This window comes from Phascolarctos cinereus, unplaced genomic scaffold, assembly GCF_003287225.1.
Source record: "Phascolarctos cinereus isolate Bilbo 61053 unplaced genomic scaffold, phaCin_HiC Scaffold_726;HRSCAF=1367, whole genome shotgun sequence".
Taxonomy (NCBI): Eukaryota; Metazoa; Chordata; class Mammalia; order Diprotodontia; family Phascolarctidae; genus Phascolarctos; species Phascolarctos cinereus.
In genome coordinates this window covers 113537230-113681408 of record NW_027556098.1, presented here as the reverse complement: position 1 = coordinate 113681408, position 144179 = coordinate 113537230, and the positions used below count along the sequence as shown (strand labels likewise).

Sequence of the window (144179 nt, the reverse complement as noted above, 5' to 3'; positions counted from 1 at the left end):
AATGCAATGCCTGCCCTTTCTGACTTTGAGGTTCCCATTGTCCAAAATGTCTTTTGACTTCTTCCCCTTGTTAGCTGTCAATGAAAATGCTAATAGATTTCCTTAAGGAACTCCCTGGGATGAGAGTGATGGAGAGATTCTAGGTGAAGGCTTGACCCATGGTTGGATAAAATTGAGGAGTGTAAACTGCCCTCTCCCCAGATACCTCAATACCAAAGGGTACCTTAGCAAGGTCTAGCAGGAGCTACCTCAGTCAATCATAGATATTTAATGATGCTTGCTTTATCTGTATAGTTAGAACATACATGGATCTGGTTCTGGACTCTTTAGGCAATGTCCCATCCACTGTCCACACAGCTGAATGATGTTTCTAATGCATAGTCCTGACTATGTCATCTCCCTACCCAATGAACTCCAATGGCTCCCTCCTACCTTTAGGATTAAAACCCAAACTATTTTGTATGCCATTTAAAGCTCTTCACAACCTGCCCCCTTCCAATCTTTCCAGGCTTCTTCTATGTTATGCCTTGCACAATCTCAACAACCTGGCCAACCAGCCTTCTTGCTTTTCCTCACACTTGGCACTGCTCAATCTCTTATCTCTGTGTCTTTGCCCTAGTTGTCCCCATGCCTGGAATACTCTCCCTCCAAACCTCTGTCTCTTAGAATCTCCAGTTTTCTTCAAAATTTAGCTCAAATTATACTTTCCATAGGAGGCTTTTCCCAGTTCTCTTACCTAAAAGTGCCTTCCCTTCTAAGGTTACATTTCATCTACATTGTATGCATCCTATGTATACATGCTGTTGCCCCCACTGGAATGTAGGACAGAGAATGTGTAGGTGCAGTTTAGCCTGAATCTCATATCTTCAAAATGAGGCAACCTCAGATGAAGTGAGAGGCACTGAGAGATGACAAGGAACGGAGGTCAGTATGGCCAGCTGAGCTGGGGTCAAAAAGGCCATTCTTATAGCCACAAGGGTAAGTGTGATGGAGACTGTGGTTAGATTAGACAAGCAAAGGTAAAGGACCACGGCATAGTGTGATACAACCTTGCCACACCTGCCCTTGGGGATTGCATCTCCCTCACTCCTCTGTGCCCACTCCCTCCAAAGCCAGGACTTCTGACCAAGCTACCAGAAGCCAGAGCCAAGGAGAGTAAATGAAGGAGCAGAAAGAGGTCCAGAGCAGAGAGGGTATCCTACCACTGCACTGAATAAAGGGTGACAAACATAGGAGGCCAGTAAGGAGCACTTTTCCCTGCTTTCCCTCCCTAACACTATCTCCATCAATACTCTTGGTATAGTTAGGGGGGGAATCCCCTCAGAGCAAAGGGGTGTCTTACCTTGTCTACTCGGTCCTTCTGTATCCCGTATTGACCACCAAAACCTTTGGCATAATCTGAAGAACAGAAAGGACCAGGAGTGAGACCCACAAGACAAAACCAAGGAATGAGGAAGAGAGATGGAGAGAAAAAAAGGAATATGGAGGACAGGAAGAGATAGATAGGGCATGACTATGAGAGACTTGGGCTTAGAGAGAAAAATGTACAGATGAAAAGAAAGGAATATGGGTTGGGAAAAAGAAATGGGGGCAAAAATATTTATGTGGAGACAGGCAGAAAGGGACAGAGAGTTAAATATATTGGGGAGAGCTCCTCCTTGTTTCTGGCCTATCTTGCTCACCCCCACCACAATAAGCCTCCCTAGCAGCAGTACTTTGGTATCTTGGTGTCCTATGATGCCAATGTAGTAAACTCTCCCCAGATGGGGGCTGGTGGCCCAGCTTCTCCTCTCAGCTATATTTTTCATGATATTTTTGTTGGGGGTGAGGTACAGTTCAGATCTTTGATTATATGAATGTTGGATACTCTCAGTACCCTGCTGAATATAGTAGAAACTCCCTCTACTGACACAAATTCAAAATTGGTAGGGACAATGAAAGGTTAATTGCTTTATTTACTTTTATTATTTCCATGAGAGGCAAAAAGCTGTGTGGTATACGTAACAGAGAACTTTGCTGGAGTCAGGAAGACCTTGGTTCAAGTGCTACTCCAGACACATACTGGCTTTCCACCCCTGAGTAGGTAGCTTTGTGATGGCCCCATGGACAGTGTTGGACTTGGAGTCAGGAAGACCTAAGTCCAAATCTTGACTCAGATACTGACCACCTGTGTGACCCTGGGCAAGTCACTTAAACTTTCTCAGCCTCAGTCTCCTCATTTCTAAAATGGGGGATAATAATAGCACCTATCTCACCTACCCACCTCTTTGTTTGAAGAACAAATGAGATAACATATACAAAGCACTTTGCAAACTAGTAGTAGTAGTAATACTAGTAGCAGCAGCAGTAGTAGTAAGTCAGTGCCCGGGTAACTCTAAGTCCACAAGGTGCAGATAACTTAATAATCTGTGTTGGTAGAGGGGTATCCTCACCACAATTTCCTTATACCAACAAAATCACAGGTCTTGATCCTCAAAAAAAATTTTTTTTTCACATCATGAAGTAGAAAGTAGATTTTAAAGTTCTTGCTTTAGGTGTATTTCAGGCTACTTGCTAGTTATGGTTCCAGGTTGGATGGACAGCAGAGTGAGAGAGTGAGGTAGAGGTAGAGGTGAGCCTGAAAGTATCAGCGAGTCATTCTGTACTTTGCTGCCTAATCTTCTTATTTCCACTTTATAATTCATCCACTCTTCAGGACTATCTCCTCACCTGTCATCATTCCTTTCTCATTCTTTCCCTTATTTTCCCCTCCATTCTAGGTCTTCCTCAGCCTCCCTGCCTACATCATTTCTCTTCTACTCCCCAATCCAATCATCCCACTCCATCCATTCCTATTAACTCTCTCACATCATATCCTACTCTCAGCACTCGAATCTCTAACAACTCCAACACGGAAGTCCCCCTGTGCTTCTAGGACACCCACTAGGGTAGCTTCAGGAGCAGAGGTATTCTGTCCCATCTGTCTCAGTCCCTCAACCCCAAGAGTCCTCCCCAAACTCTGCTCTAGCCCATGTCCTCCTTTCAGCTCCTTTTGACCTATCAGTCTCTCCAACTCACCTCTCTGGGACTCATGTTTTTCTGTCTCTCCTTTGTAGTCATAGCCAACAGCTGCCTTGTCCAGTTTATCCTTCTCTACACCATAGCGACCACCAAAGCCCCGGGAGTAATCTGTTGAATGAGAGAGAGATGTCAGACCTGTCAGCCCATCTCAGAGAATGGAAAGTGTGAATGGGCCCAAGGGAAATGGGGGAGAGAATGAACTCAGTGGGTGCTTATGGGACAGAGCATTTCCCAAGTGGAGGAGGAAGTGTGGAGGACAGGTTTCTTCTATCAGTTTGAATTCAGCTGCCTCACCTCTAATTTAGTGCAAAGCACTCTTTCCACCCCCTTCTTTCTCTGTCCTTTCCTTTTGTTCCTCTTCTCCTTTTCCTATTCCCAGACAACTTCACCTGAATTATCCCTCCACACCCCACCTTCTAGAGTGTTTGAAAATTTGTTCCTCTTCTCCTTTTCCTATTCCCAGACAACTTCACCTGAATTATCCCTCCACACCCCACCTTCTAGAGTGTTTGAAAATCTAGGGATAAGTCAGGACACAAGGAATAGAAACAGTAGACAGGAGCAATTTCAATTTTGTCTTTATTCCCAATGTCTAGAAAGGCAGCATGGAAAAATGGATAGAAAGCTGACCTTTGACCGAGGAAGACCTGACACATACTGAGTATATGACCCTGGGCAAGTCACTTAACTTCTCAGTGAATTTACTGAAAAATGACCAACCTCTATTGGTGAAGAATATTCCTCATTTGAAAACTGCTTATGTCAATGAAATCACAGGTCCAGCCTCATCCCTCACCCATCCCCAAAGTCTAGCATAGTGTCAGGTAAACAGCAAGCACTTAAAAAATGTTTATTGACTGATGATGTAGTAAAACCGTATCTGGTATGGACACCTGAACGCTAAGATGAGGAGGGATTTGGCAAGTCAGGGCAGAGGTGACCATAAGGAAGAGATACAGGACTGATAGGGAAGGCTCCTTGCCTTTCTGAGATGTGTGTTTCTCCACTTCTCCTTTGTAATCAAACCCAACTGCTGACTGAGAAGAAAGAAGGACGATTTAATCAACATATCAAATGCTAAACAGGAACATTCTCTTTTTCCCACCCTCTTATTCCACTCCCTGCCAAAGATTGGGCTGTGAGGGGTTCCCAGCACTAATGAGGATTTACTGGGGAAGAGGAGAGAGTCCTGACCTGTACCCTACCCTATCCCTAGATTCAAGTTCCTACCAAATTAGCATCGCAGAGAAGTTTGTAGGGTCTCTAACGTCACACATCTCAAATTCCTTCATCTGTCATCCAAGGCCCGCCATGACCTAGTTCTAAATACCTTTGTAGCCTTATTTCATATAACTCCCTTTCATGTGCCCTTCACTCCTGCCAAATTGGACCGTCCATCTCTTTACATTTTCATACCTTATTTCCCAGGCTCAGAATGTACCTCCCTACGTCTCTGGCTACCAACAGTCTTTTATTTCAAGGTCCAGTTTACATTCTACCTCCATGAAGCACTCTCTGATTCCCACCAATGATCCCTTTGAATCTTTTGGGATGCTTACTTTGAACTCCCATGCACTTGATTTATGTACTAGGCTGGTCGGCACATGGATCTGATTTGGGCATATTTAGGCAAGGCACCTCAATTGCATCCATTACAGGGCGGCCAAAGTAATTTTCTTTAAGCACAGAGGTATGACCATCTCATTACTCAATTTAACTCCATTAACCCATTCTTATATCTAGGATGAAATGAAAGTTCCTCTAGTTGGCATTCTAAGCTCTTCATAATCTGGTCCCTTCCTATCCTTCTAATGACAGGCTTATACATGACTGTGCTCCATGAACTTAGCAGCACAGCCATACTACCCTACTTGTTATTCCTCACATACAACCATTCATTTCCTATCTCCATGCTTTTGCACTGGCTATCCTCTATGCCTGGAATGCTTCCTCTCTTCACCTCCATCTTTTAGAATCCCTAGCTTCCTTCTAGGCTCAGCTCAGACACCAGCCTCTGCAGCAGACTGTACCCAAGTACCTTCCATCTACTTTGTATGCATCTTTGTACATACCTAGTTTTGTACATGTTGTCTCCCTCATTAGAATATAAGCTTCTTGAGGGCAGGGATATATTTGTTTTATTCTTTCTATCCTCGGCACTTGACACAGTGATAGGATGGCACATGATAGTGCTTAATAAATGATTTCTGTATTTACTGAACCATTATCCCCAGGTATGTCCTGAAACTTCTTTCCTGTCTCCCCACCCCCATACCCAGGATCATTTTCCAGACCTAGACTATACGCTTCAGTAGTTAGACAGAGGTGCCTATATTCCAGTCATATATTTTATATGCTTTCCAGGGAAGCAAAGGGTATCCCTTACCTTGTCTGCCCGGTCTCTCTCAACTCCATATTTGCCCCCGAACCCTTTAGCAGCATCTGTCTGAGAAGAGTGCTTCTCCACATCAGCAACATACTCATGGCCCAGTGCACTCTGCAAAGGCCAAGAAGAGAGTCAATCGAGATCAACATAAACAGGAACAGAAACAAATAGGAAGATATAGGGCAAGGAACAGGCAGGCAGAGACAGGACTGGCAAAGATAAAATGTAAAAACACACACCAAAATTCTAGCCTGTGTCAGACTCGTGGTCCGTGTAGGTGGGGTGGAAGCCTCTCTTTCAGGAGGATCCCATTGCTTTGGGTACATCCCTTTTTTCCTGCTTGATCTAATCTTCCCTCACCCCTCGACCTTTCCTAGAATACCCCCACCCCTATTGCCTGTAAACTCCCTTGCTTCATCCTTATAAAGATAGAATCTCACTGATGAATTCCCAGCATCTCCCTTCTTGTGACACTTGAGCTAGAACTTGGCCCTTGAAATAAAACTCATGGCCCTTGGCTGCCTCTTCAAAATTCTCTGTTGTGGAGAGGATGGAGGACCCAGGAGGTTCCTCCCCCCAGTGTAATAGAAGGTGTGGCTGAGAACTTTCAAAATCAGGTCTAGAGAAGTCTTCCTGCAAGGCTATTGATGATACGCCCCTGCTACTGGGCAGACTTAAAAGGTCATCACATATTTCTTGTAGCATCACTGCCCTGCTCTGGTTTGGAGGTGTTAGGATAGTGTCCTAATCACTGGGACTAATGTGTGAAGATTGAGAATTACCCTGGCTGTCTCTTTTCCTTGCTGCCCTGCCCCTAGGTGTGCCAAGCCATCCTTTGTGAGAGTTAAAAGGCCAACAGTTTTATCTAGTTTATCATCTAGAGAGGTAGCAGGGTGGTATTAGTTGATAATCAGGAAGACCTCTTGGAGTCTCATCTCTGCCATAGACTATGTGACCCTGGTACAGTCACTTCTCAACTTCCAGGCAACTCTCTAATAAGAGCATTTATATCTCACCTAAAGGTCTGAAAAAGCACTTTACACGTGTTGATTTATTTGATCCTCACAACAACCCTGGGAGGTAGATGTCATTATTATTCCCATGTTTCAGTTGAGAAAACTGAGGCTAAAAGGTAAAGTGACTTGGTCACAGAGCTAGTAAGTGTCTAAGGTAGGAGCTGAACTCAGGTCTTCCTGACTGCAGGTCTGGCAATCTCTGCACTATGGTGCCACTTAGCAGGTCAGAGCCACCTAAGACCATAAATTGAAAAGAATACCAATTTGTGTTGATTGAGGAAGTTCCATATACTCATGAAAATCACAGACCTAGCTTAAAGAAAGAATCTGTTATTTGGTGTGATTCTTTTGTGAAAGTTCTCTTTAAATCACACAGATGGAATGTGTGACATTGTCCTCACAAATGAGGAATACAAATGTAACTTGACAAGTCATTTTTATATGATTACGAATCAATTGTTTACGACCCTTCTATAGAGTGGACTGAAACAGGTAGAGAGGGCAAATACTGAATGGGCAGAGTGATACCTAAAGCAGAGGGGAGGCAAACGCTGACCTAAACGTGCAAGACCAGAATTCTTAACCTTTTTCAAATTATGGGCCCCTTTGACAGTCAGGTGAGAGCCCTATGGACCCTCTCTCAGTCACATTTAGTAATCTTATTCATAATAAAAGGAAATGCTAAATTTCTAGTAGGCACACTAGATACAGAGCACCAGACCCGCAGTTAGGAAGACCTGAGTTTCAGACTCAAACGCTCACTGGCTGTGTGACCCTGGGTAAGTCCTTTAACCTTTCTCAGCCTTGGTTTCCTTATCTTTAAAATGGAGATAATAATAACACCTACCTTACAGAATTGTTGTGAATATTAAATGAGACTACATCTGTAAAGTGCTTTGTGAACATTAAAACACTATTTAAATGCCAACTAATTTGTGTCATGAGTTTCTTTGGCAGTTATGGTGAAAACCTCTCCGAATAATGTTTTAAATGCATAAAATAAAATATATAAGATTACAAAGAAAGCCAATTATATTTAAATACAGTTATCAGAATACTTTAAAGAAACAAGTTCACAGATCTGAGGTTAAGAACCCCTGAGTTAGAGGTTAGTGAAAATAAGATGTAATTTTCCCCATCCAAGTTCATAGACTACCTGAAATCTATCCACACACCCTAGGTGAAGAGCCCTGATAAAGACAAAAACCTAAGATGTCTGGAGGTCATTGTTAAGATTCAGAAGTAAGGCCATGCCATGCCTTGATGAGTAAGCTGGATAAAGCTAAGGAAAACACAAGCCCAGTAAACTCTCCATTTTCCATCCTCTAGGTAGGGCACCAGAAATGGGGCTGATGCAAAATGGCAGATACTTCAATCATTTCTCTTTGATTCTGAAATGCACTTCTCTTCTTATTTTTGCAAACAGATGTATCTAATGTTCTGAGGATTCACAATACAAAATGAAGCCACAAGGATAAAACAAACCAACTGAATAAGAAAAAGTCTTTAAGTTTTTTGGTTTCTTTTCCTCTCTTTGCTGGTCTCTTCTCCCCACTCCATGCTGAGGATAAACAATAACACTTCTCAGGCTGAACAAAAACACCAAGTAAAGATGAGCTTGTTTTACAGTATTTATTTCTCATGGTGCAGAGAACAAGCTTACTTTGCTTGTTAAATAGAGGATGAGTTGTCCATTTGGCTTGATTTCCAACCCACTCCTAAACCTGCTGCCACTTCTGCCCTAGGATTATAGCAGAGAATTAAATGTACAATGAAAACCAGCAGAATTTCCCTTGAAGAGAAACTCAAGATTCTTCAGCATGATTTTTATTGCTTCCCGGAAGGGAGGACAGATGTCTTTTTTCCCTTAAGTCTAGGTTCCAGTTCTGCTGTTTACTCCTTGTGATATCTTATGCAGGTCCCTTAACTCTCTGGGGCTCACTTACCTCATGTGTAAAATAAAAAGTTTGGATTAGAGGGGTTCTTAATGTAGAGTCTATGAACTCCCTTTTTAAAAAATATCTTGATAACCAGGTTTCATGGAACTGGTTTCCTTTGTAATCCTGCATATTTTGTTTCACGCATTTAGAATAATTATTCTGAGAGGGGTGCATAGGCTGCTCCAGAATGCCAAAGGGGTCCATGAAAAAACAACTAAGAACCCTTAGACTAGATGATCTCTAACATCTCTTCCAGCTCAGAATCCTGTCATCCTATAACTGGAGGAGCAGAGCTATCTGCAAAGTTTCGATGGAAGTCAAAAGTTAAGACTGATACAACATGCAAACTTTTGTTTTTTAACATGAAAAGTTTCTGAACCAGCTAATCATAAAGTAAAGCCTAGGTTTTTCACAATAGCCTTGGGTTGCTATAAGTATTTTAAATGGTTCTGTTTTTATAATATGTACCCAAATAAGAATATTAAAAAGTCACAGAAAACATAAAAGCAAAGCAAACAAAAAAATGCCAAAAACATTAAAAACAATAAATAGGAAAATAATTTTTCCTCACAAATCAAATTTCAAGGTTATATTAGCTAGATCAATAAGAGGCTAGCATTCTTAAGACTTTGTCCCCAAATACGTCTTTCCCTCTCTGTCTTTAGGAGCTAGAGTAGATATTCAGGATGAGGCCTAGTGCAGAGGTGGGTAACCTGCAGCCTCAAGGCCACATGTGGCCTTCTAGGTCCTCAGTGCAGCCTTTTGACTGAGTCCAAGTTTTGCAGAACAAATCCTTTTATTAAGGGGATTTGTTCTGTGAAGTTTGGATTCAGTCAAAGGGCCGCACTTGAGGACCCTAGAGGGCCACATGTGGCCTCAAGGCTGCAGGTTACCCATCGGTTGGTCTTGTGTAAAGATGACTTGAACAGAGTGGTGAATACTATTCTGAATTGCAGCCAAGCGGTTCAGTGGATAAAGTGCCAGGCCTGGAGTCAAGAAGACCTAACTTCAAATCTAACCTCAGACAATTATTGGCTGTATGACCTAGGGAAAGTCACTTAACCCTGTTTGCCTCAGTTTCCTCATCTGCAAAATGATCTGGAGAAGGAAATGGTAAAGCACTTCAGTATCTCTACCAAGAAAACCTCAAATGGGGTCATGAAGGGTCAGACATGACTGAAATGACTGAACAACAAAGATGACTTGTTCCAAAGTCTATAGAATAGTAAATAAATGCTTAGCATAATAACAGCTAGCATTTATGTAGTGCTGTAAGGTTTACAAAGTGCTTTACAAATTTCATTTCATTTGGTCTTCACAACATCCCTGGGAGGTAGACACTATTATTATCCCCATTTTATGGATAAAAAAACTGAGGCAGGCAGAAGTCAAGGGACTTGCCCAGGGCCACAGAACTAGTAAGTGTCTGAGGCCACATTTGAACTTAGATCTACCTGACTCCAGGGCTCTGCCCTGTGCAGTATGGCACCACCTAGAGTAGCAGGAGAATAAAACAGTGCCTATCACAGCAGACTCAGATCTCAATTGCTTGTGTCTGTTGCAGCGCAATTTGCATTCCTATCACTCCAGTGATTAGTTCTTTTTTTTTAAATTTTATTAATTTATTTTGATTTATCAACAATCACTTCCATATGCTTTTGAGTTGAAAATTTTTCTCCCCCTTCCTCCCCCCCCCAAGATGGCGCACAATCTGATATAGGCTTTACATTTACATACCCATTAAATGTATTTTCACATTAGTGAATTTGTAAGTAAAAATTAAAACCAATAGGAGGAACCATCAGAAAGATGAAACAAAACTCAACAGAAGGTAAAAATAAGTGTCCAGTGATCAGTTCTTAAGCAGCCTATCTGTCCAGCAGGCCTTTTCTCTCCGACTCACCTTGTCCATCCTGTCTCTTTCCACCCCAAACCTGCCTCCGTACCCATGGGATGCTTTGGGCCCTGCTTCCAGTTCCTTTTTCTTGAGGACATCATGTTCTTCTGACACTTTGCTCCTCAGTTGGTGGATGCTGGAAGTAACCAAATCACACAGATTCAGGGATCGTTGTAGGAAGGCAGTGCAACGTAAAAGAAGGAACATTGGCCTGGGAGTTAAGAGCCCTGGCTTGTCACACAAAAGAAACCAGAGCAGCTGAGGTAGAGAGGTGTCAAAGTAACAGCTATGGTCAATAGCCCTGGGATTGACACATCAGTGTCTCTCTTTCCCTAGGGATGCCTTCCAGCAGGAGATAAAAGTAAGGAGAAGCAAAACTTCTGATCCAATATTTGTAAGGCCAACCCACTCCAAAGCTAATTCTCCTGGAACTCCAGAGGGTGGAATTGTGTGATGCTAGGTGAGATCTGAGATGAAACAACATGATTGGGGAGGTAGAAGTGTGTTGGTCATAAGTAGCCTTACCTGTATATCTGGGCTTCTTTGTGTTTTATGCATCCCTAGAGAAGTCTATTAAGAATTGTTAAGGGGTCCCGGACTTGTCTTTTTGAGTTGCCATATTTTCCAGAACCATTGGACCCAGCATATGCAATGTGTCAAGGACAAAGTCCCACCCCCACCCCCAACCTGAGCTGATATAATGTGTTGTTTGCATCCCGAGCAGGGCTCCCTGTGTGTCCTTGGGAGACAAGACAGGCTCCAGATCATCTGCACTAGGCTTATGCAGCTGAGACCCATGTAGATAAATAGCCCATCCTATCTTTGTAGTCTAGCACAAGGGTAGGGAACCTGCAGCCTTGAGGCCACATGTGGCCCTCTAGGTCCTCAAGTGTGGCCCTTTGACTGAATCCCAACTTCACAGAACAAATTCCCTTAATAAAAGGATTTGTTCTGTAAAACTTGGACTCAGTCAAAAGGCAGCACCCAAGGACCTAGAAGACCACATGTGGCCTCAAGGCTGCAGGTTCTCCACCCCTGGGACTGTAACAATTCTCAAGTGAAAAGTATGAAGCTTTTGTCATTGCCTTGCTCCTCCCCATCAGGAAGTGCTTTGTCCTTTTCCCACTGGGTACTGCACCTTTTCCCCTCCCATGCCACACCCTTTTAGATGGAAATTCCTGGTATCGCCTCCTTCCTTTTCCCTATTATGAAGACGCAAAATTCTGTGTGGATTGTGAACTCTTTGGGTTCAACATACATGTTCGTTTCTATTATAATAAACCTAGTTTTTGCCCAAGTTTCATGAAGTTGTGATTGCCTGTTGACAAGTCTTATGTGCCTGGTTGCACTATAAACTGCCCAAGCTCTCATACACAGAGAACACTGAAAGGCTGATTGATGACTTGGTCACAAAGCCAATGACAAGTGTATTCTTGACAAAGCGCATGCACATTTAGGGTTCTAAGCTATTTCCTCTCTAGGAACCCATGTCTGACCATGACAGAAATCTTTAAATTGTTTGGGTTTTCCTTAACCCTCACAGCAAAGAGGTGCCCAGGCAACAGATTGTTTGTCAGGGAGGAGAGGTTGAATTAGGTACAGATTTTCTGTTAATGCCACTCCAGACACCAGCACAGCAGCTCAGACTCCCGGAAGGGAGAAGCTTGGCCTGGTCTAAGAGTCAAAGCAAAATGGAACTGATAATGATACACACTTCTCAGAAAGGATCCTAGAAAAGAAACAGTCTTATTTGATTAGTCAAAACCATACAGACCCCGGTCTTCCTAAGCTACACAGACATGAAATTGGCCAACCACATGTGACATATACCTCATAATGTCCTGGTGCCCCAGAGTTAAGCAGTTTTGCTGGCATCAGAGAATTGTCCTGACTATTTCCTTCTCCTGTCCAGTACATTGAGCAGGGCTGCGTTTCAACACTGATAACTTCCTCCAAGAAGGGTTTTAGGAAACAAGGGGAAGAGTTAGACTTCTAAGATTGTAGCTGTAAACTTTACTGCTCCATATAAAATTCTTAAGCTCAGGGTAGAGGTTGTTTTCTATTTGTCCTAAGCACTGTCTTTACTAGAACCTTAGTTGAAGGCCACATATGAATAAAAAGCAGTTGCATCAGTTTAAAGGTAGGGGGCAATAGGTAATTTGTAAAAGAAATAATAAAAGTTCAAATCACTTCATTTAAAAATTAAGAGAAACAAGCACAAAATTGTGTTAAATGAACATGGAAATGACAAATTATCCAGCTTGTTATTACAGCCAGTTAAAAGAGTGAGAGACATCCAAAGAAAAAGGCCATCTTCTTGCCAGCCAGGACTGGAAACCGAGAACTTGGCCCTTTTGTCCCCACACTCCCTGGGAGCTCCCTGGTCTGATCGGTGAGCTTTACTGGGCTTCCCAGTCATCCTCCTACTGGCCACCTTCCCACCATGCTGGTATCTCTAACTACTGCTCCATCCTTGCTTACAGTTCTGGGACCATAAAGAATTACAATCAAATCAATACTGTAATTACTCCTGGAAGGCGTATAGCAGTTTATTCCTCAATGGCACCCCTCTCTTTACTTCCCAAGACAAAATACACCTCCCTGGCCATTACTGCCTTCTGTGTGTTGTTTCCCTGTGAGAGCCTTGGGGTGAGACTGTGTTTGCTTTTGTTTTGGCACCCCTAGTACTTAGTACAGTGCCTGGCACATAGTATGTGCTTAATAAATACATTTCCTTTCTTTCATTCATTCATATGCTGGAAAAAGAAATGAGAAGAGGGCATCAGCGAAGAAAAGAGAATGGGAGGAAAGAAACGGATCCTCACGTTAGCACATCTATCAATCAGCCTCTCTGCTGAAGAAGCTTCAATCTTTACCCCTTCTTCTTCCTTCACTTTCTCAGATCATTCCATGCTGGCCCAATACTATAGAATAAGTATACAATTTTTAAAAATGAGGAGTACCAGAGGTCAGGTCAGAGGAAGGAAAAATAATCTCCATCTGGGAGAATCAGTAAATATTTCATTTGAGCTGGCCTTGGAAAGAAGAATAGGCTTTCAAAGGGAAAATAAGAAAAGGAAGATGGAGAAGACACAAGGGAAATCCCACATACAGGGAACATTGTGAGATGGGAAAACACTTGACGTGTATAGGTAAAACTACCCCGCATACATTTATTTCATTCCTAAGGGAACCCCTGTAAGCCACCGCAGTAGGATCATAGATGAAGCTGAAATGGGCTTGACCTCAGCGCTTATCTCATCCAACTCCCTCATTTCACAGATGAAGAAAGAGTCTCCTAGAGATTAAGTGACTTGTCCAACTTCATTCAGGGCACCTTGTAGTAAGAAGCAAAGCTGCAATTTAAATTAAGATCTCCTTCGTATTCATTATTACATCATACCACCATTCTGCCTCCTCTCGGGTGATCTTTCCTACTTGGCTTCATCTCTTGTTGTAGCTGATAAACCTGAAGAATCCATCACTTCTTTTACAATACCTCGGAGGTGCTCTTCAAACTATTATTTTAATTTCCTATTTGTGCCTGATCACACTTGGTGTGGCCCCTGTTCCCTTCTCATTCTTTGTCATCTCCCCATCCGTGTGATGCCCTCTTTGCTTTTCCAGTTTCATATTCTCAGATGTGTTTTGTTTTGTTTTGTTCCTTTTATGGAACCACAGAATGAAAGAGATAGAGGGACTTTAAGAATCAAGGTCTTCATTTTGCAGATAAAGAAACTGAAGTCCCAAAGGTTTCAGTGGCACAGCTATCTAGTAGTAGAGCTGAGACTAAAATCCAGGTTTATATATTCCTAGTCCTATGGGTCTTTTTCTTCTATATTAACCAGTGTCCGGGTTGTTTTTTTTTTTTTAATCTTTGACACTAATTATCCTAGAATAAGAATAGGGACTGACTGACATGTGATTTCATTAGTATAGGGTACTCCCAAGATGGAGAAATTCCCTCTATTACTATAGATCAGGATCTTAGTAATTTATATCCTTAGAGAGATGCTTGGAGCACTGAAAAATGAAGAGCTCTTTCTGCTCTGCATCATTCTTGTCCTTCCAAGCGTGGTGAAAGAGGAAGACCTAGTATTTCCCCATAGAAGGAATCCTTTTTCTTCCCATCAAGTGCATGAGTAATCGCATTCTCTTGCTAGCATCTCTCCCACTGCCAAGATGATGAATTCAATTGTATTATCACTTTCATAAAGGGTGTGGTCTACACACTACTGGAAAAGGGGTTCTATTTCGTGGAGCTACACCACCATCATGTGGTCATTTTGTATATTGCTGCTAATAATTGTTTAATTGTAAGAAACTTAAATGGAAATTTGGAGCAGCACAGTGGATAGAGTGCTGGCCCTGGAGTCAGGAAGACTCGCCTTCCTGAGTTCAAATCCAGCCTCAGACACTTATTAGCTGTGTGACCCTAGGCAAGTCAGTTAATCCTGTTTACCTCAGTTCCTCATCTGTAAAATGAGCTAGATAAGGAAATGGCAAACCACTCCTGTATCTTTGCCAAGAAAACCCCAAATGGTGACATGGAGAATCATTCACAGCTGAAAATGACTAAATAACAAATAACAAAACTGAAATTTGTGAGGCTACAGTAGCCTGGCAGCATAGTTTAGCCCAGCTCAGTGAGTACTGACTTCCACATCAGGAAGATTCATATTCAGGTCGTCTTCCATTTCCACATAACAAAAGACTTTTGACAGAGTAGAAGCATGGATTAAACCTATGTGGACACCACTTAATAACAATGAATATAAAGCCCTCGACTTCTCCCGGAGCTTATCTTCATAGATACAGTTTCAATAAAATGCATACATTAGTAGTATGGCAATGGGCAAGTCACTTTCTCAGCGCCCCTAGGTAACTCCCTAGGACAGAGGTTTTTAGCCTTTTCGTATGTGTTCTGGATGCCTTTGTTGGTCTAGTCAAGCTTATGGACCCCTACTTAGAATAATGTTTTTAAATGCATAAAATAAAATATGTAGGATTACAAAGGGAACCAATTTGTTAAAATACAGTATTTATACACATATAAAGTATGTATATATATATACACACACACATATAAAATACAGTATATATATATATATATAAAGTCTATGTATACATATAAAATACAGTATGTGTGTGTGTGTATATATATATATATATACACATACATATACATATAACAAATTAATGTACCTCAAGTTAGAAACCTCTGCTCTATAACATTGTCTTTCTGGTTCATGATACCCAATTCCAGCACAGCCCAGAACCTGAACTACGGAAAGAAAACTGGTTTGGGAGTCAGGGGCCCTGAGCCCCAGCTCTGGAATTAACTAGCTGTGTAACTTTAGGCAAATCATTGCACTTGTCTTGATTTTGAGTTCTTCATCTATAAAATGGGATTGATGGGGTTAAATGCTTTCTAAGAGCCTATCCTGTGACCCTGATTCTAGGTACTTAGAAAGTGACCCAAGGATACCTACCTCCTACTAGTATGCAACCTAGGGAAGGGAGAGGCAAGACTTTACTGCACCAAAAGGGAAAAATTAAGTTAAAATATTGGGGTGCACATAGATCCACACGATGACAGATTGTATAGTTTGTTGTTGTTGTTCAGTCTTGTCTGACTCTTCATGACCTCATTTGGGTTTTTCTTGGCAGAGACACTGGAGTGGTTTGCCAGTTCCTTCTCCAGCTCATTTTTACAGATGAGGAAACTGAGGCAAATAGGGTTAAGTAACTTGCCCGGGGTCACACTGCTAGGAAGTGTCTGAGGCTAAATTTGAACTCAGAAATATGAGTCTTCCTGACTTGGGGCAGAGCACTTTATCCACTGAGCCAGTATTAGCAAGGCTCTAGCCTACTTATTTTTGAAAAACCTCTGTCTCAAACTCTTTCAGTCTGAGAGCTTTAAAATTCCTTTTGACCTGATAATAAAGGTCTTTCAAGAGCAAAGGAGAAATTTCAGGATTTCAAAGATGAGATGAGATTTGGCTAAAAAATAGAACAAATTGAAGCCTGAGATGGTACAGGTGAGTCATTTATAAAGGTCATACTGACATGTCAGTAAGAAAAAATAGCAGGCGAAATTCTGGCCCTGCTTTTCAGTTCACTGATGTAGAATTCACCTGACTTAGAAATGGATTTAGATACTGTCTTGCACTCAAATAGCTTGTGAGTACTATATTATTTTTTTTTATCCTACCCAAGAATCTAAATGCAAAACCAAATTCAGAAATATACTTAAAGTGTTTCAGGCTTATAAACAATACACATATGCTTTTAAAAAAATTTATTTGTAGTGGATAGAGCACTGGCCCTAGAGGTAGGAGGACTTGAGTTCAAGTCCAGCCTCACACCAAACACTTGACACTTACTAGCTGTGTGACCCTGGGCAAGTCACTTAACCCCAGTTGCCTAAAAATAAATAAAAAATCTATTTGTGATAATCTGATACTGGAATTTTTAAAGAGGAGAAGTTATTGGTTGGTTTTTAAAATAACGTCTTTTAAATTACCTTAGGAAATGAGAGAAGACAAGAAAAATGCATTATTTTACTGCTTTTAATAGTCACTAGGTGGGCAAAATGTGAAGCTGAACTTCAGATGTATTATTTACATCAAAGAATGGTATCAGGGAGTCAGGAGGACCTGAGTTCAAATCCAGCCTCAGATATTTGACCTTACTAGTTGTGAGACCCTAGGCAAGTCACTTAACCCAAATTGCCTCACCAAAACAAAAGGAATGGTATCAGGCTCCCTCTGACCTGAAACATGAATCCCCTCTGTAGCATCTTGACAACAGCATATCCAGATTCTGCTTAAAAGCTTCCAGCAACAGGGTATTTATGAACTCCCAAAGCTGTCTATCTCATTTCTAGACAGCTCCGATTGTTAGAAAGTTTTTTTTTCCTTTTTCCTGGCTGAAATCCCCTTTCCCATAACTTCTACCCCTCTGGTCCTAGTTCTTCATTTTGGGGAAGATCAGAATAAGTCTAATGCTTCTACATTAAAACCTTTCAAATATTTCAATATTCAATATCATGTCACCACTCCCACCTCCACTTGTACCCCCATGAAGTTTCTCTTGGCTAGCTATTCCTAGTTCCTTCAATTGATCCTAGAAGGAGGAAGAGTGCTGTTTATAAGGCATGGAATGAGCTGCCTTGCTCCTAAATCCAACCCTGCTCCAAACGTCCCTATTTCTGTCATGAGAATCTCTATCCTCCCAATCATCCACGTTCATATCCCCAAGGGTTTCTTGGCTTTTCCCTGCACATCACTCCCTAATTCAATCAGTTGCCAAGTCTCGTGGCTTCTACATCTTTTAACATCTCCTATTCTAAGTCTTCTAATATCTCTACTATTCAAACCATTGTTTTCCATGGCTAGCAACTTAAATCATGCCTTCACCACCTCTAACCTGCTATTATAATAACTTCCTTTATTGGTATTTCTGCTTCCAGTCCTTCTCCTCTCTAGCATTCCTTTTGATATTCTCAATTCACACTTGGTTTTAGCCTTGAAATTGAAACATACAATACTCTCAGAGAGTTTGAACTTTTAGCAATTCTGCCAGAACGTACCAAATGTTTGGTGATATGCACTCCAAAAAATACCTTCAAACACTTTAAAATATCTGCTCATCAATACAATGTTCAATGCTTTATTATGCCTGTCATCAGGAAAGACATCATAGGAAGAATAATGGCCTTGGAGAAGACGTCCACAGCTTAGCACTAACAGTCCATCAAGGAATTCAATTCCCACTTAAAAAGAAGCAAGCAACCTTGACAAATCCCCAAAGCTAACAATAACCTAGGCTACATCAAAAGATAGAGCAGCTAGGGAGTAGAGGGGATAGAGCACTGGGCTTGCAATCAGGAAGACTCATCTTCATGAGTTCAAATCTGGCCTCTGATACTTATTAGCTATGTGACCCTGGCCAAGTCACTTAGACCTGTTTGCCTCAGTTCCTTATCTGTAAAATTACTTGGAGAAGGGATATGGCAAACCACTCCAGTATCTTTGCCAAGAAACTCCCCCAAAATGCGGTCACAAGGAGTTGCACATGACTGAAATGACTGAACAACAACATCAAAAGATGGAATACAAGACTACGAACCCAATATAGTCTTGTTGCCCTGTTCAGTCAACCACCTATAGTATTACATTCAGAACTCGATTACTCATTTTTTGAAGTTCATCATAATCTGGAAAGTATCCAGAAGAAGGCAACCAGGATTGTGAAGTGGTTCAAGAACTCGTCATATGTGGTCCCACTGAAGGAACAAGAGAAAGGAAGGCAGTATAGAAGTGGTGATTGTCTCAAAGTATTTGAAGGACTGTGATCTTGTCACAAAGAGCAGAACTAGGTATAAGAGATGGAAGTTGGAGAGAGAGAGGCAGACTTGGGCTTAATGTACAGAAAAAAAACTTTCTAACAATGAAAGCTATCCCAAAATGGAATGATTTGCCTCTGGAGATACTAGATTCTCTATCTGTTAGGTAGAGACTGGGTGCTGAATGATCATTTATAGGGCATGTGAAAATCTAGGGGATTCTTATTCAGATATGGGCAGGGATATGCTGGAGCCGGCTCAAAAGAGCCAATTGTTAAATTTTCAGTGAGCAGTTATACTTCAGAAATCAGCAAACACTACAAATCAAGCCTTGATTTGATTGTTTTGTTGATTGTCTAGGTTTAAGAAAATGATGGAGAAAATATTATTAATGCAAATTAAACTTAAAAGTGTGCCTGCTTTTTTTCAGAGTTGATTGTTAAACATTTACCAGAATTTTCCACCAGAATATAAGTTGAACTAGAGAGCCTTTAAGGCCCCTGAGCTATTAGGCTGTGTTTTATATACTGAACTGATCACTTTGACCAGGAAATTAGGTTTTAAACCTAAAGCTAAATCTGGAATTTGAAATGTTACATAATAATGAATCTCTAGCAGTATTTAATACTTTTCAAAGTAATTTCATATATTTGATTTTTGATCCTCACAACACCCACTAAGTCAAGCAAGACAGATATTAACAATCTCCTTTTCAGAAATGGGAAATGAAGTCTTGCTCAGGGATCACATAACAAGTCAGTGGTGAAACTAGGACCAGAACCCAAATTTGCTAACTTCCAATCCAAACCTTCTTCTGCTACGTAATAGTAATAGCCAGCATTTACATGACACTTTAAGATTTACAAAGTGCCTTACTAAATACTTTATTTCATCCTCAAAATAAACCTGGGAGGTATTTTCCTTATTTTACAGATGAAAACACTGAGGCAGGCAGAGGTTAAGTGATTTGCCCAGGGTGATACAGCTATTAAGTGTATGAGGGTGCACTTGAACTCAAATCTTCCTGACTCCAGGTCCAACACTGTAGCCACTGCACCATCTAGCGGCCTTTCTAATAATGGTCCAGTCCTGTGATTTCATTGGTATAGGGAGCTCCCTGATAAGGAGACTTCCTCTGTCAATATAGGTTAGCAACTGTTCTACAACTTAAAGTCTTGGAAAGTTGCCACCTGGGCACTGAGAGATCAAGAGATTGGGCCAGGGTCATATAGCAGGTATGTAGCAGGTGGGATTTGATCCAAAGTCATCCTGAACATGACAAAGGTGGCTGGAGGACTGGTTTAGGAATCACTTTCTTTCCATGTATTATAAGATGCAGCTATCATTGCAAAGTGGGAGAGGCCAGCTCATTCAGGTTTCCCATATCACATCCCAGTGTAGAACCAGCCTAAAAAATGGATGGGATTCCTAAAGATGTTTCCCAGGTCAATTTATTAAAGTCTGCTTTAACTGGTCAATGGGAGGGAAGCAAAGGAAAACAAAAATGAAGGAGGTAGATGGCCTCTGAGATCCTTTCCAGCATTAAATCTATAATCCTATGGTCTCTCCCAAAAAGACAGACCTCTGGGGCCCATCTGAGCCTATCATGGCAAACCTACTCTCTTCAATAAATTGAACAAATAGCAGGGAATGTGTAGGCAGATTGACAGAGGAATGAATTGCTCACGGTCCATCTTGTAACCGCAACTCACTAAATGATGACTAAATTTAGTCAAGAAAGAAAGCAAGTCCTGGAGTGGGGGAGGGTTAGAAGAAGAGACTACCACTTCCTTTTCCTGCTGTGAGTCATGAGAGCATTGCAAGTTACTGCTCCCCATCCCCCACTCCCACCAGACCTTCCCTCACTGTGTGGTACTTAAGATGACGACTACTAGCATCAGCACCAGCCTTTGCCAGCTGCCACACACAGAGAATATGACTCAAACCCACAGCTGGGCCATGGGATGGGAATGGGAGTTACTAGAGAAACTCTAGAAGGGTAAAAAGACTTAACTGCTTTCCATTCTTTCCCATCCAAGCCCCATCTATTTTCAATTTCTCTATATCCATACCCTTGGGTTTGCTTTCTGGCCTACACCCTAAACACACACACACACACACACACACACACACACAAAACACGCTCTCTCCCTCTCTCTCTCTCTCTCTCTCTCTCTCTCTCTCTCTCTCTCTCTCTCTTTCTCTCTCTCTCTTTCTCTCTCTCTCTCCCTCTCCTTCTCTTTCCCATTCCATTCTTATTCCATCATCCTTTCTTGTCCCCTTCCCCAGTCTAAACTCTAGTCTCTCATTCTCTCCTGTCCCTCATTATTCTACCACCTCCAAACAGAAGCCTATCAGAAAGATCCCAAGACAGATAAATGAATGGATGGGTGAATGAATAAATAAATGGATGGATGGATGAATGAATGAATGAATGAATGAAAGAATGAATGAACGAATAACTTTGTAGGTATCATGTATTATGACAATGTGTCTTCATAATTATTTGCAGGGGCACTAGAGGAAAAGCTAGTCTGTTCTATGGAGAGAAATCAGCTTAAAGAGAGATTAACTTACAGGTGAGTAAAAAGTGGGTGTTATGGTAGAGGGAAGTTCTTAGTGTGTGGGCATCCAAATCCTAGTACCTTAGAAATATTAAATAATGGGTTCTTAATCATATCACCTGGTATTAATTCTTCTATTGACATGTATATAAGTATTTTTTTTACTTTGAGCTATTCTGGTATTAATTTCCCTGCTACTCAATTCAATTTATTCCAACAAATTTATATTGTCTACTGTGTACAAGATATTATGTACTCAGCACTAGACTATAAAGGTAGATATGATGTAAGCCTTGCTCTCAAGGACCTTATATTCCAATGAAGAAAATGACAAGGACAATATAACTATGACACAAGGATGAATGAGATAAAGGCTAAAGAGATATCCAGAGAAAATGCTTATTTCCCATTCAGAGGAGTCTAATTGGACAAAAAAAAAAGGATCATAGAACTTTAGAGGAGGAAAGGACCTTGGAAATCATCTACCCTATACCCTCACTTTACACATAAAAAGTCCTCACTCCCTCGAACAAATAAGTTACGAAGTTTTTTAAAATTTTTGTTTTATTGTCTACTTCCTTGACATCTTTCATAATCTTCCTCTTCTTTTTAGTCACTGCCCTGGTTTAAACACATCTCCTCTCCCCTAAACTACTACAATAGCTTCATAACTGATCTCCTTGTCTCCAGTATTTCCTTTCTCTAACACATTCTCCACACTAGTTAACCTCAAATAGAAATAGGGCCACTAAACCATACATAAGGATCTCTTCCTTAGAAAATTAGATATTAACATTATCTATGTTCTACTATATTTTTAATTATCTTATTAAATATTTCCCAATTACATTTATTTTATCCCCTTCCCCAGTTAAAATAGATAAAAAGAAATCCTTTTATCCAGTTTAATAGCCAAACAGAAATCAGAGAAAGTATGCAAAGGAGAATACATATCAGACAATAAAGTGAAGGAACTCTCCCATTTGAGAGTGAGGTAACCCAGTTCAACCCAGAGACAGAATCCTAGATCTCGCCCAAGGGAAAGTTTCCCAAAGTCTCTAGTGTTATTGACATGGGAATAAGGACAAGGCAGAGACTGCCAGCTCCTCTCTTGTTGGCTTCTTCCCAAAGTCTTATTCTTCCTTCAGCAAGTAAAGTAGGTTTGTAATCTGGTTCTGGCCTCACTGGAGAGTGCTGCCTCCTGCAATGCTGCCCTTAGACTTCACCTTTAACACCTGTGCTCCACATAGCTACCAAACTGACATTTCTAAAGCACAGTTCTAACCATGTAACTCACTTCATGTAACTCCGGATATACAAACTACTGTGCTTTTGTAGCAGGGAACTGGCACAAGCATCAGTTACAGAATCTCTCCATATACTCCCATGTCCCTCCAAGGTACCTCCATTACATGTCATCACTTGTCTCCTGGAAGCATTCTTTCCAGCTTCTTCCACCATGGGGAGCAGCATCAAAGGCACCCTGCACATTTGTCAGTTCCTCATTCCACTCTTTATTTGAAGTCCTTCACAATCTAATTCATCCCTTGAGATTGATTTCATATTATCATCCCTCACTAACTCTATGTTGCAGCACACTGGCCACCTTGCTCTTCCTGGGAGATAGATAATAACCCATCTCCTGCCCTCTGCACAGGCTACTGGCCTCCTCTGCCTCCTCACATTGGCCTTTGCAATCTCTATGACCCTTCAGTTTCAGCACCACCTCCTATGAGAGGCCTTTCCTGACTTCTCAAGTTGTTAGTACTTCCCCAACCACCACCACCACCATTAAAAAAAAGGCTATATATTTATTTTTATATGCTTATTATTTTATATATTTGTATTATATGTTAAGTATTCATGATATTTTATGTTATACTTATATATTATATTTCTAAACTTTATATTTACATATTTATTATATTTATTTTCTATATTTATATTATATATTAAATATTTATATCTTTATTATATGTATACTTTATACATTTTTATCTATGTACATGTTGTTCACACTTAGGATCAGGAAAACTCCTTGAGGATAGGGGCTTTTTCATTTTCTCTTTGCATCTTCATCATATGACATATATTTTAGATAGATAGATGGACAGATGGACAGATGGACAGACAGATAGACATACAGACAGACATCTTTTCTGATGAACTGTTGTCTAGCCCCTGTGTTCCCAACTTAAATTTGTTAAATTACATTTTTAAAAAATCAAGTGTAAGACTTTACATTTATTACTATTAAATTTTATCTTAATAGATATAGCCTAATGCTTTATACAATTGGTATTGGTGGCAGGGTCGGTGAGGCAAGATCTTGACTGTCACCAAATGTATATATTTATACCTCCTAGCTTTGTCAAACAGCACAGTGCCAAGCAAGTTAAAATTTAATAATTAATGACTTTCTCTTTGAATTCAACCATTCAACTGGCTCCGGACCCATCTTAAATTGACTATCTTTTATCCCACATTTCTCCATCTTGTCCACACGAGAAAACTTTGTCAAATGTTTTGCTAAAATTTAAGGTGCAAAATTCTTTCGGTTTATTAGCCTAGAAATCCTGTAATCAGTTCAGTAAGACCTGTCTTCAATGAAGGAATGCAGACTTTGTGATCATTGCTCCATTTTTTGATGATCACTGACCATCCATTTAAGAATACATTCTACAATTTCATGAGGAATAGAAGTCAAGACCACAGTCCTATTACGCTGTGCTCTCTCTTTGTCTCTGTCTCTCTCACTCTTTCCTCCAGTCATCTGAATCCAGTGGCAAGACAAAAGTCAAGATGACTGGTGATGTCCCAGGAAATACCCTATATGTTAGGCCTCAACAGGCAATGCTGAGAGGCTATGGGCCTTCAGAGGCAGAAGCCTAGCTTAATTACCTAGTGAACTTGATACTTCCCTCCTTTGCCAGTCTTGTAATGAGATTACCTTACCCTGAATTTTGGGGTACTCAGGAACTGAAAGACACGCCTGAATTTTGCAAATGTTTAACCAGTCATGATTCCATCTAGGTGTAGTTTCAGATAAAGGAGCATGTCTAGATTAATTATTCGCTCCCTTTATAGCATTCTTCTGATTATTGAAATAAAAACTTTTGCCTCCAGTTGAAAAAAAATAAGGTTGTAAAGGGCTTTAAAGGCTAAACGGAGTTTATATTTGGCCTTAGAGTTAACAAGAAGCCATTGGAATTTGAGCAGGGGGATGACATGGTAGAGCCTACATTAAAGAAAAGGAAGAAACAACCAAGAAGGCATGAAGATAGTAATATGTAATATTAGTAATAAGTAATAAGTAGTATTATAGTAATACTAATATGATGATATAAAATAGTAATAAGATGATACAGGGAAGGATGCCCAGACAATCAATGAACTCACAGAGTCAGAAAAAACAAACATTGTTTACAAAGTGTTCCAAATGATTTCGTTAAATTATCAGACATTAAAGCCCCTCTCATGACAGCTGAATATCTTGCCAGTCAGCCCCACCATGGGAGACTGCTTAGGATCCTAGTTTCCTTTTCCTAAGCCCAGAGAATCCCCACCTGCTACCTTGGCCCATCACATAAGCTATTAAAATTTAAAGCTGCAGTGAGACCTTTGGGACACCTCATACAATATATTACTGCATGACTCTCAAGACAAAAGGCACAAAGGTGTCCTCTTTTCTTTGTCATCCTCCACCCACCCATGAGGCCCAAAGCTTCCCTGGTGCTCCCCATCCATCCTCCGTCCACTCTGTCCTTTGACACTTACTTAATGTGTTCTTTTCTTCCAGAGCCCTCAATGGTCTTGGCTCCCCACCGCTGCTCCTTTTCAGAGATGTCATTCTGTAAAAGAGAGACTTTGGGAATAAGGGTTCAAAAGGAAGGAGGGGCCACCAAGACCTCAGGAATGTCCCTTACGGTCTCTGGCTGCTAGGAAACTCTTTAGAGACCTCTCATCTGCTCTAACCCCACCTTTCTCCAGTTTAAAGTCTAATCAATGACTATTGATAGAGGAAGACTCTCATCTCTCACATTTATAGGACCACAGATACTGAACCAGAAGGGACCTTAGAAACCATATAGCTTAACTTCTTCATCTTATAGATGAAAATAATGAGACCAAGAGAAGTTACATAATGATATCTCTTTTCCCTCTTCCATTTCCTTCCCTCTTCTCCAACCTCAGCCCATCCTTAGATCCCATGCCAAAGGGACATGATCTCCTTCTGCTTTTCTCAAGACATTCAACTGCTCCTTCTCTGTGCCCTTACTCTTTACTGTCAATGCTAGACAAGGAGTCTTCATGCTCCATCCATGACAGTTGAATATCTTGCATGGGAGATTCTTTAGAACCCCAATAGCTTTTTCCTGAGGCCAGAGAACCCCCACTAGCTATTGGGACCCATAATACTTCCATACTCACTACAAAGTCAGGATCTGTATCCCAGTCGTCACCTTGTGTCTCCACAGAAACAGACACATCGTGCCCCACTACTGACTTCCACATCTAGGGAAAATGCAGACAGAATGCACATCAGCTCTTGTGGCTACAGAGATCTTATGAATACCAGTAATATATAGGAACTCTCTCACTGCAATCACCAATCTTCTTCTGACCATTATCCTCTAACTAGTAAGGTAAAAAAAAACACTTATTAAACACCTACCTTGTGCCAGGCACAGTGCTAAGCACTTCAAGGAAGCCTTAAACCCCAATAGAACCTTGGTTAAAGCCTTCTCCATGTGGCCCATTGGAAATCATACACACAGTTTGTGTAACCTCTTATACCCTGTAGGAACACAATAGCCAATAACACATAAACAAACCTTCCTTCCCTTTCTACTAACCAATAACTCTTCAAAGAGTTCTTAAACGAAACTCTTTAGGGTATTTCCCCTGGCATGCCACTTGGGACTTTATGTAGTGCCCCTATGACAATTCCCAGGTCCTCAAACAGGTTCTTGGTACCTCAAATAACTTTTGATAATGCCCTCTACCACCCTGCAATGAACAACTAAAAACCAAAATTGGATGTTGTATAATTACAATGACAAGATTGGTTTTGGAAAGGAGTTCAGATAGTGCATTTCCTCCCACTTCCTTTCTTTGCAAAGGTGGATGATGGATATGTAATACTATGTATACTGACAGATGTGGTTGTTTTATTTCCTCTTTTTTAAAAAAAAAATTGTGTGGGGTTGGGGAGAAGAATATAATTATAAATGAAGATGTGAAAACTAAAGCTATCGATAGAAATAATCTATATATTTTTAAAAAGTATTCTTGCATGCACTTCCTCTTGAGAAGCCACTCCCCTTCCTTCTCCATCTTCTCTACACAGTGCGCTGGGAGACCACCCTTCACAATGTTTTGAAGGAAAAATGATGCAAAAATTTCCCCACATCTCCTCAGGAGTCACTGAAAGGGTACGTGTTGGGAGACTGACACTCTTGAAGAGTTACTGTAACAATTTAAGTCACCAAAACCATCCTGGGGCCACATATGCCAGTCAGTCCTCCAAACATTCCCTCTACCCCCATTGTTCCCTCCTAGAAGTTTCAATTGTAAATACAAGACCTGTGTTCCTATACTCCTATATTCCACCATACCAGATCTCCTAGGACTCCCTCATAATACGGGACGCTCAGCACAGGAACCCAGAAAAAGGAAGTTTCTGAAATTTTAATATCTTTTCAAACTGGTCTGTGAGGGATCTCCTCTGCTCACTCTGCTCTTCCAACCATCCCCTGCCACTAACTCCAGCCTACTATAGCTCTTTGAAGGGAGATGACCAGGGGAGGAAGCCCTGATGTGATGGCTAGGGGTAGGTAAGGCAAAAGCCAACATCCTGAGATTCAGAGTAGCAAGGCGATTCTAATTAAAGGGCCTAGTGTCCATTTCTCAAATCATTTCATAGAATCTTGGAAACCAGTTAACCTTGCTTTATTGTTTACTCAGCATCCCAGCATTTGCTATTCTGTTGTATATCAATTTGTATTTCCCGGTATATTACAATGTTTCATTTGTGTGTTCTGTCTCTCCAACTCGACTATGAGCTCCCCAAGGCAGAGACTTTCTGACTTCTTTTGCATTCTTCTTCCTAGCCTGGTATGTAGAGCTCATCAGATATCGAACAAATGTGCTTTTCCCCCCCTTTAAACAATATAACAACAGAGGAAAACCTAGAGAGTCCCCTTCTCTGCTTGAGTTTTGTCCTAACTCGGTCCTGAATCACTTCTCATGAGCTCTCTGCCTTCTCCTTCAGTCCCCCTCCTCAAATCTCTCTCATCCCAATTTCTTGTCATTCGAGGCCCAAATCTTTCATTCAGAACCTCCCACACCAGGGGCTCTGGAAACAGACAGGACCTATGAGGTTCCTCTCCTTTCATCCTCGTCACTCTGTTTTCCGACTCCCACCACGGCTTACCTCTCCTACCTTCAATGATAAGTTTCTCTCCTCTGGGAATCACAGTTTGATTCTTCCTGAAGATTCTGCTCGTTTCTCTGTTGCTGCTGCTGCTGCTGCTGCTCCAGAGTAAGAAAGTGCTTGCTACTTAAGTTCCTGTTTCAGGTTGTTTTCATTTCCTGCTGCCCTAGTCCATAGGGCAACTTCCTGAAGTCTGAGTCAGCTTAGTGGATTCAAGTTCAGTTAAATGAAAAGCAATTTATTGAGCTTCTTCTGCATGTCCAGCATTAATGTACTCGATACAGAAATAAGGTCCTGGCTGTTAAATAACTGACCATCTTCGTAGAGGCACAAGGCTATAACCAAAGTGGAGCATCTGGGGATGCCTGGGAAAGGGCTGAAAATTGTTCCCTCTGCACTAAAATTACCTTACAAGGTGTCAGATTTGGCATTAAGCAGTTGTCCAAGGATTCAGCAGTGTCTGGATTTCTGCAATGGTAGCAGATGCTTTGCATCCTCAGGCTACTGTCTTGTACCTCCCTGTAGTGTGCAGTGTGTCTGTAGGGTACCAACAGAGGATGTGTCCATTGTGTTGCTGCTCTTCCTTTCTTTGGCTATTGGAATGGTCAATCAATTATATCAGCATATTAAGTATAACAATCAATTAAAACTCATTCATTAGCTGGCCTGATGCTAGTCAACACCTCAACCAGGTACTGATTTTGCCATGCTAGAAATAGTTATAGAACTATTTCTAGGGCTCAAAAGTACAAAATTTGTGCCTATAGACTTGCCGACACAACTGGATGAAAATAACAAAAAATTGGGACCTAAAAAAACCAAATCAGGAGGGCAACTTATATATTCTACTGGAATTACACTTAATTTTTACTCACGGGCCTCTTCACAGCCCAGAGATTCTTGAAAGTAATAAGGCAAAGCCATTGGAAGACAAGCTCTGGAAATTTCTGCTAAGGTAGATGAGTTTAACACATGGGCTGGCTGTTTATCAAAGCAACAACTTAGCAACAGGAAAATCCAGAGTGGGATGTCAACAAAAGTTGGTCAGTAATAAATGTTTTTTGAAAGAATAGCTCACAAAAAAACAGAAACTGGTTGATTGGCTGGATCCAAAGACTAGTGATTAATGGAGAAAGATATTTGCAGTAAAGTGACCCCAAAAATCTTTTCTAGTCCCTATATTCTCTAATATTTTTAGCATCTACTTGGATAAAGGCATAGATGGCACGTTGATCAAATTTGTAGATGACATGAAACTGGAAGGGGTAGTTAAAATGTTGGACAACAGGCTGGGAGGATTACTTAAAATATTGGACAATCAGACAATACAAAAAAGATCTCAATAGCCTAGACCAGGAGTTCTAAACCTGGGGTCCATAATTTTTTAAAAATATTTTGATCACTGTATTTCAATTTAATTGGGTTTCATTGCAATCTTACATGTTTTATTTTATGTACTTAAAAACATTCTTCTGAGAAGGGGTCCATAGGTTTCAGTAGACTGACAAAGTGTTCAATGATACCAAAAAAAAAAAAAGTTAGGTGACCTTGGACTAGACAATTGGGTTGAATATAGCAAGATGAAATTCAATAGGGAGCAGAATAAAGACCTACACTTGGGTTCAAAAAATAAGTGCACAAGTACAAGGCAGGAAGGTATGGTTAGATAACAATTCATGTGAAAAATGATCTGGGGAGGGGCAGCTAGGTGGTGCAATGGACAGAGCTCCAGCCTTGGAGTTAGGATGACCAGAGTTCAAATCTGACCTCAGACACTTGACACTTACTAGCTGTGTGACCCTGGGCAAGTCACTTGACTCCAATTGCCTCACCAAAAAAAAAAATGATCTGGCAATCTGAGGGAACTACAAGCTCCATATGCATAACATGGCTGCCCAAAAAGCTAAAATGATTTCATACTGAATTAAGAACAGAACAAATGAGGTAATAATCAATTTGCATCCTGCCCTTGCCAAGCAATTATTATCATGCTTACTCCTAGCTTCCACATTTGAGGAAGTGTATTGCTCTCCAGTGGAGAGGTGATTTCCTGAGGCCCTTTCCAATTCAGATTCTGATATTTGGTGATAACTAATGGAGGAGTCAAGATTTGCCTCAGTAGAGGAAGTATGGATTGCAATGAAATGACTGCTCTTTTGGAAAGTATTTAAAGAAGTGGGAAATGAGTATGAGTTGTAATAGAAAAAAGGGTTTTTTTTAAGTTGGTGAGATGCTCTGGGTCTTGAAAAATGTTGGATGAATACTCATTTTTGCATCTCTCACAAAGGCTAGTGCAGAGGGACAGAGGCTGAGAAAGGAAGGGAAAGAAAAGAAAGATTAGAAACCACTAGCGTGAGAGTAAGGGTGTGGGAGTAGTAAATAGCATGGGCCGAATAGGAAGGGATACAGCATATTCCCAGGCAGGGAAGAGACTGATCTACTAAAGCAGAATATTTATGCTAGACAGTAGGAGGAGACACAATGTTATCATTGGATGAAAGAAGAGATGGTCATTTGATGGTGGGTCTTGAATGCTAGGTTGAGGTACTTAGAATTGAGGTAATAGGTATTAAGGAACCATTTTAGATTTCTGAGCAGGACAGTGATATGACAAAATCAGAAGTTTGAAATATGAATAATTTGGCTTAGTGTGTGGTATGAGTTGGGGGAAAGAGAACTGGAAGTTGGGGAAGATCAATTAGGAAATTATTCTGATAAATGAAATGAGAAATGATAAACCTCTGAATTACGATAGTATTTTTAGCAGGGAGGGAGGAAGGAATAAATGGATCAAAGTAAATCTGAAAGGAGCTCTCTAATGGAGTGTCATGGAATTATGATTATCTTTGCTCTATGCAACATTTTTACCAATTACTTTGATGAAGACAGGTGGCATGATAATCAAATTTGTGAATGACATAAAGCCCAGATGGCAACCATATGACAGATGTATGGCAGATGACAGATGGGCTCCATCCCCTCCCAATTAGCCACAGAAAGGCCAGACATCTGGAGTTAATCAATCAAAAAATGAACTAGAGGTTCAAAAGTGGGAATAGGTCTTTAATGAATTTGAAAGGATCATCAAGGTTTGGGGTCATTGGCTTAAAGTAATGACACATAGGAAGTTGTTCATCCTTCCGTTTAGAAGAGGACCAATGACATCACAACACTGGGGTAAAACAGTGGATTCTAGGTGATGTCTTGACTTGTGCATGAATTGTATTAAAGTGTGGTGGAGTTGGGCAGTCATCAGCCTTACTCTCACTTCCAGAGTGATCACAGTCCAGTGGCAGGATAAAAGTCAAAACTACTGGTGATGGCTTGGGATGCAGTGAATGACCTTGGCATATTCGATGCCTAACCAAGTTCTAAATGTTCCACAGTACCTGCTTCAGCCACCTTCATGGCCACTGGAACAAATTGTTCCATCCACCCATTCTGCCAGGGAAAGTTTTCAAGTGCTTGGGATAGACATCCCTCTAACTTACACATAGGTTTGAGGTCTGTCGGTTACTCTCAACCTGTTTTAGTCCATCTGCCAAGGCTACATGTAGCTTCTTAGAGCCACAGGTGAGAATTGGGTAAAAGGTGTACACCAAAGGTGGATGAGCCACCTTGGAAAGTGCTCAGCAAGCCCTCACACCAGAGGTACTAGTCCTGAACACACCATGCCCTTCATATAGGAAATATCCTGTGATCGGCTAAAGAAAACCAATAATGTCCTATGTTATGAATGAAAAAAAGCTAGATAGTTCAGAGCCAGTCAGTGAAGAGGTGGTAGAATTCATCAGAGAGTGACTCTTAGAAGGGAATTGCCCTTGTGGATAGGGGTTGAGGGGGAGGGTGTAAGGGAGAGTTTTCTTTCTTCATCCCCATTGGCTTGGGTAGTGATTTTGTGAACTTCAAAAGGTAGTAAGAGCTGGGACAGCGTTCACCAGAATTAACAGCAGTGTCCCTGGAGCAGTAGTGGCTGACAGTAGAATCCTGCCTCAGGATTTGAGAGCTATGTTGAGGACAAACTAGTAAAACTGAGCAAAGGCAGCCTCAGAGAGCTTGATCCTTTGGGCAGAGAGAAGGGCAGGTTATGGACATTACAAAGGCATTGACTCGCAGAGCCTAAGGGGAATTTTTTGAGGATTCTACAAAGAGAAAAAGGGATGATCAGGAGCTATGATTTGCTCTTTTGCCACATGTTCTTTGCCGCTCCTCTGGGGCTTTGGGCTTAAGCCTACTCTTCCCCAGGGACTTTGTGTGTACAAGAGGACAGCATACCCTTTTGGGAGGACTTTTTTTTTGGCAACATCTTTCATCTCAATATAAGCTTAATAAATACCATTTCTATAAGTCTGGCTGGCAATTAATGGGAAAGACACCAGTGGAGACTTGTGAACTAGAGTGCCAGAAACTTTTCTGTGGATGGCATCCTTTGTTTCAGGTTCTGTCCTTTTCTTCAGGCTATTATTTATCTAATTTGTTCCACTGCTCTACTTTTCTATCTTCCTACCCAATACCAAATAGTTTGATAATTAATGGTTAGTAGTAATATTTAGAAAGCATGTGGGTCCTGCAGTTAGGAAGACTCATCTTCATGAGTTCAAATATGGCCTCAGACATTTACTAGCTGTGTGACCCTGGGGCAAGTCACTTAACCCTATTTGCCTCAGTTTCCTCATCTGTAAAATGAGCCGGAGAAGGAAATGGCAAACATTCCTGGTATCTTTGCCAAGAAAATCCCAAATGGGGTCACAAAGAGTTGGACATGACTGAAATGACCAAACAACAAGATGGAGAGACCAGATGGTCCTTGTGTGGAAAGCATCGTGGTAGGTGCTGGAGAAGCAGAAACAAACAACAACAAAAACAACACTTTGAGACTGGGAGTTAAAGAGAGTAAGTCCGGTTTCTAACTCCAGCTTTACCATTTAGTGGTGGCTATTTTTGGCATAGAACCAGTCACAAGCTCTTTATGCTTGTTTCCTCATCAGTAAAAGAATAGCATCTGACACAGCTACCTCATAAGAGTTTGTGAAAATTAAATAAAATGGTGGAAGTGTTTTGTACAAGAGCAGAAAAGATTAGTTCTCTTTTGCACGTGTTGTGTTTGTGATGGCTATAGGACATCCAGTTTGAAATGTCCAATAGGTAGTTGGTGATGTGGGACTGGAGCACAGGAGAAAGACTAGGGCTGGAGTCCTTGGCACTGGCACCCAGGGGAGGTGATGAGATCAAGTGAGAGAGTATAGAAGAAGAGGGTTCAGGACAAAGCCTTAGCAGATACCCACAGTGCATATATGAAGATCCAGCAAAAGATAACTAAGGAGCAGTCAGACAAGGAGGAGAAAAAAGTGAAGCCAATGTGACAAAAACCCAGAGAAAAGAGTGTCTAAGAGGAGAGGGTGGGATCAGTGTCAAATTCCATAGAGATAAAGAAGGATGAGGACTGTAGTGATGCTATTAGATTTGTCTATTAAGAGATCACTGTTAATTTTAGAGAGGGCAATTTCAGCTAAGTGATGAAGTCTGAATCCACATTTCAGAAGGAATAAAAAAGAATGAGAGGAATGGAGAGAGAAAGAGTGTAGACAACTTTTTCAAGGAGTTTAGGCTGAGGAGTGGGGAGAAATAGAAGACAAATAGTTAGCAGGGATGGCAGGATCTAGTGAGGGATTTTTTATGAATGGGGGAAACTTGGGCATGTTTATATGCAGCAGAGAAGGAATCAGTAGATAGGGAGCTAGTGAAAATTAAAAAGAGTGGGGATGATAGTGGAAAAAATCTGCAGGAGAGAGGAAGGGTAGCATCAAGAGTATAAAGGCTTGGCCTTGGCAAGAAGAGGCACTTCTTCATCAGAGAACTGAGTAAAGAAGAAGACAGTGGGAAATAATGTCAAAGGAATGTAGGAGGGAGTTCATGACAAATAGCCTTAATTTTCTCAGGAAAATATGAATACAAAAGCAAGTATGGAGCTTACATTCTAGTGGGACAGGCACAACATATGAAAAAGAAAGTTAAAAAGCTAGGGAATGAGGGGGAGAAAGTCCTTACAGTCAGGAGCTGAGCTGGGAGAGGTGTGCAGTGAGCACTGCTAGCCTGGACACTTTTTGAAAACGGAAGTTCCAGGAGGAACTCACCAATTAGTGGCAGGGGTCGCAGGGGTGAAGGTATCTTCCCTTTATAAACCTTAATTTAACTGCTGATTCTTTAAGTGTGTGATCTCTGCCCAATGACCAGAAGTTAATACACTAATAGGTGGCTCGAACTACATCACATCCTTGCCATAAATTATATCTGAAGTTATAGAAGCTATAAATGGAAGGAGTGCTCATAGGTTAACTTCATCATGCACCTAAAGGTAACCCCCCCAAAAAATCCACTGTGAAAGAATTTGGACTAGATGACTTCTAAGCATCCTTCCAACTCTTAAGATTCTATATTTTTGTCAGTCACCGTTAGTAGCAGTGATTTAAAAAGTACTATCTTTTGCTTTTACATTACCTTCATTTAAAAATACATTACTCCCCTTCCTTCCTCAGAGAAGCATCTCAAATATTAGGGGAAGGGGAAGCAGTTCGTCAAAACTAATCAATACAGCAAGCCTAACCATACATGCAACGTCCCACACCACAGTCCCTTCACCTCTGCAAGGAAGGTAGAGGTACTCTTCTAGGGGGCTAAACCTCACCATTATAATTACACAGGTGTCAATGTGGAAGGTTTCACATTTGGTTCTTTCCATTTACATTAATGTAGTCATTGTGTGGTTACTGTTTTCTTGGTTCTGCTTACTTCATTTTACACCACTTCACATCTTCTTATGCTTCTCTATTCTTCACATTCAGTATTCCTCATGGTGCAGAAATACACCATTGTATTCACATTCCACAAGCCTGCAATCTCCTGGGCAACAGTGCTTTTCATTTCACCTAGAACCAGGCTCTCCCAGGCTATCCACTGGCCAGTCTATGGCATTTTTTACATTTCACTTCCCCATGAACCCAGTCATCTCAACAGAAGACCTCGATCAGGCTGCACACCCAAACCCATGTAACGATAGCATTTATCCCTCCCAAATTGCTATGGGGACCCATTGGCCACATCCCACTCCACCTTTATAGCAGCCACTCATTATCTTCTAAGATCATCTCTCAGGGCATACTTTACCCAAGCAACTATACGAACTTTCCATCTCCCGCTAGCTGCCCGTTTCTCTTTTTAGTGGGACTCCAAACTGCATAGCTGTAGGTCACTAGGCTTTATTTTATGGTTGGTTGTTTTGCTGTTGGGTAACAAAGTATATTGAAAAGTTGTTTCTCATCACACTTCATAATCCCAGGCTCTTGTGTGGAGATTCACAGCATACCACAAACCTATCACCGATGTCATCCAGAAATTGTGAAGGTTATGCTTGTCCCTGAACAGCACCTTTGAAGCTGAGAAAGTATTCTTTGCCCTGGCATTTGCATCCTCACTTTCCCTCTTCCAGTTAAGACTCCACACTTTTTCAAATCTGAAAATAATTTTATTTTTTACAAGTGTCCAGGGAAGTTTCAGCAGGAGCTGTGACTAAGAATTTGGTTACCGCAAGGTAAAGGATTCAGAGTACAGCAGTTGGCTGACCCAGCCCTCATTTCTCTGGAGCAACGAAGATAAGCAGAGGACAGAAGAGTGAAGGAGGAAAATGGCCAGGACCATCTCAGTTTGGCAGAGTGGTGGGATGGCAAATAGACTTCAGTTTAGGCATTAGTCTTCAAGGCTTGATTTCATCATCCCTTCCCTACAGCTTTTTCTACTCGTCCCAGTCCCTTACAATAAGCAGGCAGGTGACTAGGAGGCTGAAAAACTGGCATCCCTGAGATCAATAGCTGAGTTTGATTTTTTTGGTTATTTATTAGGGATAATGGGGAGGAAAAGGGAATGAATATGGACACTAATGAAGATAAACTGAGGGACAGAGTATCACTCTACTCTTCTTTCTCAGTCTCAAGAAACTTATATTCACCTGATACTGGTGAATAAGTCTCTGAGCCTCAGGATAGACAGATAGCATGAGTGGGCCAGGAAACAACTACCTCAACCAGACCCTTCTTCCAGAGTCTGGGGTGAAAGACAAGTACTGACTATTTAATTTAAATATCTATGTTAAAAGCTTCTTGTAGACCACACTCATACAGGGCAACAGGGACCACAGACCTCAGCCTCACAGCTCAGTGGCACACATTCTCACCCCGGTGACTGTCTCAAGATAAGGGAAAGGTGACTGGAAGTGAGGCCTCTTCCTGCATTATAGTGACCAGAAGCCTGGCAATAGGGAAGAAGCTCCTCAGTTCCCACATTCTCCAGAACAGGCCCTACCACGTGCTTATGGAGGCTATGCACCTTATGGCAGTTCCCACCCACATTATGCAGTAGGTAACACTGAAGTAAATGAACCAAGATCCCTACAATTCCAAACATCTCCGGTCCTAGGAACAACCTTTGTTCCTTGGACTTACTCGAATCAGCAATGGAACTAGAGGGTCACATTCCAGAATCTGCTCTGTAGGGTAGGAATAGGCACTATACTTACAAAATATTTGTGTTTATACATGATGATAACTGTGCCTAAACATGGAACAGAGGGTAGAAAAAGGCAGATTTTCTAATACCAGCAGCTCCTTTTTTTATGACAAAGAGCCCAGATGTGTCTCTAAATTTTGTGGGAATTATCCCCTAAGGAAGACATTAAGGGATGAGCCTAAGTAAGGGCTACCCACAAGGCCATTTGGTCCTGGAAGTAGAGGTTGGAGGACCCAAGACTGTGGCTCTAAGGAGAGAAATCTGACAGTTGGAAGCTAAGCTCACAGATGACCAGTGAAACAGAGAAGAACCAGGACATGGAGCACAAGAATATAGACAGCGGCCAGGAGGGGCACCCGGGTCCGAGAATAGCAGAGTGAACGCAGGATTCGTCTCCATCCAACATTGCTCCTGGTCTAGAAGAAGAAAGATGGAAAGGTCAGAGACAGTCCTATCCTGCATATTAGGGAAGTACCTCTATCCCTAAGTTCAGACTTCAGTGATCTCAATATTTCAAAAAAGTTTTCCTAGAAGAAAACCTTTCCTCAGAGATGTCAGCCCTCAATCTCACCAGCACATCAATGCTCATCAATATCCCCAAGTCCTGTATTCAGATAAACTGCCCATTAACCCTCTGACAGAATTCTCCCTCCCAGGAGGAGGGTACTACTCATATTCTTTAACAGTGCTCTTTTTCTATCCTCTTCCCTCCCACTCAAATTTCTTCCCACCCCCTTCCCTCTTACCCATCTTACCCTTCGGAAGTTACTGTTCACGGGCTCTATTAATACCGCCTGTTCATGTAAGCCACAGTCACTGATGCCAGAATTCTGGGCAGGGGTCCACTCATTCAGTTCCAGCCTGGGTTATAAGAAAATATACACACATGCACACGCACACATGACACATTCAGAAGGTGAAACAAGTGAGGTTAAGCAAGCAAAGCAAGTGAGACATTTTGGTGTCATTTTGTGTAACTTCTGGAGCTGCTGCCAAAAATGAGGAGCCCAAAGCCCCTCTGTAGTAGCAAGCAGAAAAGGAAGGAAGGAAAGAAAAAGCATTTATTAAGTGCCCACTATATGCTGGGGACTGTGCTAAGTGATTTAGAAATACAATTTCATCCTGGGAGGCAGGTGCTATTATGATCCCCATTTTACAGCTGAGAAAACTGAGGCAAACCAACTTGCCCAAGGTCACACAGCTAGTTAAGTGTCTGAGTCCAGATTTGAACTCAGGTGTTCCTGACTCCAGGCTCACTGCTCTATCCACTGCACCACCTAATTGCCTACAAAGTGGTTTAATTTAACAAATAGGCAGAAGCAACCAAGAAGAGACTTCCGTGAAGTTCTGTGAAAATACTGGAGGTCAACACTTTTAGCCGAAATGTCTGTTTGGGCAGGGTCACTGGAGAGGTACAGTCAGAACACACTGTTGACTTGAAGACTGAGAATGCTGGGAGGCTTTGTGTCTCAAAGTAGGGACAGATGGATCCCCCAAAGAGAATGCTCCCTCTAGGGGCACCCTGAGCACCAACTCTTCCTGCCTTCAGAAGTGAACTACCTTTGTCAACACTTTACCTCCTAATCTCCTCCTGAGCAGCAGAGAGGGCTTCCTCAGCAGCCAGCCGGTGATCCCGTTCCTCTTCTAGCAATTTCTTTAAGTGGCTCACCTCTTGTCTCGTGTTGCATTGTTCTTGCTGGGCCTCAGAAAATCTGCAGTGAGAGGGAAAAGGAAGTCATTAATAGTTGAATGGCCTTACAGGACAGACAGAACAAACATATGAATATACACAAAAATATGAACACCAGATAAATGGTGTAATGATAACTACATAAAGTGTATTAAAGGAATGTCGAATACCTTGCATTGATATAATGCTCTCGAGGCACTTTCATATATGATGTTTATTCGATGTTGTTGCTCAGTCATTCAGTTGTATCCAACTCTTTGTGACCTCATGGACCATACTGTCCATGGTGTTTTCTTCACAAAGGTACTGAAGCACTGCCAATTTCTTCCCCAGCAGATTAAGGCAAACAGACATCAGTAACTTGCCCAGGGTCACATAGCTAGTATGTGTCTGATGCCAAATCCTAACTGAGGTCTTCCTAACTCCAAGCTCAGCACTTTATCCACTGAACCATCTAGCCATCTCTTGTTTATTCGTAGGTATTATTTTATTTAATTCTTACACAAATTTGAAGCCCAACAATTATTAAGCCATGACACTCCACATTCAATCCATTTTACTACATTGTTGTTATTGAATTGTTTCAGTCATGTCTGACTCTTTGTGACCCCATTTGGGGTTTTCCTGACAACGATAATGGAGCAGTTTGTCATTTCCTTCTCTAAATCATTTTACAGATGAGGAAACTGAGGCAAACAGGGCTAAATGACTTTCCCAGGGTTACACAGTTAGTAAGTGACTCAAGCCAGATTTGAACTCAGGAGGATGAGTCTTCCTGATTGACTCCAGACCTGACACTCTATCCACTGTGCCACCTAGCTGTCTCATTACTACATTACTCTGAGAATTTGCAAAATCGTTATATGAATCCTACATTTTAACAGCATGCTCTAGGAAAATTCTTCATTCTAGCAAAATGAGAGTGCTCCACATTCAAAACTCAATTCACCAAACATTTAACTAAACACCTACTATATGCAAAAGACTGTGATAATGTATACTTTCATATATGTGGAGACACAAAAAAAAAACCAAATAGTCCTTGACTTCAGGAAACTTACGCTCCACTGGAGAAACACAACGTTCATATAAATAATCTGAGGAGGGATAGCATGATAACACCTGGGAGAATCAGGAAAAGCAATGAATCCATAGTTCCAAGAAGCTCTGTGACCCTTCCTCCCTCTTCCCCCAATTATCATGTCCTGGAAAGCCAGGCGGCAGCAGGCCAAAGAGAGAAGGGAAGCTAGCTTTTCCAGCTCTGGGACATCAGCATGGTATGTATACGCCCACCAGGTGGGCGTGAACAGACATTTTCCTCTTTCCAGCTTTCTGACTCTCTTTGAGCATAATTCTGAGTGATTCAACTGCTAAGCTGGCAGGAAATAGAGAGTAACCTGAAGGAATGGGTCCTGGATTAGCCTTGCACAGCAAACAGAAGGGAAATGGGAAAATATTTTTCCATGTATGCCATCTGTCACGATCAGGATGTGTGGGGTTTGATTACCTATGAGAAGCACCTGGTGAGACTCTGCTTAGGGGCACCCTTTCTTCATGAAGTCCTTCCTGATCCTCCCCCCAATTTCTTGGCAGACTGTAAACCTTCTCCCCCAGAAATTATTTCACGTTTTTAAAAAATTTACTGCACACTTTTTTCCCCCTAGTAGAAAGTCAGTTCTCTGAGGGCAGTGACTGTTTCCTTTTTGTCTGTGTCCCTAGTAGTACAAAGTCTGGCACATAGGAGGTGCCTAATTAGTGTTTACTGACTTGAATTGGCAGAGGTGACACCTAAGATGAGCCTTGAAGGAAGCTAAAGAGTTTAAGAAAGTGAGGAAGAAGGGCACTCTAGACATAGCAGAACCACAAAAGCCACACCAAACCATCAAACTCTCTTACGCCTCAGTTAACGTTGTGGCAAGATGGGTAGATCTATGCAGGAATACTCAAAGCTGATATTCCAAATTTTAAAATATTAGGTTGCCCCTTTTATATCCTTTGCTCTTTTGCTGCATGAGGGGAGAAACAAAGCAAGCAAGGCAGGAGACCTTTTCTCTGCTGAAGCCCCCTCCTCCCACCCTGACAAGCAAGTCCCTGAAAAGGTCTTGCTCTCTGAGTCAGACTACACACTTCTCTTTCTGTACTTTGGTCCAGAGTTGGTCATTTAGTCCAACCTTTACCCAAGGTATAAGGCCTCTAATGAAAGGTAACTTACTGCCTTCTGAGGCAGCCCATCTCATTTTAGTCAGAAAAAGATACAAACACGAAATATACTATATGCTGCTAGGTGTAGAAAGAGAAAGAAAATGTTGGGGGACAACTGAATTCCTTGCATGTATAAATGTTCTCAAAGTACTTCCACATATAGGAGATTTTCCTTTAAATTGAATCAAAATCTGCTCTCCTATAATTTCTACCTACTAGTCCTAGTTTTATCATCTGAGGCCAAGAAGAAGTTTAATGCTTCTTGCACAAGAAAGCTCTTCAAACATCTGAAGGTAGCTATTCGGGGCAGGGCATGCGGGAAGGGTAGAAGGAGAAAGACAGTCACATCCATTCAGCAGGCCCCCTTAAGCCTCCGGACTAAACATCCCTAAATCCTCCAAACAATTTTTGAATTAAACAGTTCACAACTCCTTGCTACTCCAGGCAGGTTCCTCTGAATGAACTCCAAGCTCATCAACTTCCTCCTAAAATGTGGTGCCCAGAAATGGACACCTGATATGACAGTGCAGAATACAGAGTATTATCATCATCAGTGTGCGCTTTCTTCTTTCGTTAATTAAACCTGACATAGTGTTAGCTTTTAGGTTGTCACATTACATTGCTAACTCATATTAAACATGCAATCTACTAAACTCTTAGGTCTTCTTATACAAACTTCTTTCTAGCCTTCCCACCCCACCATACTATACTTATACAATTAGCTTTATGAACTAAATGGAAAGCAGGACGTTATATTTGTCCCTATTAAATATCATCATATTAGCCATTGAGATCAATGTGAATCCTACTTCTGTTCTCCAGTATATCAGATCCCCTCTCACTTTTAGTTACTTTCCTGGCTCTCTGTTGGAAGAGGTCAATTACATCCCTTTGTAAGGCAGGACAAGAAGCCGACACTGCTAAAGCAAGCTACACAGAAGGTCAGTAGGAAGGATATTGAGAGTAGAGGATGTTGAGGCCTGGCTGAGAAGCCTTACCTGAGCTGCAGTTCTCTCAGCTCCATAGGGTCACTCTCTCTCTGGGGTTCATTCTTTTCCTGAGGAGCCCCAGGAGCAGCATCTGTTGTGAGTGTCCCCTAGAAGAACAAGGATGATAAATAGAGAACCTATAAAAAGCCAACCACTAGGAAGAATAAGAATTGATGGAAAACATATGCAGGAATAAGACATTTATTCACATTTTGGTAGCTGAAAAAGATACTTTCTGTTCTCACAATTCTCTCCAAAAATAAAGCAGAGACTCCTTTTACCCAGTACAGTTAGTTTGGTCACTGACATGGTTAACACTCTCACTCTTAGTCACCCCCAGGAGCCTACTTTCTCATCTCTCTTCAGCTTACTGCTGACCTCTTTTTCCTCAAGTGATGCTCCCTGGCTTTCCTGAGGGGACAGGTCCTCTGGTCCCCTGGCTTCCAGCCCCCTGGTTCCTAGCTGCTTTCCTGTGGCTTGGCCAGGTGCCCTTTGCCTTAGTATCTGAATCTTCAAAGCCTCTGCTTTTTACCTTTATTCTTTTACCTGCTTTTTGCAGCAACTTCCATCATCAAAGACATCCCATCTTCTCTCATCCCTTCTCCTACACAACAGTTTAGCTCTATTGCCTACTTCTCGTATACCACTTTCCTCTTTTCTTCTATTCTCTTCAATCTGTCTCTAGTGTATATGGACATAGCATTTGTCTTTAATTCTTATCTTTAGATCAAAAGAGATTAAGCTTCATCATCCTTATTTATTCCTCTGTCGCTCACCGTTTCTTTGCTTAGGGGTTGCATCTCCTGAATCTGTCTCTTTAAGCCTGTGCAGTGATTCAGAAGGTCATTATAGCGCTGATGACTTTCACGGAGACTCTGACTGCTACCACGAAGCTGAATGGAAAGGGAACTTTTTTCTTCAAAGATCTGAGAGAGCTTGAACAAAGAAAATCAAGTTAGCACCAACCCACAGAGAATTCCTCAACATGCAGACATCAGGTTATCTCTTCCTGGCGATAAGAGATCATGAATATCCAACACTTTTGATGGGAAACCTTTATCTCTAAAAGATCACCTATTATTGTGCCCTTTTAGGTCAGGAAAAGATATTGTTTTGGGCATCCAAACCAGACAGTACATTAGCCTGGGTCCAAATATAAGAAATCATAACATTCTCTTATCTCTTAGCTCCACATAGCTGGACAAGGAGCTATCACCTAAAACTAACAATGATATTTTTGCACAAGACCCTGTACTATTGCTATGCAAAGGAAATAGACAATACTGGAGCCACATAATCTAACAGGGAAGATGAGACAAACACTAACATGAATATTGCATAAATATAAGGAACAAAGAATCAGAGAATTAGAAAGGACGCTCCTTGAAACTACATCCCAAGTTAGCCCATTCCATTTTCAGAGAGCCCCCATTATTATAAAATTCTCTCTTCTACTGAGCTGAAATCCCAAAACTTCTACCCATTGGTGCTACTCACTAAAGTCACATCAATCAAGCCTACCTAAGCTAACATCCCAGCTTCTTTAACCTTATCTTCACACCTAAGAGGACAAATTCTCTGGATCAAGGTTGGAGATGCACCTTCCACAGCTGGATCCAGAAAGAGGCAAAAGGGAGAAAAATCAACAGGAAGGCACCAAAGACAAAACTTCTCCTTCCTCTAATTTTGTCCAGGGCTGGCCCTGCCTCCTCTCTTTCTTCTCGAAAATAGATGAGAAGCAAATATTCCCTTCAGGTAACAGGACCCAAGAAGCCCTAAGACCCCACCAGAATAATCAACCTGCCCTGAAAAGCCTGGCAGCAGTAGGAGAGATGGGGTACAGAAGCAGAGGGGATCTGCTATACTCAGCATGGTATCTGGCAAAATGCCCTCAGGTCCAAAAACACATCACTCTTTAGTTCTGAGACATCAGTTTTTTGTGGGTGAGTCCACCTGGAGGAGAGGAAAAACCACTTTCCACTTTCTAGTTTTCTGACTCTCCTTGACAAGCTCCCCCTTCCCAATTCTGAGTTATTCTCCTGCTGGAAATGGAAAGGAACCTGAAAGAATGGGCACTGGACTAACAGAAGGTATGTGGAGAAATATTTTTGTGTATATGCAACTTACTGGGAATACTGGTACCTGTGAGGCTTTCATGAAAGCATTTATACAAAGCCAATGGGAAGGCTCTCCACATCCAATCTCTTTCCTATCTTTCCTAAGAGGTCTACAGTGTGAAAAGTGGAAGAAAGAATGATCAAATTTCCAGTGCTATAGTCATGCAATCCTAGGTTCAGAGAAGATACTCTGCCTACTCTGAAAAGATACTTAAAAGATAGAATCTCAACCCAACCTGCTTCTGCTCACTCTTTCTTTCAGCTCTAACAGCTCTAACACAGGCCTGAAGAGAAACTCACCTTGCTATTCAGCTGTTGGATTCTCAATTCCTTCTGATGAACTTCTTTCAAGCTGTCATTAAGCTGGGTTTTGAGAAGCCCGATCTCAGAATCCAGGGCCTGTGACAACTCTGGGGAAGCTGCTGCTTCTGAGGATGCCTGTTGGGAGAGAAGCACTTATGGAATCCATTCCTCATTTTAGCTGCTGAATCTCCTATGGACAAACCCTGATCATTCCAGTGAATGATCTTTACATTGGCCCTGTGACCAGTGTGCAATAGGTTTTCCCTTGGAGGCCTGCCAGGCACAAGCTTCAGTCACCCCTTTGGATCAGTCAGGACCCAGCTTACCTGTCTTTGGTACTGCTCTGAGAGAATAGAAGGCCGGCGGGATGTAGACCTCAGCTCTTGCACCAGACTCTGCAGGTGGCTCAGCTGCTGCTCCTTGTCAGAGAGGGTCATCAGGTATTGCTCTCTAACTCGCTTCTCCTGGACTTCCCAAGTATTCTTCTCCATTCTAGAAAGCATAGGAAATTGTCTAAGGGGAAGGTCCACCCCACACACTCACTTCTACTCAATTCTTGGTGCCTTTTCACTAAATCTTAGTATCAATCATAACTAAGGGGAACCCCAATCTTATTCCCAAATCCCAAACCCTTTGTCATTTGCTAAATTGGACTAAAGAGCAGAGAACTGAAAGAGGCATTCTTATGATACTACTTTTATTTTCCCCCTTGGCAGAGTCTTCCTTCCAGTAGCAGAGAGCTTTTACATCACGCTCTGCAGGTGGCTCATCCAAGACAAAAAAACCAAATTCTACCTACATCAGAATGCAACAGAGAGACAATCTCATCCTGAGCTGTAAGTGTCTTATCCCCATCCGTTAGATTATAACCTTCTTGATGGCAGGGGAAGCATCTTGTTCCTTCTTTATATCCCCACTGCCAAGCAAAATACACTGCACATAGTGTATGCTTAATCCATGTTTACTGACTTTAATCTGCTAAGTTCTCCTGGTTGCTCAATTTCTGATAAGATTATATTTTATAATTCCTTGCTGGGAGGGTCAAAGAACAACTGGCTCATTCACTATTCTCTCCATTAGCAGTGACTCACACATACATAGCATTTCTCTTCATGTATAAAAGATGACAATATCACCTTTTAACCAACTGACACCAACCGTTGCTAATAGGACTAATTCAAAAAGATTGTGTGGAACATAAGAATGGTCTTTTCTATATTAAAAACAAGGAGATACAGCCTAGACAGGTCTGGGAGAATGTTAATTCCTCCCTATTGTCAAGACAGGTGCTATGGAAACTGATGTCTCTTTGATCAGGATTGAGTGACCTGGGACATGTACTGAAAGACCCCCATTTTAATATGGCCCACCTCCCAGAGTAGACTAGCATCCCTTGGAAACACCTTCTCTTCAAAGGGCATATAGCCCAAAACCCCCAAATTGAGCCAGTTCTGAACTGGCCCCCTTTGGGGGCCCAGTTTTGGACTGAACTCCTATGCAATGCATGTCAAGCCAGATTGAGAGAAATTAAACCATGCTGCAACCCAATTTCATTTGTCTCTTTCTTAGAGCTGACTCTGTTTCAAAACTGAGGTTCATGGGGTAAATTAAGGTTCATATAAGCTACCATGATATTTCTACTAGACAAATCTGTGGAAGTTGATCAATCCTGTGAGCAACAATTGTCCATAAAAAGAAATGTGTCTCTAAAGGAAAAAATAAAGAGATAAACAATAAATGCACAGATCAAAGAAAGTAGAGAAGAAGAAAAAAACTGCAAGTTGCCAAGAATCTTTTTCAAAGTACATAGGCTGCTCTATCTAGGAAAAGATTCTCACACTTGAGACATAATTTTGGAAGGTGATTGGCAATATGGGGGCTGGTACAACCAAATCCAGAAGAACAATTTTGTGGGAATTCTGACCTGTGATTTCAATGTTTCAAAGGACTCCTGGTGAGGAAACTCCCTCTAACAATATCAGCAACTGTTCTGCACTTACAGCTTACATCCTAAAAAATGCCTTGAGGGCATTTCATATTTTGCTCCACAGGCTAGGAGTTTGCAACCTATGGATTAAGGCATATCTTTTTGTCACTAGTTTCTCAAACAACAGATAAATTTCCTATTATATGAGGTTCTTTTTTATATTATTGATATTTAATATAAGATACAGTAAACAGGCAGAGTCGATGCAAACAAAAAGGACCAGAATAAAATCTGGTCACCGAGTCAACAGCTTAATCACTTTAACAACAAAAAACCAGAGTGTGCACAACATGGCCAGTGAGGCCTTCAGCTGGGACCTCACCTGCTGGAGGCCTCAAGATTGACAGTTGTGAATTTGCTGCTCGAGGACTTGGATAGACTCCAAGTATCCCTGATTCCTCAGCTGTCACAAAAAGAAGGGCCCCAGTACTCCAAAAGGCCAGACAGCGGGAAGGCAAAGAGGGCCAGGCAGTGTCAGGCCCCCACATGCAACAGTCCTAAAGGAAAGCCAATCTGTAACTTTTTTTAGTGTTAAAAAGTGGCCCTTGTAGTTCTTTAAAAAGTTTTGGAGTTATTTCTCTAGTATTAGGCTGCCACAGAAAGTTTCTGGGTAGGGGTGTGACATAGTCCTGTGTACTAGGAAGATTATTTTGGCAGATGAGGGGAAAAAGGAACTAGAAAATGTAGAGATTGGAAGTAAGGAGATCAGTTAGAAGGTTTTTACAATTATACAAAAAAAGAAATGTTATGGGCTTGAATTAAGGTGGTGGCTATGCTACTGAAGAGAAGGTGATAGATGCAAGAGATGCGGAGGTAAAATTAACAGGACTAGGTGACATTGTCAGTGGACAGGCCAGGGAAAGGGAAAACTCAAAGAATACAAGGATGATGGAGAATATTTAGGGGAGAGAATGAATTTAGTATGAACATGCTAATTTGAAATACTGGTACAATATCCAGGTAGAACAATCCATTGGGCAGATGGAGATGCAGCATGTTCAGGAGAGATTAGGGCTAGATGAGTAAATTTAGGAGTTATCTGCATAGAAATGATGATTGAACCTAAACAAGTTGGATGAGATCACCAAACAAAAGAGAAAAGAAGGGGGCCAAGTAGAGAACTCTACAGGACACCAAGAGGAAGATGATGAACCAACTAAGCAACTAAGGGGGTGGGCAGACAATTAGGAAGAGATTCAGAAGACAGTAGTGTTGACAGTTTCTCTCTGCTGCTGACTTTCAAACTACATAACTGACAGTATTCTCATTAACTACTTCCTGGTCAGGATGAGTAAAAGGCTTCTCTTTGGCCCTCTGGCTTCCTCACAATTCTACAAGTCCAGCTGTTACCTCAACTTCCTCCTTCCCCCCACAGCAATCTTAGACTATGCCCTTGGGTCCCCCCATCCTGAAAGGTAAGCTTTCACCTATCTTAGAGAAATGCAAATTAAAGCAACTCTGAGGCTCCGCCTCTTACCCATCAGATTGGCAAAGAGGAAAATTACAAATGCTGGAGGGGCTGTAAGCACACTAATGTACTGCTGGTGGAACTGTAAATTGGTCCAGCCATTCTGGAAAGCGATACGGAAACATGTACCCAAAGTCATTAGCTATCTATATCCTTTGACCCAGCAATACCACTACTAGGTTTATACCCCAAAGAGATTAAATAAAAAGGAAAAGAACTTACTGCTACAAAAATATTCATAGCAGCTCTTTTTGTGGTGGAAAAAAATTTAAAAAACCCAGAAGTCAACAGGCTTCCTATCTATTGAGAAATGGCTAAACAAATGATAATATATGAATATAATGAAATATTACACCACATGAAATGATGAAATGGATAGTTTCAGAGTAAACTAGAAGACTTATAAACAAAGAGTAAGCAAAGCAGAACTGGAAGAACATTTTATAAAATGAAAAATGATATTTTAAAAAAAACTTTAAAAGACTTTTGAGGGGCAGCTAGGTGGTGCAGTGGATAGAGCACTGGCCCTGAAGTCAGGAGCACCTGAGTTCCAATCCGGCCTCAGACCAAGCACTTGACACTTACTAGCTGTGTGACCCTGGGCAAGTCACTTAACCCCAATTGCCAAAAAAAAACAACTCCAAAACAATTTAGAACTCTCATCAAAGTAATAACCATGATTCCAAAGGACTGAAGATGAAGCACACTACCCACTTCCTGCCAGAGAGGTGATACATTTCAAAAGCAGAATGAGACATACATTTTTGGATATGCCCAATGTGAGAATCTGTTTTGCTAGATTATGCATATTTGCTAGATATGCATATTGGTGTCCTGTAGAGTTCTCTACTTGGCCCCCTTCTTTTCTCTTTTCTTTGGTGATCTCCTCCAACTTGTTTAGGTTCAATCATCATTTCTATGCAGATAACTCCTAAATTTACTCATCTATTATGAGGGGTTTCTTTTTCTTTTTTACTAGGTGAATGGGGGGGGGGAGAGAAAATGCTTATAAAATAAAAAAAATTTTTAATTAAATTTATTTTTAGTTTTCAACATTCACTTCCATGAGCTTTTGAGTTCCAAATTTTCCCTATTTCTCTCCCCTCCCCCCATTCCAATTCAGCATGCAATTTGATATAGGCTCTACATATAAATTCATGTTGAACCTATTTTCACATTAGTCATGTTGTAAAGAAGAATTAGAACATATGGGAGAAACCACAAGAAAGAAGAAACAAACAAAAAAAGAAAAAAGACAGACAGCAAATAATTTGCTTCAATCTGCATTCAGACTCCATAGTGCTTTTTCTAGATGTGGACATTTTCCATCATGAGTCCTTTGGAGCTGTCTTAGATCCTTGCATTGCTGAGAAGGGCTAAGTCTATCAAAGTTAGTTTTCACACACTGTGGCCGTATGTACAATATTCTCCTGATTCTGCTCACTTCACTAAGCATCAGTTCATTCAAATCTTTCCAGGTTTTGCTGAAGTCGGCCTGTTCATAATTTCTTATAGCACAATAGTATCCCATTACGTTCATATACCACAACTTGTTCAGCCACTCCCCAAATGATTGGCATCCCTTCAATTTCAAATTCTTTGCCACCACAGAAAGAATTGCTATAAATATTTTTGTACATAAGGGTCCTTTTCCCATTTGTATGGTCTCTGAGATACAGCCCTAGAAGTGGTATTGCTGGGTCAAAGAGTATGCACATTTTTATAGCCCTCTAGGCATAATTCCAAATTGCTCTCCAGAATGGTTGGATCAGTTCACAACTCCACCAACAATGCATGAGTGTTCCAATTTTCCCACATCTCCAGCATTTATAATTTTCCTGTTTTGTCATGCTAGAAATTTTTTTTTAACTAAAGAAAAAAGAGCACAAGGTCTTAGAGAACATAGACTGTCTTGCTTGCTTATATTTGTAGCCCTAATGCTTAGCATATTGCTAATACAATACATACAACACAATAACTGCTTAATCAATGAACTATCTCTGCCACATTTCTCCAGCCCTAAATCTTATACTCTGAAAAACTTATGCCAAATAACATCAGTACTCCCTATTTTCAAGAGTATCAAATCTTATAATAATGGTGATGATGATGATAATAATAATAATAATAATTACAGTTAACATTTATATAGTTATGTGCCAGGCACTATGCTAAGTACTTTATAAATGTTATCTCACTTGATGCTCATTACAATCCTGAGACGTGTTATTATTACCCCCATTTTACAGCTGAGGAAACTGAAGCAGAGAGCGTCCAAGTGACTTGCCTAGGATCACACAGCTAATAAGTGTCAGAGGCTGACTTTAAACTCAGGTCTTCCTGACTCCAGGACCAGCACTCTATCCACTGTACATCACCTAAAGCTGCCATTCATGGGAGGCTTTTCTTGAATTTTTTTTGTTTTTATCCTTTTCTTTCCTTTAGAAGTTTAGTACAACAGCTCATCTAAACTACCCCTTTTGACACACACACAAGCACTTATTGGTTAATGGATCTACTTAGCTTTAGGGATGCCTTAAATCAAAACCAAACGGCTTTACAGACAGAAGTAAAAATTTTAGAACAGAAACCAAACGGTTTTAATTAATTTCATTACACGATGACCAAAAAAAGCAACTTCCAACACCTAATCTCTTGTAGAGAGGAGAGGAAAGGGAGAAAAATGAACCATAGTTACCATTTTTTAGTGTTCAGGTGATCGCACTGGTGAAGTGGTTGTGGCAGAGAATGAAACCCTCAATGAAGACTACATGTACCAAAGGACAAATTGGATTCCTGCCTTGAGGAGGAGCTGTCTCATTTATCAACTAAAGTATGTCTATGATTTCACTGGTGCAGGGAACTACTGAATGAGGAAACTTCCTCTATCAATGCAGATCAGCAACTGCTGTGCAACTTACAGTCTTATAGCTACTTGCCTAGGACACTGAGAGTTAAGATTCTTGTCTAGGGTCACAATGCCAGGATGTGTTGGGGCAAGACTTGAACCCACATTATCTTGATTCTGACCTGGCTCTCTACCCAGTATGCCCTCTTGCTTCTCTCCACTAAAGATATAAGGAACACAGAACCTGATGAAAGACAATCAGGTTAACTCATTAGCCATAACCAATGAGGAGAGGTTGGTGATGGATTCACAGAATCAGGATGAGAGAAATGAAAGGGACTGAAAAGCTCTTCTACAACCCAACCCCCTTATTTGACAGTTCATATGATCAAATACTCAAACCCCTCCTTTCACAGAGGAGAAAACTTGAGGATCAGGGAGGTTAAGTGATTTGCCCATGGTCACACAATTAGTAAGTGGCAAAGGCAGAATCTGAACCCAGGTCTTCTAATTCTACAGCCAATGATCCTTCCATTATACCACAAGGAAACTGAAGAACAGAGAGATTAAGTGACTTGCCCAAAGTCGCACAGGTAATGAACTGCAGAATGGACTTCAGGGCCTCTGACTCCAGACCTAGTACTCTTCTCACAATTGCCCTTGGGAAGGGGATCAGAAGGCTGATGGAATAAGCAGCTCTAACTTCTCTGAATTAGGGAAAAAGAAGATTTGGAAGAAATTTTGGAGGAGAGAAAGAAGTAGTTTTGGAAGCATACAACTAGAGAGTTATGCCATTTAGCCCCAAAGTGTGAGGACCTGGGTGAGGTGGTGCCTAGGAAGAGGTCAAAGAAGAGAAAGGGAAAAAGAGAAATAGAAAAAAGACACACACACACACACATTTTCAGATCTTTTTAAGAAAAACAAAAGGAATATCATGTTGGCTTGAACATGACCTCAGATACTCCCTAGTAGTTCTCTAGTTGAAGGTACACTTAAAGTAACTGGGGAGACAACAAAAGAATGACTTCATATGATTCTCATACTATTCTCTAAGCAATTTTTTTTTAGTGGGGCAATTGGGGTTAAGTGACTTGCCCCCAGTCACACAACTAGGAAGTATTATGCGTCTGAGACCGAATTGGAACTCAGGTCCTCCTGACTCCAGGGCCGGTGCTCTATCCACCGCATACTATTCTCTAATATGATCTGTGGAGACCAAGAAATTCAGGGTTGTACATGAAAGATTATCCTGAGAATAGTCTAATCTCTTTTTTTAAAATATAAATTTATTTATTTTTAGTTTCCAACATTTACTTCCACAAGATTTTGAATTTCAAATTTTCACCCCATCTTGCCCCTCCCCCACCCCAAGATGGCATGCATTCTGAATACCCCTTCCCCTAGTCTGCCCTCCCTTCTATCTCTACCCCCCCTTCTCAGAATAGTCTAATCTCTTGAAACAACCACAAAGACCATGGTGGGAAAATATGTACATCTCAATAGACAAAAATCACACAGCTGGGGAAAAAAAAAATAATGCAGTCACAGTGGAACTATCTGGGAGTCACTAAAGATCAGACTCTGAAACAACAGGCCAAAGACAGATGGGTTCCCAGGGAGAACACCCCCTGCCATTTTAAGTGCAACTCTTCATGCTGATCTGAATCTTAACTCTGACCAAAGACATGTTTTTAGTCATCTAAGGAAACTCCAGAGGTTGGTACAAGTACGTGTGTTTCTCGGAATAAAGCATCTCCTGGTAAAAATTCGCATCAGAAAACAAAGTTTGCCTGACATCTATGCAGAAACATCACTTCGTGACATGTCCATCACCTCAAACTAAAGGTGTGAGAGCCCAGCAAAAGCACTGCACCAACAAGAACAGAGAATTTTCACAAAGTGCCGATGGGCTCATTTTGCTTCAGGATTTCTCTTTTGTTCTGATGGCCTTTGTTAGAAATGAGATTAAGAAACCACAAAGGACTAGTGGAGACACATCTCTCTCTCTCTCTTTTTAAAATATTTTATTTTTTTTGGCTAGGCTATGGGGTTAAGTGATTTGCCCAGGGTCACACAGCTAGTAAGTGTTACGTGTCTGAGGTCAGATTGGAACTCAGGTCCTCCTGAATCCAGGGTTGGTGTTCTATCCACTGTGCCACCTCGCTGCCCCACATCTCTTTTTTTCTGCCATGCACATAACACCAAACAATCACTAATGGATTTTTTTTTGCTTTTTGGTGAGGCAATTGGGGTTAAGTGACTTGCTCAGGGTCACACAGCTAGTTAAGTCTTATGTGTCTGAGGCCGAATTTGAACTCAGGTCCTCCTGAATCCAGGGCTGGTGCTCTATCCACTGCACCACCTAGCTGCTCCCTAATGGATTTATTACAAAGAGATTATTTGGGTGTATGTGGAGGAACATAAAAATAACTCTTCTCTGTAAGAGAAAAACTGCCTTACCTGAGGTGTTGTAGCTCCTGTTGACAAGAAAGGTTTTCCTGCTTTAGCTGTTCCTGGAGAGACTGATACTTATCTGTCTGTTCCTGATACTCCTGAAGTTGAACCTTCAGGGGACGGAGTTCAGTGTTCTCTTGGTTAATCTGCAGGTATTGCTGCTGTAGATTCTTTAACTCCTTCAGCTTTAATCAAAGGAAATGTAATTGAGTCAGGCATCAATTTACCATTCCCAATGCAAACCAATTAACAGCCCAAGTTTATCTTTCTAGGTAAGCTGAAGACAAGAGTCAAAAACAGGTTATCTAACAAATTTCATTGCTTCATAAGCCACAATGAAATAAATGAAGTTAGGCTATCATCACATGCGGTTTGCTGTCACAGCCAGTAAGTATTATGAGCCAGTTTCCCACATACTACATCTCACCCTCTATCATCTACCTCTTCCTGGAACTGCTCCTCACAAACTCTCCTGGGACCTGAAACCTGAAATGACTCTAGAGATACAGTTCTAAGCTAGTCATATTTAGGAGCCATAAAGGCACCCCCAGGGGTTTATTCTGAGGTTGAGAGAAATGACAAGGCCCCCAACTGCCCTTTTGTTACTTTCCTACTTTGACTGCTCAAGAAAAAATATTTTGAGCAAATCCAGAGAGCCACGAAAGTGGTCAATGGACTCTAGGGGCCTCACCAAAGCATTGCAAACCACTCTGAGGAGTGTGAAGTATCCAAATATAAACAATTTTGCATAACTATTCCCATTCCAGTGATTTCCTGATCCCAGAAAAAAAAAAGCCAGAATAAAGATCAGTATTGGCCTTGGCTTCCCGTCTATCTGCTTAGCAAGGAGGTCTAGTATTTGCTAGCTAGGAAAATTGTTGGAGTCTCTTGGCCTGTTCCTTGTGGTCAATCCTTTATATCAGTTAAGTATAATTTATTTATATGAATAGTGACGATCACTGCCTTTTCAGAGGAGTATATGTTCTAAACAAATGTTACCCTTGGCCTGAAGAGATAATATGACATAGTGGAAAGAATGCTGGACTTGGAAGCATTAAGACTTACATTAAAATCCTGTCTAAGACATTTATGTGATTATGCGATTATAGGCAAATTAACTTAACTTCCATAAGCCTCAGTTTTTTCATCTGTAAAAATGTGGCTAACAAGTGCACCTATCTTTTGGTTGTTTTGAGGATCAAAGGCAATAAACGCAATAATACACTTAAAATGCTTTGGTTACCTTAAAGCGCTATATTAATGTGATCTGTAATTATTCCTTTATTCGTTTCCCAGTTTTGGGCATCAACAGCTCATAAGAATAGGATGAGTTGGAGCTTAGGCAACTGTATACAATTTCTTCTCATCTTTATACTTTTCTCTAATTTAGCATTGATTTTTGTCTTAGTTCTAGCAACAAGATGGTATGACTGCTCACAGACAGATGATTCTGAAATGACTCCTATATCAGTAACCAGTCATTTCTTGTTAAGATTTAATCAGTTTGATGCTGAGTGGACTGAGCAGAACCAGGAGAACACTGCACACAGTAACAGCAACACAGTGCAATGACCAACTTTGTTAGACTTTGCTCTTCTCAGCAGTGCAAGGATCTAAGACAACTCCAAAAGACTCATGAAGGAAAATGCTATCCACATCCAGAGAGAGAACTATGGAGTCGGAATGCAGAGCAAAACATACTACTTTCTCTTTTTTTGTTGTTTTTTGTTTTTAATCCTGTTTTAAATCCTGTGGTTTAATCCTGTCTTTAATTTTCCTGTCACAGTGACCTAGAAGGACCTTTAAAAGCTGTCCTGGTTTTGGATCTTGGCTCTTCCAAGTAGCATAATTTCAGAAACTCTTTTCACTCTCTTCTCTTTAAGAAATTAAAAAGAAAAGAGAGAGACCCTAAAAAATATGGATGAGTGACCTGGCCAGCAAGCAAATATTTCCTATACATTTTATGAAGGCATATAAGTTAACCTTTTTAAAGTTTAAAAATCATCCCCAAATTGGAGCTGACACATTTGGATACAAAACTATCCTTCTGAACAACTGACCTGCTATTCATGCTGAAGAGCAGCTAAAGCAGACATGAAGTTATTCCTACTCTTCTATTTTTATTTATCCTAAAATGAATTCTGCCTAAATTTGCCCAGTTAGCTCTCTGTGTCACAAGTCTTTTATAAACTATACTATTTCCTTTTCTGCAGAATCAGCAAAGAGAAAATCTGTGTCAAGGTGATTTGTTAAAGTTGAATCAGCTAGCTTAGCAGATATGGAAATAGAAGGAAATGTTGGGATATCAGGAGCAAAGTGAAAATAAGATGTATGGCTATAATTAGATAACTAGATTTCTATGTATGGATCAAATTCTCCATTCCCATATATTTATCTTTTGTATCTCCAATTAAACAAATATTGCTAAATACATACTTATATGTTACTTGCATCTTCTATCTTGCATTTGCTCTCTAATAAATACATTTAGTCTTTTCTTCCAAGTGGAGCCAGAGCCTAGCTGGAAATCAAAGGCAAAAAGAAAAAAAAAAGGGAGGAGGACCAATCTAAATATATAATTGGATTTCTCTTTGTAAATTTATTTTTGTTTGCTTTTGTCAGCATTACTGCACAGCAGGAATATGCTGACAAAGAGAATCTGGGAAGAGTGTGCTCCATCTTCAGAAAAAGCAGAAAGCATCCCAAAATAAATTATGCATTGTTCATGGGTCCTCCCAGCAACTAAGAAGTGAGTATCCATGGATTTGTCCCAGTAATTAGCCACATAACAGTTAGCTAAGAGTCAGCAAAAAGAATATGCAAGGGGCAGCTAGGTGGCGCAGTAGATACAGCACGGGTCCTGGAGTCAGGAGGACCTGAGTTAAAATGTGGCCTCAGATACATGACACGCAAGTCACTTAACCCCACTGCCTAGCCAAAAAGCAAAAAAACAAAAACAAGAAATGAACAGCTCAATGATAATAGAAAAACATGGATAGGCTTACACAAAATAATGAAGAGTGAAATGAGCAGAATCAATAGAGCATTGTATACAGTAACAGTAATACTGGGGCAGCTAGGTGGCAGTGAATAGAGCACTAGCCCTAGAGAAAAAAAGAATATGCATCTTGCTTTATGCAATATAGAGGGCAAGGAGAATTTTTTTTTTTTTTTGGTGAGGCAATCAGGATTAAGTGACTTGCCCTGAGTCACATAGCTAGTAAGTGTCAAGTGTCTGAGGCTGGATTTGAACTCAGGTCCTCCTGACTCCAAGGCCAGAGCTCTATCCACTGTACCAGCTAGCTGCCCCAGAGGGCAAGGAGAATTTTGAATGACCTATAGAGAATACATTTGTTATTGTCAATACCGATGGGCATCTATACTGGCACAAGTGCAAGTCAATCTCCATACCAGAAGAGAAAGAGAAAAAGCTGAAGAACCATATTTCCATTCTGCAGGATACAAAGGAAAATAAATAAAATAAAATAAAACATTCTTTGAAAGAATGAATAAGGTACTTCAAGGAGAAAAGGAAGATGAAAAAGGATTTAAAGAAACAAAAAGGAGTTATTTATACCTGTAATAAGAGTTTAGAGGATGTAAGAATTTCACAAGATCTCTCATCCTATCCTTACAGAAAAGATGAAGAAATGTGGCCTAGATGGTATAAATAGGTTGATTTTTCAAAAATAAATGAATGGTTAGACCCAAAGATTAGTTATTGCTGGGTCAATATCAACTTAGAAGGTCCACAGTGGGGTCTCTACCTAGGCATATGTCCTTGGTTACTGAACCGTTCAATATTTTTAAAAAATGATTTAGATATGGCCAATCTTGCTCAGAGAGATTTGGGTTTTGTTTTGAAATCAACAGACACTTATTGACGTACCACACCAAGTGCTAAGGAAAATAATAAGAATAAGATACAATCCCTACCCCACAAAAGCTTACAATCTAATAATATGACTCTACCTTACAATTAACTAAAAGGAAAAAACCAGTGTTTTGAGCTTTCTACTCTCTCCAGTATGTCGTCTTGCAGTGCCACATGTTACTTATAATTTCGACAACAATTTTATCTGAAGAGCCATTCAAATCTCAAATCTCTGGACTATAGCACCCGCCAAGAATTTCCTGAAGCATGTAAGATATATGTAGCCAACAGATACTCTGAGAAATATCTGTGAGATCAAACGCGCCAACTTTTTTCTTAGATCCTATTCCTTTCACTCACTGCTTTATTAAAAGACTTTCCAAGTCTCATTCAAGATTCTAAAACAACAAAGGGGTTAAACTGATATTTTTCCCCTGGTAGAGCCAATTTCACTTAGAATGCTTGACAACACAACAGAACTCAAATCCCTCTAAAATACACGGCTTTCTTGCAACACTGTAAATGTTATAACACTCCTTTGCAGTTCTGACCTAGCCAATTTACTAATATTCTTAATTAAGTGCTTTTTTAATTATTCTGTTCCTTGCAAATACCAACACCAACATAAATAACTAAAAAAGACAACTGAACATAAGACCATGAGTCTCCATTATGAACTTGTCTTTTTTTAACTACATAATAAATCCAAAATATTAATTCCAAATCTGTCCTATTTGTTTCCTTCTAAACCTCTTTCTGCTCCCTTCTGTGCATTTTGAAATGTTTTTTAAATGTTCTCATCATTCTTTTCTTTTTTGCATCACTATCACTTTCTTTCCTAATCCCTGCCCCCCCCTTAAAAAAAAAAGGCCTTTTCAGAAACTAGACACAGACCAACATCTCACTCTCTATACCAAGATAAGGTTGAAATACGTTCATGAATTAGACATAAAGAGTGATACCATAAGCAAATTAGGAGAGCAAGGAATAGTTTACCTATCAGATCTATTATGACCAAATAAGAGAGAACATTATGAAATGTAAAATGATTACAAATGCAAAATTATTACATTAAATTACAAAGGGTTTGCACAAACAAAACCAATGCAACCAAGATTAGAAGGAAAACAGAAAGCTGGGAAACAATTTTTACAGCCAGTGTTTCTGATAAAGGCCTCATTTCTAAAATACATAGAAAACTGGGGAAAAAAAAGGAAAAGGCCTTTTATGGCATACTTATGAAACACATAAATCACATTAAACTAGTAAAGAGAGCCAGAACCTCAGACAGCAGAGACAGGATCCAACATGACTGCAAAAGAGTACATATCACTGGACAAAATCTAATAAAATAGAATTTAATAAGGATAAATGTAAATTCTTACAATTGGATTAAAAGGATTAAATCCTTGGCATTCTAAAATGGTGCAATATCAGAAAGGCACATTGTTTAATCAGTGGAAATGACATTAAAGATGCGCCTGTTTTGCCAATGAACTTTAAGGACCATGAGGCCTTTCTGACTTGAAGTTGAAACCTTCTATATGTGTTGTCTCTCCCTATTAGAAAGTGAGCCTCTTGAGAGAAGGGGCTGTCTCATTTTTATATCTGCATCCCCAGTACTAAGCACAGTGCTTTGCTATAGTAGACATTTAATGAATGCTTTTTAAATTTTCATTCCTGTAAAGGGAGAGACAGTGCAAGAAGTTTCTTCTGCTCTAAGGAATGAGGATATGGATAAAAAGATGACATCATGTGAAAGATCATACAGTAATGGTCAGAATAATACAAAGTAGTATCATTTGGTGATGAGGGATACTGAGGCAGTTATCTGTCCTAAGCTTATGCTGACATCAATAACAGAAAGAGCTACTGTCTTCAAGCAGCATGCATCCAAAAGACATCAGACAGCGCCTACAGTTGCCTGTCAAACATGATGACCAGCACCTACTTCTGGTGATGTATATGAGTACAAATGATGACACCAGAAGGAAACTAGAAAGCATTGCCAAGAATTGTGGAAGTCTAAGAAGAATATTTATGACCTCAGAGGACAAAAGGTGGTGCTTTCATCATTACTGCCAACTGAAGGCAGGGGAAAAAGCAGATTTGGGAAGCAGTATTTGGATTTCTGAACCATGGTTTAAAATATAGGGATGATGGGATCATGCACAGGAATTGAGTTTACTTAACAAGAACTGGTTAAAAAATATATTTTCTTAATATCTTGAAAATCTAATAAAAAGGGCTTTAAGTTGAAAAGGGACAGTACCCTAGACAGTAGCAACATAGGAAGAAAAATATCAGAACAACAAATCTCTAATTCATTCACAGGACATGATACTCCAGGAAAAAATCAGCAACAAAACCCATGACCATAGATATCTATCCTCAAATATGCAAAATATGAAACATAAAGAGGGGGATACATTTACCCTCACAGATTTGATAGGATTATCAGACTCATAACTGGAATACTGTAATGGAAGGAAATAACTTATTTAAAAGGAACAGAACAGACTAAAACGACTGCTAAGTTAATACCATTTATTAAGAATATACTTTCACATGAAGAAATTCAGGAACCTAATGGGAGAAACATGAGGAAGTAGCAGATGATCAAAAGAGGAAGAAAGAGAAGTAATATTGTCATGAAGCTACCAGCCTGGCAGGAGGAAACAGATGAGGAGTCTGGAAGGCAGATCACAAATCTCACATGGAAGTATGGTATTACTGACAGGGGATTCCAATTATCCAGATGTCTGGTAAAGGGCCCATTCTTCCAAAAGCAGAACTGATCAATTTTATGGCTTGCCTTAATAACAGTTTAACTCTTCAAAAGCAGAAAGTAATTCTGTACTTAATCATGATTAACAAGGAACAGAAATAATGGGAACCTTGGAAACAAGTGACCATTTCATCTAAAAATTCATGGTAGAAGGAAACTGCCTTTTAAAAAAAAAAAAATAATAATCCGGCAGGACCTCCTTTTGATGAAGTCATGTTGTAGATCAGTGGTATCAAACTCAAAACAGGATCATATACTGACTTAGAAAACTACATATTAACATTATCCATGTTCCATTGTATTTTAATTTTTTTTTGAGGCAATTGGAATTAAGTGACTTGCCCAGGGTCACACAGCTAGTAAGTATCAAGTGTCTGAGGCTGGATTTGAACTCAGATCCTCCTGACTTCAGGGCTGGTGCTCTATCTACTTGACCACCTAGCTGTCTCAATGTATGTCTCATTCTTTTTTTATTTCCTTGCAAGGCAATCAGAGTTAAGTGACTTGCCCAAGGTCACAGAGCTAGTGGGGTCTGAGGCTGGTAACTCAGGTCTTCCTGACTTCAGGGCTAGCGCTCTATCCACTGCACCACCTTGCTGCCCCTATTGTAATTTATGTTTAAAAAATATTTCCCAATTACAATTAAACCTGATTTAGGCTGCAATAGGGGATGTAGGGCAGTATTTGACACTTTTGCTATAGACAATCAAATGAGATATGTAAAGCACTTTGCAAATCTTAAAGTGGCATATTAATATTATTATTACACATAGGATTCTGAGATTTCAACAAAACATCTGACAGTGTTTCTGTCATCCCTGTGGATAATATGGAGAGAAATAGGCTAAATGATATGTACAGTTAAGGGGATTCAAAACTCATTAAATGACTGGACTTAAAGAATGTTCATTACAGGATTGATGCCAAATTGGAGGGAAGTATCTAATGGAGTGCCCAGGCACTCCTGTGCTGTTTAATGTTTTTATAAGACTTGGACAAAGCCATACTTGGTATAAAGCAAAACTTCTTAATAATCAGAGCTATCTAAAAGTGAAATGAACCATCTGAGAAGAAAGTCTGCTCCCTTTCACCAGAAGTCTTCAAGGACAGACTAGATAATCTGTGATTAGGATTGAATTTAGAAGGTCTCTAACTTGCCTTCCAACTTTCAGATTCTATAATAGGCTGAAAAATGCATTATGCTTTTTCATTTTCTGAAATGAAAACAGAATTGCACCAAACATGGTCTTCCTTAGTGTCTAGGAGGTGAAAAAATGAAAAGAGTGTTTCCTTCTTTTCTGTAGAAATGAGAATAATTTTCCAACCTAACAAGATTCTGATTCTGATGTAAAATGAACCAGATAGCTTCTGAAGAATATTCCAGCTCTAGATACCTATGAATTCTATGAGTGCCTTCCTCAGCCTCAGATACACATATGAACAGTATAAAATCTATATGCACCGTCCTTTGAAGTTCTGATGAGCTTTCCTGGTTTTATATCTGCCTTCCTTTCTTTTATACTAGTTTAGCTTATTGTTAAATCTTCAGATAAACTGCTTAAAAAGACATTTTCCTATTGGATTCTATGGGTTTTTAGTGAACAAAAATGAGGTTGGACTTTAATTCATTACATTTCCCTCCAAACCAATCATTCCCTTAAAATTCCCTGTTTCTGTTGATGACACTACTATCATACCAGTTACCTAGGTATGTTACCTAGGTAACGTTAGTCATCCTTGACTACTCCTTCTTCCTCAGCTCCAATATCCTATCAGTTGCCAAGTCTTTTAAAATTCATTCTCCTTAATAGCTCTCACATCTTTTACCTTCTTTCCACCTTTATTTCAAGCTTTTCTCATCTCTCACTTAAGACCACTGGAGAGGGGCAGCTAAGTGGAGCAGTGGATAGAGCACCAGCCCTGAAGTCAGGAGGACCTGAGTTCAAATCTGGCCTCAGACCAAACACTTGGCACTTACTAGCTGTGTGACCCTGGGCAAATCACTTGACCCCAATTGCCTAAAAAAAAAAAGACTACTGGAGAGAACCCCTAATTGGCTCCACCCCACCCCCCAACACCCTATTCTAGACTTGGCCTTATCAAAAATTATTGTGCATCCCAAGAAAATGGAGTAGTTTTATCTAATCATATCACTATCAGAGTCTGTCTAAGCATGATGGACTTTGAAGACCATATTATTGTAAAGTTCCAATAAACTATTAATGCAGTGAATCTTTTCATGACTACTTTTTAAATTAGAGCCCTACTCTACCAATGTTCCAGAAAGATTAATAGTATTATATTTCAACGACTTTCAGTTAACCTTCAAAGAGAAGCATGGACTCACCAGTCTATCTCTGTCATTTTGCAGGGAAGACATTGCTTTCTTTAAACTCTGTACTTCAGATGGGCTGGTAAAGTGTTGGGATGATGACCACTGCTTCCCTTCTTCCAACTTTCGCATCTTGTCCAGTTCACTCAAGAGATGATCTCTTTCAGCCTGTAAACTTGCCATGGCCTTAGAAAAGGACTGTATTTGGTTGGAGGAACCCTCTAACTGTGAGGACAAGTGAAATAACTCCTCATCTTTAGATCTGAGCTCTTGGTTAAGCTTTTCAAGGTGAGATAGTAAGCCATCGTCTTCAGCATGGGTCTCCAGAGAAGCAACTTTAGAAACAAGATCATCTCTCTCTCTACTCAACAGAATCTGCTCTTCTCTCAGTTGAGTCATCTCTTTCTTTAAAACACCTATATGACACTGTTGCTCCTCAAGGCTGGCCGTGTGTGTCTTTTTTAGCTCCTGTAACTCTTCATTAGCATGGTCTCGACTATCTTGCAAGGAACTCATAGACTTCCCAAAGGCCTGAATCTGAGCTTTGAGGTCTTTATTTTCTTCAGTGACCTTGAGTAGTCTTTGTTCCATCTCCACCAAATCACTTGCCAGCTCGGCTACCCTCTCTTCAGCTGTTTCAGTTTCATTGCGCATTATCCCTGCATCATGATGAAGATGCTTCAATTCTTTCTTTAGCTTTTCTTCAATTTCTCCCACCTTCTTAGCTGCCTCCTTTTGTACTCGTGCTAATTCTTCCTCTAGTTCTGTGACTTTCTTCTGAGAGAGGGAGAGGGTAACGCCTAACCTCTGAACCTCTTCTTCCCCACCTTTCAACTGTGCCTGAAATTCTCCTAAAGACTCCCTTTCTTGCAAAGTTGTCATTTGGTATTTTAGCTGTGAGACAGAAGTTTTCAAGCTCTCAATTTCCTTAGTCAAGATTTGTTTCTCCTCCTCTAGGGCATCAGAAGACCTTTTTAGATCTTCCCTTGATGCTTCAGACTCTTTTAGCTTTCTTTCTAATTTGATCTTTTCATTTTCTAGTTCTTGACTCCGCTGAAGCCGAATCTCAAGGAGCTGCCTTTGCTGATAGTCCTTTGTTATCCTCTGATACTGTTCTGCAGTTAACTTGGCATTTTCAGAATTGAGATCATCCATCTGGCCCCGAAGGCATCGGATTTCTTCCTTTAGCTTATTGTTCTCAGCAGCAGCCTCTTGGATGAGCTGGTCTTTCTCCAAGATCACTGAGAGATGCCGCTCTTCTAGCTGTCTGTAGTCTCCTAAAATGCGATCTCGGTCATCCTGGAGAGAAGACATGGATTTAGTGAAGGAATCCAACTGAGCCTTCTGCTGTTTGCTCTCTTTTTTGATAGTTTTCATTGTTTCCATAAGCTGACTGGTTTTGTCTACAGCTTTCTTTTTCTCATCTTCTAAGGCAGCTTTCTCCTCTTCCTTCTGGGTCAGTTGGCTTTCCAACTCTTTAACTTCTTTGCCATGTTGTTGTTGCAATTCAGAAATAGCCAACAAGACTGCCTCCTCTTTAGCAGAAAGGAGAGTGATAATCTTTTGATCTTTAGTGCTAATTTCTTCATGCAGTTTGCCGGTCAGGTCCCTAGAGGCTTGCAGATCAGCCTCTGACTGCTCACAGCTGAACCTGCAATTCTGTAGATCAGTCTCCTGTTGCTTTACGATTCCCTCCAATTTTTCCTTGGCTTCTCTACATTTTGCAAAAGAATTATTTGCTTCAGCCAATTGGTCTCTCAGAGACTTAACTTCTGCATCCAATTTAGCTAATTCATTCTGAGAATTAGAATACATCTGTTTAGATTCTTCTAGCTGAGACATGAGTCCTTTATTTTCTCCCTGCAGGTTTTCAGAGACCTTCTGTTGAAACTGGATCTCTGTTTGGGCTTTGGACTCCCAGGTCTGTTTGTCATGCTCAAGTCTAAAAAGAAAAAGAAAATTACTAATCACAAAGCACTATAATTTAAAGATCCCAAGATTCCTTCACAACCTGATGCCTTCCTATCTTACCAGTCTTCTTATACTTTACTCCTCTCTACATACTGTACAATCCAGCTACACTGGTCTTCTTGCTATTCCTCACACACAACATTACATCTCTCCATTCCTCACCTTTATATTGACTGTCTCGCATACCTAGAATGTACTCTCTAGATCTATTAGGTATTAAGAGTAATGAGAAATATCAGGCTGCTATTTCTGTTAGCTACCACCATCTATTAAATACAAGTTTTTATTTTTCAGATAAGCAACCTGGAGCCAGATATATATATACACACATACATATATGTGTGCATGTATTGGGGCAGGGGGAGGGGGGAGAGAAAGAGTGAGAGATAGCAAGATTGAGAGCGAAAGTGAGAGAGAGAAAGAGAGAGAGAGAGAGAGAGAGAGAGAGAGAGAGAGAGAGAGAGTAGGAACAAGCACAAATGAGTGCAAGGAAGGGATACAACACATAAATATGCTATGAGCATCATTCTTTGGTGTGTGCACTGAGCTCTTGACCCCAAATCAAACCTATTCTTCCAGAAAACAATAAAGGCTATTACACCCCCCAACAGCTTTATATGAAAGGTACTGGTTAAATCTATAACCAGTATCTGGTGTTGATTTTTTTGGGGGGTGGGGGAAGCAGGGAAGTGTTCATTCTTAAGGTAAACAATAACCTCTGAAAAACAAAGAAAAGCTTGTATGACATTGGAAAGAAATGGTCCAAGGACTTAGAAGATAAAACTATCTGAAACCAAACAAAATATAGCTGTTAACTGGAGAGAAATCCTGCTAAAGCAAGACATGTTCATATGCCCTGTCTGTACTGTTGCTATTTGTGTTGCTCTGCCAAAAAGCTATGACAAGTGGAGACCTGAGAGAGAAAGCTGCTCTGTAGAAGCTTGTCACCAGCACAATGGGGGTGGGAGAGTACCATTATGCCAGGTTCACAGTGCAGCCTGTTTTTATCTCACCTTAGATAAGACAGGTAAGGACAGGCCCTATAGAGCACTGGAAGAAAAACCTCAAGGGCTTGTCTCTTGACCACCCTCCAGAGGACCAACTAATGCCAACAAAGTGGACCCATTCCTGCTCACATACTCTTCTTCTCCATTAAAAAGTATAGGAACAAAGAAAAAATAAATAAATAAAATAAAATAAAAAGTATAGGGCCAGAAGGAAGAAGACAAAATGCACCTACTGTAGCAGTTTTATTGTTCAGAACCTGTTTATTTCAAGACTAGCTAAATGTCAACTTTAGGACATCTTCCTCTGGAGTTGGTTTAATGGCATGTTTTCTCTATTTAGTCAATGGAAGAGAAAAGATGGGAGTACTTTTTTTTCCAACCACAAAACTTAAACAGCTGTTCCACTTAAACTTCCCTCTGATCAAATTTACACTTCTATCAATGTCTGTAATTCTTAATATTTATCTCTGATGTGTTTGTCTATAAAAGGATATCACATCTTTCTTCTGAATGTTCTATATACAATGTAGCACACCTAAGATATCAATACATTTATTTCACACATACAAGGCATAATTACTTGTTCTAGTGACCTTTTCCAAATATGATAACCTCCTAACTTAATGACATTCTTCTCATTCTGCTCTAGCTTGGTTTTATTCTCCCAAGCTTTAGAGTGTAAGCTTCTTGAGGGCAAAAATCATTTCTTACACTGTTCTCATAGTCTCCATATGCTTAACCTCACCAATATATAGATTGGTTTAAAATTTTAAGGGGAGGGAATGCAAGAACACAAAGTGCCATTTAAAGGGAACAAAAATTATATAAATAAGGAGAAAGTCCTTTGCCTAGAGTTCTATGAAAGTAAGGATTAAAGGAAGAGTTCTAATTGGCTTACCTGGATATGTTAATTTGCAGCTCCTCCATGTGGATGGACATCTGCCTTAGGTGGTCTTTTAAAACACTACAGTTCTCTTCCTTAGCCCGGATTTCTTCTTCTTTTGTTTGAATAGCATCACTGAATTTTCTTTCCCATTTTTTAGCCTCATCTATCACTCGATCCCGGTCATCCTGGAGAGAAGACATGCTTTTGGTAAAGGCCGCAAGCTGGGCCAAAGTGCTGTTGAGGTTTTCCTGAAGCTGCTTGACTTCTTGGTCCTTTTTGTTCAAGGTGACCTGAACTTCTCCAAAAGTCTCTTCCAAATGGACCTTTTCTCTATGCAAAGCATCCAGTTTTTCTTGCATGTTCCTGACCTCCTTCATGTGCTTATCTTCTGCTTGTTCCAGTTTTCTTTCAAGATCTTCATCCTTTTGTTTCATTTGGCTTTTAACAAGCTCTTTATTTGACTGAAGTTCCTTTTTCACCTTGAGACTATCTGCTAGGACCCTTGCTGCTTCACTCTGAGTGTCATCCAGCAACACTTTGCAGTAGTCCAGTTCTGTCTGAGCTTTCTTACGATCTTCTTCTACTTGGGCTAGGTTTTCTTTGACCACCTCCAGTTCCTTCTGTGACTCATTTTGTACAAATTCCAGAGCCTTTACAGTTCTCTCTAGACCACTTATCTTCTCTTGATATCTGATGCAGTCCTTCTGCAACTGCTTTACCTCTTGTTGTTTCTCTTTCAACAATTCCTGAAGCTCTTTTGTGTGAGTTTTACTGCCCTGTCCTCCTTTCTGAGCACTCTGTAGTTTCTCCAAGTATTCCTTCCGGATCTCTGACTCAATTCTGTTTTTTTCTGTAACTGCCTGCCGCTTTTCTTCTTCCAGTTCACTCACACATTTCTGAAGGTTCTGAATTTCAGATTCCAATAACTCATTTCTCATTTGGGCATCTGTGACATCTTGCTGATAATTTCCAATGCTTCCATTAAGTTCGGCTAACTGATTCATAAGTCTCTCTTCCAGATCATCCTTCTCTACTTCCACTGTTTCCTTCAACTTGGTGACTTTGACAAGTTCATCTTGGATTTTCTCATTTAACAGGTTAATCTTGGTAACTTCTTCATGAAGAGTTTTCAATTCACCATCCTTTGCTTCTAATTGGTTCAGTAAGGCATCTTTCTTGTCTTCTAAAGAACAGTCTACTTCTTCCCTCATTTTCTTCTCCTCTTCTAGTTCTTTAATTCTTTCTGTAAGCTGATCAATTTGCTGTATATAGGTATTAATTTCATCATGTGAACTTACACCGTCATTTGCATTGACATCTGCCATGGCACTGCTCTCCACTGGGATGGGCACTGAATATTCTGAATTTGCACTTGTCCTCAAAGAGACTTGTTCTTCAACCTCACCTGATACAGGTACAGCTACAGACACAGACACAGCTTGCTGGACCACTTCTATACTACCCATTTGGATCCCATGCTTCTTAGGGCCTTCTATACTCTCTCTCAATTTGGATTCTGTTTCCTCCAACTGCTGTTTTAAATTCTGAATCTCTTCACTTAAAGAGTTCTTCTCACCCATTAATGTTTCAAACTCCTTAGAAAGAGATTCATACTTTAGCTTAGCATCTTCTAGTTCTTCCTTCACACTGGGGCTGGAATGAAGCATTTCTGCAGGTTCTTTGGATTCACTGCTTGCTGGGTGGACCTCTGCTCTAAGGCGGTCATTCTCCTCTTCCAGCTCAAGGATTTTCTGCTGTTTGGATTTTGCAAATTTCCTCATCTTTTCTTTCATTTCTTCCATTTCCTGCTCTGCTTCCTGAAGCTGCTTTTCTGTGTCTTTCTTCTTTGCTTCTGTGTTTTTTAATTTACCATACAATTCTTGTTTCTCTTGTCTCACAGTTTCCACAACATGTTGAATACGTTCTGCCTCATTACTGACATTCTCATAGGACTGAAGAAGAATTTCATACTCCTTTTGCAGTTCCTTGTGCTTTTCCTGCCATTCAGTGTTTTCAGCAACCTGGATGCATTTTAAAGATTCAATTTCCTTCACTAGCTTCTCCTTTTCTTCAGTAAGACCTTCTAGAGCTAGCTTCAGACTTTCACAAGAGCTACTGAGATTGTGACTTTCCAGTAAAGATTTATCCACTTCTGCAATAAGTCTCTCTTTCTCTTCCTGAAGAACAGTCAACCTGTCTAATAATACATCCCTTTCTTTACAGTGAGCAGAAACTTGGCTCTCTGCATTTGCCAGGGTCTTTGTGAGAGTTTCAATATTATTTTTGGCCAAAGACAACTCTTCTTTAAGACATTTGCTTTCTTTCAAGGTCTCTTTTCTGGAGATAAGTGCAGCTTGGAGTTTTCTCTGAATTTGCTGCTTAGATTTAGCTTCTTCTTCTACCTCCTCTGGTTTCCGTTGAATTTCAGAAAGCTCTGTCTGCAACTGTTTAATTTTTTCTTCATGTTCTTTGGCTTGCATTTCCAACTGTGCATGCAAAGCCCTAATCAAGTCCTCTTGCTCTACAATCTCTGTCTGCACTTTAAGAAGGATCTCATCTTTTTCTCTTACTTGCACATGAAGGACATCAGCTTCTTCATTTTTTTTGGCCATGAGTTTTTTCAATTCATCTATTTCAGGTTGTAATTCCCTAAAATGTTCTAATCTTGTGATTTCCATTTGACTGCTTTCCAATTCTAATTTCAGACTGGTTACCTGAGCTTCAGCCTCATGAGTGGCTACTTTAAGACTTTCTGTCTCTAAAAGCAGCTTTGTTATTTGTTCTTGTAACTTAATTGCTTCTTCTGATTTTTGAGAAAGGTCATTTATGGTAGAGCCGACTCTGAATTCTAACTCTTCTTTCTGGATCTGTAGCTCTCTCAGCTGAGCTCTAAGCAGTTCTACTGAATTGTCCTCTTCCTGCAGGTCATTTTTGTTTCCTGAATGCTCCATCCAATCTGGGTGCCAGCCAGATTCTGAAGTCATTTGTGAGGGCCACTGTTCTTTAGCTTTGGATGTAGGTTCGATCAGACTCTGAGGTGTGTCTAATTCCTGTGTGTTACTGTCCCCAGCTAAGCCAGTGTCTATAGATTCTCTTACTCGTATTTCGAGTTCCCGTAGTTGATCTCGTATGCTTTCATTCTCCTTGCTTTGTTCATCAAAACGTTCCTGTAAAAGATTATAGTCATCTTTCTGTTGTTTTAGTTGTTCCCTGTGGTGTCTGTCTTTCTCCTGTGCTTTTTTTAAAGTCACCTTGCGGGAAGCTAGCACTTCTTGTAATTTCTTTTGGAGTTGCTCCTTTTCTTGTTCAAGATTCAAAATTCTGTCTTCTAGTTCTAGTTTCCAGTGTTCTCCACTTTCTGCACCAGCTGTGCTAATTACTGTTGTCTCTTTTATGGGTGTTGCTGAGTCTCCATCTCCAGAGTCTTTGTTAGAAGTGGTTAATTTTTGGATGACTGTCTGGTTTTCAGTTATTTCAGCTTTAAGCAAATCTATGAGGTTTAATTTATCCTGCAAACTCTGTTTCATCTCTTTGATCAATGCCTGTAGCTGTTCTTCAGCTGCGACCTTCTCTTCCAAATCTCTCTTTACATTCTGTAGCTCTAGTTCTTTTTCAGATATCTTCTGATTTAAAGATATTTCAGTTTCCTGACTTTCAGAAGTAACAGATTCTTCTATATTTGTTTTCCCATCTTTACTTTGCTGAGTTGCTTCCATACTTTCCCCCTCACAGAACAGGGTCTTTTCCTTAGACTCATCTTTCACCTGCACCAATTCTTTCTCTAGCTGAGTGACTTTCTTCATTAGTTCCTTCCGGTTAATGAGAGCAGCCTGCAGCTTTCTCTTCATCTGGTCACTTTCTTTCTTCAGAAGATTCAATTCACTCTGAAGTTCTTCATTCTTTATTAATGGAGCTGAAACTACTTTACCATCCTGATCATGTTGTAGATCTGAACATTCTTCCTCTTTCTCTTCTGTTTCCTTCTCCTTTTTGCCTTCTTCAGGAATGGACAGTACACTAAGCTTTTCTCTGAGTGCTTCAACTTCAACCCCAAGAGAAAACTTCTCTTCATTGAGCTGGACTATTTTCTCAGACATATGTACACTGATCTCGGTCATCTGTTTATCCTTCTCTTCAATGGCTTGTTGAAGGGCCTCTACGACCCTAGTTTTCTCTAACAAAAGTTGGTCTGTTCTTGTTGTCTCAAGTTCCTTCTGGGAGAGAGTCTGGGAAAGCTCTTCCATCTTGTTTGAGGTATTCCTTATATGCTCCTCCAAATCAAACATTTCACTTTCTTTCTTTTGCAGCTCACTTTTCAGATTTCTGACTAGTGTGCCCTGGTCAGAAAGCTGGAGATGTACTTCATCCAATTCCTTCTGCAAAGTTTCAATTTTCAAATCCTTTGATTTGGATTCAGTGTTGAGACTCTGGATTTGTTCAGTTAGCAGGCTTTCATGGGTAGCTTTATTTTCATAGTCAGATATTCTTTGTTTTTCTGCCTCCGCAAGGTGTTCTTCAAGTTGCTTTACTTGTGCCTTTAGTTCTGTAATGACGCAGAGCTCTTTTACCTGAACCAAAAGCTGATCTCTCTCATCACACAGAGCACTCAGCGTATTCTTATTCTTTTCCTCATTTTCCTTAAAGTCCTCTACTAGCTTGGCTAGCTTATTGATTTCCTCAGCTTTCTCCTCTAAACTTTTCTCATATGATTCCTCTGCTTTCTGAAGACTTGACTCAAGTTCCAATATTTGTCCTTCTAATCTTTTCAATTCATCTTGCTGAGACAAAATAAGATCTTGAGCTACCAAAAGAGAGTCTTTTCGAGTCTTTTCTGTTGACTCCATTTCCACTCCAGTGTTGGCAACGTGAACTACAGGCATCTCCAATGGTGTGCTACTCTGATTATGAGGTATAAAGCTTTCTGAACCTTCCACATCAATGACAATAGGGCTGCATGCTTCACTTTGCATTAAAGGAAAGCTCTGTCCTGTGCCTTCGTGTATCATTCCTTCACCTTCTGCCTGCTTGATATCCCCTTGTTCAGATGCCTCTGAAATCAAGTTGGTATTAGGCTTTGTGATCTGGAGCTGCCCTTTAAGGTATGCAATCTCCTCTTGGGCTTCTTTCATTTCCAATAATAAAACTGACAACTTATGTTTCTGTGAAACAATCATCTCCAAGTTGTCTTCTTGTCTACTTTCCTCAGTAGATTTGTTGGTACTGCTTTTGGTGATTTCATCAGTGGGAATCTGCAGCTAAATAAAAAAACAAAAAAGAAAAAGGAGTGAAAATGTCAGCAAACATTATAAGACAGCAGAGAGACTGAAGTAGTTGCTTCCTTATCAAAAAAGAGACCAGAGTGATTATCACTCTAAAATTAACCCTGGAAAAAGAAAAAATGGAGACACTAAATCAAAGAGTTATGAATGTACAGGGTGTTCTGAATCTAATTGACATCCTAGACTTAGATAAAATAACACCAACATCCAAATTCCCTCTCTACAAGAAAAAAGACATTAAGGCACCAAGCTTTTATATAAGAATTTTCAGAAAAAATAACTGCAATGTCAAAACATCCTCTTTAATAACTAAAGCCCTCAGAGCCTGAGCACAATCCAAATACTAGCCATGTGGGATCAGGAGAAATGATTAAGGCAACATGGAGCAGAAAGATCTATGGATCTAGACTTATAGAATCTGGGTTCAAGTCCTGACTTTGAATTTATGAGCTGTGTGATTTTGGACAAGCCTCTTAATCTCTCTGTGCCTACTAAGCTTCCTTATCTGTAAAATGAAAGAGTTGGGCTAGATGGCCTCTAAGGTCCCTTCCAGACCTAAAACTATGATACTGTGATTGCATACAGTTTTCCTTCCAATAGGCATAGAGATATAAAGCTGTGCTCAGCAAAGAGTGAAATAAACTAATGACAGGATGAGCTATGTAGAGCTATGTAGTTATTTCAGAGTAAATAAAGGATTCAAGATATCTAGATACAAATGTAAATAAAGTATAAATCATGTCATCTATGTTTCCCATAAACGTTCAGATTTAAAGTCAACTTGGAAAAATAATGCAATGGTATGATATAAAGACTACTTGCCTGAGAATTATAGAACTTGGATTCAAACCCCAGTTCTGACCCTTATTACCCATGTGACCCTGGGTAAGTGACTTATCCTCTCTGAGCCCAGTTTCTTTATTTGTAAAATAGGGGTAGGGGAGTGTTGGACCAAGATGACTTCTAAAGTCTCTTCCAGCTGTAAACCTATGATCTTTCCCTTTACTCTGCTTTTTTTTTTAATTTTGAGAGTTTAGTCATTTACCTGTCCCGTCACTTCTCCACCAGCCATCTCAGGTCCACGCTGAGCCTCTAGGAGAGTAATCTGAGAGTGTAGTCTTTCTGAAATGATAACAGAACATAGTTTTAGCTTCAAATCCCGGTCATCTCATACTTTCATGGAACAATCTCAGTCATTCCAGGAAAGCAAGACTAGATTTTTAAGAATGATGCAGGTTAGGAAACCTCATGATATAAACATGACAGACTTAAGATTAAGAATGAGGCATAAATTTTCTGACAGAGGAAATGTGGAAATTTGTCTTGCTGGTTATGCATATTTATTACAAGGGATTTTTTTTTTCCTTTCCTTTTCTTGAAAAGTTTTTGGGAGGAAACAGGAGGGGGAGAGGGGCTAGTGGTAAGGTTACAAAAAAATTTAAAAAGAAAGAAAAGAAAGGATCATTAAAACATTTTTTAAAGTGCACATAAGAGAACAAAAAGAAGGCCAGGAAGAGACATAGGAAAACAAATTAACTCTGAAAGTTACAGGCTAAATTTATTCTGTTTACAAAAAGAAAAAAAATAAGCACTGCATAATAGGAGATTTCCACTTTCATGTACAATACTCTTTTCTGTTCTACTGTGAAATGCTTGCTTTATTTGGTATTGTGTTGAAAATTTTTTAAATGTTAAAGATGACAGAGGTGTACAAAGTCTCAAAAGAATTGAGCTAAAACTCAAAGAAAAAAATGCTTTTGAGAGATTATGGTGTGAAAGACCTAAAATAATTTGGAAAACATGAAAAAAGACACTTTTTTAAAGAAATGTTAGTCCGGTAATGAACTTCCTTCAAAATATGGTCTTGAATTCAGCCACCACCATAACAACAACAGGTGAGGAACTCAGAAGTAGGAAATAAATAGCTCAAGTACAACACAGGTTTGGACCAAAAGTACAACAATAGTGCTCCATTTGTGAAAAACAAAATGTTTCCCAAACCTACAGATGTTATCAATGTCTTGTCACTCTCTGAAGCTTCTTTGAGAAGGTCAGATTCTATGAGCTGGTAGGAAGATAGCTTTAGATTATTTTAAATTTTAAACTGGGGCCTGTGACTTTGTTTTGTAAACATTTTGATGAAGGTATTTCAATTTAATTGGTTTCCTTTGTAATTCTATGTATTTTATTTTATGCATTTAAAAATATTATTCTAGGAAGGAATCTGTCCATAGGCTTCAGCAGACTGCCAAAGGAGTACATGCCATAAAAAAAGTTAAAAATCCCTGCTCTAGAGATCATCTTATTCATTCTCTTGCCATCTGGAAGGACTAATATAACCCAGAGAGATGGGACACTATTTTGTCTTTAGAAAGGTCTAAGAAGGGGCAGCTAGGTGGCGCAGTGGATAAAGCACCGGCCCTGAAGTCAGGAGGACCTGAGTTCAAATCCGGACTCAGACCAAACACTTGACATTTCCTAGCTGTGTGACCCTGGGCAAGTCACTTAACCCCAATTGCCTAAAAGCAAAAAAAAAATAAAAAAAGAAAGGTCTAAGAAAAGAGGAGCTAGGGGCAGCTAGGTGGCACAATGAATAGAGCTCTGGCCTTGGAGTCAGGAGGACCTGAGTTCAAATCCAGCTTCAGACACTTAACCCTTACTAGCTGTGTGACCCTGGGCAAGTCACTTAACCCCGATGGCCTCACCAAAAAGAAAAAAAAAAGAGAGAGAGAGAATCTATAGCTTCTTTCCTTCACCTATTTCAGTGGTTTTTTTTTTATTAATTTAAGTGGGCTGGGAGGAACAAAAATTATCAACTTGATTTTGGAAGTGAGAGAAATACAAAGGCATTAAGAAATTAGGAACAGAATATGGATATAAGTTATATTTGGGGATTTATAATTACTTTTGAATAATTTTGTTGGATTCTCACAGTGAGCTCAGTACTCTAGAATACTAACTCCAAAAAAAACACTAACCACTACCACCCTCATCTTCCTAAACTGTTTCCATTTTGGATAGACACACTCTCCATATTAAGATGTGACTACTAAAAAGTAATGAGACAAATTCTGCATGTGGCTTCTAGAACAAATTGCCTTAATTTATAGTGACACTTCATATATAGCTACCTCATATGGATTACTCATTTAATTTTGAATTCCTAATTTTGAATTCTGTTATGTGCACTTGTAAGGCAGTTGGCAAACAGATGAAAGACTTTCCTAACAGAGCAGTTAGCCTAAAAGCAAAACATGTTTCTTGCCCTTAAGGAGCCCATATTTTAATGAGGTAGGCATCATTCAAATAATTAGGTATATACAAGAGATATAAAGTGTAAATGGAAGGTATGAGGTCAGAGGGAAGGTACAAAAAGTGGCAGGACTGGGAAAGACCTGCTGTAGAATGGGGGACTTGAGCTGAGTCTTAAAGGGAGTCAGAGAAGCTGTGGGGTAGAGGTGAAGAGGGAGAGAATTTGAGTCAAAGAGGTCAACCAGTACAGATAAGAGGTCAGGAGATGGAGTGCTGTGTTCAAGGACAACAGGAAGTTCATTGTCACTGGATCATAGGGAGGGGGCGTTGTTTCAGGGAGAAGGGGAGTAAATTGTAAAAAGTCTGGAAAGTTAGGAATAGGCCAGTTTGTGAAGGGCTTTATGTGCCAAACACAGCAATTTATATTTGATCCTCGGGGTAACAGAAGACCACTTGGGCTGACTGAATAGAAAGATGACATGGTCAGACCTGTGCTTTAGGAAGATAATTTTGTCAGCTGGGAATGAACTGGAGTAAGGAGAGAGACTTAAGGCAGAGAGACAATCAGAAGTTCTATTATGATAGTTGGGACCTTCACCAGGATGGCAGCTGTGTGAGTAGAACACAAGGGACATAGAAGAAAGGTGCTGTGAAGGTAAAAATGACAAGATTTAACAACAGATTGGATATGTGGGGCTGAGTGAAAGGGAAGATGATAACATCAAGGTTGTGAGTCTGATTGACTGGGAGGATGGTAATACCTTTAAGAATAGTAAGAAAATTGCTAAGAGGGGAAGGTTTTGGGGGGAAAGAATGAATTCTGTTTTGCACATGCTTAGTCCGAGATTCCTAGGAAACTTCGAGTCTGAAATGCAGAACTGGAGCCAAAGAGCAATGTTAAAGATGAATATATAGATCTTGGAATCATCTGCATAAAAACAATAATCAAACCCACAGAAGCTGATGAAATCACCAAATAAAATAGTATAAATAGGGAAGAGAAGAGGGTCCAGGACAGAACGTTGAGGGGCACCCATGGTTAGTAGGTATGATCTAGATGAAGATCTACCAACAGAGACTGAGAAAGAGTGGTCGGTCAGATAAGAAAACCAAAAAAAGAGTAGTGTCACAAAAACCAAGAGGAAAGAATATCTAGCAGAAATGGCAGTGAAGGTTGTAGAGAGACCAAGAACAATTTGGATTGAGAAAGGCTATTAGATTGAGCAATTAACTCTGGTTAAAGCAGTTTTCAGTTCAGGCATCAATTATAGACAACTTTCTCAAGGAGTTTAGTCATAAAAGAGAGGAGAAACTGAGGATGTTAAGTAGAGAAGATAGTCAAATAAACTGAGGGTTTTTTAAGGACAGGAGAGATGTAGCAGTGGTTATAGGCAGCTAGGAAGATGCCAACAAACAGGGAGAGATTAAAGATTAAAGACAGGGTGGGAATGAAAGAGGAGGCAATCTGCTGGAGATGAGAAGGGGATGGAATCAAAGGTATATGCTGAGAAGTCTGCCTTGGAATGGAGAAGGACTGCTTCTTTATAAGAATTGGGGCGAAAAAGGATCTAGAAGGGGAAGATGTCTGAGTGATATGAGATGCAGAAAAGTAGAGAAGAGGGAGTTCTAAGGAAAATGATCCAGGTTTTTGAGAAGTATGAGGCAAGATCAGCTGAGAGAGTCAGAGTAAGGAGCGTACCACAGGAGGCATAACAAGGAATGAAAAGGTCTGAAACATCCACTGTGGTGAATAGGATAGCAAATAGATTAGGAAAGTGTAAAAGGACCATGTTGTTACAGTGAAGGCTCAGTTGAGACTATGTAATATACATTTATAGCAGATCCGGTAAGCACTGTTTCATGATTTTCTCCAGCTCTATGCAGCAGCACACAACAGGACTGAAAGAGATGGGAGTAATCCAAAGTTCTATAAGGAAAAGGGGACAAAGTATAGAGGACAAAGTATAGAGGAAAGTATAGAGTGATTGACCAAGTAAAAAGATAGGAAGGGGAATACAGGACTGTAGGGGTAACAACCTACTAAAGAACTGAGAAGTAGAGGCAGCTAGGTGGCACAGTGCTTAGAGCACCGGCCCTGGAGTCAGGAGAACCTGCGTTCAAATCCGGCCTCAGACACTTGACACTTACTAGCTGTGTGACCCTAGGCAAGTCATTTAACCCCACTGCCTAGCCAAAAAACAAAAACAAAAAACTGAGGAGTAGAGGGGCTGGAAGTCATCGTGAAGGCAAAGTACAAGGTAAGTGTTTGTAAAGTATAGAGAAAGATGGAATGATAAAATTATCATCCCATAATCAGAGCTCACGAACATGGAAATAGAATATTTATGGGTAATGGCATGATCAAATGTGTAGATATGCTTAAAAAAAACCAAAACTATTTCTACATTAAAGTGGGATTTGGGAAGGTCTGAAGGAATGGTATGGGTGAGGCAGTTATTTACAGGTACATGAAAAAAGTAAAGAAGGTGAGAAACTTGAAATTAGGAGGATAAAATAAAATAAGCTATAAAATACATCAATGAGTTAAAACAAAAAAAATTTTTTTAAAACAAAAAAATTTTTTTTAAAACAAAAATATTTTAAGAAGCAAGGAGACAATCATAGGACAAGGTTTTACAACAGTGGGATTTAGGAAAAGAATACAAAAAAGGAGACAGATATAGATACTACAGTGTTGATTCATAGAAGAAACACTGTTGTATGCCAACATGGTAACGTAAGATCTCAACATCTTGCTTTGTTTTATGTTATTTTACTTCTGTCTGACCTCGGACTAGCAAAAAGTTTGCTCTGATCCTTAAAAAAAGAATAACATTCTATATTTGATTCTCTAGTTTTCTTTGAACTCTTAAAATGTTTTCCTAAAGTATATACATGACCATGTTCAGTGTTCCTTTTCCTTCATTTATGTATTCCAAGATAAAAGTAATTTTCTTTAAAGGTTTCTGTCTCTTCTATAATGCTAATAATTTCTTTCTTCTGGTGAAACTCTAGTGCAGAATATAGTTTCTCCTCATTTTATCTTTACCTTGTGAAACTATTCTCCTTTAAGGTCATAAATAACCACCACTTTACTAACTCTAACAGCCTTTCTTTCTGTTTCAATTACCCTTTATGTCTCTCCATGACCACACATCATCCAATTCTTATGTTTTTTTCTCTGAGCACTCTTCTCCTTCCTGTTACTTTATCTTGCTCCTATTTCTTCCACTTAATGATGCATGTATATAGTCTTCCTAATTGCTTTCAGAACATTTCCACTCAAGTCTATTAAAACAACCTTCTAATTGGCCTCTCTGCCTCAGGTCTCTCCCTACTCTAATTCATCTACCACTCAACTGCTGAACTGATGTTCCTAAAGCACAGGTCTGACCATGTTACCTCCTATTCAATAAACTTCAGTGTCTCCCTGTTATCTCCAAGATCAAATACAAAATCCTCCATTTGTCTTTTAAAGTCCTTCATAACCTGGCTCTTCCTACCTTTCCAGTCTTCTCATACCCCTGCAATCTTATGATATTGGCCTCCTAACTATTTCTAGAATGAGATTCTCCATCTTCTGACTCTACTGTCACTGGCTGTTCCCCTAACTGGAATGCTCTTTCTCCCAGACTTTGCCTCTTAGCTTCCTTGGTTTCCTTAAAGTCTCAGCTAAAACTCCCTCTTCTACGAGAAGTCTTTCTTGGTCCTTCCTGAAGTACTCACATACCTTCTCTCTGAGATTATGTTTGCATGTTGTTAGATTGTGAACTCCTACAGGGCTGGAACTGGTTTTGCCTTTTTTTTTTTTTTGTATCCCTAGCGCCTTATTACAATATCTAGCACAGAGTAAGCACTTAAGAAATGCTTGTTGACTTGGCATGACTATTTGGACAAACTATTATCATCTTTTTTAACTGCACCACACTGCCAACCTTAGGTAAAATCTTATATCCTAAGAGGACAGAAACTTAACCTCCTTATATAAAATTCCTTGATTGTCCAGTGAACATGGAATCCCGATTTACACTAAAACAGAAAAAGCATTACACTAAAAGTTGGGAGAACTGGGTTCTAGTCCTAGCTCTCCTTTTATCTACTCTTATCACTGCAAGTTACTTAGTCATTCAGGGTCTCAGTTTTTTCACCTTAAAATTGAGGAACTTCTAGGTTTCTTACAAGTCTATGATTTTTGATCTATAGGAATTTTAGAGGTCACCCAACACAGGACATAGCCTTTATTTTACAAATAGTCAACAATGTAACAACATATGCACTCTTCTGGACAAGAAGCCATTGAAAATAAATTTTCAGCTACCATACATACCATTCTCAACTTTTAGCTCCTCCAGTTCCACAGTAGAGAGAAGCAAGGTACATTTTTCCTCCTCTAGTTCTGCTACTCTCTTCTGCAAAGAGACAATGTTCTCTTCTAAGTCTACCTGAAATGCAGAAAAGGGGCAAATGAGACATTTTCTGACTCACATTCTCAAAGAGCTGAAGGAAAACTCTCAAGGTAATGCATTTATATTTAATCTTCTTCAACATCTCTTTCACTGGAAATTTTTAGAAACTGGAAATAACCCTCTTCAACCTGGACTAACTCAAAGGTTATTCCCATTTACAGGCAGAGAAAAAATGTCAATGATCTCTGAGGGGAAATGGCAGCTGAAGGATCTTATTAGATTCAGAGCTTCAAATCTATACCAGAATTTCAAGGCTAAACCGCAAAGACAGTCATCCAAAAATCATCTGTATGGGAAAAAATATCTAACTCAGTAATCCCTGGCACAAGGTCCAGTAGTAATGGGAAATGTGCTTACAACCCTCACAAATAAAGAGACCTCCCTGAGATAAATAACGGGCTGAATAGAAATTCCAAAAGAAGAATGACTGCAAAATAATATATATCCTCAATGAAGAGAGGGAGTAATGCTATTCTTAATTCTAAGCTTAAAATCCCATTCACCTTCTAACACTGGGGCTATTGCACCTTATAATTTTATTTATGCACACAAATGTTTAGTCTTCTTAATGAACTGCAAATATTTAATTATTTTTCATCTTGTGTCCCTGCAGCTTGTCTTTAGTATATGGACGACTCCATTACTTACCACAGAATTGTATTATTTTACAACTGTAAGGGGTTTTGGAGAGGATCCAACCTAAATTCATCATTTTACAAATAAGGAACATTATGGCTTAGAGAAGTTAAAGATTTTTTCAAAGTAAGATAGCTAACATAAGACATAACTAGGGCTAAAACCCAGGTCTAACTCTTATTACTTATGCTGCTGTTGCTATTTTCCTAAATTAACAGGCCATGATGGCCTGTCGTACTCTAGTACTTATTGTCTATACCAGAGGTGTCAAACTGGTGGCCAGCAAAGCTCCAGTGTGCAGCTCAAACCAGATTAAAATGTAATTGGTAAATGTTTTAAAAATAAATGAAAATACAATATAACATAAGTAATGTTAACTTTTGGTTTTCTAAGTTAATAAGTAACCCATAATAATATATAATATTTTATTTTTTATAATAATAATATAATTAATTGTAATTGTCCACTCGTCTTTACCATTCATTTGGCTCTCACCTTGTTTTTCTATTAAACTATTCATGCACGTACATTTTTGCCCAAACACGCTATTAGCTCCTTAAGAATATGGACAATTACTATACAACTTGGTATTTCCTAGAGCTCCTAGCTTAATGTTATGTACATAATACTTGATAAATACTTTTTGAATTAATGTATCAATGGTCAATCCTAATCCCATTAAAGATGCTATTACTGTCCTACCACCACTAATTTGGTATTATGTGGAAACTTAGTAAACATGTTTTTTTGTCTGTCATCTACATCTCTGAAAATAAATTCATTAAATAGCCCTTGACCCAGGTAGGACTTACTGTTATGTAAAATTTTTCTGTGTACTCTTCCAAGTAACTACTTCCAAGTAACATAATATTTACTAAAATTTTATGTAAACTATACAGAACTATCACATGTTTTGTAAGCATTTTTCATACAAATCTGTCTTAAGTTATTAGTAAACTAATCTCTCTGCAATGATCTAGGACATGTCTTTAAGTACAAGGGATAAATTTGTAAGTATTTACAGATTCAAATATACTTCAATGGATTCATGAAAACCCTGTTGTGTGTATTCCTTCTAACAGTACAAATCACAAACTATACACACCTTATCCTGTATGACTATTGTACACATCCTCCTATAAATTCTTTATGGAAAATTTACCCAAACTGCTGGAAGCTGATCTTCCTCTAGGTCTTTTAACTGGCTTTCCACCAAGTATGTCTTACTCTGATGACATGAATGGTACCACTTCCTTTTGTGATATACATCTTTCGCATGCCATTTTTTATACCATTTCTTAGGAGCAAGGCACAGTTGATAATACAATGGAATCTCTTTATGTTCATTATGTGTCTCTGCCCTTTCTGCCAACTGCAATTTTGAATTTTTAGAAATTATTACATTCTATGACTTGCAACCATACAGTAACCCTGGAAGAATTTTTTAAAAGGTGGGTTTTAGTTTCAGAGAGGAGCTTGGAAATACTGAAAGCACCACACAAATTTCCAAAAACCATTTTGTTCACATTCTTTCTCCTATCCTAGGCCCAGCTCACTGACTATCTGCAATACCTATCCAAGACTTCAAGCTCTGATATATCAACTAAAGGGGACATACCTCCACCTGCATATCATAGTTTGGATGACAGGCACTCTTCATCCACTTAGTTTTCTTCACATAGACTGTTACACCAAACTCCTTTAAGTATTTGGATCTCATTTCAGAAGTGTGTTAGGATTTGGGGGCTTGGTACAATCAGCACAATCCTCAAAATCAAGGGAAACACTAAAACAGGGAAATAACATGCTCCTCAAAGGCATCTGCCACTATCATGAAGAAAGTTCAGCACAAAATCCAAATGGCAGAAAGATTCTTCACAGGGCTTGGGATCTTCTAGACATTCTTATTTGCAGGTGACATACCGAAAATTTAGAGAATGCAAGATCCTACTGTGTTTATTGTTTGTTATTATTTTTAAAGCATTTGATTCTTCTCTGTTGCTTTTGTTGGCAATTATATCATCTGACTTGTTTCATTTATTTCACATCTTCCCCTCTTTCAGGTATCTTGAAAATTACTCCCTCAATGCCCAACTGTGTTGCCATTAAAAAAGACTTCCATTATTTATATATGGTCTGGTCTAGCTATTCTACCTGTATCCTCTTTAGTGCCACCTCTCCCTTGTTTAGCATATCAAGGGCTGAGATGTTAAGAGTTCAAATGTAGTAGTTCTGCTGTCACTAAAGAAGAAAATAGTCTTTTAACAGCCGATGACAGGTTTCATTTGTCTATTGTCTCGCTTCCAGTTTCATTTCTAAATGCTCTTGGGATGATACGGCTTAACTAGATCTCATGCCAAACTTTTCAACAAACTTTTGTTTTTCCTTTCAATGGTTCTTGGTGCTTTACAAGGTAATTCTGCTCATAATTTTCCATCACCTTCCTCTACTGCTTTTGTAAATTTGTTTCTATTCTAAACCAGTGTTGTCTTTGGCTGCCATGTCTTTCCATTTGACTAGAATATTAAGTGCTTGCTGGATGAGGCAATTTCTGGGTTCTTTTGACTTTCTCATCACAGTAATCGCTTCACGTTGTTTAAACTTCTATATGAAATTCATAATAATTTCTTTTGCTTATTCCAATTCTGATTTTTTATGGTTAACAGATTTTTTGAATAGATCAGGTTGGAACTGACAACAAACTATATCTTTTCATCTTTATACTTTCTTCTAATCTGATATTGACTTCAATTGTTTCTTTTAGTTAATCAAACTAAATTAGTTAAACTAATTTAGAAATTACTCCCTCATTGGTAATCAGTTATTTACTGATAAGATATAGTAAATTTCACTTTTTGTGATGTTGTTCAGGGATTACTACATCCAGCATCTTCCAATTTCCTTCTCGAAAAACATATTAATGACATATAGGGTACAGCTTCTGCATAAGCTAAAAGCATTTAGAACACAGATCTTAAACTAGGTTTTATGGAGTTGTTTTTTGAAAAATATTCTGATAACTATTTCAATATAACTGATTTCTTTTGTAACCCTATGTATTTTATTTTATGCATTTAAAAAATATTATTCTGAAGGATCCATAGGCTTTGCTAGACTGTCAAAAGCGTCCATGACACAAAAAAGGTTAAGAACCCTTCATTTATACTCTTTTTAAATTTCTTATTCCAGAACCAAATTTTCCAATGTATCTTTTTGCCACCCTCCATTAATCTTACTTATGCAACAAAACCACTAAGTACCTGTCAGCTTAGTTTAAAGATCTGATCAATAATTGTAGATCTACCTCTGCAATAAACACTGGTAAATAAATTTCAATTATCAACATGGTAATCTTTTTATTTATGCTCATCATAAGCATTACTAAGTGATATGATCAAGTATCCCATGAAATAATGGTTATCCACTAGGTACTAAAGATACAAGAGCACAAAGACATCCAAATTTTGTTACCTTGAGAGCCTGGCTATGCTCATCTGGGCTGGAGGTCTCAGAGGCCATTTCTGACTTCTGCAACACTGGTTCAATCAGAAATTGGCTAATTTCTTTGGATTTTTGCTGGAGTTCATCTAAAGAAAAACAAACTCATCAAAATGATATGCCACAGAACTGAACTTTATGGGGCAGCAGTTTCCAAAAACTTGTAAAGAGTTGCTATCCTCTACTTAAGTTAATTTAGTCCAACTTGAAGATGTCAGTGACAATGTTTCATTTTAACTCTTTAAATGTTCTCCAAGACCCCCGAATAAAGAATTTATAATGAAACATAATCAAATTAAAGATCAAAAGATCTTCCCTTCCTTTTCCCCCTATCTCTTTCAAAAACGGTGTTGTCTTTTTTCAACCAATCAGTTTTACACAGTTAAGTCCTACTCCATTCCCACAAAACAGTATTGATTAAAAATATGCTTAAATTCAAAATACATGCTTGTGATATGTGGTTCGCTATTCAACGCAATTCCAACTCTTCTCTGGTTCAATTACTTTACAAAAGATGTGCTTTGTTCTTTCCTGGAGTTAAACATTCTTTTAACATTTTTCTGAACATATACCTCTTTATAAAGTTCAGATCTCCAAGGAAGCCTTTCAGAGCCATCTTTGTATCAGCCAAGCATAACTCAAATTATCTCCAAGACTGACAAAATGTAATTTGGCACTCCAGGTCCTAAATCTAGATAGAAGATATTCAAATCCTCTACCACACCTTATGAGGATCCTCTAATCCAAGGTCATACTTAACACAGTCTTCCCTAAGTCCCTGGCACACTGATGAAGGTTGTCATTATTGTCTGGTATTGTTATAATGACAATAATAAGCAATAAGTTATAAACATAACTTCTAACAGAAGCAGGAGATACGAAACTAAGGATTTCTCCTGTAGTTTAGGAAGATCTTCCTTTTAAGCCTTCTTTTGATTCAGTGGGTTTTAGCAATTAATTAGGTGACCAGCACTCTGAGCAATGCATTGGAAAAGCAAGTTGTTGCTGACCTTCTAGCTGTTGAATGGTCTGGGCTGAATGAGCTGCCTGGTGACTGATATCCTGAAGAAGCTTTTCATTTTGAACCTTTAAGGCCTCACAAGCAGACTGTAGTTCTTTTTCAGTCTTTTGAAGACACAAAATTTGAGAGTCCTTCTCTTCTCCTGCTATTTTATGCTTCTGCTCCAAAGCACTACATTGAGACTCTAATTCAGCCCGGATTTGGCCCGCCTGCTCTAACTGCTCCGAAAGACAACGCATTTCTTCTTCTAGCCTGTGTGAAGACAGTTTTCTTTCTGCCACTTCAAGCTCCATTTTTTCAATCAGACTCTTGGACGCCTGTCTCTCTGTTTCTAGTACAGTCTTTAATGTATTTTGCTCAGCTTCCAATTGCTGCAACTGTTCAGAGAGAACCTAAGAAAAAAAGAAAGAAGACTCATAACAAAACCTCAACCAATTTATAAAAGACACTGCACAGTGGGATTGCTTTGATCTAACACAGAAGCATCTAACACAAACTGATGGAGAAATGAAGCCACAAAAGGTATAATATAAGACAGCTAGGTGGTATGGTAGTTAGAACCCTAGATTTGGAGTCAATAAGATCTGAGTCCAAATCCCACCCTGGATATCTACCAGCTGTGTAACCCCGGGTAAATTACTTAACCTCTCTCATCCATCAGTATCCATCTGAAAAGCAGAGATAACAAGAGCTGTAGCTCTGACCTCACATGAAAGTTTTAAAGCTCAAGTGAGATAATATATATAAAGTACTATGAAAACCTTAAAGGTGTTATAGAAATGTTGGATATTATAAATCTGGGAAGCCAGGCAGTCTCTGATATTACTGATCACTCCCTCCTCTGGGATATTCTCTTCTCTCTAGATTTTTGAGAAACCATTCTCTCCTGATTCTCCTCCCCTATCTGACTTCTCCCTCTCTGTCTCCTTTTCTGGATCTACTTCTAAAACACTACCTCTAATTGCAGGTATCCCTTAGGGTTCTATCCTGGGTCCTCTTCTCTTCTCTATACTACTTCACTTGATAATCTCATCACCTCCTATGGATTTAATTATCATCACTATGCTAATGACACTCAATTCTACCTTTCCTGCCTCACACTCTCAGCTGACCTCTAATCTGGCATATACAACTGCCTTTCAGACACTTCAAACTAGATGTACAGTAGACATCTTAATCAACATGTCTAAAACAGAACTCATTTTTTTTTCCTTCTAAACTCTCCCTTCCCTCCTACCTTCTCTATTACTGGAGAATAAAACACCATTTTCCCAGTTTCTCAGGCTCACAACTTAGGAGCCATGGTGGATTCTTCACTATCCTCAACCCACATATATAAGATATTGCCAAGACCTGTCAATTTCATCCTTGCAACATTCTCTAGACTATGCCTCTCTTCTCTCCTCTCATACTTCCAACTCTCCAGGGCAGGTCCTTATTGCCTCAGGGCTGCACTATTGAAATAGCCTGCTGGTAGGTCTGCCTGCCTCAAGTCTCTCCCCACTGCAATTCATCTTCCATTCAGCCACTAAAGTGATTTTCCTAAAATACAGGTCAAATTGTGCCATACTTCTACTCAACAAACTTCAGTGGCTCCCTATTGCCTCGAGGAGCAAGTAAAAAGTGCTCTGTGTGGCTGGTATTTAAAGCCCTTCATGACCTAGCCCCCTCTCAAGTCTTCTTACATGTTATTCCCCAACACATACTCTCCTATCCAGTGAAACTGGCCTCCTGATTGTTCCACAAACAAAACACTCCATCTCTGAGCATTTTCTCTTGCACTCCCCCATGTCTAGAACACTTTCCCTCCTCTGCCCCACTTTCTGAGCCCACTAGATTCCCTTAAGTGCCAACTAAAACTCCTTCTTTTGCTTGAAGCCTTCCCCAATCTCTCTTAATTCTAGTTGCCTTCCCTTTGTTAATTATTTCCTATTGATCCTGCATACAGCTTGCTTTGCATATATTTACTTGCATGTTGTCTCCTCCATTAGACTGTAAGCTCCTTGAGGGTAAGGACTGTCTTTTTGTATCCCTTGAGGTTAACACAGTGCCTGGCACACAGTAGGTGCTTAATAAATATTTACTGATTGATTACTGATTGAACAGAATGAACTTATAATTCAGTGAACCTTTAAAAAGGGAGTGACTCTGTCCTTGGTTCTTTTTCTCTTTATTTTTTCTGGCTATAGATAGTGTCAGAATTATTTTAAGTTTCTTTCCATGAAATGTGGTGGGAATAGCAGCTCACCCTATCCCCCACCACAGATAACAAAAGTAGCCATGAACATGCTGTCCAAGTCAGCCTGATCCTGGATTTGGAGCTGCCTCTTCTGTTTTTTGTTTTGAATGAATATTGATTCCACAATGGATGTATATAGGACTGGAGGCCACTGCTGTGAATTTAAGAGATTTGAAAATCCTGGCCCCTCACTCTATGCTGGCTATATATTTCAGAAAGAGTCCACAGCAACTACTCCAGCACTCCTGGAGAGGGTGATCACCAACTAGAGGATGAGGTCAATCTCTGGCCTGGTTTGCTGTAAGACATGGACTTTGAGGAAAACAATGAAAAGCAGAATACAATGTAAAATGCCTAATGTCCTACAAATTGTTTCATGTTCCAGTGTTTATGACTCAACTTCCTAGCAGACTGTAACAGTGGTCATAAGTTACCAATTCTTTAAGTTTCACCAATGTATGTTGATTTCTTTTGTGTCTTTTAGCATTTCGTTTGTATATAAGCAATGAAACCTGTCTCATACCAGAAAAATAAAATTATTTTTGGCCCTCTATACCAGAGAAGTTTGAATTTTTTCTTTTACTTTCTGGGGTGTTTACATCATCTTATTCTAAAATTGGGGTTAGGGGGCAGCTAGGTGGCACAGTGGATAGAGCACTGGCCCTGGACTCAGGAGGACCTGAGTTCAAATCCGGCCTCAGACACATAACACTTACTAGCTGTGTGACTCTGGGCAAGTCACTTAACCCCATTGCCTAACAAAAGCAAAAAATAAAATAAAATAGGGGTTATTATACAATACTATACATATATTTTATGCATTTCTAAGTTTCTAAACTTTTTCTGTGCCATCTCTTGGCCTTCACATGTCATCTGTGGCTTCCACAAAACTCCCCAAAATTCTCAGTTGATTTTTTATGCTGACCCGTGATATACAATGTGGGGAAAGTCTTGATGTGGAAGATATAACTATACACTGAAACTCTAGACTCAGGATGGTCAAAAGAAAGTCCTTCTAAATAAAGATATAAAATGCCCACCTCCTATAAATAAGAATTTATGTTCACAAGGAATAGTTTACCTATCAGATCTATGGAGAACAGAAGAATTCATGACCAAACAGGAGATAGAGAACATTACGAAAAGCAAAACAGATAATTTTGATTACATTAAATTGAAAAGTTTTTGCACAAACAAGACCAATGCAACTAAAATTAGAAGGAAGGTAGAAAATTGGGAAAGAATTTTTACAACCAGTCTCTCTGATAAGGGCCTCATTTCTAAAATATATAGAGAATTAAGACAAATTTATAAAACTACAAGCCATTCCCCAATTGATAAATGGTCAAAGGATATGAACAGACAGTTCTCAGATGAAGAAATTAAAGCCATCTATAGTCATATGAAAAAAATGCTCTAAATCATTATTGATTAGAGAAATGCAAATCAAAACAACTCTGAGGTACCACATCACACCTATCAGATTGGCCAACATGACAAAACAGGAACATGATAAATGCTGGAAAAGATGTGGGAAAACTGGAACACTAATGTATTGTTGGTGAAGTTGTGAAATGATCCAACCGTTTTGGAGAACAATTTGGAACTATGCCCAAAGGGCTATCAAAATGTGCATACCCTTTGACCCAGCAATAGCAGTTCTAGGGCTATATCCCAAAGAGATCATACAAATGGAAAAAGGACCCACATGTACAAAAATATTCATAGCAGCTCTTTTTGTGGTGGCAAAGAATTGGAAACTGAGAGGATGCCCATCAATTGGGGAATGGCTGAGTACACTATGGTATATGAATGTGATGGAATACTATTGTGCTATAAGAAATGATTGTACACAATAACACCCACATTGTGTGATGACTAATATTGATAAACTTAACCCTTCTCAAGAATACAAGGATCTAAGACATCCCCCAGAGACCTCGTGATGGAAAATACTATCCACATCCAAAGAAAGAAATATGGAAGTTGAATCGCTATCATTTTTTTTCTCTTCTGTTGAGTTTTGTCTCCTCTTTCTAATGGTTCCTCCTATTGGTTTTAATTTTTACTTACAACTTCACTAATGTGAAAATATGTTTAATAGGAATGTAAATGTATAGCCTATATGAGATTGTGTGCTGTCTTGGGGAGGGTGATGGGGAGGAAGGGGGAGAAAAATTTTAAACTCAAAAGCATGTGGAAGTGATTGTTGATAAATCAAAATAAATTAATAAAATTTAAAAAAAAAAGAATTTACGTTCACTATCTAAAAATTAGATCCAGAAGGAAAAAGAAAAAATACATATCCCATGTTAAGTACAGTAAAGGACATAATAAAAAGAGGTACCTGATTTTTCTGTTCTGCAACAGATAGCTCCTGCTGGAGTAAGTCGACCACCTGAGCACGCCCTAATAGGGCCTCCTCCTGTTCCTCTAGCCTCCTGTGCAGAGTCCTTAGGTTCTAGGAAGAAAAAGAATGCATTAGCCTGGAAAATCCTAGAAAGTCAGGATCTTTATTTGCTTACCTTTCATAATGCTGCATAAGTATTTAATACCATCACACTTCCCATTTAGTAGAAGAAATAATTTTCTTCAAGACCCTAACAAAATAATGGGCCTTAACAACTGAACTCTGAAACAGACAAGACCCCAAAACATGGGGACTTTCCATCATAATTAGAAAGAGAAAGTTTGTGATGTTATATTCCACCTCAAAATTCTATAAACAACCAACAAAAGATACATACACACATACATGTATGTACGTGTGTATGTATAAGTAGTCAGTACCCAAATTTACAGACTGTACTCTAAAATAGTCTGTAAGTTATTTGCCTATAATTTGATCATATTTCCTCATATATCATTTCCATAATTAGATAAGAAGTAGTTATATTCCCAAACTAGTCCACAAGAACCTATTTAACTCACAATTTAACTATATATGTGCAATTAAAAACAAAAGGGAAAAGAACTTTTGTGATATTAATAATTAAAACAGAAACAACAAATAAACATTAAAATTATTTCTTATCCAATCTTAAATATTAATGACACTGGAAAAAGTAGGTAAGGTAATATTGATGCTTGAGTATGTATCCTATTCCTTCAGTGCCACTCTGTTTTTCTATCAGCCTGTATCTGACAGTAGGTGAACATTTATTTATCACAACCTAAAAGCCAAATTCTTGCCAGTCCCCTAGAAGTTCCATCACATAGAGAAAAAGGAAGCAGAGACTCCTTAATTCTTTCTGCCAATTAATCTCTTTCTCTCATGTCAAATAATAAGAAGGAGCCAAGATTGGTACAAGTCTTCTAACCAAGTGAATATACTATGTCTGGGAAAGAAAATAGAGATAATGCCATATAAGAAAAAAATCTTAGATTAGGAGTCTGAAGACCTGGGTTATAATCTTGATGCTGTCACTAACTAGCTGTCATCCTGGGCAAGTCACCTCTCTGTACTTCAGTCAGTTTCCTCATCTGTAAGAGGAAGGGGGCCACTCTAGATGATCTTTAATGTCCTTTCCAACTCTGGCAGTCTGTGGTTCTATGATTAGGAATTAAGTGAGAAAATGTTCTCTCTCCAGCTAGCCTTCAGGGAAAGGGAATTACTACACTCCTTTCCCCTGGTCAGATGGTAGGGACTGTGGTGGCGCAGAACAAAATACAGATGAAACGTGAAACTAGTGGGGGCTAAAGTAGTCTTGAACAGAAGTTACTAGAGAGGGAGGCAAAATAAGCCTTGGGAAGAAGCATACCTATACAATAAGGAAGGAAGAGGAAGGAGGGATGAGTTTGCCTTGTCAGAAAGCTGACTAGTACTCTGATCTGCAATTTCTGAATATTAGCCTTAATATAAAATACAGTCAACTTCCTAATATCGAGCCCCTGATTAAGGGGTAGAGGAATGGACAATCCAAAGAAAAATACAATCAAAGCAACAGCTGGAATAGGATCACACCCAAGGATATCAGTTAAGGAACACAATAAGACTATGTGAATAGTAAACAAAGATTAATGAGCAATAAGGTGAAGTGGGGAGTGGGGGTGGGGTAACCTGTCATATTTCATTAAATAATACCTAAAATCAAAACCTTTACAAAAAAAATTTTAGTCACACACCTGCTGCATCTCTGTCTCCATCTCCTTCTGAGTTACTAATTGAAGAAGTTCATCTTCATGAAGACGAACTTGTGATTCAAAGCGCGCATCTTTCTCCCGGACCACCTCCTGCATGGAACTCAACTTAAGACACAACCAGAAAGACTATCCAAGTTACATTCCCAATCTTTTACAAAAACAAACATGAAATTCCCAATATGCTCAGAGATTTTGAGGAAAAAAGAAAGAAATGGCAGGAAGTTAGAATTATCAAGTAGCTACAAAGGGCTGCGTGGTTTTACCACTTACTATTCCTGTTCTAAACAGGCTGTTTTTAGGTGCCAAGAATGAGGATGTTTAGATATAATCTCCAAATATGACAAAAGGAAGTCAGTCTGAACAAAGATTCTTTTTTAAATGAACTTTAAATAAGGATATTAAAAGTCCATGATGCATTTTAAACATTTTCAGAGTCTAGAACATTAAATTTTTTAAGTGCAACTAGACTGATCTGTTAAATTCAAAACCACTTTATAATTCCCCTACTTAAAAACCTGACATTATTTCTTATTGCCTAGAATAATATCCCAACTCTTTAGGCATATTTAAGACAATACACAATCTGGCTCTAAGCTATCTTTCAAGCCTTATTGTCAGAATTCCCTTGCAAAAGAACTGCATCTTCTCCCTATTCCTAAACTTAATAACAGCTATTTTCCTTCTCACCTGCAAGCCTCCAAACCAAGACTCTCACCAAAGGCCGAACTATCTATAAACAGAAGTTCTATAGATACTGAGAGAGCGGGGGCAAGGCAGATGAGAAAACTGCAAAGTATCAAGGAAAGTACCCCGATGAAGGGCTGCCTGTCCTCTCTTTCTCTCTCATGCTTTGGCTACGACAGGCAGCCTCGTCAGCAGGGTACTTTCCTTGATATTTTGCAGTTTCCTCATCTGCCTTGCCCCTGCTCTCTCAGTATCTATAGAACTTCTGTTTACAGATAGTTTGGCCTTCAACTCTTACAAATCTTCTAGCTGTTATGTGCATAAATTCTGGGTCACCCACCCTGATCTGACCTTGACTATCTGTGTCCTTTTTATTTTTATTTTTTTTATCTAAAGTTGGTGCTTTCACCTTCACCTTTTATGCAAACTCTACTTCTATAATCCCAAATATTTCAACCAGTCTCTCTGACCTACTATTATAGGACTCTGCCATTGAGTTCAATTCAATAGAAGTATAACCCTCCTCTCTGCTTTCCAAAATTTTAATTCCTACCTGTGCTGCTTGCTCTGCTTGCACTTGACTGAGTTGGGTTTGTAGGATGCTAATCAGTTCCTCCTTCTCCTGGAGTGTTTGTTTTAGCATTTCAAATCCTTCTATCTGATCTTCTTTAGGAGATGCATCACACTGAAGAAACCGAGGACATAAAATAATTGATTTAAACAAAACAACTTCTTCACCTCTTTACTATTTGCTCTACAATCAATCTCATCTTTCAAGGCCCAAGGCCTTGAAATCCATGAAATCAGTCATGTCTATCCTAGTGCTCTCTCCTTTTGAACTTCAAAAACACTTGTCTAGATCAGTGGTATCAAACTCAAACAGAAATGCTACAGCTGGCATACTAAATTAGAAGAACACAAATTAAAATATGCATATTACACTGTATTTTTGTTCATTTTGTTAAACATTTCCCAATAACATTTTAATCTAGTTTGGGCTGCACTGGGAATTTTGTGGCCTCTGACAGTGAGTTTGACATATCCCAGTCTAGCTCATTCTTTGAACACCAACTCATGTGTCTATGTTTTGCCTTCCCAAGAAAGGAACAATAAGGATAATGTTTAACGCTTCTTTATATACTCCCATAATGCCTTATAAAATGTGTTGCGCATTTTAATTGTTAAATAAATCACTGTGCTGATGGATTAAAATTACATAAGTCAGACCCAATCACATAAATATAGTACAAATAGGAATATCACATCTTGTAGCTTTAGAAAACTTACTATCTAGATTTGCTTGCCATACCATAGGTTATTGAACTTTGGCCCTTTAACCTGATAATTACAAGGTAACTTTAATTCCTACCTGTGCTGCTCGCTCTGCTTGCACATGACAGAGCTGGGTTTGTAGACTGCTAATTAGTTCCTCCTTCTCCTGGAGTTTTTGTTTCAGCATTTCAAATCCTTCCAACTGATCTTCTTTATGGGGTGTGTCACACTGAAGAAACCAGACATCAAATAACTGATTTTAAAAAATAACTTCTTTAGCTCTTTACTATTTTCTCTACAATTTATCCTATCAACCAACCAGTCAATAAGAATTTATTAAGCATCTATTACGTACTAGGCACTGCTAGGCTCTCTCAAAGACCTATCAATTTTTCCCTCTATAAATCTTGAATCCACTCTTTTCTCTTCATTCTGATACCCTCCTCAGAACTAATCATTTCATGTCTAAAACACAGCAATAGATTCCTTGCTAGGCTCTAGCTCTCTGCCTCCTCTAATCTGTCTCAAATATAACAGCAAGGATCATTTTCCCTAGCTGTCATTTTGATCATGTTACTTCCTTTCTTCAAGTCCTTATAATGATCTCTTAAATCAAAATATAACTATCTGTGGTTTTAGGCTTCTCCAACAATTAAATACTTACTTATCCCCTATGCTGGCATTACTTAATTACTCTCATCTTCTGCTAAACCTTCAAATCAAGTAAATGTATTGACTCTCTAACATAGTTGCTTGCCTATCCACTCTCCCACAACCCCAGCTATCCATTACCCCATGGACAGCTAGAAAGACTTGCATGGGCTGATGCAAAGTGAAATATACTATGTACAAAGTAATAGCAATTTTGCAAGATGATCAGCTGTGAATGACTTAGCTATTCTTAGCAGTGCAATGATCCAAGACAACTCTGAAGGACTTATGATGAAAAATGCTACCCATCCCCAGAAAAAGAACTGATGGTGTCTGAATACAGACTGAAGCATACTTTTTTTACTTTATTTTTCTTATGTTATTTTTTTAGTCTATGTTTTCTTTCACAATATGACTATTATGGAAATGTTTTGCATGACTACACCTGCATAACCTGAACTACTTGCCTTCTCAATAAGGGTGGGTGGGGAGGGAGGAAGGAAGAGAATTCGGAACTCAAAGTTTTAAAAACGAATGTTAAAAATTGTTTTTGCATTTAATTGGGGGAAAATAATATACTAAATAATTTTTTTAAAAGGACAATGATCTTTTATTCTAAAGATGACAAAAACTTCTCCAACCCTGCTCATTTGCTAAATTCTTCTTCCCCACCTCTAGCCAACAGTTAGGAATACAAGTATTTTTTGTCTTTTCTTCTCCCTTCTGTTGTATTTTGCCTCAGAAACTCAAAGGATAATTCATATCCCTAATAAACCTACTCTGTCCTGGAAAAAAAAATCTGTTCCAAGATTCATAAAACGTCCATAAAGCTTCCCCAAACATAGCTGTAAAAGCTCCAAGTCACTTTGATAATCTCTTAATTCTATATATGTATTTAGAACATCTAACAAATTAGCAAATTATGCTTGTGTTGACATTTCTGTCTCAACTTAATTACCCTCAATGGTGACTGATTATTTACTCAAACAATAATAATCTTTTATTAAAGTGATTATTATGTGTAAGTCACTGTGGTAGACCCCCCAAGGGTAATAAAAAGATAATTACGGCACATCTCTTGTCCTCAAAAAATTCGACTTGAGTAGAATTAAGACAAATATAAATATGCAAAAAGTACAGAACATCAGAGGCAGAATTTCACTTACAAAACCACAGAGAAGCAATGAATGAAAAAAAGTTTAAAGAAAATTTGGTGAAAGATCAAGTCATCCCCAGGACATTTAAAGATCAAACTGAAAAAATGTCAAGAAAACAAAAGAAGAAAAAAATCTGTAAAAAATTGTATAACTCTTTCCACCACCAAAGATAGTGAAGCCACCATATTTGGACTAATATCACAGTCCCTGACAAGTTTCTTGAAGAAACAGAAATAGCACTAAAGAAACAAAAGATAAGGGGCAGCTAGGTGGCGCAGTAGATAGAGCACTGGCCTTAGAGTCAGGAAGACCTGAATTCAAATCTGACCTCAGACACATAACACTCACTAGCTGTGTGACTCTGGGCAAGTCACTTAACCCCAACTGCTTCACCAAAAAAAAAAAAAAAGAAAAGAAAAAACAAAAACAAAAACAAACAAAAGATAGGAAAATCAGCTGAACTCGACCAGGGATAACTTTGTTCAATAGCCCTCTGATTATTAATACAAAGTAAATAATAAAACAGGGAGATGTATGTTTCCCAAATGAGTTTGCCACAATAACAGAGAAGGCCTAGCACAGACTTAAAGAGGGATTCCCTATAGATGAGGTCCTCCAGATGCTCCTATTTGCAGACTACATTGTACATCAAGATCTGAAACACACCTGAGTGACTTCCTAAATGACATCTATAATTGTGGAATTGAGAATGGAAAGGGCCTTCAGCAGCCATCTAGAATAAACCCTTCCATAAAAGGAATTTCCACCATAACATATTTAACAAATGGTACTCCAGTCCCTGCTTAAAGATGTACAAAAAACGTGTAACTCACCTTCTCTTGAGGACGTCCCTTCCAATTCTGGCCAGCTTAAACCATTAGGAAATTTTTCTTCACATCAAACCTAAACTTGCCTCTTTGCAACTTCTACCCCAATCCTTCTTCCAAATGAGAGCCCATCAAGTATCTGAACCTGGTTATCATGCACCCACTGAGTATTCACTTCACTATGTTAAACATCTCCAGGTCCTTCAACTGGTCCTCCTATAACATGGACTCAAAGCCCACCATTCTAACTGCCCTTCTCTGGACACTCTCCAGTTTATCAATGTCTGTGGCATCCAGAACTGAAAACAATACTCCAGATGAACTATGAGGAGAAAGAGTACAAAGGAACTATTACTTCCTTATTACTGGAAATTCTAACCTCTTAATGTAGCCCAAGACTATATTAGCTTTTTGGATGAATCTCTCTGACACAGGGGTGAAGACCTGGGTTTCCAAAAATGGTCACAAAGGGTGACACTCTCTTCCCTCCTAGCCTTTCCTTTAAACCCTGGGTTTAAAGCAACTCTACTGTTAGTCAGAGTCTAAAAGGTCAGCTACCACAAAAGACTCAGAACAAGGACCCTAAAGATAAATTTATCATAATGTGACCAGGTCATAGCAGGACTTTTTTTTTCCCCAACAACAATCATACAATGTCCCTCTCCTGTCTTCATATCCTTCTTCTTCCCTCTTGCTTGTACTAGGTTAGACTTGTCTGACTATTATCTGAAACTGGTGATCAATTTGGTAAGTATTTCATGCCCCTGTTTTCTGTAAGACTTCTACTCTTCTTGCATTTTGATATCTTGTCTGAAATTATGAGCTTCCTTTCCTGATAATGTACCATCTGGAGCTTATGATATATGTTTTGATACCACAGATGACTGCATTGAAAATATTTATTATACTCAATTCACCCATACCTTGCTAGGGAGCTGCTGTTTCTCTGACTGGGGTTCTTGAGATGACCCCATCCCTCCTTGTGCTTTCATTTCTTCCATACGTTTATTCAGGGAGGCTAATCGGGCCTTGGCTTGGAGCTTCAATTTCGTCATTTTCATGTCTGCAGCTTTTCTTTCATCCTACCAGAGAATAATGATGCTAAACGAAAAGACATTTATTTACCCACCAGTTAACTTGTACATAGCGACAGGGAATTTTAGTAGGTACCATCTATATGCTGCAGCAGGGGTGGGGAACCTGTGGCCTCAAGGTCACATGTCATCTATGTTCTCAAGTGTGGCCCTTTGACTGAATCCAACCTTCACAGAACAAATCTCCTTAATAAAAGGATGTGTTCTGTAAAACCTGGACTCAGTCAAAAGGCTGCCCCTAAGGACCTAGAAGGCCACATGTGGCCTGAAGGCCGCAGGTTCCCCACACCAGTAGGAATATAATATAGTATTTGCCTTCAACGGGCACAGAGAAAAGATAAAATGAATTATTGATCTTTCATCAAATACTTTGAAAGAAAAAGAAATAGTACCTCTAAAATAATATCCTTTTGCTGTAACTGAGTATCTTTCTCTCGAATAACATCCTTCAGCTGTACCACCAGCTGCTCTGTGTGGGCCAATCGCTCCAGAATATCCTCATTTGTTCCACTGTTAAACGCCATGTCAGGCTCTTCTGTTAGTTCCTAGAATTGGGACCAAAAAAAAAATCCATCAAAAATAGTAGCACAACATACTCCAATATATTCCAACATATTCCAAAGTCAGTTCCTTCACTCCTACCTTTTTTTTTTGGCTCTGCTTACTTTCCTTTTTATTAAAAAAAAATATGTACCCTTATCTTCTTCCCCTCTCAATACATTTCTTCTCAGATTACATTAACATAAAAAGATCCCTTCGGGGCAGCTAGGTGGCGCAGCAGATAGAGCACCAGCCCTGAAGTCAGGAGGACCTGAGTTCAAATCCGACCTCAGACCAAACACTTAACACTTACTAGCTGTGTGACCCTGGGCAAGTCACTTAACCCCAACTGCCTAAAAGCAAAAACAAAAAACAAAACACAAAAGATCCCTTCTATATCAACCAGTAGAAATATTACATAATAGAATAAACAATAAATGCAACAGTAAATGCAAAAGGTTATTAGGAACATAGCAATCTGATTTCTCCACTTATCATTCCAAATCTTTCCTCTGAAATACATAAGGGAAATTATATTAGTGCTGCTTTTAAAAAACCAGAGGAGGACCACATAGCTAGAATGACCTCCTAATCCCTATCGAGAATTTAGTTTTTGTCCAGTGGTGCCTTTCTCACATTCTTTAACCACACATGTACAAATCCTATCCTGTCCTGTAGAAAGAAGCACTGATAGGAAGAAGAATTATTTTTTTAAATTCACCTGCCACTAATCTAGATATTCACTAAAGTATTAATCTAGGGCAAGACGTTCTGAAACTAAAGGTAAGAAATCCCCCTTATCTATTACATTCTTTTTCCCCAAGAAGGCAATGAGAATGAATCTTATTAGCTCACAGTAAAAAAAACTACTTACTGGTTTTGGAGGCCCTACTATATCACCATAAGTGCCATCCCCTGATAGCTCCTGCAGAACAGTGTTCGCTATTCCTGACAGACGGCTCAGCATTTCTGCAACAAAAGAGCAAGGTCAACATTAAGGCGCCTTCAAAAGGAGATGGGTTTCTTTTTACTGATACAGCTTACATCATACACAGGGAGTACAATAAAAATACCAAGCTGGTATTCATCATATGGAATCAGTGCTAGTATTAAGGAGGTTTCTTTTCTTTCTTTCTTTCTTTGTCAATTATGTCTTCAAAGAGCTGCTAAAAAGAAAGAAATTCATAAGCACATAGGGATTGGTCTCATATTGGTATTCCTAACAACACCAACACAAAGATCTGAGTTACTATAAGTAAAATCTTCTTCAAAATTTCACCTAATTATGTGGGAGATAATATGTTCAAAGAGTGAGGTTTAATGCCTCATTTTAATATACTCTTATATACAAAAGACCCTCATTTGTGATCAGTTGTCAAATCTAGCTGTTTTGTTTTTGTGCTGTTAATTTTAACTGACCTATGGCCTGCTCATATCTGGAAGGGTCAGAGAGAGTATAACATGTGTCCTTGTGTTTATGAGCTAGGTTCCTTGGAGGACTAGATGTTACTTGCTTAAATGAAGTTACACAGTAAGGATTCTCTTACAAAATACATGAAGTAACTATTCCAATAGACTACTATCTTTTAAAACGTCAATCTTTCTAAAAGTTTTTCTATCAGGGCAGCTAGGTGGCGCAGTGGATAGAGCACCAGCCCTGAAGTCAGCAGTACCTGAGTTCAAATCCAGCCTCAGACCAAACACTTGACATTTACTAGCTGTGTGACTCTGGGCAAGTCATTTAACCCCAACTGCCTAAAAAGAAAAAGTTTTTCTATAATAATTTCACCAACCCTCTAACCTTCCAGCACAATTTCTAATCCCATCTCTCTCTTCAATTTACTTTTAAAATAATGGTTTTGATCCTTCACAGTTACATTAACTGTATGTTAGCCTTTTCTTAAGTTTTTAACATATAAACTTTTTCATAGCAAAAATGCATTCACTATTCATTATCAGAATAGACTATGTACAAGCCAAATTTGTGCAAGGGCTTATACCTAAGTTTTATGAATTTTGCTACTAGATCATAGGAAATATTTTCTTTGGATCAGAAAACATTCATTAGCTACTACATTGAATCTCACTCCTATAATGTCAACTGTTCCTTATCTGTTGGAACCCTAGGCAGATCACTTAACATTTCTCTAGCTCAATTTCTTCGTGAATTAAAAGGAGTGGAGGGGAAGGGGGTTAGACTCAAGGACCTCTAAGGTCCCTTCCAGCTCTAAACCAATTATCTTGGATCCTCTTTTATTTAGAGAAATCACTGTATTTCTCTGGCCAGTGGAGACAGTGGACAGTAGCTGTGGAGTTAAAGGAACTGGATTCAAATCCCATCTTTGATTCTTACCATTTGCAAGACTTTGGGCAAGTCACTTGACTCATCTGTAAAATGAGGGGATTGAACTAGATGACCTCTGATATCTCTTCAAGAACTAAGTCCATGATCTCTAAGGTCACTTTTAACTTTAAATCTTATGATTTAAAAAAAAATTTTTTAATGATTTATTAGAAACACTAAACATCAATACTGGTTCTACTTTTTTTCACCTTGCATCATTTCATAAACGTCATTCTAGACTTCTTCACATTCTTTATACTTTATGTTCTTAATTGTATTAAAATATTTATTATATTAATATCTAACCATTATTAGACATTTTAGGCTACTTGCCATTTTAAAAAATTATTATAACACTACTATGAAAATCTTCAAACATAATGCTCTGATTTTGTGATCTTTGTTTCTAAAATGGAGAAAACAAGTTAAATTTCTCAAGAATCCTAAATTTTTATATATAATACTTGGAATCCTTGACCTTTTCCTTTCTAATCTAGGCCACATGAGACACACATATTGGAGAGAACTGGCAAAAGAAGCAATCACCGGGGAGAGGAGCCAAGATGGCAGAGTAAAAGCAGTGACTTGCTTGAGCTCTCCCACAAACCCCTCCAAATACCTGTAAAAAATGACTCTAAACAAATTCTAGAGCAGCAGAACCCACAAAAAGACAGAGTGAAATAAATTTCCAGCCCAAGACAACCTGGATGGTTGATGGGAAAGATGGTTATCTAGTGCGCCAGGCTGAGAGAGGAGCACAGTTCAGCATGGGCCATGTAAGCAAAGACTAGGCCTCAGCAAACCCAGAGCAGGCCTCAGGGGACTGAATCAAGGGGAGCTGTGGCAGTTTCCACTTCTCAACCCACAAACACCAAAGACCACTGAGAAGGTCAGTAGCAGAGGTCTGTGGGACCTTGGTAAGAGAGGACTTCAGTTCCACTCAGTCCTGGCACAGCCCCGGGGGGGCAGCTGCTTCCAGAGCTCTCAGCCCACAGATGGAGGGGGGATCAAGCAGCTGATCAGAGGGGGATTGCAGGGGTCTCTTTGCTGGTGCCAAAGCAGGATTCTCTTGTTTTGCCCATGCTTGGATCTGGGTGGCAGTCCTGGGGCAAGGAGGAGTGCTGGCATGGTGGAGCTTGTGGCGGTGGTGGAGAGGGAATCTTCCTCACACTTCCAAGGCAGAAAAGAGTGTTTGTGCTCACTCACAGACCACAGCATACCAGAGCACAGGCCAGGAAAAGAATAAACACCTCACCTTTGATCATACCACCTTGTAAGAACTGAAAATTTACAAGTCCCTAGAAGTATCTCTGAAATCAACTGCACAAAACCCCTCAATCTTGGGACAGCACATCCTCCACATTGGAAGCATACCCCTACCTTAACAAAGAGTTTAAAAGTCAAGTAACTGGCTAGGAACATGAGCAAACAGTGCAAAAAGAAAGTCAGACCACAGAATCTTACTTTGGTGACAAAGAAGATCAAAACATACAACCAGAAGAAGACAACAAAGTCAAAGCTCCTACATCCAAAGCCTCCAAGAAAAATATGAAGCTAATGACTTTATGAGAAATCAAGACATTATAGAACAAAACCAAAAGAATGAAAAAAATAGAAGGCAATGTGAAATATGTCACTGGAAAAACAACTGACCTGGAAAACAGATCCAGGAGAAATAATTTTTAAATTATTGGATTACTTGAAAGCCATGATCAAAAAAAGAGCCTAGACATCATCTGTCAAGAAATTATCAAGGAAAACTGCCCTGATATTCCAGAACAAGGATAAAATAGAAATTCAAAGAATCCACTGATCACCTCCTGAAAGAGATCCCCAAAGGAAAACCCCTAGGAATATTATAGACAAATTCCAGAGTTCCCAGGTCAAGGAGAAAATATTGTTAAGAAGCCAGAAAGAAACAATTCGAGTACTGTGGAAACACAATCAGGATAACACAAGATTTAGCAGCTTCTAAATTAAGGGACTGGAGGGCCTGGAATAATGATATTCTGGAAATCAAAGGAGTTAGGGTTAAAACCAAGAATCACCTACCCAGCAAAACTGAGTATAATACTTCAGAGGAAAAACCAGTCAGTGAAATAGAGGACTTCCATGCATTCTTGATGAAAAGACCAGGGCTGAACAGAAAATTTGACTTTCAAATACAAGACTCAAGAGAAGCATGAAAAGGTAAACAAGAAAGAGAAATCATAAAGAGCTTATTAGAGTTGAATTATTTACATTCCTACATGGAAAGATGATATTTGTAACTCGTGAGACCTTTGTTAGTACTAGGGTAGTTGAAAGTAGAAAAAAATGTACATACACACACATATACACACACACACACATATATGTATACATACATGCATATAAACAGAGGGCACAGGGTGAGTAGAAGATGAAGGGATAATATCAAAAAAATAAAATTAAGGGGTGAGAGAGGATTATACTGGGAGAAGAGGAAAGGGAGAGGTAGAATGGGGTAAATTATCTCACATAAAAGAGGAAAGAAAAAGCTTTTACAGTGGAAGGGAAGTAGGGGAAGGTGAGAGGAAATGGGTGAATATTACTCTCATTGGATTTAGCTTAAGGAAGGAATAACAGACACGCTCAATAGGATATGGAAATCTATTTTACCGTACAGGAAAATAGGGGGGAAGAGGATAAGAGTTGGGGGAATGATAGAAGCGAGGGCAGATTGGGGGAGGGGGTAATCAGAAGCAAACACTTTTGAGGAGGGATGGGGTCAAAGGAGAGAACAGAATAAATAGGTAGTGGGATAGGATGAAGTGAAATATAGTCAGTTTTAATAATGACTGTTATGGAAGTGTTTTGGATGACTACAAATGTATAACCTGTATTGAGCTGCTTGCCTTCTCAATAAGGTAGGGTGGGGAGGGAGGAAGGGAGAGAATCTGGAACCCAAAATTTTAAAAACAAATGCTACAAATCGTTTTTACATGCAACTGAGAAATAAGATATACAGGCAATGGGATATAGAAATCTATCCTGGAAAACAGAAGGGGAAGGGGACAAGAGAAGCAAGGATGATAGAAGGGAGGGCAGATTAGGGGAAAGGGTATTCAGAATGCATACCATGGGGGGGGGAGATGGGGAGAAAATTTGGAACTCAAAATCTTGTGGAAGTGAATGTTGAAAACTAAAAATTAATTAATTTAAAAAGAAAAAGAAAAAGAAGCCATCACCAGTAAGGACAGCAGTAGACAATATCTTTAATCTGATGATTCAAATTGTACAACTAGACTATGATCAATACAGAACCACAATTTTTCTCATAATTAGCACACAGGTAAGCACCAAGCTGCCCTTACAATTTCTGATGTCCTCTCTTCAGTTATAAGTCTAGAATAAAAATTAAAATTATGATAATCAAAAAACTTTTTATTATGTACCTAGTTTTATATACCACCATCCAAAGAACATGATAATAGAATCTTTCCTATCTATGTTGCACCTACCAAATCACAAAATTTTCCAGGTAATTCAGAAAGAGATGGGGGAGGGGGAATCTCATTTTAAACATAACAATACTGGTCAAGTATTCATTAAAGGGTGTCCCAAAAGTCTCAGTACAGTCTTAAGTTTTGTTAACTTAAAACTGCACAAAGACTTCTGGCACACCCTACATAATAACACCTTGATTTACAGTTATAATGATTTGATACAGTTACAAATGATTCACAGTTATGAAGAGTTTTTGCATACATCATCTAATTTACTTCTCAATCATCTTATAAAGGAGATAATGCAAGTACTATAGAAATTTGCCTAAGGCACTGAGAGGCTAAGGCACTCTCCCAAAGTCACTGTCAGTATGTGTCAGAGACAGAACTTGAACCTACGTATTCCTGACTCCAAGGTTGTCTCTCCCCCTTGTCTAGAGTCTAGATTCTAGAGTCCTCCCTCCTGAACTTGATCTTAGGTACTACAATACAAAGTTAGCCATAGAGAAGTACAGCAAAAAAATACGTGGGGAAGCAAAGTTGAGATGAAGAAATAAAAGAGGCCAAAGGCCTCAGAAATTTCAAACCTGTATAATATGAATACTTTTTTTTCAAGAAATCAAGTGAAAGGCACTGGATGGCAAGTATCCAACAACAAAAAAAATTTGACCATGTCATAACAGACAAGAAACAAATGGTTATGGATGTAGGAATCATTTCAGAATCAGTTGTTGCACATGCAATCAGATCAACTGGTTATAGCCAACAACAAAATAAACACAAAATTATGAGAATAAAAAACTTACAACAGCTCTAAGGCAACATATTTAAACATTTTAAGAAGTTGCTGAATCTGAAAAAAGGAAATGCAGTTGAATTCAACAAACACTTTTATTAAGCATCTATTTCGTGTACCTTACTTTTAACAAACTAGTGGTACAAAGATGAAAATTATCAGTTCCTGTATGTTCATCAAGTGGTGAATGACTAAACAAGTTGTGGTATATGGTTGTGATGGAATACTACTGCGCTATAAGAAATGATGAGCTCCATGATTTTAGAAAAACATGCAAAGACTTGCATGGAATAATAAAGAGCAAAATAAGCAGAACCAAGTATACAGTAACAGTAATACTGTTTTAAGAACAACTTTGAGTAACCAAGTCACATTGACTATTACAAATACCCAAATTAACTACAAAAGACCTATGAAAGAAGATGCTATCTGCATGCAGAGAAAGAATTGATAAATAGAAGTAATGTACAGTATGGATTTCCATACATGCACATATTTGTATGTAATTAATGGTAGCCATGGGGGAGAGAAGGGAGTGAGAAGAAAAAAAAGAAAGTTACACGATAACTTTATTACATATATTAAAGGAAAAGTAAGTTGTACATGATAGATTTGCAGTTTCATGTATAATCCTTTTTTTCTATTCTACTTTGTTATGGAAATGCTTGTTTGATTTCTTAAGTTCAGAATAAAAAGAAAAAAAAGTAACAGCTCCTTTCTTCAAGGAGCTAGTATTTTATAGAGAGGATAAAACATCATCATCATTACATTCTTATGGTAATTTCCAAGTGTTTTCCATATATTATCTTGTTTATGCTTCATAATAGCCCCATGCAGAAAGTACTATAGTTTTTGTTATTCCCATTTTACAGATGAAAAAACTGAAATAGGTTAAGTGATTTGTCTATGGTCACATGACTGGCAAACATCAGAGGCAAGATTCAAACTAAATCTCTGCTGACTCCAAGTCTTGTATTCTTTCCCCTACAACATCCTGCCTTTTAAATATGTACAAAGAAAAATAAATACAAAATAATTTGAGAAGGAAGACAGCACTAACAACTGGGTGAATGACAGAAGGCTTTATGGAGGAACTTATTTCCTAAAAGAGGCCTTGAATGAAGGATTCTAAAAGCCAGAGGTGAGAAAAGAATGTATTCCAGGCTTGTGCTGATGCATGAAGGTGGCAATAAAACTGCTGAGTTTAGAGAACACTTAGCAATCTAGTTTGGCTAGAATACAGAGTTCTTCAAGAGAAGAAAGATGGCCAGATTATAGAAGATCTTAAATGACAAACTGAGGCATTTATATCTTTCATCCTAAAGGCAACAAGGAACCACCAACAGTACTGAAGCAGAGAAGTGACACAGTCAAACTTGTGCCTTAGGAAGATAATTTGACTGCTTTGTAGAACGTGAATGGGAGAAGGGAGAGATTACAAGCTGACACATCAGTTAGGAGGCTGTTACAATGATCTAGGTGATGTGATAAAAGTAAATATTGGGTCTGATAATCATTCTTTCTTAAATAAGTTTAAATGATTTTTTTTAAATGCCACAACAGGGAAGCCAGAGCCAGAAACAGCCTCAGCCAGAAAACATTTGACCTCCTACTAAGTGTGGCATTGCAGCCAAGGGCAAGACAAGTTTAGAGCACAAGCTCACATTTAAAGAATGATTTAATAGTACAATCACCTCATAAAATAGCATAAAGCAGAATGAGAAAGGGACCTGCTACCAAATCATCCTAAGAACTTAGAGATGAAACTAGAAGGAAAATAAATAGAAATAAAATGGAAGAGACCAACATTTCTGTAGAAATTTATTCTCATTATTTATGAAAGTAGAACCATAACATTTGGGCTATCCACTTCAACAACCCCACTGCTATGTGATTAAGTAGAAATAGACTTTAAAATGAAATCATGAGCTGATGGACCCGACCAATATATATTGAAGAAATCTGTATGGGAAGGTGACAAAACGCTAAAGGCATTCCAGGATCAATTTTCAAGATCTCTTAAAGTAGAGAAGATTCCAAAAGAATAGGATTATCCATGGCATTATTGCAAGAAAAAAAGCAATTGTAAAGATTTCAAAACTTCCCCAATATCTTCTGGAGTGGACCAATGTACTTTCTCATAACTTCTATAAAATCTTTATCAAAATGGCCTCTGCATATCATAAAAATAACCTACATGAAAATGAGAAGAAAACAGGCTTTTAATTTAAAGGAATGGAACAGAGAACATCCAAGTGTTATTATTTCTGGATCACCAAAAAAGCAATTAATTTCCTAAAGCAAAAACAACTATAATGACTCTGCTCCAACAAGGGATATCTCTCATATTTTTAGGTGATAGGATTCCTTAATAAATGTAACCATAAAGATAACTTTGGCCAATGATCTGCAGAATATCAACACTGATTGATCATAAAGCAAGGAAATATAATCTCACCAAAGGCATTTCTAAGACATGACAACAAGAAAAGGAATTGGTCCAATCAGATGGTGAGAGTAGTAGGCCTAGAGATAATCTGAGAGTTGTATCCATGAAACAGGAAAGGAACCAGAGTTAGGCAGCCAGTGCACTGCATGGAAACTCCATGTATAATAAAATACCAATGAGAACTACATAGAGTAAAGAAGAATGGATGGCTTCTAATCTGCACGGGGGAAGGGAATATCCATAATGTTAAGATCACAGAATTGATGAATTGTGAAGGTCAAGAATAGGTATACTTTACAAGATGAAAGCAAAAGTAACTACATACCCAGATTGGAGAGCTAAGATCACAAATACTTAAGCTCTACGCTAAATGGGTCACAGTAGGAGGCCCTTCTTAGATCAATATGAGACACAAAGGAAGTAGACTCTCAGGAGGGAAAAGAGCCAGTTTGCTAGACTTTAAGTAGAGTGTTCTCCCTCATCACCCATTCCCACATTCCCCATTGTTATCAATTAAACATCTAGTACCGATTATATCTAGCTAGCACTGTAATAAGAGTGTACAAAAAGCATAAGAGACTGGCCCTGTGCATAAATTGCTCAAAATCTTGTTGAGAGAAAACACATATACGGATATATATGACTAGTAAACATGCTAATATATGATTATTTGTATTTATACATCTATAGCAGCTTGTTTTGTGAAAAAAGTAATGGACTTGGGAGTCAGAAGACCTAAGTTTGGTACTGTCACTTATCAGACATGTAATATTGGGCCATCACCTAGACTCTTTATTCTTCAGTTCCCTCATCTATAAAATGGGAATGTTGTAGTATTTACCTCACAGAATTCTTGCATCAAATAACTTAACACATATAAAAAAGTCCTTTGCAAACCTTAAAGTGATGCGTGTAGGTATGTGTGTACACGTATGTATGTATGTAACATAAGCTATTACTTCTATCACACAGCCAGCTTGGCAGAAAGTAAAGGAGAAAAAATATTAGGCAACAGAAATTATTAAAAAGTAAAAATATTAACAAGTAAGTCTGGACTCAGGATATACTCTATTGTCAGTTCCAGGTTTACAAGCTGAGAATTACCTTTCCAGCTTAGCTTCATTCATATATATATATATATATAAGGCATCATCAAATATTGCAAGTTTCCTCCACGGTAAAAATTCCTGCATTTTTTTCCCATCACAATGATTATCCTGCTCCTGACAGCTAATAACCTACTCTAGGTCTAGGTCACAATCATAGAATTTAGAACTGGAAGGGATCTTAGAAGTCATCATCTAGTATAATACCCTCATTTCAGATTAGGAATCTGAGGCCCGGACAGATTGAGTGACTTGCCTCAGCCTACCTGCTTCATACTTTACTATAATTAATAGCGTCCATTCTATTTCTACTCCAAAGTCATATTACAAAGAGCTGTAATTTTCCATAAGCTTGTTTTGGTCATATCACTCACCTCTTCAGATAGTTATAATGGCTGCCAAATACTTTCACAACCAAATTAAAGTGCTTCACTGGACTTTATGCAGGCCTGGAAGGAAAAAGAGAACAAATGCATTTTATGTACTTGTTATTTGTTAATTGGTTTGGTCCCTCCCCGTTAAAGGGCTAGGGATTTGGGTTAAAATTTTACTTCAAGTTTTTAAGTTTATTGAACTATTTCTTCTTCTTGACATTTTTAAAGCGTATAATGAGCACTTTTTAAAAAAAAACATTGATTTTTAAAAAGCTTTGTTGATCAATTGTCAACTTCCTTTTCATCACATCTGCTTTCCTTTATAATCTCCTTTATCATATACTCCACCCCAACCAATTCAACAGGCATTTATTAAATGTCCACAAAAACAAAGCACTGCTCTAGGCGCTGGCGAATACAAAGACAAGATGGAACTCCCCATTTTCATTCCCCTACTAGTTTACTAGCTCCATCTTCAAAACATTACACCCCCTTTCCAACCACCAGCTACATTATTTCCCTCTTTCTAAACTCTGCTCAAGGCTCCTTTCCTGTTACAGGCCTCACATGTTGGACTCAGAAATCACATCTAGAATCTAGCCCCAGCATCCACACTTGCAGCATCTTGAGCAAGTCACACAATCTCTCCAGATTTTAATTTCCTCATATATAAAACGGACGTTTGATCTGCCTATCTCACAGATTGTTGTTATAAGGTTAAACTGAACAAAGTACATGAAAAAATAAACTGTATCCAAAGGTGATGCACTAAAAAGCCTGCAAGGTCTCGCCTGGGCAGGCTAAGACACTCCCTACACCCTCAAGCTATCCATTAACACTGGCATAACTGTTCAACAATAACAGACTCATTCATTCGATAAACATTTATTAAGCATCACCTATATGCTAAGCACTGAGGATACAAAAAAGAGGCATAAGACAGTTCCTACCCTCAAGAAACTTACAATCTAACAGCAAAGACAACATGCAAACAAATATGTACACAGTAAGTCATATAAGATAAATAGGAAATGATTAAGAGAGGGAAAGAGCACTGACATTAAGAGGAGTTAGGTAAGACAGCAACGGATTTGCTTCTGTCCTTTCCACTCCTGCCTTTGCATTTGTTTTGCTAGTCACCTTGACTAAGACAGCCAGGGCCATAATTTACTCATTCATTCATTCATCCAATAAACATTTATTAAGTGCCTACTATGTGCCAGGCACTGTGCTAAGTGCTGGGGATACAAAAAGAGGCAAAAGGTAGCCTCTTTGCCCTGAAGGAGCTTACAATCTACTGAAGAAGTCAACATGTAAACAAACACATACAAAGCAAGCTAAATACAGGATAAACAGGAAATGATTATAAGGGAAAGCACTGAAATCAAGAGAGGTTAATAACCACTTATCGTTATTAATAACCCTTTATTAAAGGGCTAATAAGAAAGCAATAACCCATTTACATTCGCCACTGTGCTTTACACTCTGCCTTTGCATTTGTTTTGCTAGTCTCCCTGACTTAACAGATCCAGCGCCATAATGAAGGCTGAGTTTCTGACGTAATCCTCACATTTGCAGGCAAAATGAGCAAGCCTCCCCCTTCTTTTGGGGAGATGGAGAAAGGAGAAAAGTAAATTGTCTCAGGTTCTTCTTCCAGTTAATTCATAAATTTCTCAGAATGCAAATGTCCGAGCAAAAAAATTTGTACTTACTCTGCCCGTTCATGCCAGCATTACCTAGGGACCAAAATCATTTTTAGCTCTCTTTCTCGGTAAAGGGGGTGGGGTGGGGGTGGGAATATTCCGGTTTCCTGCCAGTTCTAACAGTCCTGGAGATCACTCGTCGCTGGCCACCAGCCAGGACCTGGAGATTGGGTCTGAGTGGGCTGGGTACCCTTCCTATCACTGAAGTCTAGGCCGCCCCAACTAGGGTGTCGTATTATATGGTCGGGCCACTCTTCCTATTTTCCAGTTTTTATTCTGACATCCCCAATGGGTTGGGGGAGAAGAGGCCTTTCCCTCTCCCAGCGCGGGGCCAAACGTCTCGAGGTCCGGGAAGATGGACACCGGGAATGGGAGGTGGTGGGGGAAGCTGGGGGCCAGACCTAGGGGGACGGGGCGGCGGGAGAGGGGAGCCGCGTCCTACCCGCCCCCCCCCCGGGACCCGAGGCGAACAAGCGCAAGCGCACGGGGCAGGGATCCAGCCCGGCAGCCCCGAGGGAAGGGAAGAGTGAGCCGGAGGGGGCGGGGTCCCACACACCGCCCGGACTCAGTCGTGCGCCCAGAGCCGGGGGCGGATGGCGGAATCGCTCTCATCCCCTCCCTTCCCACCGCGACCACTAATCCCAGGGAGGGGGCAGGGGGAAGAGAACGCGGGGGCAACCGTGAAAGGCCGCTCGCGCCGGAAGAGCCCACTGTACTCACCTGGAAAAGGCTGCAGGTGAAGCCTCCAGCCCCCTACCCCGGACTCCCGCAACTAGCCACGTCAGTCCCGGAACCCGGCCAGAGGCACCGCCTTCCTCCTGTTCCCTGAGAAAATATCCGCCAATTGGAATGGAGACAAAGAGACGGAGAGGCAGTGGACCAATCAGAACAACCGGCCCTTTGGGCGTTACCAAGGAAACCCGACACTCCCTCCATCCTCCCCTTTCTTTAATTGTGTAACGCCCAACAACAAAGATTCGAGCCAATCAACGACGAGTAGCTCGGCTTCCTCAAAAGAACAGCCAATAAATCTTGCCGCATGGAAATGGGTGGGGTCTGGTGGAGGAAGGGGGTTGGGGGGGAGGAGGCGGGTGTCCGGAGGTGGTGTCCCGGGGTGTCGCGGGAGAAGAAAGACCCGGAACCGGATGTGAGGGACGAAAAGAGACCGAAAAGAAGGTGGAATGGGAGTTCTTTTGGGTGGCTAGGCCGAGCGCGTGAAGTTTACAATCCCAGGCTCCTCGACGGCTTCTTAAAGCGTCTCAACCCTGTGATTTGTGGGGGATTGCCAGAGTCGGAACTTCCGGTTTCGACTAATGTTTGGTTTCCAAGGAGATGAATTCTCATCTCTCCTGCAGAGCGACGCCACTGCTGGAACTGGCTTCATTGAGAAAAATGAATGTACTTGACTTTTAAATGGGGTTGGCCCCAGGAATTACCGGCCCGATCCTGGGGCACACGCCTCTGGATTCCCTGTTCTTGCCCGCGATCCGTAAGGCAAATCACTGCATCTCTGAGCTGAAGGTTTTCCGATCTTTAGTTAACTACGCAGTGTTATTGTGAAGGTCAAATGAAATAAAAGCGCTTTGCAAACTTTAAAGTCTCATACAAATATTATCATCCAAGCTAACTCTCTCACTTTATGAAAATGAGAAAAGTGGCCCAGAGTTGTGACTTGCCCAAAGTCGCAGAACCAAGACCAGAGACTGCAGTTCACACCAGTGCTGTTTCTCCTTTTGCAGCGTGGTTTCTATCCCACCACTTAAACGAAACTGTTCACCAAGGTCGCCAGTTTATCTCTTCACTGCTGACTCCAATAGTGTTTGACGCTGCTCACACACACACACACACACACACACACACACACACACACACACACTCCGACACCTCGCATTTTCATCCATAGAATGAGAGGCTAATATAATACATAAGGCTCTTCGCACAACAACGAATGAACAAGCATTTATCAAGCGATTACTATGTTCCAGACTCTGCTAAACTCTGGGGATACAAAGAAATGCAAAAAGGGTCCCCGCCCTCAGGGAGATAAGTTGAAATACAAAAATGTGTGAGGGGCAGTATGTAATCAGTCACACTAGAAAAATAGTCTGGAGTCTAATGGCAGAGATGACATGCAAACAACTATGTATAAGCAAAATATGTACAGGATAAGTTGGAAGTAATTTCAAGGAAAGGCACTAGCATTAAGGGAGAGAGGAAAGGTGTCTTGCAGCAGCCAGTGGGTGGAGATCAGGGAGAAAGCATTCCAGTCATGGGGGACTGCTGGTGGAAAATGCAGGAAAATCTAAAGATGGAGCTTCTTGTGAGAGGAACAAAAAGGAGTCCAGTGTCACTGGATCATAGAGTACAGGAGAGGGGCAAAATGTAAGAAAACTGGCAAAGCAGGAAAGGGCCAGGTTATGGAGGGCTTTAAAAGCCAAACAGAAAAATTTGTATCTGGAGCTAATAGGGAGCTACTGCAGTTTGTTCAATGGGAGAAGTGAGGACAGACTGACACATTAGGAAAATCCCTGTGTTAGCTGAGTGGAGAAGTAAGAGATTAAGTCAAGGACACCAACCAGAGGGCTATCTCTCTGGGCCATGAGGTGATCAGGGCCTCCCCAAGATGGTAGAGGAGGGGAAAGAAAGGGTTGCATAGGAGAGATGTTGTGAAGGTAGAATTAATAGGACTTGGCAATTGATTGGATGTGGAGTGTGAGAATGAGGAGTGGAGGATGATTCCTAGGTTGTTAAATCATAGTCCTTATGAAATAGAAAAACTGAGGTTCACAGGTTAAGTGACTTGTTTTAATAATGACTGATATTCTTTGGGAAAGAACTAGGAAATCTCTGCTTGATCCTTTTCAGTCTCCTTTGCAGGAACATCACCCTTGAACCCCAACTCTGTGTAGGTCTACCCCAAGGATCTATATTGAGCCCACTATTAATCATCTTATTCCCTCCAATGGATTCTATAATCATTGCTATGCCAATGATTCCCAACTCCACATATCTTTCATTTCTTTCCTGAGTTTCAGTCCCATCTCATCAACTGTGTATTAGACATTTCTTCCTAGATGTCTTGTGGGAATTTCAAATTCAACAAGTCCAAAACAAAAGTCATTTTTTCTCATAACCCCACCACTCCTCCTATTTCTGTAAAGGGCACTGCTATTCTTCCAAGTCACCTGGGTTTGTAACCTAGGAGTCATCATTGAGTCTTCACTCTCACTCCACCTTCCCATATCCAATCAGTTGCCTAATCCTGTTGATTCTAACTCCCCAACAACTTTCACATCCATCCCTTTCCCTCCACTTACATAGCCAACACCTTAGTTAAGATCCTCACCATTTCTCACAGTCCTTCTTTCCATCCATTGTTCACAAAACTGCCAAACCGATAGGCCTGATCATCTTCTTCCTTACTGCCAATGGGACAAAATATAAATTCTTCTGTTTGGCACTTACAGCCATTCACTATCTGACCCCAGACTCTTTTTTTCCAGGATGATTGATTATAAATTACTATTCACACATTTTGTAACCCACCTTAATTGGACTATTTGATGTTCCATATGACATTTCATCTCCTATCTCCATACCTTTTCACAAGCTGTTTCCCATGCCTAGAATTGTATCTTTCCTCACCTCTACCTCTTGGAATCCCTAACTCCTTTCATGACTTGCTCAGCTGCCAGCTCCTGAATGAGGCCTCTCCTGATTTCCCCTATTGTTAGTCCCATCTTAAAAACCAGCACTGATGTAATTTTGTATATGCTATCTATCTACTGTACTTAACTCTGTATGTGCTGTATCTTCCACTCCCAATAAAATGTAAGGCTCTTGAGGGCAAGAACTGGGTTTTTTTTCTTTTTGTCTTTGTATCTCCAGCACTTAGCACAGTAGTGGGATGAAACCTGTGATTTTATAGGGAATGCCCAGATGAGAAAACCAAGGCAGGTTGTCATCTTCTCTGCAACTTATTCTCTCAGGAAATTCCTGGAGGTGCTTAGTAAATAATTGTTGATTGATTGACTTGGGCAAGAAAATCACACAGGATGGGAACTACACAGGGTGAGAAGATCTGGGTAACTTAACAGTGGGCAAAACAGAAAATTCAGAAGTTAATGTGTACTGCCAAGGGGTAACCTAGAGGTACCTAGAAACCAGACTGGGTAGGGAATCTTGTATAACACAGAAGGCAGGGGAAATTGGAGTAAATGTGGAAAACAGAATGGATGTGGAAAGGTATAAGGAGGGTAAGAAGGTTGTGGCAGTAGAGGGAAAACATACATTCATGTACACAGTCATCTTCTGGGGCAAGAAATTTAGCACTAGAAAAGACACAAGAAAAAAAACATTTATTTTTAAAGCTTACAAAAACCCTAATAAGATAAAACAAAGCGTTCATCTTAAAAAACTCAGAGGTATCAGAGATTTAGATTTTTTCTACATGAGAATCAGGGAAAAAATGCAATTTATCTAATTGTTCATTTGACTTTTATGTGTGGCACTTAACCATTCATCCTATTTAAGAGCTCAGAATTTTCTGAAGTTTTCTATTAAATTCTCTGGTGATTTAACCATTGATTTTGATGCAATAGACACCTTCCCCCAGTTCTTCCGTTACTTGGACTACCAACCTCAGGATTCGTTATTTCCCTCATTTTTGCAAAAGAAAATATCTTAGAGATGTTTAGATGATCTTGAAACTGAAAACATGGTACTTGTGATGTACTATGGCTGTGGGCTCCCACAGCTGTGGGCTACAGGATTGAAGGAAAGAGAGACCTTAGCAGGGTCTTCTCCTGATTACCTGCGAACACTTGAGCACTCCTCATTTTTTTTCTATGTTCCTTTCATAGTAGTTATAATGGGAACAAACTATGGATAACAACTGGGTTATAATTTCCTTCACTTGACTATTTTTTTTGCTTTGTGAGGTTCTTTTTTACATTTGTGACACTACCTGTATGACCTTAGGCAAGTCATTTAACATCTCTGGGCCTCAGTATCCTCACCTATAAAATGAAAGGGTTGGACTAGATGGCTCTTAACGTTTCATTCGGCTCAGAATCTATGCCCTTAAGGCAGCAAGCCTCATGAAAAACTGACTGTGTCTTACTGTACACTGGGTCTATATCAGATGGTACCTTGGTTATAATTTAATCCAGTGGTGTCAAACCTAAATAAAAACAGGGCCATTTATGCAAACCTAAGGATCCCTAAAGGCTGACTAAGTTTTAAACGTAATATTTTGTTGTATTGTATTTTTTGTTTTGTTAAATATTTCCCAATTACATTTTAATCTGGTTCCAGTCTGTTGTTGGGGTATGCCACCTGCTGGATTAATAGACCACAAGGCTAAACTTTCCCCAGGTGTGAATAACCAAGAAAGCATGGATTAACAAATGATAAGGTCAGTTATATTTATTTTATAAAAATATAACTCTTTATTAAAATTACCAACATAAATAATTAGTTTCTAGCATGTGTGTGCCTTTTCAAATAAAATACTGAGTATCATTTAAAAAAGATATGCCTTGTACCATATTGTACCCTTTTCACTCTAAAGTTCAACTTTTAAAATCATTGCTTGGTAACTCTTGGTTTTCTTTATTTTGTGTTAAGAAGAATCTTACTTTCTCTTACTCATAAAGCTTTGACTAGTAAAAAGCCTTAAAACTTCTACATATTTTTAGCAGGCTTTGTAAGCTTACTCAACTCTGGCTCTTGAGAAAGAAGGTAAAAATCTGACTTCTTAAGCACTTTTCAGTGAGCTCAGTAGAATGTCCCCGTAAGAGTAATTTGTTTTCTGCTCCTTGAAATTTGCTCTACAAAAAGCTCCCTTTCTACCTGCAGAAGCAAGATTTTGTGCCACCATTTTCACAAATTCATAAGCAGGAGACTTCATCTTCCCAGGGTCTTTATATAAAACCTCATGATCGCTTTTTTCCAGTCAGGACTCTCTGGAAGTTAGCTTGTATGTCATTTCAGCTAACTCCCTCCACCCTATTGACCTTTGAAGCTGGTTTAGTATAAACATTACTTTATAGTAAATCAAATACAATTATGCACAAATTGCCCTTGATTTTTTTCCCCTAAAAATGTTAAAACATGAAAGGAATAGAATAGTTTTAAAACAGATATACAGTGGTTTCTTTCCATCCCTTTTCGCCCTTATTCCTTTTTTTCCTCTTCTTCATCTTTTCTGTCATTCCCATTCTGGCTATCTTCTCTTCCTTTCTCCTCCATTCTTCTCTCCCCTTCAACTATTTCATATGCTAGTGGATAGAACACTGGCCCTGGAGTCAGGAGGACCTGAGTTCAAATGTGGCCTCAGATACATGATACTCACTAGCTGTGTGATCCTGGGCAAGTCACTTAGCCCCAACAACAACAACAACAAATATTTCATATGTTGTCCATCAATTTCTTTGTTTGACCCTGTTTCTCCTGCTGTGGATGCCTCTGCTTTTTCTCTATAGCCTAAATCTGCTGCCCTGGACAAAGAAGCTAGAGAAGGAGGGTAGAACGAGGTGAAAAAGAGAATCAGGAAGAGAGAGGGAAGAAATTCAGGAGAAAACAAAAAAAAATTCTGAATTGTTTTTCTAATTTGCAGCCTCACATTTCTAGTTATACCATTCACAATGACTTCTCTGGGAGAATGGGCCTTCTATTCTCCCTAACCTAATAACCCTAGTCTAGCAACCTAATAGTAGCAAGAAATTCAGGCCAGCAGCTAGGAATATAAACCTATCAAAGTGCAGAACTGGAATCTAGAAGGCTGGTTTCTCACCATTAATTGTTTCAAGTCTTTGGGGGACTTGTATGTACTCTTCATACCTAGGAGACTTTTAAAAAGTACAAGGAACTCTTAGGAGCTGAATTAGAGGATTTGCAATAGCCTTGTAATTGGTCATCCTGATCTCCAGGCTTTCCCGCTAAGCAAAGAATCTCACACTTAGAAGGGCCCTCAGAGGCCATCTGATCCAACCTGTACCTGAATCAAAATCCCCTCTACAGCATCCCTGACAAAAGATCATCTTGCCTTTGCTTAAAGACCTCCAATGAGGAAGCGTATTCTACTTTGGGACAGCTTCAAATTGTTTGGAAGCTTTTTCTTAAACTAATCTCTACTTTTCCTTACCTTCCCCCTCCAATCCATTCAACACACTGCTGCCATATTAATCTTACTAAAGTATAATTTTTCTCATGTTGTTTCCCTGTTCAAAAACCTTCAATGGCTACCCATTACCTGCTAAGTAAACTCTAAATTCCATCTGACGAGTAAGGCCCTCCACAATTTTGTCTCAATCTAATCTTCCTCAGCTCATCTCCTACTTTTTCCTTCCACAAACCCCATGCCTTAGCCAGCCTGGACTATGTGTTTCCCAAACATACTTTTTGGTTCCACAACTCCATAGCATTGTCCCTTTTGGCTGAAATCCCTTACCCTTCTGCTCTGGCTAACCAATATCTACCCATTCTTTAAGGCCCAGCTCAAGTGCCATCTTCTCCAAAAAGCCATCCTTGTTACCTTCAGTCAGAAGGAATCTATCCCTCCTCTGAAGTAATAGAAGACTTTACATATTACCGTTATTTATATGCCTGTAACAACCCTCTTATTAGACTATAAACTCTATGATGGGAAGCAAACACAGTATCTTATCTCCCAAGGTAGCTTACATAATATTTGTTGAATGACTCAACCTATGAATGAATCTAAAAGTGGACTAAAGGAATCAGGAGGAATGGCAAAATAAAGAACCTTAACATGCAGAAAGGAATTAATTATATTGTTAGCCCCTTGGGGGCAGAGACCATTCATCTAAGTTTCTGTTTCAGGGCTCTGACTACAGTGCCTTGCAGAAAGTACACATTCAATATGTACTCTTTTGGATGAATAAATGAATAAATAGGGTAGTTATTTATGAAGAATGATCCCTATTACAATGATTGGTGACCCCCTTCCCCCCCAACTCACAGCCAACCTCAGGAAACACTAGAAAGCAGACAATACCCACCCTCACACCCAGTGCCTTCCTCCTCCTACTCCCCCTGCCCCAGCCATAGCACTCCTGAATTTGCCTTTTCTAGCTACTTCACCTTTCCTCTTTCTCTGTTATCATGGCCAAATGGCCAGCTCCTCACTGCAGCCATAACCCAGAAAACCCTCATGAATTAAAGGCACTAGACAAAGTAGCAGTATCTCTGTATTTGTTTGGAGGTTGAGTGAGAGGAAAAATGTATAAATATGGTTTCAAAATAGTCTGATCTAGTAAAAAGAGGACCATGTGTTTACATCACCTTCACTTTCAAGCTTTGGTTCTAAGGATTTGGAGAAAGACATAGAATCTGCACCCTGATCATCTGCAATGACAACTGCATGGTCCCTGGGCTGAATAGAGCTTTACTTCAGTTCCCAAGAACTTGGTAAGGGGTATAGATTGGCAACCAAAACTAATAGAAGAGAGAAGCTAAGTCCAACTAGAAGTAATGAGTCCGCTTCCTCTAGCCTCAATAGGGAAAATAGGTACACTCCAACTGAAGGGTCTAGGGTCCCTAGCTCAGAAAGGAGGGTAGGGTCCCTAACACATACCTAGAACCTTCCTAGAGAGATACATTTTAGGGATTTAATGGAATTGAGACCATTTTTTTTCAATCCTTTTACCCCTAATTAGGGACATCTCTAGGATCAGGTATGGCTGGGAATACTGATCATGATGTTGGGTAGTGCATTGCGACGCCTCTTCCAGGACCCTAGCTGGCGGGCATAACCATGGATGTGATGTAGCCAAAGCGGAGTATGGGCATAGTCATAATCACGTAGGATAAAGGCACCCTGTTGCATCTCCAGTAGCTCAAAGGTCTTGCAAATAGGGTCAGCTGATACCACACACTGACCCAACCTAATTGGTCTCCTCAACAAGCTCAGTTTACCATGATTCTTATCATGAATTAGCACTAATGCGGCATCTCCCACTGGCCCCTGACCTGGGCCCTCATGTCTTAAGCCCCTTTCAGCTGGTCTCTGTAGCCTAGCCATTAGTATCACCTGCAAAGTCTGGAACTTCAGGGTTCAACTGCCCTTTCTAGTCCAGGGGCCATCCGGGGGCTGAGCCAGTTGCAGTCCTCCCTCCATTACAAAACAAAGTCTCCTCCCAAGGCCAGCCCAGTATCTTCAGTGCCAGCTCCCGTCGATCAATGGCAGCAGCTGGCTCATGAAGGTGCCAGACATTCTGGCGGAAGGGGCGCAGAGCCCAGGGCAAGCTGTGTTCCTGTCTTGTTTTCCTATTGATGTGCTCCAGGTAAGAGGCTAGGCGGCTTGTGGCCTCACATAGGCAGCCATAGTCAGGGTGGAAGGTAGCTGTGGCCTGTGTGATTCAGCTCAACAGAAGTGGATATTTGGTGATTCGCTGCAATGGTGCCATCAGGAATGAGTGCAGATTCATCCGTCTCAGTGCCGTGTTGTTGGTTTGAGAGGCGTGGAGGAAAATGCTGGGAATAGGGAATTAAAAGAGAAAAGAAAAGCCCTAGCTGCAAAGTTTGGTACCAGAATAAGAAAAACAATGAGAATGTAATTCAGTAAATAACATTTTATATTATCTAAAAGATTTTTAAAATGCAACTGGAGACACTGACTTTTTCGTGAGTCATTGGTGAGTAGTGTTTGATAGTTAGCATCAATTTTTAACCCTTTGATTCCTATTTATCAACTATTATAAAACTCTTCCCATTGCTCATCTCTTTCCATCACTGTTTATACCACAGCAGTGAGGGTGTGGGGAGAGGGAAAGAGAGCAAAAAAACTATACTTGCTCAATTGGTCCCAGAGATTTTGCTGAGTAGCAGATTTGAAGGGAAATCCTAACTATTAGAGTTGTAAAAAGCAGAACGGACTGATGCCTTAGGAGGCAATGAAAGTGCCTGCATAGTCCCTGTGCCTACATACCTCAATCCATATGATCTCCACCCTCACCACCCAACATTCCTGCTCCATTCCATACCGAAGTAGCTCCTTTTCCTTCTCCAGGGTGCTGAGAGTGCTCATGGAGAATGCTTGCTGAAGACAGTAAGTCTGGAAAGCAGGCAACATGTTGATATACTCCAGGAAGATCTCACCAATGCACACAGTCATCAGGTCGTCATCACCCTGTAAACATGAGGCAGACACCCTAACCACTCACCGACCAAGGTTTTATCAGGGAAGGAGAAGGAAACCGTGCAGCTGCCCAATTCTTCCTTCCCTAGGAAAGGGTCCTAGGGCCATTTCTAACTTTTAAAATGTGTTTCCAAGGTAAAAATGATACAAGCATAGACAATGTACCAACCTATCAAGATTTCATGATAGAATCACAAATTTAGAGCTAGAAGGGACCTTACAGGTCATTTGATTCTAACTTCCTAATTTTATAGATGAGGAAACTGAACCCTAGAAAAGGTCAATGACTTGCCATGGGTCACACAGCTAATAAGTTGATAAGACAAGGTATGAACCTTCTTCTCAGCTACACGTTCAGTGCCCTGTCTACTATTTCATGTTAAATCTGTTCTTTTTGTACCTTCCCTATTGGAGATGGAAAGTAGCTTATTACTCTTCTCTATCATAATCTGAAATGATTTTTGGAGACTACTTCCCCTAGGTTTTTCTTTTCCAAGTTAAATAAATAATCTCTTTCCCTGATCATCAAACTTCCTAACCCTTTCATTATTCCTATATGCTCCCTTCTGAATTCTTTCCAAGTTCTTCATGTCTTTCTGCAACTCATAATTAGAAAAAACCTAGTTTGGATATGAATGTTGAATCACAATACATCTTTCATCAGTTTTAATATTGGTTTCTTCTAAACACTGGCAAGCTTAGTCCAAATATGTGTGGTTACAAGTGCACAATAAAAGAAAGAGACCTAAGAGTCCTGGTAGTGGAATATGCTGAACAAGAAGAAACTGGGAAGAGACTGAGGAGTTGGAACTAGTCTTAGGTACGATAATTCTTCCACTAGGTGTTGATGGCACCTGATACCTAAGGCCCTTGAAAACATTAAATCTGATTAGAATTACACAGACGCTGGGAGAAAAGGGCAGCCCCTCTAATACCCCATACCTGTGACAGTGCTTGGGCAATCTCTTGCTGCAGGCTCTCCAGAAATCTCTCATTGAGATCAATGAGCTCCTGGATGTTGCTGAACACAACTAGCAGCTGTCCGGGGTTCAGCAGTCTGGCAGACTGCATAGGCAACTGAAACTGTTCCTTGATGATGTGCAGGTCCTCCCCATAGCTGGCTTCTGTGTGAATGAATTCCAACATCGCCTGTTTTCGTTCCCAGCGTAGCTTGGTACACTGTCCACAAAGGATTCTGTGCCCTAGGCTCCAGGCTTCTTTCTTCTCCCCCTAGTCTGTGCAATATGCCTCCGGGCAATTTGACGTTGTAGATCCCTGGCTATGCCAATTTCTAGGCAGGGCTGGCTCAAGGCCAGTGTCCACATACCCTACCTCAGCTGCCCTAGTCCTCAGGTCTTGCCATGGCTCCTGGTCTCCACTAGGCTCATTCTCATCCTGCTCCTCACTTAAACCTGTTACCCCATTGTCCATGCTAAGGCAGCCCATGTTATCCCAGTGCTGTTTGGCAGATGGAGAAGAGTTGTTCTCATCCAAGTTCCAGCCATGAGGGACAGCTGGAAGTTCTGTTCCAGGAAAGGCTGAAAAGAAGAAGATCCATATAAGAAAAAAAATCCAAGAACACCTCTCTCTCTATCCCATCCAAACACAAACAAACATTAAACCCAATTTCTTTGCAAATCAGGGAGGGAAAAATTTAGGCAGGAGGGAAGTGAAGCATTGTATTGGTCTAAGCTGCAACAGCATAAGGTCTACGAATTCTTTGAATCTGAATTTCATGAGCAAAACAGAACTCACTAATTATCTAAATCAACTCTCTTATTTTACAGCCAAGGAAATTGAGGGCCAGAAGTTAAATGGTTCATCCAAGGTCATAACTAATTAATGGTAAATCAAGGACTAGAACAGAATGTTCTTGCCATTATATCACAGTCCACCCCTGGGTGCCCCCCCCCTTATCTTACCAACATCTTAAATCTAAAACTGAACTCATCTTTTCCCCATCAAAACTTCCTTTCTATGCTATTCACATCCAGAGAAAGAACTATGGAGTCTGAATGCAGATTGAAGCATACCATTTTCTATTTTGTGGGGGGTTTTTGGTTTTTCTAATGTTTTTTTTTCCCTTTTGTTCTGATTCTTCTTTCACAACATGACTAATGTGTAAATATGTTTAATATGATCATACATGTATAGCCTTCGGGAGGGGGGAGAGGAGAGAAGGGGGAAAATTTAGACTCAAAATCTTATAAAAGCGAATGTTGAAAACTAAACATAAACAAATAAATAGATTTTTAAAAAAAATTTTAAAAGAATTCAATTAAAAAAAACCCTTCCTTCTTTCATAATTTCCCCAAGCTTAAAATTTCAAGTTAAGGAGCACAACTGTAGGGAGTATGATGATGTGGGATAGGTTTAGAGGAGTTCATATTAATTTAGCAATTAAAAATACAGCAAAACTTTGCTAATTTGTATTAATTAGAACAAATGCTGGACTAATTAATAGAAAGTCAGAATTAGAGCATATTATTTTAAAATTTTATTACTTTTCAATATCTATAGTAACTGTTACTATAGTAACAGTACTATTTCTAAATTAGTACCTCAGCTATTAATATATAAACAATTGCTTCTAACGTGATTGAAGCCATTTTATTCTCTTTAGTAGTTTAAATATATCTTTGCGGTATAATCTATATTTTTCATATATGACAAAGTTCACTTTTTGTCCAAATCAGAAATTGTGAATTAGTTGGGTCCACATTTATGAAGTTTCCTACAGTTTTATGTAGTTTCACTGGTATGAAAATATACCTGAAATAAAGACAAAACGTTGGACCAGTAATAGTTAGCTTCCTCATAAACTTGTTTTGCCACACTACAACATTTTGAAAACAACTAAAGGAGGAAAATGTTTAGTTTGGAGGAAATATTTAGTCTTGAGATAGGTGAATGATCACATGAACTTTTCAATAACAAGCCAAAGTAAGATTATTTCTCTGCTGACCTATGCTCAGAAGTTAGCAATTGTTTCCAGATTTGAGGAGAAAAAAAGCTAATCTTTTTCTCTCTTGCACTAATAGGAGTTGTTGAAATTTCAAGGGACACTTTTCCCTTTCACTGCAAAATCAATGCAAATCCCAGGGTGACCCTTGTGATTCTACACATCCACAGTTGAAGGGGCAGAGGACCAGGGGATGTCCACCATCATGATGGAGAATAGAATTGAGAAGAGGGACGTACAATCTAAGAAATGTGGATATTGGCAAAAGATATGCAATTGTTTCAAAAGCCCTGGGCCATTCAAGCTGGATAGGACCAGGTGAGAAATTTCTTTAGAAAGTGGAAGTTTAAGATTGTAGAATTTTGAGGCAAAAGACACCCTCCTGGGAGGAAAAATCTCCACGCTTTGAGTGTCATAGCTATTTATATGCTGCCTACTTGTTACAGGGACAAGGGGAGGCTATAACTAGGACACTTCCCAGGAGAGGAATGAGAAGAATGTAAAGACACAAAGGGAGTGGTGACTAGGCGAGAAACAAAATATGTTGGTAAATGACGTTTCTTGGGATGGATTGACTATAATCAGAAATGTCATTCTTGATGCAGAGCATCTGTTGCCCTTACTCAAAGGTGGGGGGAGAGAGAGAGAGAGAGAGAGAGAGAGAGAGAGAGAGAGAGAGAGAGAGAGAGCGAGAGAGAGAAAGAGAGAGAGAGAGAGAGAGAAAGGAATTCTTCAGCTGGGGGGATCTTTGCAGTTATATTAAGAAAGACTAGTAGCTCCATCTGTTGTCATCCATCTGTGAAGCCAATGGTAAAAAAAGGGCTTTTCATCATGCTCCTTGATAATCCTGAGGCTGAGGGGCATATCCCACCCAGCAAAGTGGATGAATGGATGAACCTAACCAATCTGTATAACCATTCCTCCTTCCCTGGCTCACCGTTGTGGACTCTGACACTAGAATTAGGTGGATATGAGGCAATCGGATAGGCTAGTGATGGTCACTTATCAGTCTTCCAGGACTTGGAATAGGAGAAGATAATTATTGGGAGAGACTAGGTACCAGGGTTTTTCTTGGTCTGGCATCTGTGTGTGTGCTGGTGAATGGCGGCAGCAGTCCTCAACTCCAGTTGCTTTTTCCAGCTGGTTGTTTTGGTGTTAAGCCATTAAAATGATGCTGAGGTTGGTACTCCTGGGGGGACCTGGAGCTCTCCAGGGGGTTGTTCAAACTGGAACAATGACAGTCAGGATTCAAGGTCTGTAAGATACATGGCACAGCAGTCAGTCAGGAATGGGGTCAGGAGAGGGAGTACAGTGGGGAGTAGGGGTGGGAAGGAGGGAATGGAAGGCAGTATTACAGTAGTGACAACTAGAACACTTTGGGGAAGAGTTTCAGAAAGCTCAAAGCCAAAGAAGGACCCAAGTGATAGAGAGGATAAGGACTGAGTGGAGCAATGAGGTAAATAATATCCACAGCCAGGGAAAGAAGCTACTGATCATGACCTAGCCTAGAGCAAGGTGTTCAGGGGAACAGATCAGGTGAGAACAGAAGTGGGGCTAGATAAAAATGAGAGGGACCTGAGTCAGTCACTGATATTAGCCCCATACTCACTGTAATTTTTCCCTATTCTCCTTTGTGTCACCTCTGTAACCCCCAAGGTCATCCTTATTTTACCTTGTTATCCTTTGTAGTTAGGAATTCATTACCATGGCTGGTTAAATCATTCTGGCCTTGCTTTTAGGACCACAGAATTCACTGCTACAGCAATGACATGCTGATTCTCCTCATCCTGGGTCAGAAACAAGTTTCCTTTCTAAACTGGGACATGCTCACATTGCCAAAATGAAGGACAGAGAGATAACCTTTCTCTGAACAGTAGGAAAATAGCCTGGAATCGGTGTCAGAGGTGACCTGGACTCTTATGACTTTTCTCCAGATATCAATTTTAACCTACAACTTCTCTATAGACCAGGAGTGTTTAACCTAGCATTTGCAAACATGTTTTTAAAAGATATTTTGGTAACTGGATTTTATATGATTGATTTCCTTTGCAATCTCATATATTTTATGAATTTAAAAATGTTATTCTGGAAGGGGTCCATAGGCATCATCAAATACTGCTCTAGACCATTTTAAACTTTCAGACTTGATCAGGTGCCTCTTTGCAGATGTACCCTGTGACTTCTTCCCAGGCCTAGCTCAAACTCTCCAAATCCCCATTTCACATCTCACCTCCAGATCAGAGAATATAATGGCTATCCTGCCACTTTCAACAATATACAGAGCTCTTCCCTATTACATTGTAAGCTGTCATGTGGAAAAGGACTTAGACTTATTCAGTTTGGCCTCCGAGGACATAACAATAGGTGGAAGTTGGAGAAAAATAAATTTCAGCTTGACAAAAGTCATAACTTCCTAAAAGTTACAGCTATTCTAAAGTGAGACAGATTGACTCAGGAGGCAGCAGGATCTCCCTCACTAGAGGCCTGAAAACTAAAGCTGGGTGACCACTTTTCATGGATGTTATAGAAGGAATTTCTCAGAAGATACAGGTTGGACCAGATGACCTTTCAGGTTCCTTCCAACTTTGAAATGCTGTGTTCTCTACTCACTATGTTCTGGGCTTACCCATCCACCCAGTTGAGTGTCCCTTGCAGTCTTGTCCTTCAGCTCCTTCCAACACATCTGTGTTACTATGGGAGCCTCCAGGGAAGGGTTGTTATTGTCCAAAGAAGCACAGTCAACATCCTGATAGGCCCATGGCCGTGATGGAGACTTGACAGCAACGCTGGGGCTACAGCTATAGAAGTAATGTTACCATTAGCTCTACAAATTCTTAGTTGTAAGTTGGAGGAGATAAATAAGTCAGTCAACCTTTGCTGAGTGTCTCGCTATGTACTGAATGCTGAACTAGGCACTGTGGAAGATATAAAGAGAAGAAAACACTTGGTGGTTGCCATTAATGAACTTACCACCATTTACATACATGAAATATAATAAAAATAGAAAAGTACAAAGCAATATGTAGATGTCAATAAAATAGTGCAGAGTATATATAAGCACTGAGGCATGAGAGAGTTCATAGGAAATATGACATTAAATCAGTAAATGCTTCAAGGATCTAAGTTTTTAAAGAAGGAAGGGAAATGGATTGGCAGAAAGGAAGGGAATGACATTTTAGATGAGAGAAATAGCATGTGGAAGCATAGAAGTGATAGATTCTACCCTTCCCCCTTTCCCACTTGCATATGAAAGCCACTTTCTCCTCTAGCAAACTGACTAACCTACTCCTACATAAAAGGCTATCATCATGTGGGCTCAGCTTTAAGACTGTGGATTCAGTGTGGAGTGGTCTTAGGGGGGTTGGCTAGGAGCTACGTCATCCTAGGAGGCAGCTTAGCCTAGTGGATAGAGTGTTGGCCCTGAAGTCAGGAAGACCTGAGTTCTACTCCTGCCTCAGATACTCAGTAGACCCAGGTGTGACCCAGGGTAAGTCACTTAGCTTCTCTCAAGGCCTAGTTTTTCATCTCTAAAATAGAGATAATAATTACCTAAAGGGTTGGTGTGACAATCAAATGAGTTTTACATGTACATATATATAAATATATATAAAGTGCTTTGTAAACCTCAAAGTGCAATATAAAGTGCATCATCATCATTATTATTATTATTCTCTAATCAAAAGGTCCCTGAGACCCTTGATCATCCTGGGGAGCTCAAGTCTACTTTAGAACAGTGGTTGCAGGTAACATTCTTGTCCCCATTCTGCCTGGGAGTGTCCCCCTAATTCCCAGATTAACTTTATAACAAATTGGGCCTCTGGAAGTGAGAGAGCAAGGAACCATTTACCTGAGTATTTTTCCCATAGCATTTGCCATTGTCAGCTTATACCAATTCTATACCTTTTCTTAATCAGGCCCAGGGCTAAGTCAATCATCCCATCCTTCATCTTTTGCAGTTTGTTGCCATAGCAAGACAGGTCAGTGGCTTCAAACAACAGGGTGGGACAGAAGGATGATGGTGCAGTAGAGGCTGGGGACCATTGTGAACTGTGCCGGACTACACATAGGAGGTCTAGAACGCCTGTCTCATCCTCTTCTGTCTGATCCTTTTCTTTGTTGGAGTCTCTCTGCAATATGGATCTGGGAACTGGGCTGCAAGAGATGGGATCTGGAGGGTCATCTCTGCAGGGGACGGCAGAGTTGGAGTTCTCAGGGCTAGGAGCCCAAGAGTCAGTGTCCTGTGAAATAAATGGACTTTTGTCAGTTGTTGAATTGTGAGAAATAAGGTGGTTTGGGGATGGAAGGTGCTGGGTGGAGTGTAGGCCACATAACCCCGCGCTACAGTTGTTGTTCATTTCTGAAACTGGTTGGCCCAGAGCTCTGGAGAAGAGAGAAGCCTCCTGAAAGACGAGAGGGTTCTTGTTCTCACTGCTTTCCTGAGGATTTTGGAAGTCCTCAACAATTCTTTGCTTGGGGGGTCCTAAGGATGGGTCCAGCAACTTCTGTCTCATCTTCTTGAACTCTTCAAAAGTTGGAATGTACAATCGGCCCTTGGGGTGAACTTTTCTTCCCAATTCCAGTCTCCTGGTTTCCCTGCAGTCTTGTAGAGAGTCTGTATTCCTGTATTTGATCATATCTAAGCCATGCCTTAGATGGTAAAGGGCAAGATTAGGGGAGCTGTTCTGTCTGTGGAGCTGTAGCCTACGCCTTGCTTCCTGCTTGATGTCCTTTGGGCTGGGGAGTGAATGGAACAGGCTGGGCCTAGAAAAGGCTGAAGGTCTAGAGTGAGCAGTCTTCTTGTCTCCACAGATATCGTTCTGAGGCCTCTCAGGTCCATCACAGAGCATTGGTGGACAAAGCGGCTCACTGTGCTCAGCTACCACCTTGGCGCTCTGCTCCCGAAGCTTTTCCTTTAGTACTTGCTGTGCATCTCCATGTAGCACCTGCTTGTCAATAGGAAGGAAGAGCCAAGGGGGAACCTTGGCACATAAGGGAGCAGTAGGACTGCAAAGATTAGACATCTTCAGTGAGGTGTTGGTAGGGGGTGCATCCCAGAGATCATCCATCTGGGGGCCATTCCCCTTACAGTAGAAAAACCGTTCAGCACTGCAGTCACCACAATGACCACAAGGGCTGGAGAAGCCAGTGGTACTAGAACCAAAAGCCCAGGGTATGTTTTAAGCTCCAGATGGTACCATTGCTAACCATAAGTGTTTTCTCCACAGGACAGGAAGTCAAAGGGAGAGCCCATGGTCTTTGTTCTTCAGATAGCAGGCAAAGAGTGAATGACCACATGGGCTGCAAAGGCTGGTTTTGTGGGACTCTGGTCAACAGGAGTTTCCAGGCTCTCAAAATGGAGTGGAACCAGGGCACCATGTAGAACAGCAACATTCACATTGGAGAACCTTAGACAAATCAATCAACAATAAATAAAGATATACTGTGTACATATCACACCACAATTCAGCAATAGGGGCAGTGTTAGCTGGAGCCCACTCACTTGTTTTTTTCCCAAGATCGGGGAAATAATGAAGTTGAAGCTAAAGAGAGAGAGAATTACAGAAAGGTCAAATTTCCACTACGTGGAGGTGACACGTCATATTTTGAGCTCTTCCTGTTCCTGGTTGACTCTAGTGGACACTGCTTTGTTAATTCTTCCCAATCCCAAGCATGCTTACGGATGCATGGCTAGAAAACAAGACAGAGAAACAACACCTGAGATAGCCTGAAATGTGTTACCTCACATTATAGGCTCAGTTGACCAACCAGAGACATAGATATGACCAAGGCTGTGATACCTATGTACTTGGAGCAAAACTTGAGATCATACATCCAATCCCTAAGCATATTATTAAATCTTATTTGTTTATTAAGTCACTGCTGCTGATATTAATGAAGTTAATTTCCTGATATTGTTAACAGGACTACTGTTGCTGATTTTACTAATGGGATTGTTATTATGTTCTAAGCTTAACTATCCTAGCACTAAGCAAACTTCCATAAAGGATGCCCCCTACAGCCCAATGTTTTCAGAGATGCCAAGCCGTGGGTGAGAGAGATGCTCCTTTCTGGGGCCTTCCATGTTCTACAGAGGTGACTCATCGGTAATGCTACTCATGTAAATCAGCACTAATAATGATAATAACAGCTAACACTAATACAGTATTTTAAGGTTTGTAGAGTGTTTTATGTGCATGATCTCATTCCATCCTCACAATAACCCTCTAGGATAGATGCAAAAAGGATTATCCCCATTTTACAGATAAAGAAAAGAGGTTAACCTACTTTTTTTTTGTTTAGATCTGTGATTTTATTTGTTTAGGTAATTCCCAGTAAGAATTCTCCCTCTATCAATGCATATTGACAATTGTTATTGAATTGATAGTCTTATAAAGTTTACCTCTGTCTTAGTTCTTTTCTCTGGTGCCAAGCAGAATAAGTCTAATTTTTCTTCCACCTGAGGTCCCTTCAAAAACTTAAAGACAGCTGACATTTCAGCAAGAATTTATTAAGCACATGTGTGGGCAAGGCTGTGTGCTACATACTGGATATACAAAGACAAAGAAATTAAACATTGACTCTGAGATTGTAAAGCTGGGTGTCTTGAGGGACAGTGGTGCCCTCAGCAGAAATAGGGAAGTTAAGAAGAGGGGTGGGTGGAGGCGGAGCCAAGAAGGTGGAGTACAGGCAGCAACCCAGCAAAAGTCTTACAACATTCCTCTCCACACAACTTTAAAATAACTCCTTAAATCAAATTTTGGAATCACAGAGCCAACAAAAGGTCAGAGTGAGACATTTTTCTAACTTAGAAGGTTGGCAGGAGAGGTCAAGACAATGTAGTGGGGGCCAATCTGGATCGAGACACCAGCAGCAGCTGCAGGTCTTGGGGGCAACTTCAGCAGTGACAGCAGCAGCTTCAGGAGCTCTCAGCCCAGAGATGGTAAAGGGGGTTGTACAACTGGTCAGAAAGAGATTACAGGGTGCCTTTGCTGGCACTGGGTACAACTGGTGCTGACTGGCAACCCTATTGCCCATAGCAATTCTGGAATGTAGTTCCAGGATGGAGAAAAGTGCTTCTCATCGTCTCATTGGTCACAAGGGAGCAGGGGCCTGGTTGGAGTTCCAAAGCAGAGAGGAATACTAGCACTTAGAGTACCTGGTCATAGTTCCAGGGTCAAGGGGAGTACTAGCATTTGTGGCTGCAGGGGAGTAATGCCCTTCCTAGGTAGAGACCAGAGCACTGACCAGGAGAGCAGTGTCTATACCTCTTCCTGGATCACAACACTTTGGAGGGACCTAAAACTTAGACCTCTGGAATTAGCTCTGAAAACAGCAGCATGAAAAAGCCTAAAGTTTGGGACAGTGCCTCCTTACCCTTGGGTGAACAAAGCCCAACTTTAACATAAATTTCAAAATCAAGAAATAGGTTGAAAAAGTGAGCAAATGACAAAAAAAAAAGAACTTGACCATAAAAAGCTACTGTTGTGACAGGGAAGATGAACATAAATTCAGAAAACAACAATGAGAAAACAGCTACAACCAAAGCCTCAAGGAAAAAATGCTGTTTGGACACAAACCCAACAAGAATTCTTGAAAGAGTTAAGAGATAATAGTGGTAGAGGAAAAATTGGGAAAAGAAATGAGAGTGATGCAAGAAAATTATGAAAAGAGAATTAACACCTTGGCAAAAGGTACAATTCACTGAAGAAAAGAACTCCTTGAAAAATAGAATTGGCCAAATGGAAATGGAAGTACAAAAATTCATTGAAGAAAAGAACTACTTAAAAAGCAGAATTGGACAACTGGAAAAAGAGGCATAAAAGCTCACTGAAGAAAATAATTCCCTAAAATTTAGAATTGGGCAAGTAGAAGCTAATGACTTCATGAAACATCTAGAAACAATCAAACAAAGTCAAAAGAATGAAAATATAGAAGAAAATGTGAAATATCTCATTGAAAAAAACAACTGACCTGGAAAATAGATCAAGGTGAAATAATTTTTAAATTATTGAACTACCTGAAAGTCATGATCAAAGAATGAGCCTAGGTATCCAATTTCAAGAAATTATCACGGAAAACTGCCCCAGTACCTTAGATCTACTGAGTAAAATAGAAATGGAAAGAATCCACCAATCACTTCCTGAAAGAGATCCCAAAATGAAAGCCCCCGGAATATTTCAGCCAAATTCCAGAGCTCCCAGGTCAAGGAGAAAATATTGCAAAGCCAGAAAGAAACCATTCAAATATTGTGGAGACCTACTCAGGATCACACAAGATTTAGCAGCTTCCACATTAAAGGAGCAGAGAGCTTAGAATATAATATTCTCAAAGGCAAAGGCACTAGGATTACAACCAGGAATAACCTATCTGGCAAAACTAAGTATAATCCTTCAATGGAAAAAAAAATAGAGCATTTAATGAAATAAAAGACTTCCAGGCATTACTGGTGAAAAGTCCAAAGATGAATTGATAATTTGACATTCAAACATAACAGTCAAGAAAAGCATAAGAAGGTAAATATGAAAGAGTAATCATAAGGGCACCTACGTAGCACAGTGGCAAGTGCCAGTCCTGAAGTCAGGAGAAGCTGAGTTCAAATATGACCTCAGATACTTACTAGCTGTGTGACCCTGTGCAAGTCACTCAACCCTGTTTGCCTCAGATTTCTCATCTGTAAAGTGAGCTAGAGAAAGAAATGGCAAACCACTCCAGCATCTTTGCCAAGAAAACCCCAAATGGAATCACGGAGAGTCAGACATTCAACAACAACACTAATCATAAGGGATTTGATAAAGTTAAGCTGTTACATATAGGGAAGATGATACACGTAACTACTAGAACTTTATTATTACTAGGGAAATTAGAAGAAGTCTATATAGCCGGGGGTATGAATGTAAGTTGATTATGTTGGAATGATCTTCCCCCACCCCGAACATGAAGGGATGAGAAAGAGGGATGCACTGGGAGATGGGGGAAGGGCAACATAGAATGGGGAAAATTTCCTCACATAAAAGAGGTACACAAGGAAGAGATTTACTATAGTGGAGGGGAAAATGGGGAGATGGTGGGCAATGCTTGAAACAGGAGATGGTGGTCAGAAGTAAAACAGATTTTTGAGGAGGGGCAGGATAAAAAGAGAAAGTGAAAGATAAACAGGAGAAAATAGAAGGAGGAAAATACAGTTAGTAATTATGAGTGAATGTGAATGGGATGAACTCACCCATGAAATAGAAGTGGATAGCAGAATAGATTAGAAACCAGAATCCAACAATATGTTGTTTACAAGAGACACATTTGAAAGAGAAAGACACACAGAGAATTAAAATAAATGGTCAGAACAGAATCTATTTTGCTTCAGTGGAAATAGAAAAGGCAGGGATAGCAATCACGATCTCAGAGAAAGCAAAAGCAAAAATGTGTAATTAAAAGGGATAATCAGGGAGACTATTTTGCTAAAAGATGCCATAGATAATGAAGGAATATAAAAAACTTTACAGTAAGCATCTCAGATAAAGGTCTGATTTCTCAACTATATGGGGAAGTGAGTCAAATTAATTAAAAATAGAGCCATTCCCCAGTTGATAAATGGTCAAAGATATAAACAGGCAGTTTTCAGAAGAAGAAATCAAAGTTATCTGGAGTCATATGAAAAAACTCTCTAAATCACTATTGATTAGAGAAATGCGAATTAAAACAATCCTGAGGTTCCACTTCACATCAGAAGTGACAAATGCTTGAAATTGTGAGGGAGAATATGTACACTAATAAACTGTTAGTGGAATTATGAACTGGTCCCACCAGTCTGGAGAACAATTTGGAACTATGCCCAAAGGGCTATAAAACTGTGCATATTCTTCGACCCTGGAATACCACTCTAGGTCAGCACTCCAAAGAGATCAAAGAAAAAGTAAAAGGATCCATATGTACAAAAAATATTTACAACAGCTCTTTTTGTGGTGGCAAATAATTGGAAATTGAGGGGATCCTTATCAATTGGGGAATGACTGAACAAATTGTAGCATATGATTGTGATGGAGTGCTATTGTGCTATAAGAAATGATGAAAAAAACATAGCAAGAACTATATGAATGGATGCAAAGTGAAGTGAGAAAAACTAGATCATTGTGTAACAGCAATGTTGTGATGATGATCAATTGTGAAAGACTCAGCTACTCTGATCAATGCAATGATCCAAGACGATTCCAAAACACTCATGAAAAAAAACCCTACTATCCACCTCCAGAAAGAGAATTGAAGTATATCAAGTATATTGAAGTTTATCAAGTGAAAATAGAAGTATAATTTTCTTTCTTTTTTTTTTTGCTTTTTCTTTTTGCAATATTGCTATTATGAAAATGTTTTGCATGGTTTCACATGTATAATTGGTATCATTTTGCTTGCCTTCATAGTGGCTTGGGGAGAGGTGGGAGGGAGGGAGAGAATTTAGAACTCAAAATTTAAAAAGAAAATAATGCTAAAAATAAATAAATAATATAGTTTTTTTATAAATTATTTTTTAAAAAAAGCCAAAGAGGGGTGGGTTTGGAGTAAAGGTGGTGAGTTCTGTTTTAGATATGTTGAGTTCGAGATGCCTCTCTGAAACCCATTTGGAGATAACTAATAGGCAGTTGGTCATGCAAAAGAGAAACTAGTGCTAGATTTATAAATCTGAGAATCATTTAATGAAGATTAAACCCATGAGAGATGATGAGATCATTGACAGGATATATAGAAAGAAAAGAAGAAAGATCAAGGCAGAACCATGATAGACACTTACACTTAAGGGTGAGAGGTGAATGATGAACTTTTAAAAGAGACTAAACTACTGTGCTCATCTATAAAATGAAGGAGTTATGGCTGATGACCTTTAAGAATCACTCCTGCTTCAAATCTGTGATCTTATAACTTATTAAACTCTTGAGATCAGTGGTAACTTTTGAGAAAGAAATTTTGATAGATATATTTACAGAGAATGTTGTGATTATTGCAAGTGGGTTGAGAGCATCTGCTTTAGGCAGAAAGAGATCTCCAGAAGAAATCCAAATAATTGAAGATACACACACGTCCTATACTGCATAAGGCTATTGCACCAAGTTTGTGATTTATTTCCTCATCTATTTCCTCCCTTTTTCCAGGTGGTCTGTATTACACACCAAGGACAACATGGCTTCTGATCTTTTCTTCAGTTGGTCTTCACTCGAATGCTTCCACAGGAGGCAGAAGGTTTCCCTTTGCCAGAGATCTTCCAGGAAAAGCCAGATAATCTTCTATTGAGGATATTGTAAAGATCATTCTTATTTTGGTATTGTTTGTTTTAGATGGCTTCTGACAGCCTTTCAGACTCTGAGAGTCTATGATTCTCTCCATCACGCTCCATTTCTTTCTTGTTGATGACCTGTAAAGCAGACTGCTATTCCAGCTGCTCCTTCACCTTTTTCTCTAAGATGCAGGTCAACTTGCACTTCCAGCTCAGGCAACACTGGCCAAGGCAGAAAGACAAATATCACACACTTCATGTCAGTCACTGAAAAATCTTCCTTTCCCTCTATACTTGCAGAAAGGAAGATCTTCAAATCTCAGTCCTCTGTTGTTGGTGTTGGGACAATATCTCTGGTCACCAGTTCCCATGACAGATTCTTATGACACACTGAAACCCAGGTCTCTCTTGACTCCTTCTACTATATCACACTTTTTACAATATCACTGACTCTGAAACTGCAGATCCAATTGCCATCTCCTGCATGGGTGAAATGAGGTTATTAAACTGCCTAGCAAAGTCGGCTGCTGATCATTGTCACTAAGACTAAGAAGACCACCATTGCCGATATGAAAAAACAAAGCTACTGTCACTATACTGGATCAATACTCATAGTGAGATCAAATACTTCAGGAAAATATCACATATTAGAGCTGGAAGGGACCTCAGAAGTCATCCAACCTAATTTTTATGGATGAGGAAACTGAGACCCACAGTTACCCCAAATCACATGGGGAGCAAGTAGGAGAGACAGGATTCAAACCCAGGTCCTCTGACTTCAAATTCAGTGTTCTTTTCCAATATGCCATACTGTCCTGGATGAACTTCCCCAATTTTATGCTGTATGCCTCCTCCTACTTGGTCCAAGACCCACTGTATCAAGTTGTCCATCAAGTTTTCTCTATCACATCTTTGGGAGGTCATGGAATATCATGCCAGCTCATCATCTCCATAGTTCCTTTAATCTACTATTCCCAGGTGAGTGGGTCCCTTTCCAAAGGGATATGCCAGGAGTTGGACAGTGGACTATGTTCACTGAGAAACTCTCTTTGGGATTATTAGTATGTAAGGGTTTGCAGCCACAGTAGCCCCTCAAGTAAAAGAAAAAGAATGCACTCATGCTTTCTATAGGGTACATATAACTTATTCTCATCTAAGAAATATCAAAGCATTAAGTGTCCCTTGATAGTCACATCCACGCCATTACAGATTACCAAATTCTATTCAGCCCCAGCTTTTATGATATCCTTGCCTCTTTTCTGTGCTCCCCAGAGGAATCTACACAACTGGTCTCTCCAGTCCTCTTATGTGTGTGTGTGTGTGTGTGTGTGTGTGTGTGTGTGTGTGTGTGTTAATGAAACTGACTGACTCAAGAAAATGAAGGCTTATTCATGTTAATGAAGGAACTGGCTCTGAGTACATTATTTATAACCCATCGCTTGATACAGTAACAAGACACCTAAGATAAAGCAACTGGGAAGCACAGGTGTCCAGCTTCAGTTGCCTTAGAGACTTCTCTCTACAGATATCGCTCTTCCTTCTTTCTTATAAGTCACTAAGACAATCAAACATGTGCCACCTCCTCTAAAAGACTAGTCTATTTGAAAATATATGTATGGTCTACCCCATAGCACCTTCATCAAATCATCTTCTTTTTCCTCTGATTCTTCTCCCAGTCACTTCCTAGCTATCCTATTTGGAATGGCCTTTACTATAATTGTGCTTTAACTTTGATCCATTGTGTCATTAAAAGGACAGCTCTGAATATCAGACACTCTTAAAGTGGAATCTTCTCACTCCAAGTCCAGTGTTCTTTCCAGAGAAGGTGGAGGGAGGGGGAAGATTTTTAATGTAGTTTGCCCACAGGACAATGGAGGTTGTAAAGTAGTAGACTTTTTAATGAGTAGACAGCTGAACTTATAATTTATTTTGGAAGGGGGCAGCAGAGGGGCTGTCTGAGAGAAAGGAGAGCAGGTGTGAGAAGGTGGCACTAAGCTGAATCGGAATGAGAGTTGAAAAGAAAGTTGAAGAGAAAACAATTTACCTGGGGAAAGGAGTGGATACTAGGAATAATAGAGTTGGAAGACTGAAGGCATATGTTAGTGGCAAGGACTGTTGGGTAACTAGAGCATGGGAAGGAGCTAGACACTGACTCATACATATCAGGCAAAAGGGTCACATCTCCTGCAAATGGAATGCTAGTTGGCTATATAGACATAAACCCATTAAACACACTGGCCAGGTCAGAAAGAATTAAGGGCTTTTGCTTTTTGACTTTAGAAGGATCTTTGGATCAAAAATCTAGCGCTAAAAGGGATCTTAGGGGTCATCTAGTCCTTTTATAGATGAGGAAACTGTGGCCTGCATTAAGATGACCTAGGGGAAGCATTTATATATGCTTCTACTATGTGCCAAGCATTCTACAAAGAGCTTAACTCACAATAACTGTGCAAGGTAGGTTATGTTATTGTCCTCATTTTACAACTGAGAAAACTGAGGAAAACAGAGGTTAAGTGATTTACCAGGGTCACAGAGCTACAAAGTATCTGAGGCTGGATTTGAAGTCAGTCTTCCTGACTCTAGGCCCAGAACTCTATCCAGCTGGTAAATGGCAGTGCTGGGATTTGAACCTGGATCCATACTAATCAATACCAGTGAATATCATGTTGTCTCTAGTAAAGGAAAGGCTCCTTATCATTAATTAGGAACCCTCTCTCTCTCTTAGTACTACAAAGCCTCTCATGAAATTTCTAGTCATTGAAAAGTAATTAGCCTAGCCATCCATACTGAAAAAACAAAATGGATGAAGAGCATATATTGCCCAGGTAACAACATGGCATTCAAAGGGCAGCCCATTGAGTTAATATGTGGTTATACTCCAAAAACGGGTTCATAAACAGTTAGACACAACTGAAATGACTGAACAAGAAAAGGGAAAATTTTCTAACTATTGTTCAGTCATTTTTCAGTTGTATATGACTCTTTGTGATCCCATTTGGGGTTTTCTTGGCAAAGATACTAAAGTGGCTTGCCATTTCCTTCTTCAGTTCATTTGACAGATGAGGAAATTGGGGCAAATAGGGTTAAGTGATTTGCCCAGCATCACAAAGCTAGTGTCTGAGACAAAATTTGAACTCAGAAAGATGAGTCTTCTTGACTCCAGGCCAGGCATTCTATCCACTGTGCCACCAATCTACCATCTGCACCCACCTAGCTACCACACTGCTCCATAACAAATATTTATTATACACTTAACATGTGCCAGGAACTTGTGCCAATCATTAGGAATGCCTTCCAAAAAAGTGACATCTTGACCTCAAGAAGCTTACCTTCTAATGGAGATGACAACAGTTGTACACAAAACAGATACAAGGTATGAAGTCCATAGTGGCTGGAGCCACCAAGAAAAGCCTCTGGCAGGAGGTGGCATTTGAGTTGATTTTTGAAGGAAGTCAGGGATTCTATAAGAGGTCAAGGTAAGAAGTGAAGGAGTGCATTTCAGACATAAGGGAAAGCCAGGGCTTCAGTTTATCACACTTCCCTCACCCCTATTCCCAATACAGCAATGGAGTAGTCATCAGAGGCACACAGGTTCAGTGAACAAATAAGTTTCCCCTTCTTTAGGGCCTACAGTCTGATAAAACCCCGCAGCAAGATAAAGTCATGTCGAATGAGAGGAATCTACGGTCCATCTAGTCCAGTCCTCTCATTTTACAAATGAGGAAAATGCACCTGGCCATGGGTCTGTCATCGAATCAACCACACTTGGCAGGCGCTCCTAGTGTTAGTGAACACTACTCCGTGCAATCATCCTGGCCCAACCATAGCTCTAATTTCTAGCCTTGTTCAGCATTACTTCCTTCCTTGTACTGTATACTCCAGCCAAAGAGGAGGTGGCGGAGAAGGGTATTATGAGTGTGTATCTTAGCAAAGAAGTTTTTTTCTATGTGCGTTTTTTTTTGGGGGGGGTAGGAACAGGATTCTGTCTTGTTCAAATGAATACAACATTTTTACTATCTACTATTTGCAAAGTATTGTGCAAAGCACAGGGGTATAAGAACAAGAACAGCTGCTTGCCTTCAGGGAGCTAATAGTCTAATAGGAGATACAAAATCTACACACTTAGATTAAATAGAAGGTAATTTGAGAAGGGAGAGAAGACTGACAACTAGGGGAATAAGGGAAGCCTTTCCTGGAGGAAATGGCGCTTGAACCTCAAGGAAGAAAGGTGGAGATTCTAAGAAGTGGAGGTGAAAAGGGTAAATATTCCAAATATGTGCTTATGTGAATTCACAGAAGAAGGAGATAGTATGTTAAGTAGAGGGAAAAGCTAGCAGTGCAGTTTGGCTAGAGCATAGAGTAAATAATAGTAATAATAACAACTAGCATTTGTAATAGCTTCATGATTTGCAAAGCACTTTACAAACATTCTTTCATTTTGTCTTCACAACAGTTCTGGTAGGTAGGTGCCATTATTATCTCCATTTTACAGAGAAGGAAACTGAGGCAGACAGAGGTTAAGAGACTTGCCCAGGGGCACACAGGTAGTAAAGGTCTGAGAGCAGATTTGAATTCAGACTGATTCCAGGCCCAGGTTCTAAGGTGAAATAACAATAAATAAGAATAAACAATAAATAAAAATAACAGTAAATAAATAACAATAAACAACAAACAACAATAAATAAAAAAGTAAACTGGAATCTGTGGTAAGCTGTAAAATGCCAAGCTGAGAAATTTGTATTTTATCCTATAGGCAAGAAGCAGGTTTTTGAGTAGGGGAATAACATGGTTGTGTCAGAGGCATCTGGTGCAGCTAGGTGATGCAGTGGCTAGAGCACCTGCTCTGGAATCGGGAGGGCCTGAGTTCAAATGCAGCCTCAGACACTTGACACTTACTAGCTGTGTGGCCCCGGGCAAGTCACTTAATTCTTGTCTGTCTCAGTTTCCCCAACTATAAAAATGGAGATAACAACAGCACCCACCTCCCAGGGTTCTTGTGACGATTAAATGAAATAATATTTGTGAAGTGCTTGCCCTCAATGAGCGCTCACCTGAGACTAGATAATGTAAACTTACAGCAGACCCATTTGGAATTGTTGTGTGGTTTCCTTTAGCACTTGTCCACACTAGTGGAGAAGGCAGAGAGAGAAGGTAATCCAGGGCTGAGGACTGGCAGCACATAAACAGGGGAAGTACAAGGGGAAAAGCTATTTAAGGGTGGAGAATAGTACTTAGATGGATTGTCGAGATTGTAAAGAGAGAAAAGAGAGGCCCAAGTGGAGGTGATAGACTGGAAAAACTGGAAGAAGCAGACAGACTGCAGGACGGATTATGGATGAAGAACTGAAAGCAGAACAACAGAATTCAGAGGAGTCAGTCACAGGGAGAGGTGGAAGGAGAGAAGATTAGGATGAGAGAATGAAATTTTACCGTTCAAGGTCATAGAAGTGGTACATTTTAAATGATAATGAAATATAAGGTATGACATCACTAAAGGTGGCTAAAGCAGTGTGGAATTATCAGTTACAGAGACTGAAGAGGTTGATGAACTGGGAGTCTGAAATGTTTGAATGTTCATCAGCAGCATTTGGGGTGGAGAAAAAGACTGCAAACAAAACACTGAAGTGAGTTGGACTGCTAAGCATTTCAGAATATAGGAAGATAATTTAAGGATAGCACAGTGATTGAAGTGTTTTGTTAGAAACAACTGAAGTGCATTCAAACAAATCCACTTACTGGCTGTGAGCATAGTCAAGAAACATTTTTTAAGCATCTACTATGTGCCAGGCACTGTGCTAAGGGATACAAAGAAAGGCAAAAAATGGTCCCTGCCCTCAAGGAATTCACAATCTAGTGAGTGTAACCCCCTTTAGATTATGTGAACAGGTTAAACTAGTTGATCTCCACCTCCTTAATAGCACTAACATTTGAATTTCTGTGAAATTCAAGGACAAGCACCCTTTCAGAACTAAAAGCCAAACACTATTATCAGATGCTACTGCCCAAACAGCCTCAAGCAAGGTTTAGGGTCCTGAAGGCCTCAGAAAATCAACCTAGAAGCTAAAATTTGGTTGACTAGGTCCTGCTAAATTGACAAGGAGTATCTGCTGTGTTAGCAGAGACCTCAAAACACGTTACCATACATTTATATAGAATTCCTATTTTGACTAAACCCTTTAAAGTATTTATTTGCCTATTAGTAAATATATCTACAGTTTATTAACTTAATATGGCTCAGGTGTGTGTGGGACATATTAAAAATAATGAAGAATAGTCTAGAGAGAGATATGCCTTGCTAGCTATTTTTTTTTCTTTCTCCACAAACATAAATATCACCCAAGACACTCTTCATTATAATGCACTTTAAGTTACATTCAAGGCCACACAGCTGGTGATGGAGACTAAGAATTATTGAGATGAACTGTATTTCATAAGAACTCCTTTCTTTTGTTCAGGCTGAATAATCTCAGCTCCTTGAGCCTTTTCTCATATGACACGATTTGTTTGTCAATCTCTTCATCATTTCTGATTTCCTGCTCTCTGGATCTGTTAGAGTTAGAAGGGCTTATGTTTCCACAGGTAGAATAATGCAGAGATTTAAAGAACAACAGCTCCAGGAAGTAGTACACTGTAGGTGGGCTCGGGCTTAGCCAATAAAAAGTAAGTGGATTGCTCCAAAAAGACCCCCAAATCAAGATAAGGGTCGAGCCAGCTCAGACCAGTTAGGGTCAACCTGAGGACACCTGAAAAATGTTAGTGAGCCTGCTTAATGAGCTTCATTACTATTATCTGACACACCCCCGCATAAAATTAGAGCCTCATTAATGAGTCATGGGATGTATGACCAAGGGAGGGGGAACATACTTGAGCATATCAAGGGGAAACATGTAAGGAAAGGTGTGACCTGGGAAGGGATGGACCAATCCCGGCCTGGGAGGTTTCGCGCGGAATTCAACTGCATAAAAGCACACGTGCCCTTGCACTCAGGGCCCACCCCTCCTCAAGAGGGATGGAGCCCGCTTCTGGCCAGGAACGTCTAAATCCTCTGGACTTTATAATAAATTTTCTTGATACTAAATTTTTGGTGTCAAGTCTATTTCTAACAGATCCTCTTCAGTTTTTCCATATGCCCTTTAAAATGACTAATAAAACTGTGCACAATATTTTAAGTAGAATCTAACATGCTGAGAATAGAGGAAAGATTGCTTCTCAGTTTTGGTATGTCATATTCCTGTAATATGTTCCAATAGCCTCTTCATTTAGGAAAATAATCTCATTATATTACTTATTCAATTAGTGACCTAATACATGTCAAAAGTCTTTTTCTGCTGTTCATGTGTCAAGCCTAATCATTCCCCAAAGTGAAATAGCTAGACATATTGTGTGCACAGGCAAATTTTTGAAAAAGATGTCCTTTGCCCTTTATCAATTGCAAGACTAACAGATCTTAATTCCTGAAATACCTCTCTGAGCTTTAGTCTCCTCATCAGTATTATGAATGTGATATTACCTGCCCTGCCTACCTCACAGGACTGTTGTAAAGGTGGGGTGAAGTGATGAATGTGTAAGTAGTGAAAACTGACAAGGGCTAGACAAACAAGAGGGATCTAACTTGTTATTAAATCATGCCGGCGTTCTCCCTGCCTCTGCAAACACACAAGCACTAACCATTTACAAACTCCCTCTGTGCTTTTCTCCATATCTGCCCTTGGTAAAAGGGAGAACTTAAGAACTAAAACAACACTGCCAAAGACCTTCCCTCAGCCACCACCTATTGATTCACATTGTGATAAAGAAGAAATAGCAGCTGTAGCCTCTCAGTGCTACTTTTCCTTGGTTCTTTAGGGATCTCCCTTATCCCATCATGCCAGAGTTTCAATCCACTGCACAACAAAAGGACCCTGGTGGCAGACATTACCTAGGTCTTTGTCTTTCAGTTTAAGTAGGAAGACTGGTCCTACTAGCTCACACAGGAGCTGGCTCATACCCCCTAAGGCAGGAATTCTTAAGGTCTGTGAACGTAAAAAAAAAAATTCTTTTTGACAACTACTTCAATATAACTGATCTTCTTTGTAATCCTTTGTATTTTATTTTATGCATTTAAAAACATTATTCTGAGGAGTCCGTAGGCCTTGCCAGATTGCCAACGGGCCATGATACAAAAAAAAAAAAGGTTAAAAACCCCTGCCTTAAGTCATGGAAAATCACCTCCATCCCCTTAAGTGAGACCCCTCACCTTCTTAGAAACGAAGAAATGCAGAAACAAGAGGGGAAAAATAAAAACAGAGAGGGGCGATTTGTGCTTATTTTCCATTGCTTTTTGCCATTTTCCCATGCAGCTTGAACCACATTCACTCTCTCAGCTCCTGAGGTCCACCTCATCTGTCTTCTGGGCTGTTTTACTCTTTTCCAAGCTCCAAAGACCCCAGCCCCACTTCAGGGATTGGTGCTTTTGTTGATTATCAGCAACCCCCATTCACTGCCCCCAAACGAAAAGAATACAAGAGAGGCCAGCTCAATTTCCCATCCTGAGTTTCTACCAAGTAGGCTTGAGTACCTAACAGAGAGGGGAGAGGAGGCAGGGGGAACGGGCCAATGTTCACTCCCAGTTCTTAGGAGTGTAGAGAGAGGGGTGGGAAGAAAGGAGACAGGGGGAGAGAAAGGCGGGGGAAGACGTTGGTAACATGGTAACTACAGGGATGGGGTGGAGAGAATGCCTGCTTTGGAAGCGGAAGGCTAGGGCTGGGATGTAGTCCGTACCTTGATTCTTCTGCGAAAATCGTCTTACCTACGTTTCATGCCATCAGGTCCTACAGCAACAGCGACAAAAAAAAGCAAGAGGTAGAAAATAATATGCACCCCCATTCTCTCCCCACTCCGTTCAGACTTCCTTACTATCACCTCATACTTACCCAAACCACCTCATTCTGTTCCTGTTCTCTCTCTACCTGTCTGTTTCTGCTAGCTCTTTCACTTCTGCCACTGTGTGTGTTTGCTTCTTTCCGTTTATGTCTTTGCACGGAGGTCTGCTCGTCTTGTAACAGACAATAGCAAGTCCCTTCCCGGGCATCGAAGCAACCCATGGTTTTCCCATCACCATGGAAACTTAGGAAAGGAAAGGGACGTATGGGGAGGAGGAGGGCTGCTAAAAGAACTTGGGGTTTGATTTGGCAGGTGCCGAACCACGAAGTCAACGAAGGGGGTCCATCTGGGAATGGGGAGCTCAGGGAAAGGAGTGTCACTAGAGACGAGAGGGAGAGGGAGGAGGCGAATTGTAGGAGGGAGGTGGTAAGAAAAGACATAGTGAATAAGGATGGGAAAGAAAGGGATAGGGACTAGTAGATGCAGCAACGTTGAAACTTGGATGTAGTCCTAGAGAATGTGAGATCTTGTGAGCCTAAGCCTGGAAGAAACGGAAATTTCTTTTAGTATTACTCCACCAGTGTCTCTGTAGAAAGTCTAAACCTCCTCATGCCCGAGTTCTCAGAATTAATAATCTACTAGCTTTGTGATATTGAGCAAGACATTTCCTCCTCTCTGGAACTCAGTTTTCTCATATGTAAAAAGAGGGACATTGGATCAGATAATTTCTAAGGTCCCTCCCAACTGTTTATCTGTGATCCCATGATCCTTGCCCTATCCACTCCATAGAGATGTTTTGTGCCTAAAATAAGATAGCAGATGTGCAGACATCTTGAAAAGACTGAATAATGCAAATGACTCTATATATGACGTCTCTGAAAAAGTGACATTTTTTCCCTTATTAAGTCCTAACTGTTCCTTTTTTTGAAAATACAGAAGAAAGGAAAGAGAATAATGGATTGTTAAGAGGGTCCACAAGGTTATGATGAGATATGGTGGGAAACTGATACAAGAGGAATTAAGCACAAAGAGTGATAGAGATGTAAAGTACAGAGAGGATAGAGAATTAAAAAAGGAAACTTAGGTACCCATTTTGATCCCTCCCTCCTCTCCTACCATCTATCACCGCAATTGTCAACATACCCCATAGAATTCCATCTTCCCCTCTTTTTTCTACCATACTACATCCACATATTTGTGTATTCTCAAGAAGGGGCTGGTTCTGTGAATGACTCTATTGTAGACTTGGTTTGTAATTATGGATTAAATTGTTTTCAACTCAACTGAATTCAACAAGCATTTATTAAGCACTTATGTACCAGACACTGTGCTAGGCAGGGGGAATATGAAGACAAAAATAAAATAATCCAAGCTCTTAAGGAGTTTATATGGTAATGGGGCAAGGAGAGGGAAGGAAGAGGAACAATGTGTACACAAAGAAGTCCAAAATGCATGGAAAGAAACACAAGGGAATTTTAGGGGAGGGAGAGCACTAACAGCCTAAGAACTGGGGAAATCACAAAATGCTTTGTGAAGGACCCTAGGAGCTAGGCCTTGAGCTGATTGGCACTAGTAAATTCCTAGAGACAGGAGTGAGGAAAAAGAGCATTCCAGGCTTGAGGGATGGAAGGAGATGGAATGTCATGAATGAGAAGCAGTAAGTATGTCTGTTTGGCAAGAGTGTAGAGTACACAAAGGGGGAAATTAGTCTGAACAAATAGATTGGAACCAGACTGCAGAGGGCTTTAAATGCCAAACAGAGTTTTGTATTTTATCTTATGGGCAGTTGGGGTCCCCTGAAGTCTCCTGAGGATGACATGGTTAGATCTATGTATTAGGGAAATCAATTTGGCAGCTGTGTGGAGCTTAGATTGGAGAGGGAAGAAGCCGGGTGCAGGAAGGCCAGTTAGGAGGCTATTATAATGGTGAGAAATGATGAACGAGGACAGCCAGCCTTAAGAATAGAAGGGGGGGGCAGCTAGGTGGCGCAGTGGATAGAGCACCGGCCTGAAGTCAGGAGGACCTGAGTTCAAATCTGGCCTCAGACCCAACACTTGATGCTTACTAGCTGTGTGACCTTGGGCAAGTCACCCCAATTGCCTAAAAGGCAAAAAAAAAAATAGAAGGGGACAGAAAAGAGACGTGGAGATAAACAGACAAAACTTGGCAGTTGGTTGGATATGAAAGTGGTGAAGATAACAGAATTCGTGAACCTGGGTAACTGAAAGGATGGTGGTACCATTGACAGAAATAGGGGAGTTACTAAAAAAAAAGTACAGTTTAGGAAGAAAGATAAGGAGTTTTGTTTTGGACATGTTGAGTTTGAAAATCCTGTGAAATATACAGGTGAAAATGTTCAGCAAGGGCAATGTCCCCCTCCCATCCTTGCAGTTGGGTGCCACAAAAACAAACTTGAAGGGTAATAATAATAATAATAATAATAATAATAACAATAGCTAACACTTATATAGCACCTACTTTGTACCAGGTACTGTGTGAAGCACTTTAAAATTATTACCTTATTTGATCCTCACAACCCTGGGAGGTCAATGCTATTATCCCCATCTTAAGATGAAGTAACTGAGGTGAACAGGGTGTAAGTGACTTGCCCAAGGTCACATAGCTAGTAAGTTTAGGTATTGATTTCCAAACCAATTCCCAACTTCCTTATTAGTAAAGGACACCATCCTTCTCCAGTTCCCCATTTGCCATGAAATCTCTTCTCTGGGTACATGCCTTCACCTTTCTGGATGCTGGTTCCATTATCCTGAGATAGATAGGATGCTGTCCACGGGAGCTACAATGCTTTTCCAG

General features: G+C 39.8%; 3 protein-coding genes across 9 annotated transcripts in view; all 3 read right to left on the bottom strand.

The window, feature by feature from the left end:
- The window catches only part of HCLS1 (hematopoietic cell-specific Lyn substrate 1), a 38106-nt gene extending 10322 nt beyond the window's left edge, over positions 1 to 27784 (bottom strand). The window contains exons 1-8 of one of the 4 annotated variants that reach the window (XM_020985918.2): positions 27650 to 27783; positions 25645 to 25728; positions 24991 to 25064; positions 10306 to 10435; positions 5447 to 5557; positions 4043 to 4097; positions 3058 to 3168; positions 1343 to 1398 (exon numbers count right to left, since the gene is read on the bottom strand). In XM_020985918.2, coding sequence (XP_020841577.1) covers positions 1343 to 1398; positions 3058 to 3168; positions 4043 to 4097; positions 5447 to 5557; positions 10306 to 10435; positions 24991 to 25064; positions 25645 to 25728 — 621 coding nt within the window. In that variant the 5' untranslated portion in view covers positions 27650 to 27783. Of the gene's footprint in view, positions 1 to 1342; positions 1399 to 3057; positions 3169 to 4042; positions 4098 to 5446; positions 5558 to 10305; positions 10436 to 24990; positions 25065 to 25644; positions 25729 to 25888; positions 25977 to 27649 lie in introns of those variants that run through there. The other 3 variants (XM_020985919.2, XM_078146730.1, XM_078146731.1) reach the window with 3 other exon arrangements.
- A 7365-nt stretch (positions 27785 to 35149) lies between these two features.
- GOLGB1 (golgin B1) lies at positions 35150 to 108939 on the bottom strand. 3 transcript variants are annotated; one of them, XM_020985914.2, is made up of 23 exons: positions 108843 to 108939; positions 106420 to 106494; positions 96758 to 96852; positions 95736 to 95888; positions 95173 to 95331; positions 91712 to 91843; positions 90896 to 91027; positions 89641 to 89763; positions 87863 to 87976; positions 83266 to 83668; positions 82229 to 82344; positions 77983 to 78097; positions 71449 to 71525; positions 65137 to 70379; positions 61276 to 63202; positions 52273 to 52451; positions 43836 to 44001; positions 43507 to 43644; positions 41866 to 42024; positions 41099 to 41196; positions 37786 to 37920; positions 36964 to 37069; positions 35150 to 36624 (listed from the first exon to the last, which is right to left on the bottom strand). In XM_020985914.2, the coding sequence occupies exons 3-23, from the start codon at positions 96848 to 96850 to the stop codon at positions 36490 to 36492; spliced, it is 9903 nt and encodes a 3300-aa protein (XP_020841573.1). In that variant the 5' UTR covers positions 96851 to 96852; positions 106420 to 106494; positions 108843 to 108939; the 3' UTR covers positions 35150 to 36489. The 3 variants fall into 3 exon arrangements, with proteins under 3 accessions (XP_020841573.1, XP_020841575.1, XP_020841574.1); XM_020985916.2 differs by having other exon boundaries at positions 89641 to 89748; XM_020985915.2 differs by lacking the exon at positions 108843 to 108939 and adding an exon at positions 108132 to 108532.
- A 3617-nt stretch (positions 108940 to 112556) lies between these two features.
- Positions 112557 to 126950, bottom strand: LOC110208095 (rho guanine nucleotide exchange factor 37-like). 2 transcript variants are annotated; one of them, XM_078146729.1, is made up of 5 exons: positions 123873 to 126950; positions 122307 to 122501; positions 119227 to 119822; positions 118130 to 118275; positions 112557 to 117620 (listed from the first exon to the last, which is right to left on the bottom strand). In XM_078146729.1, the coding sequence occupies exons 3-5, from the start codon at positions 119428 to 119430 to the stop codon at positions 117506 to 117508; spliced, it is 465 nt and encodes a 154-aa protein (XP_078002855.1). In that variant the 5' UTR covers positions 119431 to 119822; positions 122307 to 122501; positions 123873 to 126950; the 3' UTR covers positions 112557 to 117505. Both variants share the same exon structure in this region; 1 of them encodes a protein (XP_078002855.1).
- Between the last annotated feature and the right edge of the window lie 17229 nt (positions 126951 to 144179).

Coding starts and splice junctions, on each gene's coding strand:
- GOLGB1 (XM_020985914.2), bottom strand. CDS start 96,850: ATGCTGAGCCGTCTGTCAGGAATAGCGAACACTGTTCTGCAGGAGCTA. Junction 78,098..82,228: donor AGCATAGCCAGGCTCTCAAG/GTAACAAAATTT, acceptor TCTGCATTTCAG/GTAGACTTAGAAGAGAACAT. Junction 37,070..37,785: donor GCTCAGGAGGAGATTAGGAG/GTAAAGTGTTGA, acceptor CTTATAACCCAG/GCTGGAACTGAATGAGTGGA.
- LOC110208095 (XM_078146729.1), bottom strand. CDS start 119,430: ATGTTGGAATTCATTCACACAGAAGCCAGCTATGGGGAGGACCTGCAC. Junction 118,276..119,226: donor TTGCCCAAGCACTGTCACAG/GTATGGGGTATT, acceptor TCATGTTTACAG/GGTGATGACGACCTGATGAC. Junction 117,621..118,129: donor AAGGAAAAGGAGCTACTTCG/GTATGGAATGGA, acceptor CCCTATTCCCAG/CATTTTCCTCCACGCCTCTC.